The 144,179-nt window shown below is 48.8% G+C and overlaps 2 protein-coding genes across 4 annotated transcripts; one reads left to right on the top strand and one right to left on the bottom strand.

Moving 5' to 3' along the window:
- The first annotated feature begins 74,196 nt into the window (after positions 1 to 74,196).
- Positions 74,197 to 122,986, top strand: TRMT10B (tRNA methyltransferase 10B). 3 transcript variants are annotated; one of them, XM_075316141.1, is made up of 10 exons: positions 74,209 to 74,237; positions 76,148 to 76,200; positions 80,550 to 80,785; positions 83,997 to 84,111; positions 99,125 to 99,252; positions 105,823 to 105,975; positions 110,784 to 110,862; positions 112,960 to 113,027; positions 119,287 to 119,410; positions 120,106 to 122,986. In XM_075316141.1, the coding sequence occupies exons 3-10, from the start codon at positions 80,582 to 80,584 to the stop codon at positions 120,240 to 120,242; spliced, it is 1,008 nt and encodes a 335-aa protein (XP_075172256.1). In that variant the 5' UTR covers positions 74,209 to 74,237; positions 76,148 to 76,200; positions 80,550 to 80,581; the 3' UTR covers positions 120,243 to 122,986. The 3 variants fall into 3 exon arrangements, with proteins under 3 accessions (XP_075172252.1, XP_075172256.1, XP_075172260.1); XM_075316137.1 differs by lacking the exon at positions 76,148 to 76,200 and having other exon boundaries at positions 74,197 to 74,237; XM_075316145.1 differs by lacking the exon at positions 76,148 to 76,200 and having other exon boundaries at positions 74,217 to 74,256.
- Positions 122,987 to 125,543: 2,557 nt separating this feature from the next.
- Positions 125,544 to 143,535, bottom strand: EXOSC3 (exosome component 3). The gene is made up of 4 exons (XM_075338893.1): positions 143,252 to 143,535; positions 142,078 to 142,227; positions 140,621 to 140,772; positions 125,544 to 125,816 (listed from the first exon to the last, which is right to left on the bottom strand). The coding sequence occupies exons 1-4, from the start codon at positions 143,489 to 143,491 to the stop codon at positions 125,612 to 125,614; spliced, it is 747 nt and encodes a 248-aa protein (XP_075195008.1). The 5' UTR covers positions 143,492 to 143,535; the 3' UTR covers positions 125,544 to 125,611.
- Between the last annotated feature and the right edge of the window lie 644 nt (positions 143,536 to 144,179).

Raw genomic sequence — 144,179 nt, 5'->3', positions numbered from 1 at the left:
AGCTAGGGAGTAGAAAGTCAAGAGCAGGATGACGTGAGTGGAAGAGGAAGGAAAGAACCGGGCAAAGAACTACCTTGTCCTTATGGAAGATCAGGAAGGGGGAGAGACGGAAGAGACCTGCCACCTCTGAGATGCACCTGATGGATGTGATTGCCACCAGAAAGGCAATCTTCCAGAAGAGGAGAAAGAAGGCACTGTCTCTAATGGGCTCAAAGAGGTGATCCTAAACGACTCTCAAAACCAGATTGGGTTCTAGGGTTACATGGGAGCCTGGTATGGTGGGACAGAATTGGCATGCATGTCTTGACCTGAGAGTGAGAGGCTAGATTCCTCTGGAACAAGATGGATAGGGCAGAAACCTGTCCATTGAGGGAGCTAAGAGACAGGGTCGAGTTGAGACCCAATTGCAAAAAGGACAGGAGGGAAGGGAGAGAAAAGGACTTGGGAAATATTTGTCTAGACTCGCACCCAAGAAAAAAGACCTTCAGGTCCGGTAGTAGACTCGAGAAAAGGAGCGTTTCCTTTCCTTGATCATCATGTGGATGACCTAGAGCGAGAAACTTGGGTGTCTTACGACTGTACTTTCAACAGCCATGTGGTTAAATTGATAGAATGTGAATTCTGATGGAAGAGCGGCCCCAAGGATAGAGGGTCTGAATGATTTGGGAGCCTCCATGGATCATCTGCGAGAAGATTGACTACTCCTGAGTACCATGCTCTTTTGGGACAGACTGGTGTCACGAGGATTACAGGTACTCCATCTACCGTGATTTTTTTCATGTGTCTAAGTATCAGGAGTAGAGGTGGAAACAGATAAGGCAGGTTGAAATTAACCCACAGTAGAACGAGCAGGTCAGAGCTAGCCACTAGGGGATCACCGGACCTGGATACAAATTGGGGAACTTTCTTGTTCATTCTGGATTCCATCAGGTCGACGTAGGCATGCCCTATCTTTTGCTGATTTGTTGAAGACTTCTGACTTCAGAGACCACTCACTTGAGGAGGGGCCTTTGTACCTTAGGAAGTCGGTAGCCCAGTTGTTTATGGTGGGGATATGAACCAATGAGATTGCCAGTATTCTCTGCTCAGCCAATGAAAGGATACTTGAGACCGACTTGCTCCAGGTAACACCTTTGTGATTGATGTATGCCTACTGAATGCATATCGGACCGCCCAACAGACAGTCCTGCCTGTGACAGAGGGAGAGATAGAAGTTCTAGAATGTTGATGGGGTGGGAGGACTCCTGGGAGTCCAAGCATCCCTGCACCGTGAGCTGATGGAACACAACACCCCTTTTGAGGATTTGCGGAAACTTGCATCTGGTGTCAGGAGTCAGACTAGTCAATGCAATGGGAGATGGGGCTGTTTCACTTGTGGAGAAAGGACAATGGGATGATTCAAAGAGGATATGTCGCAGCATGACAGGAAAGCCAGTTGGAGGGGACAAGTGTGGAACTGCGCAAAGGGGACAGCTTCCATTGCGGCCACCATCTCACCCAGCTCATTCAAGCAAATGTGAAGAGGACAGAGTGAGCGGTCTTTGAGGGAGGGAATCTTGAGAAACAGGGCGCAGAACTTTTCTTTGGAAAGGAAAATTTGGGCACAGCACATGCGGTATCAAAAACATGACCAAAAAAACTATACCTAGGGCTGGGAACAGAGACGACTTTGCCTTGTTCACAATTTAGCCCAAATACGACAGCATGTTGAAACTGATCTAAAGACTCTCACAACAGGCTGGATGGGATGGGGCCTTGATTAGAAGGTTGTCCAAGTAAAAGAAGACCAGGATTCAATGTGCCTGTCAGATAGATCCCTGAGAGTGGTGCCATCCAGAAAAGGAAGAATCATGTTGGTGGGCAGCTGAGATACTGTAGTGCCCATGACCGAGAACCAAATTTTGAGAAGGTTGGGGTAAAAAGGATATAGGATATCCATTTGTCTCCTTTACAAATGTCTTTCTGGATGCTCCTATTCATTCTAAAAAATGCCATAGAACTTGTGATTGAAGAACAGGTGAGGTTTGGAGTACCGGAGATAGATAGTGGATTAGACAGACACTCTATGACCAATCCAGTGCAGTTCCTCAGGATGAATTAAAATCCATTTTATTGGTAACAACTAGTAAAAAGTAAAAATCTCCGGTAAACAGCAAGCATAAATAACCACACAGTATAACATGGGACTACGCATTTCAACGTGTTGTCTTATTCATGTTCCATGGAATTGTAGATATACAAAGCAGCCCTATCTATCCGTGCACGGGATTCTAGCAGGAGTCGGTGAACAACTGATTGGTGAGCTGAACTTTCCTTTTCCCCTTTATGTGACTCTATGATCAAGACCAGGGCTTGGGACACCTTAGTAATGTCAGTAATGGACTGCGACAGACGACTGGCGGCCCACTAGGAAGGAAGGTGGTGCGCTCACATCCTGGGCAGCAGGGGTTCCTGGAGAGCCTGCATCAAGGGGGTACTGCAGACGGAGTAGTGGGCTGTGCTTAGAGGGAAGTTTTTGTTACAGGAGGAGCAGGTAAAGTTAAGGACAATTGAAGTGTGAGACCAAATCTTCTGCATTAGATATAATCTATAGCAACCCCCTAACCTCCTAATTTAAATTTTAAAATACAGTATTACCCTATGTATGCTTGTCTCCCCTGATTCCTTTTTTTTTTGTATTAGACATTGGGAATGCTAGGTAGAGGGTGGGAACCCTAGCAAAGAAGTGCTAACAGGCCTGTGCCCTGCACGTACAGAGTCTAATAGCTTCCTGAAGGTTGTGGAAAAGCTCCGGAGGTGATCCTGTAGCAGGAGATGGAAGGATTGATGAGTGATGATCCGATGCTGTGTGTGATGGCACAGGCAAGAAGATGAGAAGACGTAATCTGGGATATGACCAACTAGTAGAAGGGCTGTGATAGGCAAGAAGAGAGGGAATCTCTGATTGGGCGTGAGTGGTGGGCAGAGCCAGAAGAAAAGGACAAGGGTGAAGTGTGTGCATCGGGAAGTAATTTGAATCCTTTGCAGACAATGGAGTATTTTGGCAGTAGACCCTGAAATTTCTAACTTCATCAACCCTTCACCTTTGGTCAATTTTGGATGAAGGAAATCCATAAAGGACCACGTTGTATATAGTCACTACACAGCACCAAAGAGGGGCCTGACATGGCTGAATAGGAAAGAGAATGGAATGTTTAGGTGTGGGAAGTGTAGTTTCTGTAAGTGGATTTTACCATCTAAATACTTCACTAAAAACGCAACTAAGAGGGTTTTTGAGTATAGACACTTCTCAAACTGCAAAATAGAGAGGGTTGTCTATGTCTGTACTTGCCGATATCCATTAGATTATGTCGGTAAGACCAAACAACAATTCCGGGTACGCATAAGTGATCAGTTAGAGGATCTCAGAAACAAACGGCACACCCCAGTCGCAAGGCATGTCAACACGGTACATGGATGTAATCTGGACTCTGTTACCTTTCAAGCAATTAAAACCCTTTCAGCCCCAGAGAGACAGGTAGATTGGAATAGGAAAATCCAGCAGCAGTGTAAAACAAAGTGGATTTTTCTCCTGGGGTCATTTAGTCCAAAGAAACTTAATGAACAATTAAGCTTCACAAGTTTCATCTGAGTTTTCTCTTGGCATGATTAATTCAACTTTCTGGTATTAACACAGCATTGTTCTTCTGGAGAATTACCAGTCTTGAGCTGTACAAGGTACAGTAGGTCAATATAATTCAATGTACATTGTGGTCAAGATAATTCAATGTGGTCAAGATAATTCAATGCATACTATAACACATTGTAAAGAAGTATAAGTCCTGCTTGCTCAGCTGCCCTTGATAAAATAAAAATTATACCTATATGGGGCAATTTGATACAATATGTTTATGGCTGAACTGCAATTGTTTCCATCATCTCCTCCCACTCATACACCTTTTAGGTGGAGATAAGCGATCCTGATTGGCAAACATCGGAAAATGTTAAAATTGTACGATCTTTGGCTGCATCTGATCGGGATTGGACATCCGAACACTTACCGGAAAAGTCGTCGATCTTCCCAAGGATCAGTAATGATTGGATGGCAAAAAACATTCTCTCCCTGTCCATCACAGCCATGTCATATATTGGCATAGCTGTGATTGGCCACTGTAAAAAACAAGAAAGCAAAAGGGATAATGCAGTACATACTTACTGCATCCCCGCGACTGCAGCAATATTTCCAGGTCGGACAATTATCACTAATGCATATTCACTGCTTTCTTCTTCTACCAACGTCTCTGGCTGCCGTTGAACCACCCTCTGAGACAGCATCTGTGATTGGTTGCAATCACACATGCTGTGTCCTTATACTGGTACTAAATGAATGAATAAATAAATAAATAAATGAATAAATAAAGTAAAACAATTGGCATAAGGTTCCCCCTGTATTGATACCAGCACAGATAAAGGCCATGGCTACAGGCTGCAGCCCCCAGCCATGTGCTTTAATTAATAATTAAAAAAAACTATGTGCAGTGCCCACCCCAATTTTGATACCCAGCCAAGATAAAACCCAACAGCTGGAGGCGGCTATTCTCAGGCTGGGGAGACTCATGCTTATTTGAAGCCCCCAGCCTAAAAATAGCAGCCTGCAGCTGCCCAAGATCAAATTCACAGCGAGCACCATGGAGCATGACTGCCCACTGTGAGGTTCAGGCAAAGACTGAGCCGCGCGATCAGTGGTGATGTCACTGAGGTTAAATCCATTTACAGCTGGAGATTCCCATGGTCCTCTACCTGTAACTATAGGTAACCTGACCTCAGGGGACCTCAATGAACTCTCACAGAGTTCACAGACCTGCATCTCCTTGGAGAAAACTGTGGGTTTTTTGCCAAGAGATGCAGATTTGGTACTAAAATTTTTACACCATATTCCTGCACCCAATCTACACCTCCTGGTTAAAAAATGTCTCACTACCGTATGCAGTATGATGCGGTACTGATATAATTTTTGGCCAGGAACTGTAGATTGGGAGCAGGAATATGGTGTAAAAATCTCAGCACCAAATCTGCATCTGTTGGCAAACAAAATGCACAAAAACGGTTTTGATGCTGTTTTGCTGCAGTTTTTTAAGAGGAGGTTCAAATTTAGTGTTGAAATCTGGTGCAGACATTTCAGCACCAAAATTTCCACTTCCGAAAAGAGAACATGCCCTATATGCTTTCCTATATTTATCTGGATTATCACCCTCTCAGTATGTATTTGTAATGTGCATAGAAAACGGAGAATCCGGAGGAAATGCATTCAAACACAGGGAGAACATATAAACTCCTTGCAGATGATGTCCTTTGTGGAAATTAAAGGGAACCTGTCACCACTTTTTTGGCGTATAAGCTGCGGCTGCCACCACCGGGCTCTTATATACAGCATTCTAACATGCTGTATATAAGAGCCCAGGCCACTGTGAGAACATAAAAAACACTTTATAATACTTACCTAATGGTCGCGCGGTTGGCCTTATGGGCGTCTCCGTTGTCCGGTGCCAGCGCCTCCTCTTTCGGCCATTTTCGTCCTCTTTCTGAAGCCAGTGTGCATGACGCATCTACGTCATACACACTCGCCGATCCTGCGCAGGTGCACTACAATACTTTGATCTGCCCTCAGGGGCGTCATGCACCGCGGCTAGAGAAGAAGGAGGACGAAGATGGCCGAAAGAGGTGGCGCCACCACCGGAGAATGGAGACGCCCATATGCCTAACCGCGTGACCGTTGGGTAAGTATTATAAAGTGTTTTTTATGTTCTCACAGCGGCCTGCGGTCTTATATACAGCATGTTAGAATGCTGTATATAAGAGCCCGGTGGTGGTGGTCGCAGCTTATACGCCAAAAAAGTGGTGACAGGTTCCCTTTAAGCTCAGGATGCTAGCATTGCAAAGCAACAGTGTTAATTTGTTGTTGTTATTATTATTATTTGTTATTATTATAGTGCCATTCATTCCATGTCGCTTTACATATGAAAAGGGGCATACATCGACAAGTACAATAATCGTGACCATTGCAAGGCACATACTGGTACAGGAGGAGAGAGTACCCTGCCCGTGAGCCAGCTTTATCATTGTGGTTCATAAAGTTAGTTAAATGTGGCACATCTTTAGACTCTGGATCACCTATACGTTTGTGCTACAAAATTTGTTGCAAAAGATGTACATTACAATAACATATAGTGCAAGTCATAAAAGATATTTTTATTACAAATCATATCAGAATTCTCTCACATTTAAGCCCGCTTTACACACTGCAATGTATCTTACAATGTGTCGGCGGGGTCACGTCGTAAGTGACGCACATCCGGCATCGTAAGGTACATTGCAGTGTGTGACAGGTACGTGCGATTGCAATTGAATGGTAAAACGTTCATCGCACGCACGTCGTTCATACCTCATGAATTGAACGTCAGGTTGTTCATCGTACTCGGGGTAGCACACATCGCAGTGTGTGACACCCCAGGAACGATGAACAGATCTTACCTGCGTCCTGCGGCTCCCGGCCGGTAATGCGGAAGGAAGGAGGTGGGCGGCATGTTTACGTCCCGCTCAGCTCTGCCCCTTCGCTTCTATTGGCCGGCTGCCGCGTGACGTTGCTGTGACGCCGAACGTCCCTCCCACTCCAGGAAGTGGACGTTCGCTGCCCACATCGAGGTCGTATGGACGGGTAAGTACGTGTGACGGGGGGTTACTCGTATGTGCGGCACGTTCAACAAATTGAACGTGCCGCACATATGATGAGGGCGGTTGTGATTGCATACGATATTGTATGCTGGATCGTAAGGTGTAAAGCAGCCTTTAGGTTCATAAACTTGCCACATTGTATGAATAAACATAAATATAGCTTGAAAATGAGTATGCCACATTGCATTTGAACAATTAAAACAATACTTCTGTTATTCCCATTATTTATTGTGTCAGAATAAGCATTATGAAACATAGCACACTACATACTTGCCTTTATCATTTCATTTACTTGGTTTTTGCTTACTATGCAGTTTGTTAGGCGTTCTTGTAATTATGGCCATCTGGTGGCATGATCTAGGCATTGCATGCTCTATACATTCTGTGTGAGACCCACATTGTTCCTTAAGTGTGTCTCCAAACACGGCTTAAGTCCATTATTACACTACAAAACTGTTTTTTGCATCATTTTTAAATCATTAGTTTTTCCAAAAATCACAAAATGCCATAAGAGATTTTTTGGTATTTTATTTAAATTTTTTTTGGCTGTTAAAAAACACAACAGAATGTGAATTTCATGTGGTTTGCATGCTGTGATTAATAGAAGAAAATCAAGGATGCATTTCATGCCGCGCCATAATGTCTTCTTATTTGAGAGTGCTATTTGTCAATAGATTAAATGCTCGATTCGCCCCCAGTAACACTAATTGGTACATGAGGCGTTTTGAGTCTCTATTCATCACATTCTTCCTTGGCCTCTAAACACAGTATTTTATAAGCACTTTGTAGATGATTTATTTTTCATATGGTCTGATACCCAAGAACAATCTCATTCATTTGTAGATTCATTAAATAATAATTCTTGGGGACTACATTTTGCTTTTAGTTATTCAGAAGCTAATAGTTTTTTAAGATTTTAAGGGCCATAAAGACACAAAAAATTTGCCACTAAAACCCATTTTAAAAGTGTTGACAAAAATGGCTGGTTTTAGAAAAATGGGGGGACCCCACGTCATTTTATTTTTTTTAAATAAATCAAATAATTAAAAATAAAGTGTGTGATCTCCTTTATTTTTCATAACTTGCCAAGGTACAGCAGACAGCTGAGGGTTACAGCTTTCAGCTGCTGCTGTTCCTGTGCTGGATATAAAAAAATGGGGGAGACACAACATCTTTTTTTACCTAAAAAAATTAAAAAAACCAGCTGTCCAAGCTAGCTATCCCTCTATCAAGCTAGTCTGTTATTTCTATCTTTTCTATATGTTCTTTCTATTGATTCTAATTTTTCTATCTATCTATCCTAGCTATCAATTATCCTATCTTATATTTTATTTCTCCTTTAAAAAAAACGCTCTGACAAAAACGCATCAAAAACATATTGAAAACGCATCAAAAATCTATTTTTTTTGTCAGTGTTTACAGTTGTCAAGTCTGCCAGAGGGTGCATTTTTATGTCAAATCAAGAACGCAGTGTGCGGACATTCCCTTACTGTTTTCTTTTTGTTTAGAAGTGACCATGGAGCTGCTTAGTCCACTCAACATCTGCTTGCGTTACACCATGCCGATTACACCATATACATTACAAAATCAGTATTTACAATCTGTATGGCCTGTTCATTTCTACACAGATTACAAAGTGTAAATATGAACCCCAATTAGTGATGGGCGGACTCGGACTGTAAAAGTCCAGATCTACACAGTTTCAAACTTACCTAAGTGCCGGACCCCGGATTCCAAGAGTTGATCCGTATCCAGCAACATAGGAAATAATAAAAATAAATAAAGGAAAAATAAAGAAAATAAGAATGAAGCAAGCACGTCATACTTACTGAGGCTCCGGGGTGGCTGTAGCTTCCAGGGCCGCTTATTACTTTCACTGCATATGCAGTGTATTCCCCGCCAACTGGCCATCCTGGCTTCTGTGATTGGTTGCAGTCAGATGCGCCCCCAGCCTGTGTGACAGCATCTGCCTGCAACCAATCACAGGTGCTGTATGCGGGTCTATCATACAGCAAAAATAGAATTAGTTCTTACCGGTAATTCGGTTTTTAGAAAGCCTCCACGAAGCACCGCAGGAGTTAACTTCATGCCCTTACTGGAACAGGAAAACAATGAGGTTAAATAACCCCTCCCCACCTTCCCTCTCCAGTGTTTTTTTTCCAGGTAACTACACTGGTACAAATGGTTCAAACTTTAAATTAGTAATAAACCATTAAATCTTGCAACAGATAGGGAGGGACTATCCATGCTGCCGTGGAAGGTTTCTAGAACCCAAATTACCGGTAAGAACTAATTCTATTTTCTCTAGTCACCCTCCATGACAGCATCACAGGAGAAGTACCAACGAACATATTTTAGGGGGGGACAACAGCCTGAAGGAACTGAATGCTGAAAGCTAGGTCCTTATTGGACAGTAAATTCAGTGTCAGCCCTTTGTGAAGGTATGGACTGATGACCAGATAGCGGCTCTGCATATCTGCTCGATGGAAGCATCAGCCTTGTCGGCCCAAGAGACAGACACCGATCTAGTAGAAAGAGCTGTGAAGTCTTCCAGAGGAGGTAGAGCTTGGATTTGTGTAAGCTTCGCTGATTGTTCTTTTAATCCAGCTGGCAACTGTGTTCTTGGCAGCTTTCTTACCTTTATTCCACCCCATGACCTGGACAAAGAGATTATGGTCCTTCCTTACATAATTGGTTCTCTAGAGGTAGTGTACAACCGCCCTGCGTACATTGATGTTGTGATGCCCAGGGGTAAGAGGTACTCAGATCCGGGCCAAGAGGTCACTTCTGTAGGTATCACGGTGGCGTGACCCAGTCTGTGGTCCCAGGCTCCACAACCAAAAAGGGGGATTATGTACAGGGGAATTTGTAAGCCTAGGATCCGTGCCGCCACCCGTGGTGTGCGGTGAGGTAATGGAGCACCGCCGCTGCCGGTGAAAGGATCCCGGGGATGCTGATGGGCAGCAAGGTGGTGATTTTCCCTCCACGGGTAGGGTGTTGATGTCCCAGGACCCCGGTGTAATGGATTGGGGAGTGACGGGTGCAGTCCACGGCTTGGGCCGGGTGGTGCAGGAGTACTCACAGTATAAGGCAATAACTAACACGAGTCCAGGAATTAACCAAGTTGCTGGTAACTGGTGCCCACGGATGCTGTGAGGACGGGTCCCACACCCGTGTGTGTAATTCAGGTGTTTTTCTCCTGCCTGATGTCTGTGTCTGTGTCTGCTCCGTGCACAGGTCCGGACAGGGTCCTGACGGTCGGCACCGGCGGGCCACTACCCTGCCCCGGTCCACTTCGGTTCCCTACAAGCAGCTGGCCTATTCCTGAAGCCCTTGCTGCCGCTCCTCCTAGCTCCACAATGGAGCTCCTTCCAGACTTCTCTCCTCCTGCAGACTGACTACCACTCAAACTCTGCTCTGCCCTTCCTAAGCTTCTCTTGCTCCCTCCCATTTTCCTGGGGAGGGGGTGAGTAGGGCCTGGTTGGCTGGTGTGTTTCTGTGTGGGAAACACCCCAAGGGAGAGTGAGATTTGCACCAAAAAGATGGATGCAGACCTCTGTGACACCCTGGTTTTGCCAGGGCGGCACACAAGGAATGAAATTTCCCTTCTTTATCATTAGATGGATTCTGACAAAAGGATGGTAGTATGATATCTTGGGATCTGTGGAAATCAGATACTACTTCCGGAAGAAATGATTGGTCCTCACAGAAGATAATTTTGTCGTCCATGATTTTTAGGTACGGCTCTCTAGTAGTTAGGTTCTGTAATTCACTAACTCATCTGACTGACATAATTGCTACTAGGAACGCAGTTTTCCAGAACAGGGTTTTTAGATCTGTTGAGGTGATAATCTCAAAGGGTTGTTGTGTTAGGCCCTTAAGGACTATATTCAAGTCCCAGTAAGGGACTAGATTAATTTGTCTGGGTTGCAACTGCTGAAGTCATAAACATCCTTAACTCGCCGGTGGTTTGCTAGATCTTGATCAAGGTATGAGCTCTGGGCCGAGATTTGGACCTTGAGGGTTCCATGCCTTAGGTCTTTGTCGAACCTGTTCTGAAGAAAGTTCAGGACCTGAGCCACATTAGGATGAAATGGAGCTGGTAGTTCAGGTCCACACCAGTAGGAGAAGGTCTTCCAGATTCTCCCATATATGGCGTTAGTAACCAGATTCCGGCTTTTCTATAGCGGCTCACCTTGTTAGTCAGGCCTCTGGCTTTTAGTTTCAGTAGCCTTGCTGTAAGTCTGAGCTTGTGAAACTCTTGGTGGAATAGTGGACCCTGATGAAGAAGGTCGTATATCTGAGGTAGCAGTATAGGTCCATAGCAGGCTAGACTGGTAAGGGTCCCGAATCAGCTTTTCCTTGGACACAATGGGGTTACCAGGATTATGGTGACCCCGTCCATATAATACAGCCACTGGTATGGTATATATGGTGAAAGACCAAAATACAGCAAAAAATACCTAAAAATTAACTTTTATTAGTTCCTCTAAAATAAGGAAAGGATCACCTTGCCTCTAATTAAAATATAGCCAGCCACAGAACTTTACGTGCTACAAAGTCCTTGAATACCAACAAGGGGACTAGCGCACCCTGCCGCATGACATTACACCAAATGACAGATGGTGCTAGCAGGTGTCACAACTAACCGAGAAGGCACAAGCTGGTACAATTATAAAGACACTGCTCACTCATCCCAGTGTCTTCACTGCAGCAGTGCTTATACTAACATACAGCACCACCCTCAGATTGATAAAGAGGGGGATAGATAACCAGGTATCAAATCAAAACCAAGCTAGTACTCCAAACCCGGAATACAATCAACAATGTCCAGGGATTATAGTAATAACATTTTTCACCCTAGCATTGTCTGATTAACAAAATGGCACAATCTCACCCTTGCTGGTGTATCTTGTTTCCACGAGGTCAGTTTGTTCTCATTATCGGTGTTTCCACGGACCCTCACAATCTGGGTCCGGGACCCCCTTAGAATGGACTCACTGTCCTCTCCCAGATTCTCCTTCTCCCGACACGTTTCCTAAATTGTATTCATCAGGGGAGCATTAGAAGAGGAGATGTAGGTTTCTAATGAAAAAATCTCTAATGGGTTAATCTAGAAAACAAATTAAAAAATGGGATAAATAAATAAGGGCTTCACACATATAAAGCCCCTAGTATACCTCTCCTTAAATGGAGAAAAATAGAGAGGCAAGCGTCTTACCAGACGGTGACAGCGCGAGTCTTATCAGCTGTACATCACTGCCTGCAACCACCATGTTTAAATAATCGCCGCTCTCCCGCCGGCGTCTGATGTCACATCCGCAATCGCGCTCCCCGCTTCCGCATCACGCGGTGGAGCGCATTAATGGAACGCATGTCCCTAAGGATGTGACATCAGAGCCGTCCGGCGCACTCATGATGCTGCATACTGGGATACATGAGTGGGACGCAGAAGCGCCCAGTGGGCCCGCCCCTTCACAGATCCGAAACAACGCACTGCACATAACCTCATCGCGCATGCGCTAAGTCCATAGAACGGAGAGTCCTTACTGTGATTTATAATCAAATACTTCTTTTCACATGTAGTAAAGAACGGAGCGGGACCTGCTTATACCAGAAAATATGTGCAGGTTTACAAGACCCAGGGAATCACCCAAATACAAACTGAACCTCAGAGAAAGTTTATAATCTCAAAGAGCAAAGACAAACAGAATAACAAGTGGGCAAACCACTGTATTTCAAAGGACTAAGACACAACAGAGAGGTGATTTGACCCTGAGAGAGATGCTGGAAAGGCTAAAATGGCAAAAAAGGGGGGCCACAACTAGACCAAAGAAGGCCAAACGGCACCCCACGGTAAAGAAAAGAGAGGAATGAGTGGAATGGATAACTACCAACTGTTGGTAGTTATCTTTTCCACTCATTCCTCTCTTTTCTTTACCGTGGGGTATGTTACGGTTCGGGGTTCCCCTGAGCCTCGAACCGATCTTGTCCCATTCTTGTCGTCTGCATTAGAGTCGTCGACTCCGCAGCGCCACCTGTCCGTCGCTTCAGGCGTTTGGCTGATAGGGATCAGCTTTCTAGGGTCATCAACCATCCTGAGCCTAAGGGGCAATTTGCACACTATGATACACTACAAGCCGATGCTGTGATGCCGTGCTCGATAGTCCCCGCCCCCATCGCAGCTGCGATATCATGGTGATAGCTGCCATAGCAAACATTATCGCTACGGCAGCTTCACATGCACTCACCTGCCCTGCGACGTCGCTCTGGCCAGCGAACCGCCTCCTTATTAAGGGGGCGGGTCGTGCGACGTCATAGCGATATCACACGGCAGGCGGCCAATAGAAGCGGAGGGGCGGAGATGAGCGGGACGTAAACATCCCGCCCACCTCCTTCCTTCCGCATAGCCGGCGTGAGCCGCAGGACGCAGGTAGATGTTCCTCGCTCCTGCGGCTTCACACACAGCGATGTGTGCTGCTGCAGGAACGAGGAACAACATCGTAACATCGGTATTTCCCAATTAATGGAAATGACCGACGCTACACCAATGATACAATTACGACGCTTTTGCATCATAAAGGATTTACATACTACGATGTCGAGAGCGACGCCGGATGTGCGTCACTTTCCATTTGACCCCACCGACATCACACCTGCGATGTCGTAGTGTGCAAAGTGCCCCATAGTCCCCATTTAGCACTACTACGAAAGCGCGGGTTCCCGCTGCCACTCCAGGCTCTAAGTGCGGGATTCCGGCTACCGCGCATGCGCTTGATATCACCACTGATTGGTCATCATGACGTCAGCGGTGACGTGGTGGCAGCTGTATGGCCACAACCGGCGCCATTGCCACCTGACATGTGGCTGGGGGCAGAGCTGAGGTCATAAAAGACCCTAGGCCCCGCCCATCAGCGTGTGAGCTTCATTCTTAATCTGTCTAAGCTCACTCAACAGGCTGAGCAGCGAGCGGCCATTCTGCCACGTGTTAGCTAGTCCATAGTGTCTGTGGCAGACTAGCTTGTGTGTATGACCGGTGTGCTACGCCCAGTAACGCTAGAGTCAGGGTTTAGATGCAGAGGTCCCTCTGCGTCTGTCTGAGTGGGTGACCTGTAGTAAGCTGTCGGTACCTAGGGGCATGGCAGACAGGTCAGCGTGGTGCCAGCATTAGGCTGGTGCTACTAGTGGACCACCTAGGAAGTCGTATCTTAGGGCTGGTAGTGCACCAACGGCAACCGGGTACAGCGAGGGTGTTGCTCTACTGTGGGAACCTGTTGTTCTGCAGTATACCTTTGCTGTAACAGGACTCTTCTTGTGAGCGGTGGTGTGAGGCTAACACCACCGATTCCTTTTATATATATATATATATATATATATATATATATATACATATATATATATAATCTGTAGTTGCTACGTCCGACCACCTGTCTCTAGTGGCTTTTTCATCTGCCCGAAGGACCTCGGGTGATGGCTGGACTTCCCATAGTTGCTCCAGTTGGACCCCGCATAAGGCCGAAAACACACTTCCGCATAAAAAACATACGTGTGACACGTTCTGTTTTTCGGGTCCGTGTTCCATTTTTTTTGGGCGTTTCTCCGGTACGTATGGCATCCGTGTGATGGCGTATTCTATCTGTGTGTGCGTGTAAAATGTACGTGTATGTGTACGTGGAATGTCTCTGTGTAATGTCCGTGTGTGTGATGTAAAATGTCGTTGATACATGTCGGCTGACAGCAGACAGAGTTGCGCGATGAGAATGAACTCTGGTGAACTTCACCCGACTTCATTGTCATCCTGCGGCTCTGTCTGGGTGTCGCATACTGATTAGCGGTCACCCGTGAATGACTCACCAGTGACCGCTAATCCCCTGAGTGACTGAATTGAGCAGCGCGATTAGTGCTGCTGTCGCTCAGGTTACCCGTGGCTTGCTGGATCCTCCCCCCGAGACCGCAACTCACCTGTGACTTCATCGCTGTCACTAGGGTGACTTGCTGTCACAGGTGGAAGATCCAGCGGTGGCCGCGAGTAACCTGAGTGACAGCTCAGCTGATCGCGCTACTCACCTCAGTTGCTGTGTGGAGGTGAGAGGAGCGGCGGTGTTCTTCTGCAGCTCCTGCCACCTTCATGTAGCTGAGCTGGAAGCGACGTGGGACCTCCTTAGATTACGCCGGACATGGATGGGTATTTGGGGCATAATAAATTGGTGAACGAGGGTATTTGTTATTGTTTATTATTTCAAATAAAGGATTTTTTCACTGTGTGTGTTTATTAACTTTAACTTGCCGGTTAATCATTGTGGGTGTCTCATAGACGCCTGCAATGATTAATCTTGGACTTATTGGCAGTTATGAGCTGCCATTAACTCCTTATTACCCCGATTGCCAACGCACCAGGGCAAATCAGGAAGAGCCGGGTAGAGTCCCAGAACTGTCGCATCTATTGTATGCGGCAATTCTGGGCGGCTGCTGGCTGATATTGTTAGGCTGGGGGGGCTCCCCATAATGTGGGGCTCCCCATCCTGAGAATACCAGCCTTCAGCCGTATGGCTTTATCTTGGCTGGAATAAAAATTGGGGGGGACCATACGCCGTTTTTTTAAATTATTTATTTATTTCCCTGCACAGTATAGACCCGCCCACCGGCTGCTGTGATTGGTTGCAGTGAGACAGCTGTCACTCAGCGTGTGGGCGTGTCTCACTGCAACCAATCATAAACGCCGGTGGGCAGGGGAAGCAGGGAATAGTAGATTGATTAATGAGCGGCCGGCATTTTCAAATGAATTGAAGCCGCGTATTTTCGGCACAGCTGTTCCTCGCCGCGCTGGTGATCGGGGATTGGGAAGTATGAGCCGGGTGAAGAAAAAGACCGAGTGCCAATGTAAGTATGACTGAGAACAGCAGAAAAAAAGGTAAGTAGACTGTCATTTTTTTAAAAAAGAAAAAAAAATAGATCGCTGGCACACGGACAAAATGTGCTGAACACGGACAAACTCCGTGTGCGGTCCGTGCAGGCACAGACCAATAGACTATAGCGGGTCCGTGCCTGCGTGCTGCCAGCCAAAAACGGACATGTCGTCCGTGTAGAAAACCTCACACACGTACTTACGACACGGACACACGTTCCGTGTGATTTTACGTGTGTGTGCCATCACGCATTGAATAACATAGGTCTTCGTGTCTACGGTACATGCAAAAATGTACCAAACACGTACCGGAAACACGGATGTGTGTTGCAGGCCTAACACTGTGTCTAATCTCAGAGGGAATGCCTAGGCGTCTCTCCGGAGCCTCCCATTCCTGAAGGATTAAGTTTTGGATATTCTAATGAACAGGGAATCCAGCTCTTTCAGGCTTTCAGGCCGCCAAACTTTTCCTCCTGCCCTGACTTACTAGTCTTTCGTACCTCAATCCCCATGGTATCTCGCTCAGCTCCCAGCAGCTCATCTATATATCTTCTGATGAGAGGAAGTATCTATTTTTAGGCCCTCCTTCTGACTCTGAAATAAAGTCGTCATCCTCAACTGAGGGTCTGGGAGAGAAGTATGGGTCCTATTAAGAGTCAGAATCTCATACTTTAATGGCGTTTGGCTCCTTTACTTCAGGGCGGGACCCGCTGAGGGTAGGGTTTGAATGGAGGCCAGAAAGGATTGTACCTCCTGGCACACTAGATTTGTTTATCTACTGAAAAGGGAAGGTTGTTCTTCCCTGACCACCAGATCAATGCAGGGCTGACACAGCTTTTTACTACGAGAAGATGGGAGCTTCTTGGCGCACATGATACACTTGCGGCTAGAAGTTTTCTCCTTTTTGTGGGCCACGATTCTTGTCTCCCAGAAAAAAAGGAGATAAGAGCCCATAAGGCATTGCCCCAAGGAAGAGAGAATCCAAAAAGAGGAGGGGAACATGTAACCCATATACATGCCACCCAACCGTCGCCCCGTTACAGTATACTCACTGGACAGGGGGTAGCGCTGTGCTCGACAGACAAAGAGCAGGGAAGATCACCCATTATGCAGTCCTCCCTTAGGATGTCTTCAAGCCAGGCACTTACATGTGAGTGCGAGGCTCCAGCGCCATAATGCCATGTGGGCGACTCCTCCTCTTCACACGGTCAGGGTTGGTCTCTTTTTGAGAAAGCAAACCCATTGGTGCTGCAGCGAGGCAGAAACAGCGTGTGCGCTCTAGGGTGGAATGCATATTTCAGGAAGTACGCCATCGCGGCGTGTGCCGATGACGTCACTTCCTGCGCGCAAACGCCACTGCACGCTAGCGAGGAGAAGGTACTGGGGAGCTCAAGGAGGCCCCCAGTGTGTAGGCCATGCTCCGCTTTACCTCATATGAGGCGCAGGGAGAGCAGGCAAGTCCTGAATTGAGGGGTATCAGGACTAGCGATAAAGGAGGGAAGCGGCAAGCTTCGACCTCAGCTTCCTGGTGGTAAGATGAATAGTTTTCCTTTCCCGTAGTACTCTAGTCACTGGCCAGAGCACCACAGGTGCTCTTCGTGTCCCAGTAGGGACAGGAAACAATACTGGAGAGGGAAGGTGGGGACGGGTTATTTAACCTCTTTGTGTTTCCTGTCCCAATTAGGGCATGAGGTTAACTCCTGTGGTGCTGTCATGGAGGGTGACTAGAGAAAATAAATAAAATATTTGACGTGAGGTCCCCCATATTATGAGCATAATATGCTCCCCCAGCCGTGCGCTTATCCTGGCTCTGTATTAAAATAGGAGGAACCGCATGCAACTTTTTTTTTTTTCTTTGTTTTATTTAAATAATTTAAAAAAACAGCTTGCGGTCTCCCCCAATTTTGATACCCAGCCAAGATAAAGCCCGACATCTGGGGACTGGTATTCTCAGGCTGGGGAGACCCATACATATTGGGCTACCCCCAAGCCTAAAAATAGCAGCTTGCAGTCACCCAGAATTGTCGCCTTCATTAGATGTGACAGTCCAGGAACTTTACTTGGCTCTTCCAGATTGCCCTGGTGCAGTGGCAATCGGGGTAATAAGGGGTAATAACAGCCCACAGCTGGCACTAAGCCTTAAATTAGTAATGGGGAGGGTATATGAGACACCCCATTACTAATCTGTAAGTGAAAGTAAATAAACACAAACACCCAAAAAATCCTTTATTTGAAATAAAATACAAAAAAACACCATCTTTCACCACTTTAACTTAAAAACACCGCTACAGGTAAAATGTAATCCACACGAAGTCCCACGACATTTCCAGCTCTGCTACATATCTGAAGTCACAGAGCATGATCATGACAGAACACTGTAACTTCAGGCAGAGACTGAGCTGTGCCATCAGCGGTGACGTTACTCAGGTGATTTGCGGTCACAGCTGGAGGTTCCCACAGTACTCCACCTGTGACCGCAGGTAATCTGACATCAGGTGACCTCAGTAACATCAGTGACCTCACCTCAGGTGAGACCTGCATCTCCTGGCAGAAAACCGCGTTTTTTTGCCAAGAGATGTAGATTTGGTGCTGACATTTTTACACCATATACCTGCATCCAATCTACACTTCATGGTAAAAAAGCATCACTACAGCATTCGATTTTGATGAGTTTTTTTGCCAGTAGGTGTAGATTGGGTGCATGAATATGGTGTAAAAATTTAATCCCCAAATCTACTTTTCTCGGCCCAAAAATGCAAAAAAAAAAAAGTTATGACGCCATTTCAGTGCAGTTTTCTGGAGGTGCAAATTTGGTGCTGATATGTCTGCACCAGATTTCAGCACCAAATTTGCACCTCCTGGCAGAAAAAAAAAGTTGGTTTTTTTTGCATTTTTGGGACAAGAGATGCAAATTTGGTGATGAAATTTTTACACTATATTCATGCACCCAATCTACACCACCGGGCAAAAAAAAAATGCACTCAAACTGCATGCAGTATGATGCGGTAGTAATGCAAATGTTTGCCAGGAAGTGTAGAATGGGTGTAGGAATATGGTGTAAGAGTTTCAGCACCAAATCTGCATCTCTTAGCAAATAAAACGCATTTTTCTGCCAAGGAGATGCAGGTGAGTCCTCTGAGTTTAATAAGGTCACCTGAGGTCCTCTGAGGTCAGGTTACCTGCGGTCACAGGTGGAGGATAGTAGGAATATCCAAGTGCAGTGCAATATACGCAGAGGCTGACAATGGAGTAGATGCAGAGATCACTCTCTCCCTCTCCTCTCCTGTGATCCAATCGCAAGATCGGATTACAGTTGCATAACACTCGGCTCACACTCGCAGCAGAGCAGGAGCCAAGGGTCAATAGCATATCGAATTTGATGCTCTCGCATCGGATGCCATATGCTAGTGTGATTCCAGCCGTAGTTTTAGTATTTGTCTTATTTTCTCTGTTTTCTGCCATATTAAGTTGTCTTACTTGTTTGTCTTTTTTTTTTTCTTTACAACTTTACTTATCCAGATGTTTTAAATTGTCTCTTCAGGGAGGAAGGAGTCGAACCCTAATGCGACCTATTGGAAGTAGGAATCCTAAAAGTCAAAAGTGGCCCTTTAATGAGCCTTGTCATATGACCTAGGATTTATGCCAGATCAGAACCTCAATTTTTAGACACTGTGTTTTGGGATGATTGTCCCTCGTCAGTACAAAGTATGAGGTCTGATCTGGCTGTGTGAGAACCTCTGCTGGGGTCATATGAAAAGGCTCATTAAAGGGCCACTTTTGACTTGTAGCATGCTACTTCCAATAGGTGGCACTAGAGTTCATCTCCTTCCTCCCTGAAGGGACAATTTGAATATTACCCAGAGGAGCATTGCAGCTATAAGACTCCTCACCACTGACAGCCAGATTGGTTTGTCAGTCTCCGCAAGGAGAAAAGTTTTCCCCTTAGACCCCAGAAGTTTTAGATAGATTCATGAAATACGAATTTTACAAAATGTTCCATATTCTGGCAATTTTCCCTCCAGGATCCCCCTGAAGCAAGGTTTCTGAAAAAAAAATCTCAATTTTGGTGTATTTTTGCGATTTTTTACAGGATTTGTGACTTTTGGTGCTAAAATGTCACAAAAACTGGTGAACACAAGAGGATTTTTTAAACTTTTGAGCCAAATTCATGAGTCATGTGTGCCATATTGAAAGATTTCAGCAAGACAAAACAATTACTGATCTCGGGGAGACCAGCCAGAGAAAACACTGCCGGCAGCCAACAAAGGCGCTCAACACAGTAAAATGCTAGGTCCATTGCCCCCTGGGAAACTTATCAAAGAGTTGGATATTGACTTACAGGGCCACTTAATATGGTGGTTATGGTGGTCTCCTTAAAAAGAGCCACTCCTTGGCTAGGTCCTTCCCGGAGGGATATATGGCTATTTTCTGTGTCGAGACTCCTAAGGGTATGTGCGCACGTTGCTTTTTACCTGCTTTTTTGCTGCTTTTTCTTCTGCGCTGTTTACTGCCAAAATGGATGTGTTCTTCTATTCAAGCAAAGTCTATGGGAATTTGGGTTTCTTGTTCACACTATGTTGTTCAAAATGCTGCCTTTTTGTGGCAGAACTTTGGTCAAAAACTCAGCTTTTCAAAGAAGCAACATGTCAATTGTTTTTGCCATTTGGGTTTTGCACTGTAAAGCTGAGTTTTTGACCAAAGTTCTGCCACAAAAAGGCAGCATTTTGAACAACATAGTGTGAACAAGAAACCCAAATTCCCATAGACTTTGCTTGAATAGAAGAACACATCCATTTTGGCATTAAACAGCGCAGAAGAAAAAGCAGCAAAAAAGCAGGTAAAAAGCAGGTAAAAAGCAACGTGCGCACATACCCTAACAGAGGTTCCACGGACCTTTTTTGATTTGCATACTTCCCAGGGGGCAATGCACCTAGGATTTCACTGTGTTGAGCGCCTTTGCTGGCTGCCAGCAGTGTTTTCTCTGGCTGGTCTCCACGAGATCAGTGATTATTTTGTCTTGCTGGTCTACTAGGCATTGCTCCCACCTAGCCAGAATCCTACTCCACACTGATGAGGGGCAACACCCTAAAACAGCTGTCTGTGGATGGATACCTGGCTTTGGTATTTCCCTTGTCATATCCTTAAACTGATCAAGTGCTGGATATTGATTTAAAGGGCCACTTAATATGGTGGTTATGGTGGTCTCCTTAAAACACTCCTTGGCTAGGTCCTTCACGGAGGAATATCTGGCTATTTTTGGTGTAGAGACTCCTAACAGAGGCTCCACAGACTTTTTTTGATTTGCATATTGAAAAATTTGGCACAAAAAGAGTCGGCAAATACAAGACAAAAAAAGAAGTGACTTTAATAAATAGTAAATACTGAATAGGGCCCAAAGTTTGTAAAAACCTCTCCACATTTGCATTTATTTACTTACCCCAGTGCCACAAGTAGTGAATACATTGTATTGGATTATAAACATAAAGTCAGACAACAACAATACAAAAACAGTTATTGTAAGGAGGGAAGGAGGAGGATCTCCAAAAAATGTAAAATAACAAGTGAATACTACTGATGCGCGAGCACTGCCATGCTCGGTACTCAAAACGAGTAGTGATGAGCAAGCACTACAATGCTCGGTACTCAAAACGAGTAGTGATGAGCAAGCATTACAATGCTCAGTACTCAAAATGCGTAGTGATGAGCAAGCATTACAATGCTCAGTACTCAAAATGCGTAGTGATGAGCAAGCATTACAATTCTCAGTACTCAAAATGCGTAGTGATGAGCAAGCATTACAATGCTCAGTACTCAAAATGCGTAGTGATGAGCAAGCACTACAATGCTCGGTACAGGGCGGCACGGTGGCTCAGTGGTTAGCACTGCAGTCTTGCAGCACTGGGGTCCTGGGTTCAAAACCCACCAAGGACACTATCTGCAAGGAGTTTGTATGTTCTCCCCATGTTTGTGTGGGTTTCCTCTGGGTTCTCCGGTTTCCTCCCACACTCCAAAAACATACAGATAGGAAACCTAGATTGTGAGCTCCAATAGGGACAGTGTTGCCATTGTATGTAAAGCGCTGTGGAATTAATAGCGCTATATAAATGAATAAATATTATAATATTATATTACTCAAAACAAGAAGGCCGGATGCTTGGACAGGCTTGACTCGTGTACTGAGAATAATGGAAGCCAGTGGGAAACTTGAGCATGTTTCCGGAAAATCTTCTGGGAATATATATGGTTGTGCAGGCTCCGGCCTTGTCTGTGACAACCGGAGACCTGCTACCAATTAAGCTGAGCTTCCGGCAGGGACGCAACTGCCCGTGCCCACGATCAGGGTTCGGACATGCTTCTGGCTTGCAAAGCCACACCACCGGTCAGTTTATACTGCAGGCCATACACACACACAGTGGCCATGGGATTTCTATAAATCCCATCCACTGTGCTTGTTCTGTACAACGCAGTATTTTAGACGTAGTGAAAACACGCTGCATCCAAAACGCTGCAATCACTGATCATGGGCATGTACCCATATATGTAATAGAGCCTCCTGATGAACTGAATTGGAGAAACACGTTGAGGATTTATCCAACCTGAAGGAAGCAACTCTGCACCTGGTCCGAATATATGATATCCTAGGATGGATCCTTTTCTCATATCCAGAGACCATCATCAGGTCTCAGGCTTCTATTGGATACCAACATCTAATGAGCTAAGAAGCTAAGTAAACATACAGCTTCTAATAGATTCTTGGGATATAATTCACTATTTTGGACCATATATTGCTTACCCATTCCTGAACTTCCTATAAGGTGTGTGTCAGGGAGGGTTTGCCACGGTTGAATAGGGGTACCAAATACATTTAGAGTTTCCCCGCTGATAGGGAGGGTGAGTTTTTTAGGGATATGTAGGGGTGCAATATTTCCAGTTCCTTATATCTTGTCTACGTTTTATACTGTGCCGACTGTATTAGATTTCTGTTGTATTGGTTATTCTTTTCAGTTGATATTTTCTTGGATTTTAAACAATACTAATAAATAATCATGTTAATGGGAATTATATGTTTATAATAATGAAGCTTTTTCCCATACCTTATTAATTGAAGTGATATACGCTTCATGATGCCTTGCACACAAACAACTCTGTCAGACCCAGCAAAACAACCTTGCAATTGTTGATATTTTTCATCAATTTTGGGTCTCAAGTCTTCAGACAGTTCTTTCTCTTTCTGTTTTCCATGCTTCGTGAAGCAAACACAGCCACACAATGCAGATTATGTCAACTTCTCCCCTTTTTATCTGGTTTCAGGTGTGATTTTGAAATTGCCCCATACCTGTTACTTGCCACAGGCGAGTGTGAATGAGAATCACATGCTGGGAACAAAGTTGTTTACCTACAATTTTGGAAAGGTGCCACCACTTTTATCTGGCCTATTTTTGGGGTTGTGTGAAATTATGTCCAATGTGCCTTTTTTCTTCAGATTTTTTTTTTAATGTTTTACTACACACAAATGAAATAAACATGTGTATAGCAAATTTTCTGGAAGCAATACTTAATTTTCTAGAGCAATTTAAAAGGGTACTTACACTTTCAGCCATGACTGTAGATCTATCAGAAAAAAACAGGAGTAATTTGACCCTTATTCGACAACTGTTTTGAAGCTTTTGTGCCCATAGATTGCTCCTGCACAGTCCTCTCCACTGTAGTTAGTAAGGATTAGACCACTTTTCCAAGGCAATGTATATTCACGCCAAAATTCTGGCATGAAAGTTCTGGAAAGTATCAAAACTAAGCGCATCTCAGAGTAGCTCTGATCATTTTCATGCCATGTTTTCCCAGCTCCACAAACTGAACAGAGCTGGATGGGGATGCAACGGGATGAGACAGCTCATCTCATTCATGACAATGTGCAGCGTTCTGTACACAAGAAATTTCATTCCAGTACCTGAGTAGAGATTTCTTGCGCAGCACATAGAGGTGCATGCCATTTGCCACACACTTCAGATTCATGAAGAAGGGTCTGACTCCAGCACGCCCCCTCATCAAGACCGGTGTGAACAACGCTGGTCTTGATTATATGGACACAATATTTTGCATCAGTAATTCACAATAGGCACCAGGACCAGCAAGGCAAGGTGAAAGTGTGTGTTATATTTTTTCTGTTTCCTCCATACCAGCTTTTACCTTCCAACTACAGATGTAAAATGATGAGCGAAATCCTCAGTGTGTGAATGAGGTTTTATGTTAATACCAAGTAAGCTGCTTATAATACCATTGTAATATCAATTCTTATTTTCAGCACGAGTGTACAGTTTGTAATACCATTGTAATATCAATTCTTATTTGAGCACGAGTGTACAGTTGTGTTGTAATTCTTGTCTCCTCTTCTCCATCTTCATCATCAGAGCAGGGACAACTCCTGGAGCAATCACTGAGTAGGTGAGGGTCCTGTGTAGGTGAGGGTCCCGTGTAGGTGAGGGTCCTGTGTGACCGGCAGGTGTCCAACCAAATGACATTGTGATATCTGATGGACCCCGACTCCCAAACACAATGAATCACACAGAGGAATGCAAAATAAATACACAAAGCATTGCAATTAGGTGTCAAACGTTCTCAACTTTATTTAAATTTACATGACACCAAAAATGGCACACCCCCGACTCACGGAGAGTCACCCCCCAGCACTCAGGAGAGGAAAAACCCCCTGTGGAGGAAACCTCTAGAGAACCATGGCTGGAGGATTGCCCTTCCCTTGGGCTTAGAGAGTTAGTGCCGATATATAACAGATGTAACAGCAGTTTTACAATTTGTACATTTTACTAAATTTACAGAGAACGACATAATAAATCTAGACTATAAATGTGATAAACTGGATGTGGAGAGATCTGGCTGTGATATCTATCACCACAGTGATTGATGGAATTAATTTGGTTGATCCAATTCCCCAGATTGATGAAGCATTTCTCCCTTACAGATCCAGGTCCGCCTCTCAAGAACATGGACACTTGGTTAAAAAAATTGTTAGTTACAGATAACTGCTAATCAATTAAATCCCCCCTCCCCCCACGGCACCCATTAAAGTCATAGGTCCGTCCATAAACTCCCAAAGGAGAGCTGCTCTTTGTAGAGGGTAACAGAAGGGGATCCTGTCCCGGGGACCCCCCTCTATTACCTTCATATACCCTGGGGGTGTCTAAATCAGACAACCCCTTTACCTGCTAGAACCTCCAAATTACACCAAGGTCGGCACATTACGTGGGGTGGTCAAGCTCAACGTCCTCAGGCGCATCAGTAATGGCACTGATCATGGCAGCGCAGCCTTCTTTTATGGAATCTTCTTTATGACATATATTTATGACCTCATAACAGTGGTCATGGTTACTACAGGGGCCTATTACTGATGCAGGCCCCAAGTATTAACCCTTTCATAGCTGGAAACTCACTCACTATAGAGGCAATTAAACTGCATTTATTACTAAGAAACAGATTTATCGTTATGGCTTCCCTTAGACACCCCAAGAAGTGGAGCTTATAAGGATTACACATGCAAGTTCTTTAAGAGTAATGTGCACTTTTTGAAGTCTAAAGATATGTATAATTAGTAGCACTTTACAAAAAAAAAATTGAAGAAATCTCCTAATATACAGTACATCTATTAAAGCTGTATTTCTATATTACACTGGCTATGCTACGTCTCCTCTCAGTGGAGTTGTTCCTTTCTATCTCCATCAGTGTCAGACTGCTGTGACGCATCTTGTGATGACTGCAGAATTTCCTGACCAGATATCTTTTGCTCATTGCTAATTTTAAACCAATTCACTTAAACTGATTCAACCCCAAACACTAACAGCAACATTAAAAACTCTCCCCAAAAGCAGCACCATTTGTTTCCGCCTTCTTACATTTTCAGTCTGGCAGCGGTATTGTGCCCCATCCTCACTTACAGTGGCATTGCCCCTCCTCCCACCTTTCCCCCACTTACAGTGGCACTGCCCCTCCTCTCATCCCCACTGACAGCAGCATTGCCCCTCCCATCACCTTTCCCCCACTTACAGTGGCATTGCCCCTCCTCTCATCCCCACTGACATCAGCATTGCCCCTCCTCTCACCCCTCCCTCACTTACAGCAGGATGGCCTGTTTCCCATTACTACCCCTACGTTTTCCCTCTTCCCACCTCTGTTTTACTATCAGCACAGAATGAATGATGCTGACACAGATGGGACACAAGATGATGCTGGAGATAAGAGAGAGAAGGAAAGGCGAGCCCTCCAGGCTCTAATATAACCTCCACTGCAATTCATTTTAGTAGCCTCCAACTTCTACCTGTAGAAGACCCTCCCTCAGGGTTGAGTAATAATTATGAAAGGGTGCACAGTCAGGTGCTAATGTTTTATTGGATAACCCCAGACCAGTGATATCCTTTTCCTCAAAGGCAATGGTCTCCAGATCACTAATATTTTTGCTTTCTCATGAGAGAGGTCTTAAAAGTGAAGAGCTAATTTCCTTGCACGAACAAGGAAAAGGATACAAAAAAATAGCAAATACATTGTATGCTCCTAGAGATACAATAGGAAGCTGAGTTTGCAAGTTGAAAGTTAAAAGGAACACTGGCTGTGCTCGAGTGACTGTAAAAGACCTGCAATAAAGATAAGTAATGAAACATACACTGAAAAGAACACCCTGCCTCCTGTGAAGCATGGTGGTGGCTTGGCTGTGGTCAGGCTACTTTATTTACTCTAGCACTGGAAACCTGGAGAGCATGGATTCAATCAAGTGTCAGTTAATCCTAGCAGAAAATGTCATGCTTTCCATGAGGAAGCTGAAGCCTGGAATTTTTGGACCTTTTAACAAGACAATGATCCCCATTCCTAAAGATAACGCAAAGTCCACCAAGTCTTGTTTAAGAAGAAGATAAACCCAAAGGGAATATCGCCAACAAAAGGGCTGCAGTCACAACAAAAATTAGTACATATTATAGGTTATATTGATAAATACGAGATCAATTTAATTTGCAACCAATAAATAAGGGGTACTTTGCACGCTGCGAGATCTCTAGCATCGGCTAGCAATGCCGAGCGCGATAGTACCCGCCCCCGTCGCACATGCGATATCTTTTGATAGCTGCCGTAGCGAACATTAGCTTCACACGCACTTACCTGCCCTGCAACATCGCTCTGGCCGGCGACCCGTCTCTTTCCTAAGGGGGCGGGTCGTGCGGCGTCACTGCGACGTCACACGGCAGGCGGCCAATAGAAGCGGAGGGGCGGAGATGAGCGGACGTAAACATCGCACACACCTCCTTCCTTCCGCATTGGTGGTGGAGGCAGGTAAGGAGATGTTCCTCGCTTCTGCGGCTTCAAACACAGCGATGCGTGCTGCCGCAGGAACAAGGAGCAACATTGTATCTCCTATTGGTGCGACATTATGAAAATGTCCGACGCTACACAGATCACCAATTTACGACGCTTTTGCGATTGTTTATCGGCGCATCTAGGCTTTACACGTTTCTACGTCGTTACCGGTGCCGGATGTGCGTCACTTTCGATTTGACCCCGACGATATCGAAGTAGCAATGTCGCAACGTGCAAAGTACCCCTAAGGCTAAGTTCACATTTCCGTTGATTTGTATCAGTCACATGCGTCGCTTGACGCATGTGACTGATGCGCTGTTCAACGCTGTACAACGGATGACAAAGAACAGAATTCTTTGTCGGATTCCGTTGTGTGCGGGGGGCGGAGTTCGGGGGCAGAGCCGAGCGGGGGGCGGGGCCAGGCGCTGAGGATGTCAGTGGAAGTGCTGCGGTCTGCATGGCTGGGGACAGGTGAGTGTATCTGTGAGTGAGTGAGTGTGTGTATGTGCATGTATGTATGTATGTATGTATGTATGTATGTGTGTGCACATGCAAAGTGCGGGAGGGGGCAGAGCCGAGCGAGGGGCGGGGCCAGGCACTGAGGATGTCAGTGGAAGTGCTGCGGTCTGCATGGCTGGGGACAGGTGAGTGTATCTGTGAGTGAGTGAGTGTGTGTATGTGCATGTATGTATGTATGTATGTATGTATGTATGTATGTGTGTGCACATGCAAAGTGCGGGAGGGGGCGGAGCCGAGCGGGGGGCGGGGCCAGGCGCTGATGATGTCAGTAGAAGTGCTGCGGTCTGCATGGCTGGGGACAGGTGAGTGTATGTGTGAGTGAGTGTGTGTATGTGCATGTATGTATGTATGTATGTGTGTGTGTGCACATGCAAAGTGCGGGAGGGGGCGGAGCCGAGCAGGGGGCGGGGCCAGACGAGGGTGTCAGTGCTTGTCTGCATGGCTGGGGACAGGTGTGTGTGTGTGTACATACATGTGCGGAGTGCGGGAGGGGGCGGGGCCGAGCGGGGAAGTGTCGGCCTCCCTGCACACGTAACCAGCCTAAACATCGGGTAACAGCAAAGCACCCGATGTTTACCTTGGTTACCCGATATTTACCTTGATTACGGGCCTACACCGCTTAGCGCTGGCTCCTTGCACCGTAACCAGGGTAAATATCGGGTAACCAACCAAAGCTGGTGACGTGTGCAGGGAGCCAGAGAGCATGCGCAGCGAAATCCGACGGATCTCGCTGCTCAAAAAACGTTACATGCTGCGTTCCTCCCGCCCGGCGGTCAGTCGTTCCACGACTGATCAGTCGGGCGGAGGGTGCAACGCAGCATCATCAGTCACAATCCGCTGCTCATACAAGTCTATGGGAGCAGCGGAATCCGCTAAACGGATTCCGCTGTTTACAAGAGCAGCGGATTGTGACTGATAGATTTTAGCGGAAATGTGAACTTAGCCTAACTCTTGCAGGGAAATTGCTGTTTCAGCTACCAACCTACACAGTTGCACTGACCGCTCACAAAGTCCTGGAAGGGGAAAAGTCATTTTCCTGCATGACTAAAGGCCGCTTTACACGCAGCGACATCGCTAGCGATGTCGCTCGTGAAAGCACCCGCCCCCGTCGTTTGTGCGTCATGGGCAAATCGCTGCCCATGGCGCACAATATCGCTAGGACGCGTAACACGCAGTTACCTTCCTAGCGACGTCGCTGTAGGCAGCGAACAACCTATTTTTTTCAGGGGAAGGTTTGTGCGCCATCACAGCGACGTCACACAGTGGCCCGCCAATAAAAACGGAGGGGCGGAGAGCAGCCACATTAACTACATGCCCACCTCGTTGCCGGAGGACGCAGGAATGCTGCTGTTCATCGTTCCCGGGATGTCACACATAGCGATGTGTGCTGCCTCAGGAACGACGAACAACCCACGTCCAGCACCAGCATTGAATTTTTGAAAATGAACAACGTGTCAACGATCAACAATTAGGTGAGTATTTTTGATCGTTAACACTCGCTCATAGGTGTCACACGCAATGACGTCGCTAATGACGCCAGATGTGCGTCACGAATTCCTTGACCCCGACAACATATCGTTAGATATATCATTGCGTGTAAAGCCCCCTTTAGTGGTTGTGCAGAGAAATAGTGGAAGAACTGCAGCGGCGCACGGCACCACGGTATAAGGAACACTGGTCAATGGGGGGTATCCAATTAATCTAAGCACCTCCTCCACTTGGTGCTGCCCTCTTATTTTAGGACTGTTTTTTTTTCTCCTGTGCCCTTCCATCCTAAGGTTATGCCCCCATAGTAAAAGTGCAGATTTTCCCTTCACCCAACTGCTTGTATCCTCCAGATCTTTATTCTGGGCCTCTGCATTTTCCCCATTTTGACCCTGGCCAAAGGCCCACCATAGAGATCTGGAGGATATGACCAGTTCGGTGAAGGGAAAATTAGCATTTTTATTACCGTCTGGCACCAGTTACTGTGAGGTGGCTGTCACCAATCACTGCAGAGGTGTATCTAGGCTTTTTGTCACCCGGGGCAAGACTTCAGTTTGGTGCCCCCCATGTGACTAATTATTAATATGTGATTTGCACACTCACAGTCACGTGATGACGAGCTGCGCTAATAATTTAATTCTCTCAATGTTCAAAGAGAAACATAGGAAGAAAAGCCAGTTGTTACATGCAAGTATGAAAATCACATATGAGTAGAGTGGCCAAATGTGACTACTGGAACCAGAAGCAGAGCTTAATCCTGACAGGGAGTATATTACACGCTCTTATGATTGGGCTACACTACTTAATTTTATAAGGGGTTGTCCAGGTTTGAGATGAAAATCTGCAGTCACTATGTGACTGCAGACTTCTGAATTCTCACTGCCCACTGTCAGGATTCTCTGTTGGCGGTGGTGAGAGTGCGAGGTCACAAAACTGCAAGTATGTGAATTACATATATGTGGTCACGTGCCGAAGCGACATGCGTGGCCTCGCTCAAAATGAATTGAGTGAGACTGGACACGTCAAATCAGAATGAGACCAGAAATATAAAAATCTCATACTTACGCTCACATGGCCTTCCACTATTATCACTGGCACCGGAGATCCTAAAAGTGTGCAGAGCATGCATTGTGAGAATTCAGAAGCCTGCAGTCACTTAGAGTCACTGCAGAATTTCATCTCGAACTTGGACAAGCCCTTTACTTATAAAATTAAGCAGTGTATCCCAATTCTAAGTTAAGGGGTTGTCCAATCTTACAATTTATGAATTGTTACTTGTGTACAGAATCAGAACTAATAACAGCACCAGAACCAGCAGAGGTACAGAAATATATAATTATAACACCCAACAGTACAGAAACACAGCATCACAACCACCAGCAGTACAGAAATTCATCATCAGAACCACAGCAGTACAGAAATACATCCATTAAACATCAGTTCAGAAGCACAGCATCAAAACCCTCATCCATACAGAAATACATAATCAGGACCACAAGCAGTACATGGTAAATCAATTGCAATGTCAGGTCAGACCCATACACATTTGTATTGCATGAACCTACAACTTCCAGTACATCCAGGGCTGGCTCCAGGTTTTTGTGGGCCCCGGGCAAAAGACTGTTAGGGCTCGTGCGCACGTTGCGCCGTGTCACTGCAGGTCATGTGCGATTCAAATCGCTGCAGAAACACTGCATAATGGATGCAGTGTTTCTGCAGAAAAAAATGCCGATTTCATGCGCTCGGGATGCAGCCTCTCCCATAAACAGAGTGGGAGCTGCATCCAAAGCACATGGAATAATTGACATGCTGCATTTTTAAACGCAGTGATTTTGTCAAATTTTTGACACTCAAATCGCTGCGCTCAAAAAAGCATTGTGCGCACAGATTATGCACAATCTTCATAGATTGTGCTGGGGACACAGGACACATGCACTTACGTTGCAGTGCTAAACGCTGCGTAAACGCATGAAATTACGCAACATGCGCACGAGCCCTTAGTCGGCCCCATACACACATAGAAACGCACATATACTGTACATATTTAATGCAAATTCACAAGAATACATCTAAATAGACAAATCTATACACTGTCATATACACTGACATATATAGATACACATCATACATGCACTTACGGTTACATTAGAGGTATTAATATGGGGAAGTCGGCAGCAGCCTCACTCACCTCCCCCGCTTGTCTCCCATCCATCTCCTCCTGGACATGTGGCTGTGCCACGCTTATTTGTGGCCATGGCTAACAGACATGGCCGCACACAGTGCACACTGACACTGCTATATACATCAAAGGAGAGGCTGGAGACATACAGCAATGGGGGAACATACAGCTCCAGAGGGGGCCATACAGCTCTGAGGTTGTATACAGCACTGGAGTGGGGGGACATACAGCTCTTGGGGTATACAACTCTGGGGTGGGGGGACATACAGCCCTGGGGGGGTATACAGCACTGGGATGGGGGGAGATACAGCTCTGGGGTGGTATACTGCACTGGGATGGGGGGACAAACAGCTCTGGGGGGTATAGCACACTGGAGTGGGGAGACAGACACTTCTGGGGGGTATACAGTACTGGGGGTCAGTGGACAGACATTTCTGGGGGTATACAGCATTGGGGTCAGGGGACAGAGTTGTGGGAGTATACACCACTTGGGTGGGGGGGGCAGACAGTTCTGGTGTATACAGCACTGAGGACAGGGGACAGACAGTTCTGGGGGGTATACAGCACTGGGGTCAAGGGACAGACAGTTCAGGGTGTATACAGCACTAGGATGGGGGGACAGACAGTTCTGGGGGTATACAGCACTGGGGTGGTGGGAACAAACCATTCTAGGGGTATACAGCACTGGGGTGGTGGGCTCAAACAGTTCTGGGAGTATACAGCACTGAGGTCAGGGGAAAGATAGTACTGGGGGTATACAGCACTGGGGTGGGGGGACAACATACAGCTCAGCGGGATGTTGATGCTTCGGCTGCTCTCTTTATCTGTGGGTTGAGCCTAGAATGCATGGGCTCCTTTCAGGTAGTAGGCGTGACCAGCTTCATTACAAATTAAGTCATCTGTGGAACGGGAGCGCAGTGCACACTACATGCTAGCTCTGCCCACAGACGAACTTGGACCCTGCACGCAGCAGTGAAAGCTGCGAGCAGGTGTGAATTTAAGAGCCAGCAAATCAGGAAAGTACGGCTGCTGGCATCAGCGCTGCGGTTCCCGGAACTCGGTTCGGGGGCCGCAGCATGCATTACCGCCCTTGCTGACAGGTGATGACGCCGTCCCTGGCCGCCTGGGAGACTCAGAATTCTGCATCAGCAGGCCCGACAGCGCCCCCCCGCCACTGTGCCCGGGGCACACGCTCTGCCAGCCACCCCCTAGATACGCCTCTGGGTTAAATAATGTGACAGTCTTACAGATTCTGGAAGCAACAATACCAAATATGTGTATTTTTTTATTTCCTTTTATTTTTACATAAATATGTGTATTTATTGGAGTAATTTTATTTTACAATTTTGTTTTTACTGTATATTTCTACTTAATAGCTGAACTATTTTTTTTACTTTTTTTTTTTACTTAGTCCCTCACTCATACTTCAACTTTTATTTCTCTGATCACTTCTAATGAATTGCAATAAAAATGTACTGCAATGCATTAGAGCTGTCAGGTGGACACTAGCAGAGAAAACCTTTTAGACCATGACCCTGGAATGGTCTAACAGGCCACCATAGCTAGTAGACAAGGAGGTCATTATTTGACATCCAGTTGCCATTACTAGGTTGGCAGCGTGCAATGACGTTGTGGAGGTGCCACTCTATCGTTCTATATGCTGCAATCACAATTGATCACAGTATTTAGTGAGTTAAACATCCAGGGGTGGTGCAGGCACCGGCCTTGTCTGTGACAACTGGAGACCTGCTACCAATTAAGCTGAGCTTCCGGCAGAGAATGCAACTGCTCGTGCCCACGATCAGGGTTCGGACATGCTTCTGGCTTGCAAAGCCACACCACCGGTCAGTTTATGCTGCAGGCCATACACACACACAGTGGCCATGGGATTTCTATAAATCCCATCCACTGTGCTTGTACTGTACAATGCAGCGTTTTAGACGTAGTGAAAAAACGCTGCATCCAAAACGCTGCAATCACTGATCATGGGCATGTACCCATACATGTAATAGAGCCTCCTGATGAACCGAATTGGAGAAACACGTTGAGGATTTTTTCTACCTGAAAGAAGCAACTCTGCACCTGGTCCGAATATCTATCCTAGGATGGATCCTCTTCTCATATCCAGAGACCATCATCAGGTCTCAGGCTTCTATTGGATACCAATATCTAATGAGCTAAGAAGCTAAGTAAACATACAGCTTCTAATAGATTCTTGGGACATAATTCACTATTTTGGACCATATATTGCTTACCCATTCCTGAACTTCCTATAAGGTCTGTGTCAGGGAGGGTTAGCCACGGTTGAATAGGGGTACCAAATACATTTAGAGTTTCCCCGCTGATAGGGAGGGTGAGTTTTTTAGGGATATGTAGGGGTGCAATATTTCCAGTTTCTTATATCTTGTCTACGTTTTATACTGTGCCGACTGTATTAGATTTCTGTTGTATTGGTTATTCTTTTCAGTTGATATTTTCGTGGATTTTAAACAATACTAATAAATAATCATGTTAATGGGAATTATATGTTTAAAATAATGAAGCTTTTTCCCATACCTTATTAATTGAAGTGATATACGCTTCATGATGCCTTGCACACAAAGAACTCTGTCAGACCCAGCAAAACAACCTTGCAATTGTTGATATTTTTCATCAATTTTGGGTCTCAAGTCTTCAGACAGTTCTTTCTCTTTCTATTTTCCATGCTTAGTGTAGCAAACACAGCCACACAATGCAAATTGTGTCAACTTCTCCCCTTTTTATCTGGTTTCAGGTGTGATTTTGAAATTGCCCCATACCTGTTACTTGCCACAGGCGAGTGTGAATGAGAATCACATGCTGGGAACAAAGTTGTTTACCTACAATTTTGGAAAGGTGCCACCACTTTTATCTGGCCTATTTTTGGGGTTGGGTGAAATTATGTCCAATGTGCCTTTTTTCTTCAGATTTTTTTTAATGTTTTAATACACACAAATGAAATCAACATGTGTATAGCAAATTTTCTGGAAGCAATACTTAATTTTCTGGAGCAATTTAAAAGGGTACTTACACTTTCAGCCATGACTGTAGATCTATCAGAAAAAAACAGGAGTAATTTGACCCTTATTCGACAACTGTTTTGAAGCTTTTGTGCCCATAGATTGCTCCTGCACAGTCCTCTCCACTGTAGTTAGTAAGGATTAGACCACTTTTCCAAGGCAATGTACATTCACGCCAAAATTCTGGCATGAAAGTTCTGGAAAGTATCAAAACTAAGCGCATCTCAGAGTAGCTCTGATCATTTTCATGCCATGTTTTCCCAGCTCCACAAACTAAACAGAGCTGGACAGGGGTGCAACGGGATGAGACAGCTCATCTCATTCATGACAATGTGCAGCGTTCTGTACACAAGACATTTCACTCCAGTATCTGAGTAGAGATTTCTCGCGCAGCACATAGAGGTGCATGTGTAAGGGGTGGGCAGGCCCCTTACAAGGAAGCACAGGTTTTCTCTGAAGTGGTTAATGCTGTCCCCATAGAAACTGTACAGGAGGGAGGAGGAGCCGGCAGCTTAGGGGGAAAGGAAGTGTGTGCTGAAGGCAGTTGTGTCTGGGACGGGAGAGAAGAAACAGCCAGGGGCAGAGTGTGGAGCTGAGTGGGCAGAAAGAAAGAAAGAAAGAAGGGAGCTGGAAGAACAGGGAAGCCGGAGAGAAAAGGAGCGGGCGGAACCTCATAGTGCGAAGCAGTCCCGGTGTGGGTCCGGGCTGTGGGTAGCCATAAGTGGGAGCCAGGTGAAGTAGAGTAGCCGGGCACATCCCCACTGGAGGGGACGTCAGGGCAGGCTTTCCCCAGCTAAGAAAAGAACGTGAAGTCATCTGTAACTGCCGGTTTTTGGAAAGAGTTGTGAAATAAAGAATGTCTTTTATTTGCATCGAACCATGCCTGGAGAGTGTTTATACGTCGGACGACATCTGCACCACCACACTCTGCCCCACCAAGACATCTCCCGTCCCGATAGTGACGGCGGAGCCAGGGGTAAGCCTGACAGAAGGGGCCACGACTACAAGCCCAGAGGCGCCCCTGGCACCCCGATACATGTGGCGTAGTCGGCAGGATCCGGATCATATGCAAGGGGTCCCACTCCAAGAAGAAGGAGATCAAGTGATGCCGAGGACACTGGATCCAGATTATTGGAAAAGAGTCCCGATCCCATGGTGGGAAGAGGAAGAAGTGCCTAAGGCGTTGGACCGGGCACAAGATGGCGGCAAGATGGCCGTTGTCTGTGAAGACACAGAAAGCGCGCGCAGAATTGGCGCCAAAAGAAGAGCCTGGGGCTGGCCGGTGCCGAAAAAGAAGTTCGGAGTACTCCGCCCAAAGAGGGCAGGTGCCGGTCCCAGGGCACGAAGGAAGATATGTGAAGTGGGCGGTGTTCCAGAGAAAAAGAAGAACCGCCGCGTAGGGGTCGACCTGATGTGTGAGACTGGGGGTGGAGTATACCCAAGAGCGGGAAAAGTAAGCCCGCCTCCACTTCCTCCAGCATCTCCACTGACCCCGACGCCATTACCAGAAACGCTGACTCCGAGCAAGATGGAGACTCCAGGAAGACAGCAAGCTGCGGTAGCCGCACTAGTAGCGACTAGCCTGGGCAGAGGACGCCCGAAGCAGACTGCGGCTGCGGAAGGACCCACCCTTAACCTACCGGCTGTGCCAGGAGGACCGGAGCGGCCCACTACACAAGAGACCGCACAGTGGCAACAGGAAATCGAGTGGGAGGAATGCCAATACCGGCGGCGGTCGCAGCAAAGACCGGTGCTAGCTGAACTCTCCCACCCGAGACATTGGAGCAACCCGCCAACTACGAGCCCTTCCGGAGGCTGCGCCGGTTGCCCGGACAGTCCCTGTCAGAGTACGTGCAGGCCCAACGAGCCGAATGGCAACGTGCATATCATCCGGAGTGACTTTTCAAGACCGGAAGATGGCGGGCCTGTTTTTGTTCAACACCGGCATTGTTTTGAGCCGGAAGAAGGTGTGTTGTTTGTAACCGTTCAAGTTGCTGAGCCCGGAAGAGAGCCTGATGCTGGACTGAGCCAGGGGCTCCCTCCGCGTCGTTAAGAAGATTTTTGCCGAGTTGTGTTCCTGCCAGCTAACGTCTAAGACCGGGAGTGCTGCAAAAGCCTCCGGGCAGAAACTCCACTAAGACCGGGAGTGCCTGCCGACGGCCTCCGGGCACGACTAAGACCGGGAGCTTCCAGGAGGAACTCCGGGCGCTGGACTGGTGTGCCCTTGCGGGTGCCCTCAGGTGAACATGTTCGCAGTTTCATTAAAATGACTTTGTTTAGTTTTAAAATGTGATTTTAGATTTGTGCCTTGCCGGGAGGCTTAGGCTTAAAGAGGGGAGGTATGTAAGGGGTGGGCAGACCCCTTACAAGGAAGCACAGGTTTTCTCTGAAGTGGTTAATGCTGTCCCCATAGAAACTGTACAGGAGGGAGGAGGAGCCGGCAGCTTAGGGGGAAAGGAAGTGTGTGCTGAAGGCAGTTGTGTCTGGGACGGGAGAGAAGAAACAGCCAGGGGCAGAGTGTGGAGCTGAGTGGGCAGAAAGAAAGAAAGAAAGAAGGGAGCTGGAAGAACAGGGAAGCCGGAGAGAAAAGGAGCGGGCAGAACCTCATAGTGCGAAGCAGTCCCGTTGTGGGTCCGGGCTGTGGGTAGCCATAAGTGGGAGCCAGGTGAAGTAGAGTAGCCGGGCACATCCCCACTGGAGGGGACGTCAGGGCAGGCTTTCCCCAGCTAAGAAAAGAACGTGAAGTCATCTGTAACTGCCGGTTTTTGGAAAGAGTTGTGAAATAAAGAATGTCTTTTATTTGCATCGAACCATGCCTGGAGAGTGTTTATATGTCGGACGACATCTGCACCACCACACTCTGCCCCACCAAGACATCTCCCGTCCAGATAGTGACGGCGGAGCCAGGGGTAAGCCTGACAGAAGGGGCCACGACTACAAGCCCAGAGGCGCCTCTGGCACCCCGATACACATGCCATTTGCCAGACACTTCAGATTCATGAAGAAGGGTCTGACTCCAGCACGCCCCCCCATCAAGACCGGTGTGAACAACGCTGGTCTTGATTATATGGACACAATATTTTGCATCAGTAATTCACAGTAGGCACCAGGACCAGCAAGGCAAGGTGAAAGTGTGTGTTATATTTTTTCTGTGTTTCCTCCATACCAGCTTTTACCTTCCAACTACAGATGTAAAATGATGAGCGAAATACTCAGTGTGTGAATGAGGTTTTATGTTAATACCACGTAAGCTGCTTGTAATATCATTGTAATATCAATTCTTATTTTGAGCACGAGTGTACAGTTTGTAATACCATTGTAATATCAATTCTTATTTGAGCACGAGTGTACAGTTGTGTTGTAATTCTTGTCTCCTCTTCTCCATCTTCATCATCAGAGCAGAGACAACTCCTGGAGCAATCACTGAGTAGGTGAGGGTCCTGTGTAGGTGAGGGTCCCGTGTAGGTGAGGGTCGTGTGTGACCGGCAGGTGTGCAACCAAATCACATTGTGATATCTGATGGACCCCGACTCCCAAACACAATGAATCACACAGAGGAATGCAAAATAAATACACAAAGCATTGCAATTAGGTGTCAAACGTTCTCAACTTTATTTAAATTTACATGACACCAAAAATGGCACACCCCCGACTCACGGAGAGTCACCCCCCAGCACTCAGGAGAGGAAAAACCCCCTGTGGAGGAAACCTCTAGAGAACCATGGCTGGAGGATTGCCCTTCCCTTGGGCTTAGAGAGTTAGTGCCGATATATAACAGATGTAACAGCAGTTTTACAATTTGTACATTTTACTAAATTTACAGAGAACGACATAATAAATCTAGACTATAAATGTGATAAACTGGATGTGGAGAGATCTGGCTGTGATATCTATCACCACAGTGATTGATGGAATTAATTTGGTTGATCCAATTCCCCAGATTGATGAAGCATTTCTCCCTTACAGATCCAGGTCCGCCTCTCAAGAAGATGGACACTTGGTTAAAAAAATTGTTAGTTACAGATAACTGCTAATCAATTAAATCCCCCCTCCCCCCACGGCACCCATTAAAGTCATAGGTCCGTCCATAAACTCCCAAAGGAGAGCTGCTCTTTGTAGAGGGTAACAGAAGGGGATCCTGTCCCGGGGACCCCCCTCTATTACCTTCATATACCCTGGGGGTGTCTAAATCAGACAACCCCTTTACCTGCTAGAACCTCCAAATTACACCAAGGTCGGCACATTACGTGGGGTGGTCAAGCTCAACGTCCTCAGGCGCATCAGTAATGGCACTGATCATGGCAGCGCAGCCTTCTTTTATGGAATCTTCTTTATGACATATATTTATGACCTCATAACAGTGGTCATGGTTACTACAGGGGCCTATTACTGATGCAGGCCCCAAGTATTAACCCTTTCATAGCTGGAAACTCACTCACTATAGAGGCAATTAAACTGCATTTATTACTAAGAAACAGATTTATCGTTATGGCTTCCCTTAGACACCCCAAGAAGTGGAGCTTATAAGGATTACACATGCAAGTTCTTTAAGAGTAATGTGCACTTTTTGAAGTCTAAAGATATGTATAATTAGTAGCACTTTACAAAAAAAAAATTGAAGAAATCTCCTAATATACAGTACATCTATTAAAGCTGTATTTCTATATTACACTGGCTATGCTACGTCTCCTCTCAGTGGAGTTGTTCCTTTCTATCTCCATCAGTGTCAGACTGCTGTGACGCATCTTGTGATGACTGCAGAATTTCCTGACCAGATATCTTTTGCTCATTGCTAATTTTAAACCAATTCACTTAAACTGATTCAACCCCAAACACTAACAGCAACATTAAAAACTCTCCCCAAAAGCAGCACCATTTGTTTCCGCCTTCTTACATTTCCAGTCTGGCAGCGGTATTGTGCCCCATCCTCACAGCGGCATTGCCCCTCCTCCCACCTTTCCCCCACTTACAGCGGCATTGCCCCCTCTCCCACCCCTCCCGCACTGACAGCAGCATTGCCCCTCCTACCACCTTTCCCCCACTTACAGTGGCATTGCTCCTCCTCTCATCCCCACTGACAGCAGCATTGCCCCTCCTCCCACCTTTCCCCCACTTACAGTGGCATTGCCCCTCCTTTCATCCCCACTGACAGCAGCATTGGCCCTCCCTTCACCTTTCCCCCACTTACAGTGGCATTGCCCCTCCTCTCATCCCCACTGACAGCAGCATTGCCCCTCCTCCCACCTTTCCCCCACTTACAGTGGCATTGCCCCTCCTCTCATCCCCACTGACATCAGCATTGCCCCTCCTCTCACCCCTCCCTCACTTACAGCAGGTTGGCCTGTTTCCCATTACTACCACTATGTTTTCCCTCTTCCCACCTCTGTTTTACTATCAGCACAGACTGAATGATGCTGACACAGATGGGACACAAGATGATGCTGGAGATAAGAGAGAGAAGGACAGGCGAGCCCTCCAGGCTCTACTATAACCTCCACTGCAATTCATTTTTGTGGCCTCCAACTTCTACCTGTAGGAGACCCTCCCTCAGGGTACAGTAATAATTATGAAAGGGTGCACAGTCAGGTGCTAATGTTTTATTGGATAACCCCCAACCAGTGTTATCCTTTTCCTCAAAGGCAATGGTCTCCAGATCACTAATATTTTTGCTTTCTCATGAGAGAGGTCTAAAAAGTGAAGAGCTAATTTCCTTGCACGAACAAGGAAAAGGATAAAAAAAATAGCAAATACATTGTATGTTCCTAGGGATACAATAGGAAGCTGAGTTTGCAAGTTGAAAGTTAAAAGGAACACTGGCTGTGCTCGAGTGACTGTAAAAGACCTGCAATAAAGATAAGTAGTGATGAGCGAGTACTAAAAAGCTCGGGTGCTCGAAGCTCGGGCCGAGCCTCCCAAGATACTCGTGTACTCGGGCCGAGCAACGAGCCCAATGTTATCCTATGGGAGACCCGAGTATTTTTGTGAAATGACCCCCCGGCAGCATGGAGAAACCCTAAAAATGGCACAAAAGTCTCAGAAGAGTGCTCAAATGACATGGCAACAGCATGGGGAAGACCCCTTGAAGCATTTATCACTGAAAAGTCACAGCTGTGAACAATTTTGTCCGCGTTTTACGCCATTTTTACGGACTCACCAGAAAACCTTCCAAAATGACCCCAAAATGATTTTTCATGGCGGAAATGTTAAGGGCACATACCCAATAGTGAGATAGAGCTGGTGTATGTTACTTTTTGAGATTAATACATGAAAGATTTTACGTGAAAACATTGTGTGGCACTCCCATGTCCCTGAGAAGAGACGTACATGAAGGCCTCTTGAGTCTAATGTGCCCATTTTGAGGAAGTGAGTCCTTGTAGTATTTTCCTTTGCCAGGGCAGTCCAAAATTGTGAGGTTCACCAATGCCCCTGCATACAGACGTGCATGAGGGCCTGTAAACCTGAAGTGCCCATTGTAAGGAAGTGGGTCTATTTCAGTATAGCCCTTTGCCAGGGCAGCCAAAAATTGGGAGGCTCCACATTGTCCCTGGATAGAGACGTGCATGATGGCCTGTAAACCTGAAGTGCCCATTGTAAGGAAGTGGGTCTATTTCAGTATAGCCCTTTGCCAGGGCAGCCAAAAATTGGGAGGCTCCACATTGTCCCTGGATAGAGACGTGCATGATGGCCTGTAAACCTGAAGTGCCCATTGTAAGGAAGTGGGTCTATTTCAGTATAGCCCTTTGCCAGGGCAGCCAAAAATTGGGAGGCTCCACATTGTCCCTGGATAGAGACGTGCATGATGGCCTGTAAACCTGAAGTGCCCATTGTAAGGAAGTGGGTCTATTTCAGTATAGCCCTTTGCCAGGGCAGCCAAAAATTGGGAGGCTCCACATTGTCCCTGGATAGAGACGTGCATGATGGCCTGTAAACCTGAAGTGCCCATTGTAAGGAAGTGGGTCTATTTCAGTATAGCCCTTTGCCAGGGCAGCCAAAAATTGGGAGGCTCCACATTGTCCCTGGATAGAGACGTGCATGAGGGCCTGTAAACCTGAAGTGCCCATTGTAAGGAAGTGGGTCTATTTCAGTATAGCCCTTTGCCAGGGCAGCCAAAAATTGGGAGGCTCCACATTGTCCCTGGATAGAGACGTGCATGAGGGCCTGTAAACGTGAAGTGCCCATTGTAAGGAAGTGGGTCTACTTCAGTATAGCCCTTTGCCAGGGCAGCCAAAAATTGGGAGGCTCCACATTGTCCCTGGATAGAGACGTGCATGATGGCCTGTAAACCTGAAGTGCCCATTGTAAGGAAGTGGGTCTATTTCAGTATAGCCCTTTGCCAGGGCAGCCAAAAATTGGGAGGCTCCACATTGTCCCTGGATAGAGACGTGCATGATGGCCTGTAAACCTGAAGTGCCCATTGTAAGGAAGTGGGTCTATTTCAGTATAGCCCTTTGCCAGGGCAGCCAAAAATTGGGAGGCTCCACATTGTCCCTGGATAGAGACGTGCATGAGGGCCTGTAAACCTGAAGTGCCCATTGTAAGGAAGTGGGTCTATTTCAGTATAGCCCTTTGCCAGGGCAGCCAAAAATTGGGAGGCTCCACATTGTCCCTGGATAGAGACGTGCATGATGGCCTGTAAACCTGAAGTGCCCATTGTAAGGAAGTGGGTCTATTTCAGTATAGCCCTTTGCCAGGGCAGCCAAAAATTGGGAGGCTCCACATTGTCCCTGGATAGAGACGTGCATGATGGCCTGTAAACCTGAAGTGCCCATTGTAAGGAAGTGGGTCTATTTCAGTATAGCCCTTTGCCAGGGCAGCCAAAAATTGGGAGGCTCCACATTGTCCCTGGATAGAGACGTGCATGATGGCCTGTAAACCTGAAGTGCCCATTGTAAGGAAGTGGGTCTATTTCAGTATAGCCCTTTGCCAGGGCAGCCAAAAATTGGGAGGCTCCACATTGTCCCTGGATAGAGACGTGCATGAGGGCCTGTAAACGTGAAGTGCCCATTGTAAGGAAGTGGGTCTATTTCAGTATAGCCCTTTGCCAGGGCAGCCAAAAATTGGGAGGCTCCACGTTGTCCCTGGGTAGAGACGTGCATGAGGGCCTCAAAACATTAAGTGTCCATTTTAAGGAAGTGGGTGTATTATAGTATAGCCCTTAGGCAGGGCAGCCAAAAATTGGGAGGCTCCACGTTGTCCCTGGGTAGAGACGTGCATGAGGGCCTCAAAACATTAAGTGTCCATTTTAAGGAAGTGGGTGTATTATAGTATAGCCCTTAGGCAGGGCAGCCAAAAATTGGGAGGCTCCACGTTGTCCCTGGGTAGAGACGTGCATGAGGGCCTCAAAACATTAAGTGTCCATTTTAAGGAAGTGGGTGTATTATAGTATAGCCCTTAGGCAGGGCAGCCAAAAATTGGGAGGCTCCATGTTGTCCCTGGGTAGAGACGTGCATGAGGGCCTCAAAACATTGTTCCCATTGCAAAGGAGCGGGTCTCCTGTCGTTGTAATGTCCATTCTGCAAAGAATGGGCGAAAAAATGTACCACTGGGGGTATACCTGAAACAAAGGCCTAAGTATTGCAATTTGTAACGGTCATCATCATGGTGGCGCATGAGGAGAAGGAGGAGCAGTCCAGCGATTATCCAAAGTCCAGAAGTGTGTACCCATGGGTGAGTGGAGGTACATGGCAAACTTTAAATTCCGCTCTCATTTGCTGGTGGTGTGGTGAAGTCTGGCCCAATCCAACCCTTGTTCATCTTGATCAGAGTCAGCCTGTCAGCATTTTCAGTTGACAGGCGGGTGCGTTTATCTGTAATGATTCCACCTGCGGCACTAAAAACATGCTCTGACAAAACGCTAGCAGCAGGGCAGGCCAGGACTTCCAAGGCGTAGAGAGCCAATTCATGCCACGTGTCCAGCTTGGATACCCAATAATTGTAAGGCACAGAGGAATGTCGGAGTACAGTTGTTCGATCTGCAAGGTACTCCTTCAGCATCTGGGCAAACTTAGGATTTCTTGTGGCACTACCCCGCACCTCAGGGGCTGTGGTACGTGAGGAGCTGAGAAAACTGTCCCACATCTTAAAGAGTGTTCCCCTACCTCTGGCGGATTGGACTTGTGCCTCTCTCGGCTGTACGCCTCGGTTGTCCACTGATTCCTGACCTATGCCGCTAGCGTTTTGTGAGGGGAATGCTTTGCCTACTTCCGTGAGTATGGCCTTCCGGAACTGCTGCATTTTGGTTGACCTCTCCTCCACGGGAATAAGAGACAAAAAGTTCTCCTTGTAGCGTGGGTCTAACAGTGTTACCAACCAGTAATGATTGTCGGCCAAGATGTTCTTAACGCGAGGGTCACGAGACAGGCAGCTTACCATAAAGTCAGCCATGTGCGCCAGACTCTTAACAGCCAGGACTTCAATAGCCTGACCAACAAGATGACTGAACATGCTGTCCTCCTCCTCCTCCTCCTCCTCCTCCTCATCTACCCTGTCCTCTGGCCAGCCACGCTGAACCGAGGATATGACTGGTGTGCATGTCATATCCTCAATTTGGCCGGAGAGTTGCTCCATGTCTTCATCCTCCTCCTCGTCATAGTCCTCCACTGCACGTTGTGATGAGACGAGGCTGGGCTGTGTGTTATCACCCACACCCACTACTGTTTCTTGCTGCAACTCATCGCGCTCCGCCTGCAATGCATCATGTTTGTTTTTCAGCAGAGACCGTTTTAGAAGGCAGAGTAGCGGTATGGTGACGCTAATAATGGCGTCATCACCACTCACCATCTTGGTGGAGTCCTCAAAGTTTTGGAGGATGGTACATAGGTCTGACATCCATCTCCACTCCTCAGGTGTTATGTGTGGAGTTTGACCCATTTCCCGACGGCTTAGGTGATGCAGGTACTCAACAACTGCCCTCTTCTGCTCACATATCCTGACCAACATGTGCAGAGTTGAATTCCAACGCGTGGGGACATCACACACCAGTCTGTGAGCCGGAAGATGCAAACGGCGCTGAAAGCCGGCAAGGCCGGCTGAAGCAGTAGGTGACTTTCGAAAATGTGCAGACAGGCGGCGAACTTTTACCAGCAGATCAGACAGCTCTGGGTATGACTTTATAAACCGCTGAACCACGAGGTTGAGCACATGGGCCACGCATGGAACATGTGTCAGCTGGCCTCGCCTCAAAGCCGCCACCAGGTTCCGGCCATTGTCACACACGACCTTTCCTGGCTTTAGGTTCAGAGGTGTGAGCCAGTGATCTGCCTGCTGTTTCAGAGCTGTCCACAGCTCTTCTGCATTGTGGGGTTTGTCACCTATGCAGATTAGCTTCAGCACAGCCTGTTGCCGCTTCGCCGAGGCAGTGCTGCAGTGCTTCCAGCTTGTGACTGGTGTGGAGGGCACAGTGGATGAGGATGCGCAGGAGGAGGAGGAGGCTGAAGAGCATGACATTCCGGAGCTGTAGAGTGTGGGTGAAACACTGACTGAGGTAGGGCCTGCAAACCTTGGTGTGGGAAGGACGTGTTCCGTCCCTCGCTCAGACTGGGTCCCAGCTTCCACAATATTAACCCAGTGTGCCGTCAACGAGATGTAGCGGCCTTGCCCACAAGCACTTGTCCACGTGTCTGTGGTTAGGTGGACCTTGGGTGAAACAGCGTTGTTCAGGGCACGTGTGATGTTTTGTGACACGTGGTTATGCAACGCGGGGACGGCACACCGGGAGAAATAGTGGCGGCTGGGGACCGAGTAACGTGGGACAGCTGCCGCCATCAGGTCACGGAATGCTTCTGTCTCCACCAGCCTAAAAGGCAACATTTCCAGCGCAAGCAGTCGCGAAATGTTAGTATTTAGAACTGTGGCATGTGGGGTGTTGGCAGTGTATTTGCGCCTGCGTTCAAAGGTTTGCTGAATGGATAACTGAACGCTGTGCTGGGACAAGGACGTGCTTGATGATGGTGTTCTTTCTGCGTAGGCAACTGCAGGTGCAGGAGTGGAGGAGGCTTGTTCGCAGGCAGCATGGACAGAGGATTGGCTCGCATGCACAACCAGCGAAGACGTAGCAGTGACATCAGCAAGCACTGCTCCTCGACTCTGTTGTACTTCCCACAAAGTCGGGTGCTTGGCTGACATGTGCCTGATCATGCTGGTGGTGGTCAGGCTGCTAGTTTTGGTACCCCTGCTGATGCTGGCACGGCAGGTGTTGCAAATGGCCTTTTTTGAATCATCTGGATCCAACTTAAAAAACTGCCAGACTCGGGAAGACCTAACATTTGTACAGGCACCTTGTGTCGTCGTGTTGTTCCGGGGAACGGTTGCCTGACTTCTGCCTGGGGCCACCACCCTGCTTCTTACTGCCTGTTGTGATGCTACGCCTCCCTCCCCCTGTGCACTGCTGTCCTCGCTCTGCATATCCTCCTGCCAGGTTGGGTCAGTTACTGGATCATCCACCACGTCGTCTTCCTCTTCCGCACCCTGCTCCTCCTCCTGACTTCCTGACAATTGTGTCTCATCATCGTCCACCACTTGTTGGGACACGTTGCCAACTTCGTGAGAACGTGGCTGCTCAAATATTTGGCTATCTGTACAGACGATCTCCTCATGACCCACTTCAATATGAGCTGGCGAGAGGCCAGAATGTGTGAATGGAAACGTGAACAGCTCTTCCGAGTGTCCAAGTGTGGGATCATTAATGTCCGAGGAGGACGTGTACTCAGCCTGGTGGTAGGAAGGAGGATCAGGTTCAGAAATGTGCGGTGCAGTATCACGGCTACTGACACTTGACCGTGTGGAAGACAGAGTGTTTGTGGTGGTGCCAATCTGACTGGAAGCATTATCTGCTATCCAACTAACAACCTGTTGACACTGGTCTTGGTTCAAGAGCGGTGTACTGCTGCGGTCCCCAAGAATTTGGGACAGGACGTGCGACCGACTAGATGTGGCCCTTTGTTGTGGCGAAATTAGAGCTTGCCCACGACCTCGGCCTCTGCCTGCACCACCATCACGTCCACTTCCTTTTTCCTTGCCAATGCCCTTGCGCATTTTGCAATGCTGTGCACTGCTGACGTGTATATTCACTACTTGTGCGTTATATCAAAGTTTGTGGAAATTGCACACAAGTGCACCTGTACGCTGCCACCAACAGGCACACACGTGCGGTTTTAAAAACCAAGCACGGACGCAATAAGAACCTAACAGGTTTTTTTGGGGAGCGACAATTACAGACAAGTCAGACACTATCTGGACTGTTTTACACTGTGTACACCAGCCCCAGATATGATGAAGGCTGGTATACGGTCACCACTACCCTGCCTGCCTGCCTGCCTGTATACTGGTACAATAGTCCTGACAAGGACTCTTTTGGTCACTAGCCTGTATTCAGACCTGGCTATACCCTGCCTGTATATAGCAACAATAGTCCTGAGAAGGACTCTGCTACTGTACTCCGACCTGGCTATACCCTGCCTGCCTGTATACAACTAGAATAGTCCTGAGAAGGACTTTTGGTCACACTGTTTGCAGCCCTGCAACTGAAAAAGCTATAAAGGGCCGCAAAGCTTTCCCTGAATCAGCGACACTCTCCCTGCACTGACAGTCTGGATAGCTGTGAGCACAGCACAGCGCGCCGGCCGATATAAAGGCTCGGTCACGCTGTGCAGGCCGGCCAATCACTGCAATTCCACAACTAACAGGGCTGTGGCATTGCAGTGGTCTGCCAGCCAATCCCTGCATGAGGGCTGGCTCTCAAAAGAGCGCCAACATGCAGAAATGAAGACCACGAGTACAGCATGAGTATCGCGAGATTACTCGGTCCCCGCCGAGCAGCCCGAGTACAGCGATACTCGTGCGAGTACCGAGTAGTGACAAGCATGCTCGCTCATCACTAAAGATAAGTAATGAAACATACACTGAGAAGAACACCCTGCCTCCTGTGAAGCATGGTGGTGGCTTGGCTGTGGTCAGGCTACTTTATTTACTCTAGCACTGGAAACCTGGAGAGCATGGATTCAATCAAGTGTCAGTTAATCCTAGCAGAAAATGTCATGCTTTCCATGAAGAAGCTGAATCCCAATTCCTAAACATAACGCAAAGTTCACCAAGTCTTGTTTAAGAAGAAGATAAACCCAAAGGGAATATCGCCAACAAAAGGGCTGCAGTCACAACAAAAATTAGTACATATTATAGGTTTTATTGATAAATACGAGATCAATTTAATTTGCAACCAATAAATAAGGGGTACTTTGCACGCTGCGACATCGCTAGCATCGGCTAGCGATGCCGAGCACGATAGTACCCGCCCCCGTCGGCTTTCATAAGTAATGTGAGGGTTACACAAGGCAGGAGGCGACGCTGCATGTTTGGGGGGGCTTGTTGGATGCAATGTGGAACGTTTTTGGGGGGGGCTTGCAATTGCCAGGGAGCGACTCCGCATGTTTGGGGGGTCTCGCACTGGGCAGGGGGTGACACTGCACGTTTGGGGGCTCTCACACTGGGCAGGGGGTGATGCTGTACGTTTGGGGGGCTCACACTGGGCAGGGGGCTACACTGCGTGTTTGGGGGCTTGTAGGGGGCAACGCTGCACGTTTGGGGGGGGCTTGGAGGAGGCAATGTGGAGCGTTTTTGGGGGGGCTTGCACTTGCCAGGGATCGACTCTGCCTGTTTGAGGGGTTTCGCACTGGGCAGGGGGAGACGCTGTACGTTTAGGGGGCTCGCACTGGGCAAGGGGCTACGCTGCATGTTTGGGGGGGCTTGTAGGGGGCGACGCTGCACAATTGGGGGGCTTGGAGGAGGCAATGTGGAGCGTTTTGGGGGGCTTCCATTTGCCAGGGAGCGACTCTTCATGTTTTGGGGGCCTCGCACTGGGCAGGGGGCGACACTGCACGTTTGTGAAGGATCGCAGGGGGCGATGCTGCAGGTTTTGGGGGGCTCGCACTGAGCAGGAGGTGATGCTGCATGTTTGGGGGGGCTCGTATGGGGCGACGCTGCCCGTTTGGGGGGGCTCGCACTGGGCAGGGGGCGACGCTGCACGTTTGGGGGGGTCCTGCAGGGAGCGATGCAGGTTTATGGGGCTCCCAGGGTGTGACTCTGAACGCTTAGGGGGCCTTGCACTGGGCAAGGGGTTATACTGTACGTTTGGGGGGGCTCGCAGGGGGTGATGCTGCATGTTTGGGGGGCTCGCACTGAGCAGGGGCGACGCTGCACGTCTGTGGGGGGCTCGTGGAGGGCGACGCTGCACGTCTGTGGGGGGTGCTCGCGGAGGGCGACGCTGCACGTCTGGGGTGGGGGGCTCGTGGAGGGCGACCTGGGCAGTGGTGCGTGTTGTGGGGGCTCTCCCTGGGCAGTGGTGCGTGTTATGGGGGCTCTCTATGGGCAGTGGTGGGTGTTGTGGGAGCTCTCCCTGGGCAGTGGTGCGTGTTGTAGGGGCTCTCCCTGGGCAATGGTGCGTATTGTGGGAGCTCTCCCTGGGCAGTGGTGCGTGTTGTGGGGGCTCTCCCTGGGCAGTGGTGCGTGTTGTGGGGGCTCTCCCTGGGTAGTGGTGCATGTTGTGGGGGCTCTCCCTGGGCAGTGGTGCGTATTGTGGGGGCTCTCGCTAGGCAGTGGTGCGTTTTGTGGGGGCTCTCGCTGGGCAGTAATGCGTGTTGTGTGGGCTCTCGCTGGGCAGTGGTGCGTGTTGTGGGGGCTCTCGCTGGGCAGTGGTGCGTGTTGTGGGGGCTCTCGCTGGGCAGTGGTGTGTGTTGTGGGGGCTCTCGCTGGGCATTGGTGCATGTTGTGGGGGCTCTCGCTGGGCAGCGAGGCAGCGGTGCGTGTGGTGGGGGCTCTCCCTGGGCAGCGGGGCATTGGTGCGTGTTGTGGGGGCTCTTGCTGGGCATCGAGGCATTGGTGCGTGTTGTGGGGGCTCTCGCGGGGCAGCGGGTCATTGGTGCGTGTTGTGGGGGCTGTCCCTGGGCAGCGGGGCATTGGTGCGTGTTGTGGGGGCTCTCCCTGGGCAGCGGGGCATTGGTGCGTGTTGTAGGGGCTCTCTTGGGACAGCGGGGCATTGGTGCGTGTTGTGGGGGCTCTCCCGGGGCATTGGTGCGTGTTGTGGGGGCTCTCCCTGGGCAGCGGGGCATTGGTGCGTGTTGTGGGGGCTCTCCCGGGGCAGCGGGGCATTGGTGCGTGTTGTGGGGGCTCTCCCGGGGTAGCGGGGCATTGGTGCGTGTTGTGGGGGCTCTACCGGGGCAGCGGGGCATTGGTGCGTGTTGTGGGGGCTCTCCCGGGGCAGCGGGGCATTGGTGCGTGTTGTGGGGGCTCTCCCGGGGCAGCGGGGCATTGGTGCGTGTTGTGGGGGCTCTCCCGGGGCAGCGGGGCATTGGTGCGTGTTGTGGGGGCTCTCCCTGGGCAGCGGGGGGCTCTCGATGGGCAGCGGGGGGCTCTCGCTGGGCAGTGGGAGGCTCTTGCTGGGCAGCGGGGGGCTCTTGCGCAGCGAGAGCCCCCGCAGCGCCCCCCGCTGCCCATCAACAGCCCCCGCTGCCCAGCGAGAGCCCCCCGCAGTGTCCCCCACTGCCCATCGAGAGCCCCCGCTGCCCAGCGAGAGCCCCCCGCAGCGCCCCCCGCTGCCCAGCGAGAGCCCCCCGCAGTTCCCCCTGCTGCCTAGCGAAAGCCCCCGTGTAAGAGGATCAGGAGCTGTTAAAGACATAAATAAACTGTCAGCGAGATCTGAACAGCCCCCCCCCAACATGCAGTCTCTCTCCCTGCGAGCCCCCCCCCAACGTTTAGCCTCTCTCCCTGCGAGCCCCCCCCCAACATGCAGCCTCTCTCCCTGCGAGCCCCCCCAACGTGCAGCCTCTCTCCCTGCGAGCCCCCCCAACGTGCAGCCTCTCTCCCTGCGAGCCCCCCCAACATGCAGCCTCTCTCCCTGCGAGCCCCCCTCCCAACGTACAGCTTTATATGGGAAAACTCTTGTCTAATCCACTAGGATATGCATAGCACTTTATATGGGACAGTGTGCAATGTTTATGTAATCCCCCTGTTTCTGTGGTAATAGTAATTGTATTGCACATGACACTTTATTCCCTGTATCCTTTGTTGACATGTATTTCCTTGCAGCAATAATGTGATTTAATTACCTATATACTGAATACCTGGATACCCTTTTTGACCCCTGCTCTCCATATGCAAATTATGAGTGTTATATTATGGCATTTGCCAGCTAATAAAATATTTATTGTTATCCCTTAAACCACAATTCTCCGTTTTTTGTTGAATTATGCCTGTGGTGGGTTATTTACCCATTTGTTTTACAATATGATATGCCCTGCTATAGTACTTTGGATCGTTCTTCTGTTTATACGTTGGGGGGGGGGGGCTCGCAGGGAGAGAGACTGCACGTTGGGGGGTCACAGGGAGAAAGACTGCACGTTGGGGGGGGCTCGCAGGGAGAGAGGCTGCACATTGGGGGGGCTCGCAGGGAGAGAGGCTGCACGGTGGAGGGGGTGCTCGCAGGGAGAGAGGCTGCACATTGGGGGGGGCTCGCAGGGAGAGAGGCTGCACATTGGGGGGTGGGTCGCAGGGAGAGAGACTGCACGTTGGTGGGGGGCTCGCAGGGAGAGAGACTGCATGTTGGTGGGGGGGTTGCAGGGAGAGAGACTGCACGTTGGTGGGGGGGCTCGCAGGGAGAGAGACTGCACGTTGGTGGGGGGTTGCAGGGAGAGAGACTGCACGTTGGGGGGGGTCGCAGGGAGAGAGACTGCACGTTGGGGGGGTCGCAGGGAGAGAGACTGCACGTTGGGGGCTCGCAGGGAGAGAGACTGCACATTAGGGGCTTGCAGGGAGAGAGGCTGCATGTTGGGGGGGCTCACAGGGGGAGAGGCTGCATGTTGGGGGGGCTCGCAGGGAGAGAGGCTGCACGTTGGGGGCCTCACGGGGAGAGGGGGACAGCACGTTGGGGGGGCTCGCAGGGAGAGGGGGCGGCATGTTAAGGGAGAGGGGGCTCGCAGGGAGAGGGGGCGGCACGTTGGGGGGCTTGCGGCGAGAGGGGCGCGGCAGGTTGGGGGGGCTTGCAGGGCGTGCTGAGCAGGGGGCCGTCTTGCATGTTGGGGGGGCTTGCTGGGCAGGGAGCTGTGTTGCACGTTGGGGGGGGCTTGCAGGGCGCGCTGAGCAGGGGGCCGTGTTGAATGTTGGGGGGGCTTGCTGGGCAGCGAGCTGTGTTGCACGTTGGGGGGCTTGCAGGGCGTGCTGAGCAGGGGGCCGTCTTGCATGTTGGGGGGGCTTGCTGGGCAGGGAGCTGTGTTGCACGTTGGGGGGGCTTGCAGGGCACGCTGAGCAGGGGGCCGTGTTGCATGTTGGGGGGGCTTGCTGGGCAGGGAGCTGTGTTGCACGTTGGGGGGGGACTCTCGGGGGCCCGGTTGCGCGTTGGGGGGGGCTCGCACAGGGAACTCTGTGTGTTATTACTCTTCTCCCTTTGTTCTTCAAATACAGCTTGTGACTACTGGAAACTGGGTCTAATTGCTACCCCCGTCGTCCCACCTTAGAGACTGAGAGAACAGTGTGGTCTGATCCACATCATCCTCCTGTGTCCTCCTATATATTCAACAAGAGGATTTTTATGGTAAATGGAGAAATACAATTTTTACACCTAAAACGCACGGGACTCGGATACAAAAGATTTTTTTTCTTTCATTGTTGCCGATGTCCAACATGGCTTAATTCTACGTATTGATTTGTAAAGTTGATTGTTACAGTGTATATTTGTACTTCTGTCTCCTCCCCATTACCCTCTGTAGACTGTCTGCCCCCGAGGGCAGGGTCTGCTCCCCTCTGTACCCGTCTGTCAGTGTTATATATTTGTACTTCTGTCTCCTCCCCATTACCCTCTGTAGACTGTGTGCCCCCGAGGGCAGGGTCTGCGCCCCTCTGTACCCGTCTGTCAGTGTTATATATTTGTACTTCTGTCTCCTCCCCATTACCCTGTATACTGTGAGCCCCGGAGGGCAGGGTCTGCGCCCCTCTGTACCCGTCTGTCAGTGTTATATATTTGTACTTCTGTCTCCTCCCCATTACCCTGTAGACTGTGAGCCCCCGAGGGCAGGGTCCGCTCCCCTCTGTACCCGTCTGTCAGGATTGGTCTATTCATATCTGTATTTTGTGTGTTACCCGTTCCCGTGTACAGCATGGAATCAATGTTCTCTATAAAAATAAAACTGTATAAATATTTCTCCTTTTTGTTAGAATTATTGGTATGCTTGTGTTAATAAAACAGTTCTAGACGTATGGGCTGAATGTTCATTTCTATATTGATAAAGCTCGGAGTGACATTAGTGATCAGTCACTGCCGGTTGGATCTGTATCGGGCTGCGGTCACACATTGCTGTAGGTAACTTCCAGTCCTCACATGTAGACCCACAGTAAATTGTTCAGATCTCGCTGACAATGTATTTTCTGTCTTTAGCAGCCCCTGATCCTCTTATGCCCCACATTTATTAGGCCCTAGTCCTGTTTCTCGGTGTTTCCCTCTTTTTGTGGCAACATAACTCCATGAGGCTCACACCGCCTGATTCAGGTCATTTGGGGCGAAACCTTTTTTTTTTAATTTATTTAAAGGGATGTAAGTCGCTGAGGGTCGGAAGCTGTTGTCACCGCTGTTCCATAGGACAGGCTCTGGCAGAGGCACACTACATATTTTACAGAGGGGTAACAATACTCCTTAGAAAGTTTGAGAAGTATTTTTAGCCTCTGAGGAGAACATCATAATTTGCAACAACACAAAATGATAGTACATACAGTAGTAGATGGGTATCCATAAGGCCCCTTTCAGACATCCGTGTTTGAACAGGTGCAAGTCACACGTGCCGGTATGGTCATCCGTGTGGTATCGGTAAAAAAAGTAAGATACTGAAATGAATGTGTTTTTTTTTTTAATGTGTAAAGCCTGAAAAATTATAAATACATAGAATAGTGATATAGAGATAGCTTGACCAGCTGTTTTACACTATTTTTATTTTTTAATTTAAAAAAATAAATAAATGACGCGGGGTCCCCCAATTTTCATGTGTAGCACAGGAACAGCAGCAGCTGCAGACTGCAACCCTCAGCTCTCTGTTGTACCTTGGCTGGTTATGAAAAATAGAGTGGATCCCACGCTTATTTATTAATTTTTTAGTTTTAAAAAAATGTTGTGGGGTCCCCTCCATTTTACTAAAAACCAGCCATGGTACAGCAGACAACTGGGGGATGATACTATTAGGGTGGAAAGGGCCATGGTTATTTGGCCCTTTCCAGCCTAAGGGCTCATGCGCACGTTGCGTACTTACATGCCTTTACGCTGCGCTTAGCACTGCAGTGTAAATGCATGCATCCTGCGTTCACTGCAAGGGCGGCACGGTGGCTCAGTGGTTAGCACTGCAGCCTTGCAGCGCTGGGGTCCTGGGTTCAAATCCTACCAAGGACACCATCTGCAAGGAGTTTGTATGTTCTCCCGTGTTTGCGTGGGTTTCCTCCGGGTACTCCGGTTTCCTCCCACACTCCAAAGACTTACAGATAGGGACTCTAGATTGTGAGCTCCAATAGGGACAGTGTTGCCAATGTATGTAAAGCGCTGTGGAATTAATAGCGCTATATAAATGAATTATAAATTAATATAAATAAATAAATGAAATGTAGATTGCATGATACGTGCGCAAATTGCTTTTTTTGAACACAGCGATTTTAGTGCTAAAATTTTGACCCAAATCCGTGCGTTCATAAAAGTAGCATGTCAATTATTCCGTGCGGTATGGATACAGCTCCCACTCTGTCTATGGTGGGGGCAGCATCCCGAGCGCATGAAATCGGCTTTTTTAACAAAAAAATGGCGTACATTATGCAGTGTTTCTGCGCGATTTGAAGTGCACATGTGCTGTCAAATCGCTGCTGAATAGTCAGCAGTTACGTGCGCATGAGCCCTTACAATAGCAGCCCACAGACGCCTGAAAAGTGGAACATCCATTAGAGGCGCAAATTCTGGTGCTGGACTCGGCTCTTCCCGTTGCGCTGGTGTGATGGCAAATGGGGTAATATATGTAGGGTTGATGCCAGCTCCAGCTGGTATCAAGCCTTGGTATTAGTAATGGTTGGCATCTAGCATACACCCCCTATTACTAATCCAGTAGTTGAAATAAGAATAACAAGGTTTATTTGAACAAAAAACCTCCAACTCGGCCCTCATTCACCAATTTATTTGATTTTTATAAATAAAAATTCTGCCGTAATCCATGGTGAGGTCCCATGACATTCCCCAAAAGCAAACCTGGAAAGACATAAAAAGAATCATTCAATAAATAAAGACGAGACACCCTCTTTTCCAATTTATTTCTCTAGCAAAGCCCTAATCCTGGTCTGCCGAAATCCAATTGGGGCGGCCACGTCGATCCTATACTGCTGTCACATTCAATGGAGAACCGATTGTTCCTTATTGATTGTGGGAGCACACACACACTGCTGTGTATGCTTCCGTTCGGTGACCTGGATCTCATAAGGTGAACTCAGGTCACCGCAGGGACGACCTCAGCAGTATGTGTGCGGGTGCGGCAGTGATGCCGCGGGTTAATCAGAGTTCACAATGAAGTCGAATGACATCCTGATGATACCCCTGTGACGTCCGCGGTATTGTGGGTGTCGCGGCAGTAATGTCATGGGTTCATCTGAGTACCCAATGAACGTCGATGAACCTGTGAAGTCACTCACTACACCCGCAGTAGCGTGGGTGTCTCAGGATATCATCAGAGTTCCTTGAATACTCACCTGTCCCCAGCGATGCTGTCCTTGGCACTAGTGTCTCTGGTGCTGCTGCTTCCAGGTCCTCTGTGCAGTGCATATTCATTGAGTATAATGAGCGGGGATCGGAAGCAAGTGACAGCAGGGCTGGAGACAAGTGAGTATAATAAATCCTTTTATTTCGGAGACACGTATTTTCTCCAGTATGTGTCATACGGATCACATCAGAGTGACACCCGTGCTGCCGGAGAAAAAACGGACATGTCTGCGTGCAGGGAAACATGGGGCCACATAGTCCATGTGAAAACACGTATGTGTGAGGAACACCATAGAATAACATGAGTACGTGTGGCATCCATGTTAAAAACGGATGTCACACATACCTGAAACATGGATAAAAATTCCCCGTTTTCCCAATCAGTGCGGGTCCCAGTGATCGGACACTGATCAGCAGGTTATCACCTGTCATATGGATAGGTGATAACTTGTTTTCACTAAACGAACCCTTTAAGGCCCGTAAACAATCCATACAATCATTTGTCCGACAGCTCTCTCTTGACTATCACATACAGGAGTGCTCGGTGAAATGTTGTGTTCTCTATCTGAGAACAGATGTTGCCTTCTCTCGTGGTGGATTATCTTTCAAGAGAACAAAAGGATCAACAAGTGAAATTCCAAGTTCCTTCCCTCCCTTGACATCCATTCTCGAGGTAAGTCGGGAAGCCCCCATACACATCAGATTGTTGTCTGATCCTGGCGACTTTAGCCCGGTGTATGGGAGCCTTCATGTAATCTGTATAAGGGCTTATTCAAACATCTATGCACTTCTGTACAATCTCGGAACACAATGCATGGACTGGCTGAGGCCGTCCTTATAGACAGTACTGTGAGCTCAGAAATCATGAGCCTTAGGCGGGCTTTGCACGTTGCGACATCGCAAGCCAATGCTGCGATGTCGCACGCGATAGTCCCCGCCCCCGTCGCAAGTACGATATCTTGTGATAGCTGGCGTAGCGAAAATTATCGCTACGCCAGCTTCACATGCACTCACCTGCCCTGCGACTGTCGCTCTGGCCGGCGACCCGCCTCCTTCCTAAGGGGGCGGGTCGTGCGGCGTCATAGCGACGTCACACGGCAGGCGGCCAATAGCGGCGGAGGGGCGAAGATGAGCAGGATGTAAACATCCCACCCACCTCCTTCCTTCCGTATAGTCGCCGACGGCAGGTAAGGAGATGTTACTCGCTCCTGCGGCTTTACACACAGCAATGTGTGCTGCCGCAGGAACGAGGAACAGCATCGTACCTGTCGCGGCAGCGTAATTATGAAAAAGTCGGAGCCTGCAACGATGATACGATAACGACGCTTTTGCGCTCGTTAGCCGTATCATCTAGGATTTACACACAACGATGTCGAAAGTGACGCCGGATGTGCCTCACTTTCGATTTGACCCCACCGACATGGCACGTGCGATGTTGCAACGTGCAAAGCCGCCCTTAGTGCAGCAACTCTGCTCTAGTCACCTCTTTAGTGAGACAGCTAGAATGGAGCTGCTGCAGGGAGGACGTCCTTATAGACATTACCCAGAAATCATGGACCTAGGTGCAACAACTCCGATCTAGTCATCTCTGTACTGAAACATCTATAATGGAGTTGATGTACATGTGCCGCCCCACGCCCGTAGCAGCCGGACTGCTCAGATCCAGACCCGCTGAGTGGCTCGAGGGATCCTCTGGACCCGGGGGTCACGCGGACACGCCGAATGAAAAAGGGGGGAACGTAGTGGTATGGGCTTGGCCGTACTCGGTTCGTGACGCCACCCACAGTGTGTGGTGAAGAGGAACACCACCGCTGCTGTTGTGGGGGCACCTGGGAGAGATGCGGTGGCAGCTCGATGTTAACCCCTCCGTGGATAGGGATGATTGACCCGGGGCCCAATGTCTCTGTGCAGGGTATGGCGATGGCAAGGGACTGCGCACCCGAACATACCAGGGGATGTTTGGTTACTCACAATTAAATTAATCACACGAGTCTTTTGGTAAACCAAGGTGCTGGTGGCCGGCTGCCACGGCCTGTTGTACTCTTGTCCCCCACCCGGGCTGGTGGTCGCCGCCTTTTCCTCTGCACTATTATTGTTGTTTGTTTAGACTTCCCGGTATGGAACACGGGAGTCCGCTCCCGGCCTTTTGTGTACCTGAGGAGCCGTGCCCGCTGACGCTGACCTATGGGATCTATGGGCCCTGGCGGTTGCCCTATCCCTCTTTGTGGGTGGTTGTCTGCTTTTGAGACTTTGGTTGGGACAGGACCTCTAGTCCTGCCCTCAATCGGTTGATTAGCTAGGCCGTTGGTTCCGATCCTGGCTTCAGGGTCCGAGTATCCCCTCTGTGCACGGTTTCCGGGTCGGGTCTCCGGTGTCGGTACCGGCGGGCTCCAACCCTGTCCCAATCCACCTCGGATCTCCAGCTCCGTCTTCTCGTCGCCTGCCGACGGAGACCACCGTCTGCCACCTAGCCAAGGTACCAGGGCTCCAACCCTGGCACTGTTCAACTTGAGGTACTCCTCTGCTGAAGCTACACCTAGCCCCAGCCTCCACTCCTCTCCACTTGAACTCCAAAACTTCACTACTTGTTTTACTGCCCCGGGCTGTTTGGATCCCTAGGTGGGCGTTCCCTAACCACCTGGTCCTGCTCGCTGGTGTGTCTGTCTTGCCCTGATGGGGGTGACTAGGGTTTCAGGTCGGCTGAGTGTAACCCTGTGAGGGAAGATGTTATGCGGGGGCCTATGTGTGACTACCTGGTTTTGCCAGGGCGTCACATACACCAGACGTCCTTATAGACAGTACAGTGAGCTCAGACATCATAAGCCTCAGTGCAGCAACTCCGATCTAGTCACCTCTGTAGTGAGATTGAATAGAGTTACTGTACAGATGACATTCCTTATAAACAGTGCTGTGAGATCAGACATCATGAACCTCAGTGTAGCAACTCCGATCTTGTCATCTCTGTACTGAAACATCTATAATGGAGTTGATGTACACCAGACGTCCTTATAAACAGTGCTGTGAGATCAGACATCATGAACTTCGGTGTAGCAACTCCGATCTTGTCATCTCTGTACTGAAACATCTATAATGGAGTTGATGTACACCAGACGTCCTTATAAACAGTGCTGTGAGATCAGACATCATGAACTTCGGTGTAGCAACTCCGATCTTGTCATCTCTGTACTGAAACATCTATAATGGAGTTGATGTACACCAGACGTCCTTATAAACAGTGCTGTGAGATCAGACATCATAAGCCTCAGTGCAGCAACTCCGATCTAGTCACCTCTGTAGTGAGATAGAATAGAGTTACTGTACAGAGGACGTCCCTTATAAACAGTGCTGTGAGATCAGACATCATGAACCTCAGTGCAGCAACTCTGATCTAGTCACCTCTGTAGTGAGATTGAATAGAGTTACTGTACAGATGACATTCCTTATAAACAGTGCTGTGAGATCAGACATCATGAACCTCAGTGTAGCAACTCCGATCTTGTCATCTCTGTACTGAAACATCTATAATGGAGTTGATGTACACCAGACGTCCTTATAAACAGTGCTGTGAGATCAGACATCATGAACTTCGGTGTAGCAACTCCGATCTTGTCATCTCTGTACTGAAACATCTATAATGGAGTTGATGTACACCAGACGTCCTTATAAACAGTGCTGTGAGATCAGACATCATGAACTTCGGTGTAGCAACTCCGATCTTGTCATCTCTGTACTGAAACATCTATAATGGAGTTGATGTACACCAGACGTCCTTATAAACAGTGCTGTGAGATCAGACATCATAAGCCTCAGTGCAGCAACTCCGATCTAGTCACCTCTGTAGTGAGATAGAATAGAGTTACTGTACAGAGGACGTCCCTTATAAACAGTGCTGTGAGATCAGACATCATGAACCTCAGTGCAGCAACTCTGATCTAGTCACCTCTGTAGTGAGAAAACTAGAACGGAGTTGCTGTTAAGAGGGTTTTCCTTAAGGCCCCGTCACACTAAGCAACATCGCTAGCAACATCGCTGGTAACGAACAACTTTTGTGACGTTGCTAGCGATGTTGCTGTGTGTGACATCCAGCAACAACCTGGCCCCTGCTGTGAGGTCGTTGGTTGTTGCTGAATGTCCTGGGCCATTTTTTAGTTGTTGCTGTCCTGCTGTGAAGCACAGATCGCTGTGTGTGACAGCGAGACAGCAACAACTAATGTGCAGTGAGCAGGGAGCCAGCTTCTGCTGAGGCTGGTAACTAATGTAAACATCGGGTAACCAAGAAGCCCTGTCCTTGGTTACCCGATATTTACCTTTGATACCAGCCTCCTCCGCTCTCACTTGCCTGTGCTGCCGGCTCCTGCTCTGTGCACATGTAGCTGCAGCACACATCAGGTAATTAACCCGATGTGTGCTGTAACTAGGAGAGCAAGGAGCCAGCACTAAGCAGTGTGCGCTGCTCCCTGCTCTGTGCACATTTAGCTGCAGCACACATCAGGCAATTAACCCGATGTGTGCTGTAACTAGGAGAGCAAGGAGCCAGCGCTCAGTGTGCGCTGCTCCCTGCTCTGTGCACATTTAGCTGCAGCACACATCGGGTTAATTAACCTGATGTGTGCTGTAACTAGGAGACTGGGGGCTGGTCACTGGTTGCTGGTGAGCTCACCAGCAACTCGTGTAGCCACGCTCCAGCGATCCCTGCCAGGTCAGGTTGCTGGTGGGATCGCTGGAGCGTCGCAGTGTGACAGCTCACCAGCAACCTCCTAGCAACTTACCAGCGATCCCTATCGTTGTTGGGATCGCTGGTAAGTTGCTTAGTGTGACTGGACCTTTAGGCCAGAGCCACACTAGCATAATGCATCAGATGAGATATGCTAATGGCACTTGGATCAGCTTCTGCTGTGAGTGTGAGTCGAGTGTCATTATACAGTGATCCGATCCAGTGATTGGATCACAGGTGTAGGGGAGAGGGAGGGATTAATCTCTCCATCTTCTCCATTACTTATCTCTGCGTGTATCCAGATGTCATCCGAGCGCAATGCGATGTTTCACACGCACCCATAGACTTGTATGAGTGCAAGTGAGTCCAGACTCCCTGCAATCACAGCGTGCTGCCATTTTTTCCCCAGTCCAATTGGGACTGAAGAAAAGATCACAGATCTGAGCTGCATCATTGTCTAACATGAAGCCGAGTGCAATGCGAGATTTTCTCGAGTGATACGCCAGTGTGACTCTGGCCTTATAGACAGTACAGTACCCAGAAATCATGAACCTCAGTGCAACAACTGCGATCTAGTCATCTCTCTACTGGGCAGTGGTGTAACTAGAGTTTGATGGGCCCCAGTGCAAAGTTTGGACCTGGGCCCCCTCAACACAGACACACGGGATACGGGATAATGACAGTGACACTCGGCGTACGGGTAATGATGTTAAGGCTTGGCTCTTTCCCTTAGCACCTAGGTTTCCCATGATCTAAAATTCTTCTTTCTATCATCATCCAGCTTTACTTTGTTCTGATATCCATCTTGTCCTCAGCACCCAGCATCCCTATGCTCTGCTATACATCTTTCCCTCAGCAGCCAGCTTTTCCATATCAGAGTATCGGAAAGCTGGGTGCTGCGGGAAAGAGCCTCTTTCCATCAGCACAAAACTATCCCATCCCAAGCTTGTGTCTTTGTCTTCCCTCGTATATATAGTTCTCCAAATACTATAATGGCCCCCACATAGCCTTCCATATACTATATTGGGTCCCACGTAACCCTTCATTTTATTAGAATGCACCCCATAGTCCTCCTTGTATTATAATGCATTTCTCATAGTTCTTCCATGTATAAGGTAGCTCTCGTAGCCCTCCAATTATTATAATACAACTCCCATAGTCCTTCATGTATTATAATTCACCCCATAGTCCTCCATATATTATACTGCACCACATAGTCCTCCATATATTATAATGCAGCCCCCATAGTCATGCATGTATTATAATGCACCCCACAGCTCACCATGTATTATAATGCAGACCCCATAGGCCTCCATGTATAATAATAATAATAGTTATTTCTATAGCGCCAACATATTCCGCAGCACTTTACAATTCAGGAGGATCATATACAAACAAGTAACAGTTATAGAAGATACAATATTTAAAGGGAAAAAAGGCAACCCTGCTTGTGAGAGCTTACAATCTACAATGAGATGGGGGGGGGTCAAGGTACAGGTGCTTATTTACAATGACAATCCAGCCATCTCAAGGAAATGGGGGATAGATAATGGCTTCCTGGACCAGTTGGCCAGAGCCTTGAGATGCATTTGGGTGCCATGGAGTTTGACGTGGGGTTATTTTCTGATAAGTTGTGGAGGGATTAGGTGAAATTAGTTCGGCTAGGGAGTGTGATAGGCCGCCCTAAAAAGATGCATCTTTAGGGTGCGTCTGAAGCTGAGTAACTTGTGATTCGTCCTAACTTCTTGGGGTAGAGCGTTCCAGAGGTTTGGTGCAGCTTGGAAGAAGTCTTGGATTTGGGAGTGAGAGGTCCGAATTAGTGGACAGTCGACAGTCATTTGCAGAGCGTAGAGAACGGGTAGGGTGATAGATAGAGAGGAGGGTGGAGATGTAGGTTATGATTATGTAGATTATATAATAATAATAATAATAATAATAATAATTGTATAATAATGCAGCCCCCATAATCCTGCATATATTATAATGCAGCTCCCATAGTACTCCATGTATTACTGTATAATGAACTCCCATTAGTACTCCATGTATTATAATGCAGCCTCCAAAGTCCTCCGTATATTATACTGAACCTCATAGTCCTGCATATATTATACTGAACCCCATAGTCCTGTATATACTGCACCCCATAGTCCTCTGTATATTATACTGCACCCCCATAGTCCTATATGTATTATAATGCAGTCCCCATAGTCCTTCATATTGTATTATTCACCTCATAGTCTTTCATGTATTCTAATGCAGCCCTATGGTCCATGTATAAGGTAATGCCAGGCCCATTAGTCCTCATATAATGCAGCCCCCATAGTCCTATATGTATTATAACGTAGCCCCATAGTTCTTCATATTGTATTATGCAGCCCCATAGTTCTCCATGTATAATGCACCCTCGCATTCCATGTATAAGGTGTCCTTCATATTGTATTTGGCAGCCCCATAATCCTCTATATATAATGCATCCCTATACTCCATGTATAAGGTAACCCCATTAGTCCTCCATATAATGCAACCCCCATAGTCCTATATGTATTATAATGCACCCCATAGTCCTTCATGTATAATGCACCCCTATAGTTCATGTAAAAGGGATCCTTCATATAGTATTATGCACCCCTTATATTCCTACATATAGTATTATGCACCCCTTTTATTCCGTCATATAGTATTATGCACCACTAATATTCCTCCATATAGTATAATACAACCCTTATATTCCTCCATATAGTAGTATACACCCCTTATATTCCTCCATATAATAGTATGCACCCCTTATGTTCCACCATATACTAGTATGCAGCCCCTATATAGTGCACCACGATATTGGGTGCCCCAATATAATATTGTGCGCCAACATATAGTTATATGCAGCCCCCATATACTATTTTGCAATCCCCATATAGTAGTATGCTTTCCCATAGTCCTCTGGCCATCCTGATTAAATACACAAATATACTCCCTTCTCCTCATTCCCCACTGCCCCAGTCTCCAGCGTGTGTCCACTGTTCTGCCACTCTGACATTTTAGCACAGTGGCACGCAGTAGTGACGTCACCGCACTGCTCTGTGCTGACACATCAGAGTGTCACAGACACACAGCGGGAGAATGATGAAAAAGGGAGGGTTCTGCTCCTTCTCTCATCATTCCTTTCAATTGTATTGGCATCTGTGATGCCGATATAAATGAAAGTGCGATCCTCAGCAGGAGGCCCGTGGGAGGGGGTGGTCGATGCCAGCGCTGGCATCGGGCCCCAGTGACTCACGGGCCCAATAGTGGTGAAGTGACCTGCCTCTATTTGGGGTATACCATTGGTGGAGGCTACAGGGATATCATCAAAAAATCCACTCCAATCTAGACAGCTCACTAGTGAATCATCTATAAAGGAGTTGCTAAAATGAGGTCCTCAAAAAGCAACTACAATCCAATATTGTAGATTGTGACGACTCTGCTGTGCTCTGTTACGCTTCTCCCTGTGAGGCTCTGCCCAATCTTCAGAAAAACATCCATTCTAGTCACCTCAGCACCGACCTATCCATAGTGGAGGCTATGATGAGGTCCTCAAAAAATCCACTCCAATCTAGCCAGCTCACTAATGAATCATCTCGAATGGAGTGGCTAAAATGAGGTCCTCAAAAAATCAACTACAATCCAATATTGTAAATTATTAGGACTCTGCTACCCTCTGTTACTCTGTTACGCTTTCCCCCTTTAGGCTTCGCCCAATCTTCAAAAAAACCTCCATTCTAGTCACTTCAGCACTGACCTGTCCACAGTGGAGGCTACGATGAGGTCCTCAAAAAATCCACTCCAATCTAGACAGTTCACTAATGAACCATGTAGAATGGAGTTGCTAAAATGAGGTCCTCAAAAAATCAACTACAATCCAATATTGTAGATTGTGACGACTCTGCTGCGCTCTGTTACGCTTCTCCCTGTGGGGCTCAGCCCAATCTTCAAAAAAACTCCATTCTAGTCACCTCAGCACCAACTTGTCCAGAGTGGAGGCTATAAGGAGATCCTCAAAAAATCCACTCTAAGCCAGCCGGCTCACTACTGAATCATCTAGAATGTAGTTACGAAAATGAAGTCCTCAAAAAATCATCTCCAATCCAATGTTGTAAATTATGACAACTCTGTTGGCTGCATTCTGTTCGCATGTTGCAGATTGGGTGCAGAAATGTTCTCCATGAAATCTGCACCTTCTGACAAAAAAATGCACCAGAAAACACAAGCGTTTTGGTACATTTTGGTGCTATACGTTTTTCTTAATCTAGTCAATGGGTTGAAGGGCTAAAAAGTGAAGGAGAAAACACAATAATATTCACATGCTGTAGATTGCACCAAATCTGCAAAAAAAGAGAATTTTGTTTACTTACCGTAAATTCTTTTTCTTATAGTTCCATCTTGGGAGACCCAGACCTTGGGTGTTTAGCTTCTGCCTCCGGAGGACACACAAAGTACTACACCTAAAAGTGTAGCTCCTCCCTCTGAGCTTATACACCCCCTGGTGAGCCAGTCACAGCCAGTTGCAAAAGCTGAAGGAGAATAGCCACCCACAAGTAGAACAGAGCAAGAGCCGGAACAACCGGAGACTTTGTCCACGACAACAGCCGGTGAAAACACGCGGAACAAGGAAATTGCCAACAGGCAACAGGGAGGGTGCTGGGTCTCCCAAGACGGAACTATAAGAAAAAGAATTTACGGTAAGTAAACAAAATTCTCTTTTTCTTTATCGTTCCTTTGGGAGACCCAGACCTTGGGACGTTACAAAGCAGTCCCTGGGTGGGAAAAAAACAGAAAAAACTAAGAAGTAGGCAGAACCTAACTTCACAAATGGGCGACCGCCGCCTGAAGGATGCGTCTGCCCAAGCTCGCATCTGCCGAAGCATGAGCATGCACTTGGTAGTGCTTCGAGAAGGTATGCAGGCTAGCCCAAGTGGCAGCCTGACAGACTTGTTGAGCCATAGCCTGGTGCCTAAAAGCCCAAGAGGCACAGACAGCTCTGGTCGAGTGTGCTTTGATCCCTGGCGGGGGAGGCGCCTGCGTACTCTGATAGGCGTCCGAAATGGTTGACCTAATCCAACGGGCTAAGGTCGGCTTAGAAGCAGGGAGGCCCTTGCGCCGACCTGTGGTTAGCACAAAAAGAGAGGTGCACCACCTAAGCGCAGCGGTGCGAGACACATAGATCCGGAGAGCACGCACCAGATCTAGAGTATGTAGAGCTTTTTCAAAGCGATGAACAGGGGCCGGACAGAAGGAAGGTAAGGTAATGTCCTGGTTAAGGTGGAAGGGAGAGACCACCTTAGGAAGAAAGTCCGGAGTCGGACGGAGAACCACCTTGTCTTGATGAAAGACTAAAAAAGGTGACTCCGAGGAGAGCGCAGCCAAATCAGAGACTCTCCTGAGAGAAGTTATGGCAACCAGAAAGGCCACTTTCTGTGAAATACGATACAAAGAAACCTCCCTAAGAGGCTCAAAGGGAGGTTTCTGCAAGACCGTGAGAACCAAGTTAAGGTCCCAGGGGTCCAAGGGCCGCCGATAAGGCGGAATGATGTGAGACGCGCCCTGCATGAAGCCATGACCTGAGCCAGCCGAGCGAGACGCCGCTGGAACAGAACTGACAGAGCCGAAACTTGTCCTTTGAGAGAGTTGAGGGACAGTCCTAGCTGCAGACTAGACTGTAGAAAAGACAGAAGAGTCGGCAAGGAGAATGGCCAAGGGGGATGGCCGGTAGAGCGACACCAGGACAGGAAAATTTTCCAAGTCCTGTGATAGATCTTAGCGGAGGAAGACTTGCGGGCCCGAGTCATAGTGGAGATGACTTCAGGGGGAATACCAGGGGGAATACCAGAAGCCGTCAAAATCCAGGACTCAAGAGCCACGCCGTCAATTTAAGGGCCGCAGAATTCGGGCGGAAAAACGGACCTTGCGAGAGTAGGTCTGGACGGTCCGGGAGATGCCATGGCATCTCTACGGACAGTTGGAACAGGTCCGGATACCAAGCTCGCCTGGGCCAGTCCGGTGCAATGAGGATAACTCGACGACCCTCCATTCTGATCTTGCGCAGGACTCTGGGCAAGAGAGCTAGAGGGGGAAAACACGTAAGACAGACGAAACTGGGACCAGTCCTGAACCAGAGCGTCCGCGGCGAAGGCCTGAGGATCGTGGGAGCGAGCCACGTAAACAGGAACTTTGTTGTTGTGACGGGATGCCATTAGGTCCACGTCCGGAGTGCCCCATTTGCGGCAGATCGACTGAAATACTGCCGGGTGCAGGGACCACTCGCCACCGTCCACGCTTTGACGGCTGAGATAATCTGCCTCCCAGTTGTCCACGCCTGGGATGTGGACTGCGGATATGGTGGACCTGGAGTTCTCCGCCCATTGAGGAATGCGTTGTACCTCCATCATTGCCAGGCGGCTGCGTGTCCCACCTTGATGGTTGATGTAGGCAACCGCTGTCGCGTTGTCTGACTGGACTCGAATGTGCCTGCCCGCCAGCAGGTGGTGAAATGCTAGGACAGCTAGAAGCACGGCTCTGGTTTCCAGCACATTGATTGAAAGGGCTGACTCGGACGGAGTCCAAGTGCCCTGTGCTCTGTGTTGGAGACATACCGCTCCCCAGCCGGATAGACTGGCATCCGTGGTGAGAATCACCCAGGACGGGGCCAGGAGGGAGCGCCCTTGGGACAGGGAGAGGGGCCGAAGCCACCACTGAAGAGAGCTCTTGGTCCGTGGCGACAGAGCCACTAACTTGTGTAAGGAGGAAGGCCGCTTGTCCCAACAGCGAAGAATGTCCAGCTGCAGGGGGTGCAGATGGAACTGGGCAAAGGGAAAAGCCTCCATGGACGCCACCATTTGACCCAGCACCTGCATCAGACGTCTGAGAGTATAACGGCGGGGCCTCAGGAGAGAGCGCACCGCGAACTGGAGTGACAGCTGTTTGTTTAAGGGCAACTTCACAAGTGCCGGCAGAGTCTCGAACTTCATCCCTAGGTACGTGAGACTCTGGGTCGGAGTCAGAGTGGATTTGGGAAGATTGACAAGCCACCCGAATTGGGCTAGAGTGGCGAGAGTGAGCGAGACACTCTGCTGACAGTCTGCGCTGGATGGAGCCTTGACTAGAAGGTCGTCCAGGTAAGGTAGCACTGCCAACCCCTGGAGGTGGAGAACCGCAATCACTGCTGCCATGACCTTGGTGAATACCCGAGGGGCCGTGGCTAACCCGAAGGGGAGAGCCACGAATTGGAAATAATCTTCTCCTATTGCAAAGTGTAGCCAACGCTGGTGTGAAACTGCAATTGGCACGTGTAGATAGGCATCTCTGATGTCGATGGACGCCAGGAAATCCCCTTGGGTCATTGAGGCAATGACTGATCGCAGAGACTCCATGCGAAAGTGCCGCACCCGAACATGCTTGTTGAGAAGCTTGAGATCCAGGATGGGTCGGAAGGTACCGTCCTTTTTGGGAACTAGGAAGAGGTTTGAGTAAAAACCTCTTAACCGTTCCCGGGCGGGAACTGGTACAATTACTCCGTTGGCCTGCAAGGCTGCCACGGCCTGTGAGAAGGCGGCGGCCTTGGAGCAGGGGGGAGTTGAGAGAAAAAATCTGTTTGGCGGGCTGGAAGAGAATTCTATCCTGTAGCCGTGAGAGATGATATCTCTCACTCACTGATCGTAGACTTGTTGAAACCAAGCGTCGCCAAAGTGGGAGAGCCTGCCACCGACTAAGGACGTTGCTGGAGCGGGCAGAGAGTCACGAGGAGGCTACCTTAGTGGCAGAACCTCCTGCGGTCTTCTGTGGACGCGCTTTTGAGCGCCAGTTGGATTTCTGGTCCTTAGCTGAGTTAGCGGACGAGGCGGAGGGCTTAGAGGACGACCAGTTGGAGGAACGAAAGGAGCGAAACCCCGACTGAATCCTACCCTGGGCAGGTTTCCTGGTCTTGGTTTGTGGCATGGAAGTACTCTTCCCGCCAGTAGCTTCTTTAATAATTTCATCCAGCTGTTCACCGAACAGCCGGGACCCAGCAAAAGGGAGCCCAGCAAGGTACTTCTTTGAAGAAGCATCTGCCTTCCACTCTCGAAGCCACAAGATCCTGCGGATAACGAGGGAATTAGCCGAAGCCACCGCAGTGCGGTGAGAAGTCTCCAGCATGGCAGACATGGCATAAGAAGAAAAAGCTGAAGCTTGAGAAGTTAAGGCATAGATTTTCTGGTGAGGGAATGCATCTCCTCTAGAGAAGCAGAGATGGCTTTGAGGGCCCACACTGCTGCAAAAGTTGGGGAAACCGCGGCCCCCGCCGCTTCATACACGGATTTGGCCAGAAGGTCAATCTGACGGTCAGTGGCATCCCTAAGGGAAGTGCCATCAGCCACCGACACAACGGTCCGGGCTGAGAGCCTAGACACCGGAGGGTCTACCTTTGGGGAGTGAGCCCACTCCTTGACCACCTCAGGTGGAAAGGGAAAACGGTCATCAGAACCACGCTTTGGGAAGCGTTTGTCAGGACAGGCCCTGGGTTTGGTCACAGCGGTCTGAAAACTGGAGTGGTTAAAGAACACACTCTTTACTCTCTTAGGCGAGGTAAACTGGTGCTTTTCTGCCAGAGAGGGTTGCTCTTCTGATACTGGCGGATTGAGATCCAGTACAGAATTAATGGAAGCAATCAAGTCACTAAGTTCTGAGTCACCCTCAGAAAGATCAATGGGGCACATGGAGTTAGACTCCGAACCCCCTGTAAAGGCATCCTCCTCATCCTGCGAGTCAGCTCTTGAAATCAGAGCCGCGGGATGAAGAGGGAGAGGAAACCCTGCGGCGCCTCTTAGGAGGACGGGGTCTGTGCCCTGATGATGACTCCTCTGTGAGCTCCAGTGGACGGAGGTCAGAGGATAGAGATCCTAAAGGACCCTTAGCAAGAGCATTAGAGGCACCCTGTGAAGGGGGCTGATGCATATTCATCAAAGTCCTGGACAGAAGTCCCATGGACTCAGCAAATGACTGGGAGATAGACCTAGAGAAGGACTCTACCCAGGCCGGGGGTTCAGCCACAGGTGCAGAAGTAGCCTGAGAGACCACTGGGGGTGAGACTCCAGGCTGTGGCACCGCCAAGCTAGAGCAGACATCACAATGTGGATAGGTGCTCGGTTCAGGCAGCAGGAGCTTACATGCAGCGCATGCAGTATAAAGCTTTGGAGCCTTGCTCCTCGTGTGAGACATACTGCTGGGGTGGAAAACAGCTTCTACAAGAGAATGAACCCCAGGGAGTATATACAGAGGTCCACAACCAGAGACCGGCTGTGGCTTACCAGACCGCTGGAAGCGGTGTTGTGTGCCCTCCAGATCCCGAAGCCCGGACCCCCAGTGCACAGCACCTCAGCAGGGATGCAGAGTGCAGGATGGCCCAGCGCAGAGTGATACCTGTCCAAGAAAATGGCCGCCGGAGCGAAGAGAGGGGGCAGGGGCGTCCCTGTAGGAAAGCGGGATCTGGAGGGCCATAGAGACCTGCAGGGGAGGAGTCACGCACAAGCAGTGGGGAGTGTCCCTCCCCTGTGCAGGACGGCCGCCGGGAGGAGCCGTGCCTGTCCCTCTGCATGAGTGACATGCGAGGGGCAGGTAACAGAAACTAGGCCTCCGGCAAAGCCGGGGCCTAAATTTGAGCAGCGAGGCCGACGCGCAGGCACCATCGGTGCGGTTCTCGGGCGAAAGCCAGAGGACCCGCTGGAAATGCCAAAACAAATAAAGCAAACACACTCTCCCCATACAATAAAGGACATGGACCCCCAACATATGAACGTCTCAGGTACTTATCTGCTGAGACGCAGGGCCAGGTCCCCGGGGATGAGTGATCCGGTCCAGCAGAGTCCTCAAGGAGCTGTGGACGGAGACCGGTCTCCTGCCAGGCATGGAGACCGCGCTGGCTCCCACTTCAATCCAGAGCCCAGGAGGGATGGTGAAGGAGCATGGTATGTAAGGCTCCAGCCTTGGAAAATCAACCTTACAACACCGCCGACACAGTGGGGTGAGAAGGGATATGCCGGGAGTCCAGACGTGGACCCGCACTTATTCAATCTTTTTCCAAAAAAAAAAAAAAATCATATGAGAATGCATGTGTGGATGTATGCCTCCTGAACACAAAGCGATAAACTGGCTGTGACTGGCTCACCAGGGGGTGTATAAGCTCAGAGAGAGGAGCTACACTTTTAGGTGTAGTACTTTGTGTGTCCTCCGGAGGCAGAAGCTAAACACCCAAGGTCTGTGTCTCCCAAAGGAACGATAAAGAAAATAACGTGCGCAAAACACGTCAGCATTTACATTAACTTTGCTGCCATAGCTGGCATAAAGATAGACATGCAGATTTTTGCTACAAACTGCAACAAATCAGCAACAAAAAACGCACTGTGTGCTCACAGCCTTACGTTACGTGCCCAAGGGAGAAAGTAACCGCGGATTTTGCAGCAGGAAACCCGCTGATTTTCCAGATAAATCCGCGTGTTTACGCTAGTACAGAAACTCCCCATGTTATCCTATGGTATTTGGGGAGTGCTGTATCATTGCTGCGGTATTTGCGGCTGCGGAAAATGCTGCGGATTTTCCGCAACCGCACGTAACTGTATGTCCATTATTCATGAGGAATTATCTGTGGAATTCCCGCCCCTCCACTATGGAGATACAGGGCGGGAATGCACAAAATCCGCACAGTTTCTGCAGGTTTACCGAAAAAACTCTGCAGATATACTACAGCCATGGATAGCTGCGGATTCCGGGGAGCTGCTGCGTCAACCTGCGGAAATACCTGCAGAAACGTCCGCAGGTACGATCTCCCGTGGCCACATGGCTTTATGATTCTCCAACTCCACCAGGCTCCACCCACTCTTCAAAAATGTCGCTATCGAGGCTGGGACTGGAGGGCGTAAAGTACAACTTAACATGGAATTGTACCCTATAGAAATACATAAAAAATATAACAGTGTGGACGTTTGCTCCATTAAACACTTGAGCAATTCATGAAAGTACTAAAACAGTAGTCATGAAATCATTACGATTATAAAGCTGGTATATGTGTTTATATACAGTATGTGTGTGTGTGTGTGTATTTATGTGCGTATATATATATATATATATATATATATATATATATATATATATATATCTACATATATGTTTATACATATAAATATATATGTGTGTGTATATTTATATGTGTGTGGGTGCACATATATATATATATATATATATATATATATATATATATGTGTGCGTGTTTATTTCTGTGTGCATATGTGTGTGCATTTATATATGTGTGTGTATATTTATGTGTGTGTGTGTATATACATATGTATGTATGTGTGTGGGTACATATATATGTGTGTACACACACATATATATATATATATATATATATATATATATATATATATATATATATATATATATATATATATATATATATATATATATATATTAATATTATTTATTATTATAGCGCCATATGTGTATATGTGTATATTTACGTGTGCGTGTGTATATATGTGTGTGCGTATAGATATATTATATTATATATATATATATATATATATATATATATACATATATATACACACACACACACGGTATGTCTGTGTATGTATATATATATATATATATATATATGTGCGTGTGTGTACATACATATATATATCTATATATATAATTGCCTTATTCTGTCTGTCTGTCTTGCTCCAAAATTGTGTCCTTACGATGACACAAAGCTGATTGGCCGCTGGGCTCGCCATGGCCCCGCCCCCCCCGCACGGATTGGCCACTCGCCTCGCCTTGGCCCCTCCCCCCGCACGGATTGGCCGCTCGCCTTGGGTCCGCCCCCCCCGCACGGATTGGCCGCTCACCCAGGCTCCGCCCCCCACACGGAATGGCTTCTCGCCCCGAGGTGAGCGCATCAAGGTCCTGCAGCGGCGGAACACACACACACATAAGAACAGACACTCAGACTCACACACTTTCACACACACTCAGACTCACACTTTCACACACACTCAGACTCATACACTCAGACTCACACACTCAGACTCGCACACTCAGACTCGCACACTCAGACTCGCACACTCAGACTCGCACACTCAGACTCGCACGCACACACACACTCGCACGCACACACACTCACATGCACACTCTCATGCACACTCTCATGCACACTCACATGCACACTCACACGCACACTCACACGCACACTCAGACTCACACGCACACTCAGACTCACACGCACACTCAGACTCACACGCACACTCAGACTCACACTCAGACGCACACTCAGACGCACACTCACACGCACATCAGATCGCATCCACGTCCTGCAGCGGCGGAACACACACACATCACACACACACACACACATCAGATCACACTCACTCTCACACACACCTCAGATCGCATCCACATACTCACAACATCCCGTGATATCGCTTGCTTCTCGGCGGCGATACTGTGCAGTGATCTTCCAGGACCTGCCGGAGGATCACATAGCCGGAAGCATGTGGTATCTCCGGATGTTGTGAGTGTGTCAGCGCGTATGTGCGATATCGTCAGTGTGTGTGCGTGAGTGTATGCGATCGGATGTGTGTGTGTGTGTGTGTGTGTATGCGATCGAGTGTGTGTGTGTGTGAGTGTATGCGATCGGATCTGTGAGTGTCGGCAGAGGAGCACGGCGTGCAGCACAGCTGCTGGGAACGCCCACCGGTGGGCACATGGAGAAGTGGGGTGTGTGTGTGAGTGTATGCGATCAGATGTGTGCGTGTTTACTGTCTGATGTGTGACTGTGGAGCACAGCATGGGGGATGGAGCACGATGGGGGGTGCACAGCATGGGGGGTGGAGCACGATGGGGAGTGCGCAGCATGGGGGATGGAGCACGATGGGGAGTGTGCAGCATGGGGGATGGAGCACGATGGGGGGTGCGCAGCATGGGGGATGGAGCACGATGGGGGGTGCGCAGCATGGGGGATGGAGCACGATGGGGGGTGCGCAGCATGGGGGATGGAGCACGATGGGGAGTGCACAGCATGGGGGATGGAGCACGTTTGGGAGTGCGCAGCATGGGGGATGGAGCACGATGGGGAGTGCGCAGCATGGGGGATGGAGCACGATAGGGAGTGCGCAGCATGGGGGATGGAGCACGATGGGGTGTGCGCAGCATGGGGGATGGAGCACGATGGGGGGTGCGCAGCATGGGGGATGGAGCACGATGGGGAGTGCGCAGCATGGGGGATGGAGCACGATGGGTAGTGCGTAGCATGGGGGATGGAGCACGATGGGTAGTGCGTAGCATGGGGGATGGAGCACGATGGGGAGTGCGCAGCATGGGGGATGGAGCACGATGGGGAGTGCGCAGCATGGGGGATGGAGCACGATGGGGAATGCGCAGCATGGGGGATGGAGCACGATGGGGAATGCGCAGCATGGGGGATGGAGCACGATGGGGAATGCGCAGCATGGAGGATGGAGCACAATGGGGAGTGGGGATGGAGCACGATGGGGGGTGCGCAGCATGGGGGATGAAGCACGATGGGGGGTGCGCAGCATGGGGGATGGAGCACGATGGGGGGTGCACACCTCCCCCCAAAACACACACACACACTGCCACACATGCACTGCACAACACACACCCACACTGGGAACCACAAACACTGCCCTACACAGACACCCACAGACAACGCCGCAGACACACACAACACCCAACACACAAACACCGCGGCACACACAAATATACGCACATACCGCACAACACACACATTGCACAAAACATACCTCCCCCAAAACACACACACACACCCCCACACAAACCGCGCAACACACATACACAACGATACAGACACACAGCGCTCCACAAATAACGACACACAACGCAACACACAAACAACACCGCTCTCACCCCCCGCTACACCCAGACAACACCCAGAACATGTCCAGCCCCTACACAAACACTTGCTAACTACACACAACATATATAACAAAAATCATACATTAACTACACAATACGTAAATTCTAGAATACCCGATGCGTAGAATCGGGCCACCTTCTAGTGTATAATATATATATATATATATATATATATATATATATATATATACACACACACATATATATATGAGGACCTCAAAAAATCAACTCCATTCTAGTGGTTTCTATGAGGAGCTGTCTAGACTGGAGTTGATTTTTTGAGGGAGAGAGATCCTCAAAAGATCACCTCCATTCTAGTCACCTCAGTACAGAGCCATCTAGTGTGGAGTTGCTAAAAGGAGGGACTCGAAAAAAAAAGCGTCTGCAGTGAGGGCCTCAAACAACTCCATTCTAGTCACCTCAGCACTGAACGGTCTAGAGTGGAGTTGATAAAATGAGGATCACAAAAATTCAACTCCATTCTAGACGCAACCGCAGCGCCACACTGACACTGCGGGATCTCAGCCCTCCCTCCGCCAGGCTGCACGTGACTAACGAGGACTCCTCCCAATACTTCCGGGTTCTTTTGATGACGTCAGGAGGGCGACGCGCGTGTGGTGCAGCTGCGATCTGTGAGTAGCGCGCTATATGGTGGGTCACGTGGGAGCATGGCTGCGGTTTATAATGCGGAGGCTGGACCGGGCAGTCTGTACAGAGCCTGATCTTATGCCTCATACAGACATTCTGCAGGAAGGAATTCCAGAGGGTTTCTATCTGCTAAAGCAATCACCCTGCTGCTTCATGGTGGCCACTGAGCCACAACACAAAGTGCTAATGACTGTCCCTGTGTTATACAGACTAGAGCCTCCAGCTGTCCACACACTGAGGGCTGAGGCCCGGCCGTCTCTCCCGTACAGGAGCGCTCCTCTGTTCTATGGACGGGTCGTCGGCTTGTCTCCTGGAGAGCATGGCTATCTGCAGGCTGAGATCGGACATGCCCAATCACCCTCTACCCTGACAGTCAGTAGTCTGGGCCCCAATACACAATACTGTCAGCTAAGCCCATCCATATTGGCGAGTTTGGCCAGTATTATCATCATTAACCCCTTCAGCCCCCGGGCACTTTCCGTTTTTGCGTTTTTGATTTTTGCTCCTTTTCTTCCAAGAGCCGTAACCTTTTTATTATTCCGTCAATCTTGCCATATGAGGGCTTGTTTTTTGCGGGACAAGTTGTACTTTTAAATGAAACCATAAGTTTTACCATATATTGTACTGGAAAACAGCAAAAAAATTCCAAGTGTGGAAAAACTGCAAAAAAAGTGTGATCGCACAATAGTCTTTGGGATATTTTATTCACTGTGTTCACTATATGATAAAACTGATGTATCTATGTGATGCCTCAGGTCGGTGCGAGTTTGTAGACACCAAACATGTATAGGTTTACTTGTATCTAAGGGGTTAAAAAAATTTCACAAGTTTGTCCAATAAAAGTGGCGCACGTTTTGCGCCATTTTCCAAAACACGTAGCGTTCTTATTTTTTGGGATCTATGGCTCAGTGACGGCTTATTTTTTGTGTCTTGAGCTGACATTTATAATGGTACCATTTTTGCGCAGATGCTACGTTGTGATCGCCTGTTATTGCATTTTGCGTAAAACTTGCGGCGACCAAAAAACGTAATTTTGGCGTTTGGAATTTTTTTGCCACTACGCCGTTTACCAATCAGATTAATTGATTTTATATTTTGATCGGGCATTTCTGAACGCGGCGATACCAAATATGTGTATATTTATTTATTTTTAACCCTTTAATTTTCAATGGGGGGAAGGGGGGTGATTTGAACTTTTAGGTTTTTTTTTTTTTTTTTTAAAACTTTTCTTTTTTACTTTTTTTTTTTTATTTTATTAGTCCCCCTAGGGGGCTATAGCGATCAGCAATCCGATCGCTCTGATCTATCTGCTGATCACAGCTATACAGCTGTAAACAGCAGATACACTCACTTTGGTTTTCCCTCTGCTCTCGGCCGAGGGGAAAACGAAAGTGAAAGATCATAGCAGCAGGCGTCATCACATGACCCTGTGCTACGATGGCAACCACCGATAGTCACGTGGTAACACACGTGACTTCCGCTGGGGGCGGCGGTAAGTAAGAAACATGACCGCGCGCGTTTAAATCTTGCTGCCAGAATTTGGCAGCAAGATTTAAGGGGTTAATGGCCGCGGGTGGAAGCGATTCCACCCGCGGCTAGCAGGCACACATGTCAGCTGTTGAAAACAGCTGATATGTGTGCCGATCCACGCCGCCTGCCCGCGGCAGGGGGCGGGGCTTAAAGGGACACGATCCTGGACGGATAGATCCGTCCAAGGTCGTGAAGGGGTTAATGGTAATGGATAGGGTGTGCGGATCGAGTCTCCAGACTTGGGTCCAGGTCACTGGTACCCTACAGCTAGACAGGAGCTTGCGAATCTCTCACCTTCCAGCGTCCCAGGAGTGGCTTTTGATTTCCCAGGGTTGGCGTGACGTCATTTGTTTATGTCCCACAGGTGACGTTGCACCAAACCCAGCACATCAAAGGCCACTCCAGGAAAGCCAGAAGGTAAGCCTACTTTCACACATCAGTTTTTTGCCATCAGGCACAATCCGGCAAAAAACGGATCCGGCGTCTATTGCCGCCAGATGCGTTTTTTCCTCCGTAGACTTCTATTAGCGCCAGATGACCTTGCGTTCCATCCGGCTTTCGCCTGATCCGGCAAAATTTGCTTGTTGGAACGTTGAAGAGAACGTTTTTTGTCTCTGGCGAAAAAACGGATCATGCTGAATCCGAAGCTGTACGGCTTTTTTTTTTTAATTTTTTTATAATGGAAGCCTATGGATGCCGGATTTGTCGTCATCCGTCATATGCCGGAAACGGTGTCCGCTTTTTGTTTCTGGGCATGCCCAGACGTTGTGTAAATAGTCTCTCTCTCTCTGTCGGTTGGTCGGTCTCTCCCTCCCTCCTTTATACTCATCAATCACGGGCGCGACACTGCTCTGGCAGCTTCTCCAGCTTTTGAAAATGCCGGCCACTCATTATTCCATCTTGTATTCCCTGCTTCCTCCGCCCACCGGCGCCTATGATTGGTTGCAGTCAGACACGCCCCCACGCTAAGTGACAGCTGTCTCACTGCAACCAATCACAGCCGCCGGTAGGTCTATATAGTGCAGTAAAATAAATAAATAAAAAAACGACTTGCGGTCCCCCTCCAATTTTGATGCCAGCCAAGATAAAGCCACACGGCTGAAGGCTGGTATTCTCAGTATGGGGAGCTCCACGTTATGGGGAGCCCCCCAGCCTAAAAATATCAGCCAGCAGCCGCCCGGAATTGCTGCATTCATTAGATGCGACAGTCCCGGGACTCTACCCGGCTCATCCCGAATTGCCCTGATGCGGTGGCAATCAAGGTAATAAGGAGTTAATGGCAGCCCATGACAGGACAGGAGTCTATGAGACACCCCCCATGATTAACCTATAGTAAAAGTAGATAAACACAAAACACCGAAAAACCCTTTATTTGAAATAAATGACAAAAAACACCCTAATTTACCACTTTATTAACCCCCAAATACCTCTCCAGGTCTGGCGTAATCCACACGAGGTCCCACAACACTTTCAGCTCTGCTGCATCGGAAGCTGACAGGAGCGGCTGTAGAATACCGCCGCTCCTGTGAGCTCCAAACAGCAAGTGAAGTGAATCGCGATATCAGTGGGGACGTCACTCAGGTAGTGCCGGGGTGTGTGTGGTGATAATAGGGGTGGTAGTGCCTGCGTGTGTGCGGTGATGACGGGGGCGGTAGTGTCGGGGTGTGTGCGGTGATTGGGGCGGTAGTGCAGGTGTGTGTGTGGTGATGATGGGGGTGGTAGTGCCGGTGTGTGTGCCGTGATGATGGGGGCGGTAGTGCCTGTGTGTGTGCGGTGATGATGGGGGTGAAGTGCCTGCGGGGATGATGGGGGCGGTAGTGCCGGTGTGTGTGCGGGTATGATGGGGGTGGTAGTGCCTGTGGGGATGATGGGGGGGCGGTAGTGCCGGTGTGTGTGCGGTGATGATGGGGGCGGTAGTGCCGGTGTGTGTGCGGTGATGATGGGGGTGGTAGTGCCGGTGTGTGTGCGGGGATGATGGGGGTGATAATACCTGCAGGGATGATGGGGGTGATAGTGCCTGTGGGGATGATGGAGGTGATAGTGCCTGTGGGGATGATGGGGGTGATAGTGCCTGTGGGGATGATGGGGGTGATAGTGCCTGCGAGGATGATGGGGGCGGTAGTGCCTGCGAGGATGATGGAGGCGGTAGTGCCTGCGGGGATGATGGGGGCGGTAGTGCCGGTGTGTGTGCGGTGATGATGGGGGCGGTAGTGTCGGTGTGTGTGCGGTGATGATGGGGGTGATAGTGCCTGCGGGGATGATGGGGGCAGTAGTGTCGGTGTGTGTGCGGTGATGATGGGGGCGGTAGTGCCGGTGTGTGCGGGGATGATGGGGGTGATAATACCTGCGGGGATGATGGGGGTGATAGTGCCTGTGGGGATGATGGAGGTGATAGTGTCTGTGGGGATGATGGGGGTGATAGTGCCTGCGAGGATGATGGGGGCGGTAGTGCCTGCGGGGATGATGGGGGCGGTAGTGCCGGTGTGTGCGGGGATGATGGGGGTGATAATGCCTGCGGGGATGATGGGGGCGGTAGTGCCTGCGGGGATGATGGGGGCAGTAGTGCCTGCGGGGATGATGGGGGCGGTAGTGCCTGCGGGGATGATGGGGGTGGTAGTGCCTGCGGGGATGATGGGGGCGGTAGTGCCTGCAGGGATGATGGGGGCGGTAGTGCCAGTGTGTGCGGTGATGATGGGGGCAGTAGTGCCTGCGGGGATGATGGGGGCGGTAGTGCCTGCGGGGATGATGGGGGCAGTAGTGCCTGCGGGGATGATGGGGGCGGTAGTGCCTGCGGGGATGATGGGGGCGGTAGTGCCTGCGGGGATGATGGGGGTGGTAGTGCCTGCGGGGATGATGGGGGCGGTAGTGCCTGCAGGGATGATGGGGGCGGTAGTGCCAGTGTGTGCGGTGATGATGGGATCTCTCTCTCTCTCTCTTGGCATGAAAAAGAAAAAAAAAAAACGAATCCGTTTTTTGCTGGATCCGTCGCATCAGTTCTTACACAATCTGCGACGGATCCGTTACATCAGGCACAAACCGGATTGTGCCTGAGGGCAAAGAACGGATGTGTGAAAGCAGCCTGAGAGATGTGCAGACCTCCTGTCTATCTGTAGGATACCACTGACCTGGGCTGGATCCTGATCTGCTCATCTCTAGTAACGGAGTAGTATTGTGCACAAACTCAGAAGATGTACAACACTAAGAAGTTTTTACAACCAGCCTTTAAAGGGAACCTGTCAGGTCCTCTGTGCCCTATAACCTAGCCGCATTCCCATGTGTATGCCAAAATTCCCTGCCTAACCAGCTCTGTATAATGTTACTTACTAAAATCAATGTTTAAAAAAAAAAAAAAGGATTTCTAGGGTTCCTTTTCCCTATGCTAATTAGGGCTGTAACTAGCTGCAGGGGCGTTGATTCAGCCGACTAGTCTGTCCTCTCTATGTGTTATCACGCCCCTCTACTCGCACTACACCTCTCTGAAGCCGGGACTTATACACCCAACATCAGAGAAGCTCAGTGCTGAGTGAAACATAGCTGCGTGCTGCCTTTATAAAGCATGTTACCATGCCCACAGGGGTGTGATAACACTGAAAGAGGGCCGACTAGTTGGGGTAATCAACGCCCCTGCGACTAGTCACAGCCCTAATTAGTATAGGGAAAATTAACCTTATAAATAATTATGTGAAACATTGTTTTTGACAATAACATTATACAGGGTTGGTAAGGCAGGAAATTTTGGTCCACGATGTGCCTGCTGCTAGTTTAGAGGGCATAGGGGACCTGACAGGCTCCCTTTAGGCTGCTTTCACACATCCGGTTGTTGCCGTGCGGCACAATACGGCGCTCTGCAGAAAAAACGCAAACGTTTTTTTTTGCCGCCGGTTGCGTTTTTTCCCGCATAGACTTGCATTAGCGCCGTATTGTGCCGCATGGACTTGCAATGTGTCCAGTTTTGCCGGATGCGGCATATTTAGCCCATGCGGCGGCTGGATGGAACGTTGCCTGGCAAGTTTTTTGGCGCGTAAAAAAAAAAACGCATCGCGCGATGTGGCACGATTCACAATGTAAGCCTATGGACGCCGGATGCGGCGTCCTGCGGCAAAAACCGCATCCGGCCACAGGGTGCGGTTTTTTGTACTGCTCATGCTCAGTATCAAGCCGCATCCGTGAAAAACCGGACGGGCCGCATGGAAAAACTTATGCAATGGATCCGTTTTTTTCGCCGCATCCGTTGCATAGGTTTTTGAGCCGGATTGTGCCGCTCAGCACAATCCGGATGTGTGAAAGCAGCCTTAATGGTGCAAAATATAAAATAATGCTAGAACTACACAACAGCTTAAGCCACAACACCTATTACACAGCCAAAGCTTGCTGTGTGGTACAGTACATGATGACACTTCCTCGTCGTGGTCGCAGTACTTTCTCTATCGTTCATTGGGGGATATAAATACATGTAGTATCTTATCAACACAAGTGCTACCACTAATCACTGATTGTATTGGTGATGTCAACTGTTCAGATCCCCGCTGTGACCTGTGATTGGCTGCAGCATCCACATGTGTTGTGCTACCACTGTAGAACAGAGGAAATGTGCAGCATGTAGAACGTTTGTTTTCTGTTCTAAAGTAACTTCAAATGAAAACCAGAGACCGGAAAATTATGTGTGCTCCTCCTTTCATTAGCATCAGGTCCATTTTGTTATATTATTTCTATTCCTCTGTTCTTTATATGAAATAGCCTAACCCTTTACTGTCTTATTTTATCAGTTTCTACTGAGAAAGGACCAATAGAGGTGGCCATGTTGAAGTTTGCTGAAAACAATATGCGCTCTAAGACGGTCGATTATCAAGGAGAAGTTGAAGACACCCGTAATGGGGCAGACAGAGGGAACGAGACACGTGAAGACATCAACTCTTTACTAGATCATCTCACTTTAATTCATATTGATTTACGTATTAATGAATCTGAATTAAACACCCAGGATCAGGACGCTTGCTGCTCGGTAAGTGTGCTGTGCCCATGGCAGATCATTGGGGCAGATTTATCAATAGCTTTTAAGTCTAAGGCTGTGTGAACCCACGGGACTCTGTACCTGCGGATATATCTGCAGGTATGTCCGCAGGTTTCCCGCAGCAGCTCCCTGGAATCCACAGCTATCCATTGCTGCCGGATTAGAGCGAAATATCTGTGGAAAACCTACAGACATTCGTGCTACTTACCTGTGGAAGTCCCAGCCTCTATCTCCATAGAGTAGAGGCCGGATTTCCGTAGGAATAATTGACATGCAGTTACGTGCGGCAGCGGGACATCCGCAGCATGTTCCGCAGCCGCACATACCGCAGCATGGACTCAGACACTCTCCATGTCCCTTAGGATAACATGGGGAGTGTCTGTACTTGCTAAAACCTGCAGATTTATCTAGAAAATCCAGATAAATCCGCAGGTTTTCCACGGCAAAATCCACGGGTACAGAGTCCTGTGGGCACATAGCCTAATGCGGGCATCACACGAGATGATCTATCGTGCGATATGTCGTCGGGGTCACGGTTTTCATGACGCACATCCGGCATCATTTACGACGTCCCGTGTGATACCTACGAGCAACGCAGAACGTTCGCAAATCGTGTATCGTTGACACGTCGCTCATTTTTAAAAAGTCATTTATTTTTCTTTGCGCCGGTTGTTCATCGTACCCGGGGCAGCACACATCGCTCTGTGTGACACCCCGGGAACGATGAACACAGCTTACCTGAAAACTGCTGTTCACAAACGCTCTCCATCCAACCTCACTCAGCTCCAGCTGTTTACAAAGGAAGAATGGGCAAGAATTTCAGTCTCTCGATGTGCAGAACTGATACACATACCGCAAGCGACTTGCAGCTGTAATCACAGCAAAAGGTGGCGCTACAAAGTATTAACTTAAAGGGGATGAATAATATTGCACGCCCCAATTTTCAGTTATTTATTTTTTATAGAAGTTTAAAATAAGCAATAAATATCATTCACCTTCACAATTGTGTCCCACTTGTTGATTCTTCACCATAACATAAAATTTGTATCTTTATGTTTGAAGCCTGAAATGTGGGAAAAGTTTTAAAAATTCAAGGGGGCCGAATACTTTTACAAGGCACTGTATGTAAGCCCACACACAAGCCGTGCACTGCATGTTGACAGTCTCCTGGGAATCTTGTTATAACCTGCTTGCAGGATTACAGTGAGGGAATGAAGGGGATAGAAAGATAAAAATACCTGTGTAATGAGGTATGTACTAACCACTGCAGTTTAGAAGGATATTCAGAGGTGACAAAAATAGAAGGAAAATGAAAGACTGAAGTCGACTCATCAAGACTGGTACGGTCTAGATGGAGTACATGACACCAAATTTATAGGGGCTCGCCACTTAATACATTTGGCGTTTCTCATCTGTGGCGTGCACCATCATGCACCGTGCCATAAATACTTCTCCAGTCAGTGACATACCAAACGCCAGCATTTTTGAGGAATTTGACGTGCGAGCATATCCATGCCCCTGTCCTGTTTATTTTTGTGTGAGCTGATTCAGAAAGCGGATGCCAAGTTGCACATTGTTTGCATAACCTTCAGCAAAAAATGTGCTACTTTTTCCAGCTTTGATTAATCGGCTGCTAGGACTGCAGGTTTTATCTTTGCCCAAATCGTATGGATGCTCTACGTTGAAACAATATTAAAATGGGTGTCAAGATGTATATGTCCTTAGAAGTGTTTCCCATTTTCAACATTTATGGTATGTATGGTAGGATGTCATGTTTGACCCATCTAACCCTCTCCATTGATTTCTAAAGGAGCTTCAAAAATTGCTGATTGCACCATAATCTCGGTGTAATGCCATTAATGTCCCTGCTGGGAACACCCCTTTAAGTCTTTACATGCCTATATTGTTATACATGGTTTCAAGAAATTGTAAAACGGTCCCCTGAAGAAGTACACGAAACGCGTGTTTGGACTTGTCCCCATGTACGTCCACATGCGGCTTTAATACTACCGGTGAGCTCCCCTACACAACTTCTGTTGGGTATCTGACACCCTTTGTGTACTGGGTGTTTTTATCCAGGTCTCTGACTTTGTTCAGATTGACTCTTTTTTGGGGTGTTTTTCTTTTGATATTTTCCCCTCCCCTCATTTGTGGGATTACTATACAGCAATGTTATTTTTTAGCATTTGAGCAGCTTTATGTGCTTTGCATGTGGCCCTATGTGAGGATTCTTTCACCCTTTTTGTCAGATGTCCTGTCTATTTACATTTATGTACATCACATCCCTTGCACTTTTTTATACAGTTAATAAATTACATTTTTCATTACTCCAGTGCTTCTTTGTGTCAATTTTCGACTTAGGGATGTATATACACATACAGGCAAATATAAAGACTTCCTGTTTTTTTGGTATTTTTATGTCTTTTGAAGTTGTTGCCTTTTCATTGTTCCAATGAGGTCCTTTAATACTCCTCTGCTTTATCTAAAACGTGTAAGATGTAGCCTCAATAATTGGTACCTGTTATTTTAAGTTGAGTTGTTAATACAGGACTATTGCGGTTACTTAAGGTACCGTCACACTTAACGACGCTCCAGGGATCCCACCAGCGATCTGACCTGGCAGGGATCGCTGGAGCATCGCTACATAGTCGCTTGTGAGCTGTCAATCAGGCAGATCTCCACAGCGATCAGAGATCAGCCACCAGCGACGCGTGTAACGACGCTGTGCTTGGTAACCGTAGTACACATCGGGTTACTAAGCAAAGCGCTTTGCTTATAGTTACCCGATGTGTACCTTGGCTACATGTGCAGGGAGCAGGGAGCTGGCTTCTAGAAGCTGCGCACGCTGATAACCAAGGTAAATATCGGGTAACCAAGCAAAGCGCTTTTCTTGGTTACCCGATGTGTACCTTGGTTACCAGCATTCGCAGCTCCCTGCTCCCTGTACATTCATATCGTTGCTCTATCGCTGTCACACACAGCGATGTGTGCTTCACAGCACGAGAGCAACGACCAAAAAATGGTCCAGGACATTCAGCAACGACCGGCGACCTCACAGCAGGGGCCAGGTCGTTGCTGGATGTCACACACAGTGACATCGCTAGCAAGACCGTGACTCAGCAGCGGTGTCGCTAGCGATGTCGCTTAGTGAGACGTGGCCTTTACATATACTTGATAATCTCGTTTTTTGCAACCCCTTCAGAGAAATGTAATGAGAAAACAGAGACACTGGGAAAAAATAGTTGCTGCCAAAAAAAGTAAAAGAAGGCTAGAAAAAGAGAGAAGGAAAGCCAAGCAGCCTGGGGACGCCAGTGGAGGTAACGTGAATATGATCTTTTTTGATTGTCTTTTTGGAAATATGAAGGTCACTGTCATGTTTTTAGAATTTTTTTCCATTTTTAATTTTTTAGCATCATTTGCGTCGCCATTTAGACTTGAGTTTATATTTCTGGTCGAAAAAAAGGAAGCTGGTATATCCGGTAAAATTCAGCCACTTTATTCAGAATCCATTAAAACATCGTAATGGCAAGATGGCTGAAACCCCAGTGATGCATTTAGACTAACGTGTTAATCATTACTATTACGATTAAGACCACTGGGTCAAAATGCGTCAATTACAGCTCGTAAAATCTGTTCCCCATTTACATACATGATGCATTGTTGAGTGAATACGTGGGGAAATTACCGTATTTCTTTATCGTTCCTTTGGGAGACCCAGACCATGGGTGTTTAGCTTCTGCCTCCGGAGGACACACAAAGTACTACACTTAAAAGTGTAGCTCCTCCCTCTGAGCTTATACACCCCCTGGTGAGCAGACCCAGCCAGTTTATCGCTTTGTGTTCAGGAGGCATACATCCACACATGCATTCTCATATGATTTTTTCCTTTTGGAATGAGTTTGAAGAACTGCAGTTCCACGTCTGGACCCCCGGCATGTCCCTTCTCACCCCACTGTGTCGGCGGTGTTGTAAGGTTGATTTCCAAGGCTGGAGCCTTACATGCCGTGCTCCTTCACCATCCCTCCTGGGCTCTGGCTTGAAGTGGGAGCCAGCACGGTCTCCATGCCTGGCAGGAGACCGGTCTCCATCCGCAGCCCTTCAGGACCCTGCTGGACCGGAGCACTCATCCCCAGGGACCTGGCCCTGCGTCTCAGCAGCTAAGTACCTGAGGCGTTTATATTTGGGGGTCCCTGTGCTGTATTGTTTGGGGAGAGTGTGCTTGTTGTATTTACTGACATTTCCGGCAGGTTCTCTAGCTATCGCCCAAGAACCGCGCCGATGGTGCCTGCTCGTCGGCCTCGCCGCTCAAATTTAGGCCCCGGCTTCGCCGGAGGCCTAGTTTCGTTTTCACTGCCCTCAGATGTCACTCATGCAGAGGGACAGCGCGGCTCCTCCCGGCGGCCGTTCTGCACAAGGGAGGGACACTCCCCACTGCTGTGCGTGTCTCCTCCCCTGTAGGTCTCTATGGCCCTCCAGATCCCGCTCTTCATGCAAGTCCCGCCCCCTCTCTTCACTCCGGCGGCCATTTTCTCAGCGTTCACTCAGCTCTGGTCTGAGTTCTGCATCCCTGCTGAGGTGCTGTGTTTGGGGGTCCGGGCTTCGGGATCTGGAGGGCACACAATACCGCTCTGCACAGCACAGCGGTCTGGTAAGCCACAATCGGTTCTGGTTGTGGACCTCTGATATACTCTCTGGGGTTCATTCTCTGGCAGAGCCCCCAGTTCAGCAGCATGTCTCACACGAGGAGCAAGGCTCCAAAGCTTTACTCTGTATGCGCTGCATGTAAGCTCCTGCTGCCTGAACCAAGCACCTATCCACATTGTGATGCCTGCTCTACCTTGGCGGTGCCACAGCCTGGAGTCTCCCCCCCCAGTGGTCTCTCAGGCTGCTCCTGCTCCTGTGGCTGAACCCCTGGCTTGGGTAGAATCCTTTTCTAGGTCTATCTCCCAGTCTTTTGCTGAGTCCATGGGACTTCTGTCCAGGACTTTGCTGAATCTGCATCAGCCCCCCTCACAGGGTGCCTCTGCTGCTAGGTCTCTCTCAGGACCGGAGCTCACAGAGGATTCATCCTCAGGTCCCAGACCCCGTCCTCCTGAGAAGAGACGTAGGGTTCCCTCTCCCTCCTCCTCCCGCGGCTCTGATTCAAGAGCGGACTCGCAGGATGAGAAGGATGCCTTTACAGGGGGTTCGGAGGCTAACTCCATGTACCCCATTGATCTGTCCGAAAGTGACTCAGATTTTAGTGACTTGATTGCTTCCATTAACTCTGTACTGGATCTCAATCCGCCAGTATCAGAGGAGCAACCCTCTTTGGCAGAAAAGCACCAGTTTACCTCGCCTAAGAGAGTAAAGAGTGTGTTCTTTAACCACTCCAGTTTTCAGGCCGCTGTGTCCAAGCCCAGGGCCTGTCCTGACAAACGCTTCCCAAAGCGTGGTTCTGATGACCGTTTTCCCTTTCCACCTGAGGTGGTCAAGGAGTGGGCTCAGTCCCCAAAGGTAGACCCCCCCGGTGTCTAGGCTCTCAGCCCGGACCGTTGTGTCGGTGGCTGATGGCACCTCCCTTAAGGATTCCACTGACCGCCAGATTGACCTTCTGGCCAAATCCGTATATGAAGCGGCGGGGGCCTCCTTTTCCCCGACTTTTGCAGCAGTGTGGGCTCTCAAAGCCATCTCTGCTTCTCTGGAGGAGATGCATTCCCTCACCAGGGAATCTATGCCCGAAATGGTTGCCTTGACTTCCCAAGCTTCAGCTTTTTCATCCTATGCCATGTCTGCCATGCTGGAGGCTTCTCACCGCACTGCGGTGGCTTCGGCTAATTCCCTCGCTATCCGCAGGGTCTTATGGCTTAGAGAGTGGAAGGCAGATGCTTCTTCAAAGAAGTACCTTGCTGGGCTCCCTTTTGCTGGGTCCCGGCTGTTCGGAGAACAGCTGGATGAAATTATTAAGGAAGCTACTGGTGGGAAGAGTACTTCCATGCCACAAACCAAGACCAGGAAACCTGCCCAGGGTAGGATTCAGTCGGGGTTTCGCTCCTTTCGTTCCTCCAACTGGTCGTCCTCTAAGCCCTCCGCCTCGTCCGCTAACTCAGCTAAGGACCAGAAATCCAACTGGCGCTCAAAAGCGCGTCCACAGAAGACCGCAGGAGGTTCTGCCACTAAGGTAGCCTCCTCGTGACTCTCTGCCCGCTCCAGCAACGTCCTTAGTCGGTGGCAGGCTCTCCCACTTTGGCGACGCTTGGTTTCAACAAGTCTACGATCAGTGAGTGAGAGATATCATCTCTCACGGCTACAGGATAGAATTCTCTTCCAGCCCGCCAAACAGATTTTTTCTCTCAACTCCCCCCTGCTCCAAGGCCGCCGCCTTCTCACAGGCCGTGGCATCCTTGCAGGCCAACGGAGTGTTTGTACCAGTTCCCGCCCGGGAACGGTTCAGAGGTTTCTACTCAAATCTCTTCCTAGTCCCCAAAAAGGACGGTACATTCCGACCTATCATGGATCTCAAGCTTCTCAACAAGCATGTTCAGGTGCGGCACTTTCGCATGGAGTCTCTGCGATCAGTCATTGCCTCAATGACCCAAGGGGATTTCCTAGCGTCCATCGACATCAGAGATGCCTATCTGCATGTGCCAATTGCAGTTTCAACACCAGCGTTGGCTACGTTTTGCAATCAGAGAAGATCATTTCCAATTTGTGGCTCTCCCATTCGGGTTGGCCACAGCCCCTCGGGTATTCACCAAGGTCATGGCAGCAGTGATTGCGGTTCTGCACCTACAGGGGTTGGCAGTGATTCCTTACCTGGACGACCTTCTAGTCAAGGCTTCATCCACCGCAGACTGTCAGCGGAGTGTCTCGCTCACTCTCGCCACTCTAGCCCAATTCGGGTGGCTGGTCAATCTGCCCAAATCCACTCTGACTCCGACCCAGAGTCTCACGTACCTAGGGATGCAGTTCGAGACTTTGCCGGCACTTGTGAAGTTGCCCTTAGTCAAACAGCAGTCCCTCCAACTGGCAGTGCGCTCTCTGCTGAGGCCCCGCTGTTCTTCCCTCAGGCGTCTGATGCAGGTGCTGGGTCAAATGGTGGCGTCAATGGAAGCTGTCCCATTTGCCCAGTTCCATCTGCGCCCCTTGCAGCTGGACATTCTCCGCTGTTGGGACAAGCGGCCTTCCTCCTTGCACAGGTTAGTGGCTCTGTCGCCACAGACCAGGAGCTCTCTTCAGTGGTGGCTTCGGCCCCTCTCTCTGTCCCAGGAGCGCTCCTTCCTGGCCCTGTCCTGGGTGATCCTCACTACGGATGCCAGTCTATCCGGCTGGGGAGCGGTATGTCTCCACCACAGAGCGCAGGGCACTTGGACTCCATCCGAGTCAGCCCTTTCAATCTATGTGCTGGAAACCCGAGCTGTGCTTCTCGCTCTCCTAGCTTTTCACCACCTGTAGGCGGGCAGGCACATTCGAGTCCAGTCAGACAACGCGACAGCGGTTGCCTACATCAATCACCAAGGCGGGACACGCAGCCGCCTGGCAATGTTGGAGGTACAACGCATCCTTCAATGGGTGGAGGACTCGGGGTCCACCATATCCGCAGTCCACATCCCAGGCATGGAAAACTGGGAGGCAGATTATCTCAGCCGTCAAACCGTGGATGGTGGCGAGTGGTCCCTGCGCTCGGCAATGTTTCAGTCAATCTGCCGCAAATGGGGCACTCCGGACGTGGACCTAATGGCATCCCGTCACAACAACAAGGTTCCTGTTTACATGGCTCGCTCCCACGATCCTCAGGCATTCGCCGCAGACGCTCTGGTTCAAAACTGGTCCCAGTTTCGTCTGTTCTACGTGTTTCCCCCTCTAGCTCTCTTGCCCAGAGTCCTGCGCAAGATCAGAATGGAGGGCCGTCGAGTCATCCTCATTGCACCGGACTGGCCCAGGTGAGCTTGGTATCCAGACCTGCTCCATCTGTCCGTAGAGATGCCGTGGCGTCTCCCGGACCGTCCAGACCTTCTCTCGCAAGGTCCGTTTTTCCGCCCGAATTCTGCGGCTCTCAAATTGACGGCGTGGCTCTTGAGTCCTGGATTTTGACGGCTTCTGGTATTCCTCCTGAAGTCATCTCCACTATGACTCGGGCCCGTAAGTCTTCCTCCGCTAAGATCTATCACAGGACTTGGAGAATTTTCCTGTCCTGGTGTCGCTCTACCGACCATCCTCCTTGTCCTTTCTCCTTGCCGACCCTTCTTTCTTTTCTACAGTCCGGTCTGCAGCTAGGACAGTCCCTCAACTCTCTCAAGGGACAAGTCTCAGCTCTGTCAGTCCTGTTCCAGCGACGTCTCGCTCGGCTGGCTCAGGTCCGCACCTTCATGCAGGGCGCGTCTCACATCATTCCGCCCTACCGGCGGCCCTTGGATCCCTGGGACCTTAATTTGGTTCTCACGGTTTTGCAGAAACCCCCCTTTGAGCCTCTTAGGGAGGTTTCCTTGTATCGTCTTTCACAGAAAGTGGCCTTTCTGGTGGCCATAACTTCCCTCAGGAGAGTCTCTGATTTGGCTGCGCTCTCTTCGGAAGGTGGTTCTCCGTCCGACTCCGGACTTTCTTCCTAAGGTGGTCTCTCCTTTCCACCTTAACCGGGACATTACCCTACCTTCCTTTTGTCCGGCTCCTGTTCATCGCTTTGAAAAAGCGCTGCATACTCTGGATCTGGTGCGTGCTCTCCGGATCTATGTGTCTCGCACCACTGCACTTAGGCAGTGCGCTTCTCTTTTTGTGCTGACCACAGGTCGGCGCAAGGGCCTCTCTGCTTCTAAGCCGACCTTAGCTCGTTGGATTAGATCGACCATTTCGGACGCCTACTAGAGTACTCAGGTGCCTCCCCCGCCGGGGATCAAGGCACATTCGACCAGAGCTGTCGGTGCCTCTTGGGCTTTTAGGCACCAGGCTACGACTCAACAAGTCTGTCAGGCTGCCACTTGGACTAGCGTGCATACCTTTTCGAAGCACTACCAAGTGCATGCTCATGCTTCGGCAGATACGAGCTTGGGCAGACGCATCCTTCAAGCGGCTGTCGCCCATTTGTGAAGTTAGGTTCTGCCTACTTCTTAGTTTATACTGTTTCTTTCCCACCCAGGGACTGCTTTGGAACGTCCCATGGTCTGGGTCTCCCAAAGGAACGATAAAGAAAAACAGAATATTGTTTACTTACCGTAAATTCTTTTTCTTATAGTTCCGTATTGGGAGACCCAGCACCCTCCCTGTTGCCTGTTGGCAATTTTCTTGTTCCGCGTGTTCTCACCGGCTGTTGTCATGGACAGTCTCCGGTTGTTCCGGCTCTTGCTCTGTTCTACTTGTGGGTGGCTATTCTCCTTCAGATTTTGCACTAAACTGGCTGGGTCTGCTCACCAGGGGGTGTATAAGCTCAGAGGGAGGAGCTACACTTTTAAGTGTAGTACTTTGTGTGTCCTCCGGAGGCAGAAGCTAAACACCCATGGTCTGGGTCTCCCAATACGGAACTATAAGAAAAAGAATTTACGGTAAGTAAACAAAATTCTCTTTTTTTCGCTTTATAAGACGCACCTGATTATAAGACACACACCCAAATTTGGTGAAGGAAAAGAGAATTTTTTTTTAATGTTAAATGGGGTCCATCTTATAATGCCAGTGTCCCTCTAACAAATCATATAGGGTATATGTCCCTCATAGCCCCCCATCCTAAAATTAGCCCCCTTAATCTGGATATGGCCCCCTTATATTGAATATAGCCCCCTTGTGATGGCACACGTTCCCCTGTGCAGCCTATGGCCCCCTATGGATTGCATACATTCCCCTGTGCTGCCCATGGCCCCCTATGGATTGCATACATTCCCCTGTGCTGCCTATGGCCCCCTATGGATTGCATACATTCCCCTGTGCTGCCTATGGCCCCCTATGGATTACACACATTCCCCTGTGCTGCCTATGGTCCCCTATGGATTGCATACATTCCCCTGTGCTGCCTATGGCCCTCTATGGATTGCATACATTCCCCTGTGCTGCCTATGGTCCCCTATGGATTGCACACGTTCCCCTGTGCTGCCTATGGCCCCCTATGGATTGCATACATTCCCCTGTGCTGCCTATGGTCCCCTATGGATTGCACACGTTCCCCTGTGTTAGATAACGCCCCCATGGTGCTGCCCATGGCCCCTATATAGATCGCACAAGTCCCTCTGTGTTAGATATCGCCCCCATAGTGCTGCCCATGGCCCCTATATAGATCACACAAGTCCCCCTGTGTTAGATATCGCCCCCATAGTGCTGCCCATGGCCCCTATATAGATCGCACAAGTCCCCCTGTGTTAGATATCGCCCCCATAGTGCTGCCCATGGCCCCTATAGATCGCACAAGTCCCCCTGTGTTAGATATCGCCCCCAGGCTGCTGCCCATAGTAAAATAAAACCCTCTTTCCTTACCTCCTCCAGCGTTTATCTCCCTCCTGTCTCCCTCCGTGCTTCTCTTCCTCCACTTCCTGGTTCTCAGTGCGGTCATGTGATCGGCACAGCAGACAGATCTCTGCCTGCCTGATCACAGTGGAAGCAGGGACACGGGGAGAAACGCTGGAGGGGGTAAGTAAAGCTTTTTTATTTTAGAATGAGCAGCAGCCTGGGGGCCAAATCTAACACGGGGGGGCATGTGCGATCACACTGGGACGCAGGCTCCTATAATATGCACCGCTGCCCCAGCCCATCACTGCGTGCAATTTCAGCACCATTGGAGATGGACAGCGGCTGTGCATATTATATGAGCGGGAGCAGGAGATCAAAGGCTGCAGCCCGCAGCGTTCCCCTGCGCTCCAGAGCTGCTGCCCCCACCTCCCCTGGACCCTGCAGTGTACATATATATATATATATATATATATATATATATATATATATATATATATATATATATATATATATATATATATATATATATATACTTCCCCCCGTATATTCGGCTTATAAGACGCACCCCCTACTTTCCCCAAAATTTGGGGGAACAAAAGTGCGTCTTATAAAGCGAAAAATACGGAAGATTTAGAGCAAAGTCATCAATGTATCCACAATAGAATTCTGGTGTAAAAGATATTGAAATTTTGGACAAATGTGACTTTTTATTTTTTACACCACTCCTGTGCAGTGGTCAAAGTTGAGACAGGGCTGAGTGAAGCCCACCCTGCGAATTCATCAAAAGTTACTCCACTTAGTGGCATAATTTACACCAGAAATATTCTACAGTCCCTAGCCGGAGTAATGTTTTGAGCGGAGGTGCACATCACTTAAGTTGCACCCCTTAAAGGGAACCTGTCACCACTTTTTTGGCATATAAGCTGCGGCCACCAGTGGCCTCTTATATAGAACATTCTAACATGCTGTATATAAGAGCCGGGGTATAACATAAAAAAACACTTTATAATACTTACCTAATGGTCACACGGTGGCCTTATGGGCGTCTCTGTTGTCCAGTGCCGGCGCCTTCTCTTTCGGCCAGCTTCGTCCTCTTTCTGAAGCCTGTGTGCATGAGGCGGCTACGTCATACACACTCGCCGGTTCTGCGCAGGCGCACTACAATACTTTGATCTGCCCTACTCAGGGCAGATCAAAGCGCGCCTGCTCAGGACCTGCATGCCGGTAAGTGTGTATGATGTCGGACCCGTCATGCACAGCGGCTAGAGAAGAAGGAGATCAAAGATGGACAAAAGAGGCGGCGCCGGCACCGGACAATGGAGACGCCCATATGGCCAACCGCGCGACCTTTAGGTAAGTATTATAAAGTGTTTTTTCTGTTATACCCCCGGCCTCGGCTCTTATATACAACATGTTAGAATGCTGTATATAAGAGCCCGGTGGTGGTGGCCGCAGCTTATACGCCAACATAGTGGTGACAGGTTCCCTTTAATGAATTAGGTCCTTCTTACTCTACTGGTCCCTTAATTAAGACTGGTGAGCACAATGCGTTTGAATCTGATCCCTTAATTTCTGTATATTAAGAGTTTTTAATGGATATTTTCAATCAGAGCCACGTTTTATATGGCACAATACTCCTTTCCATACCACTCAATTGACCAGGAGGTAGGAATTTAAATTTCGGAGTCCAGCTTTATATAATTTAAAGGGATGTATCTTTTATCTTCACCCCTTCCAATATTGTGTATTTCTTTGTCGCTCCATTGGGAGACCCAGCCAATTGGGTGTATAGGCTATGCCTCCGGAGGCCGCACAAAGTATTACACTAAAAGTGTAAAGCCCCTCCCCTTCTGCCTATACACCCCCCGTGCTCCCACGGGCTCCTCAGTTTTTATGCTTTGTGCGAAGGAGGCAGACATGCACGCACAGCTCCATAGATTAGTCAGCAGTAGCTGCTGACTATGTCGGATGGAAGAAAAGTGGGCCCATATAGGGCCCCCAGCATGCTCCCTTCTCACCCCACTCTTGTCGGCGGTGTTGTTAAGGTTGAGGTATCCATTGCGGGTACGGAGGCTGGAGCCCACATGCTGTTTTCCTTCCCCATCCCCCTTAGGGCTCTGGGTGAAGTGGGATCCTAATCGGTCTCCAGGCACTGAGGCCATGCTCCATCCACAGCTCCAGAGGACTCTGCTGGATAGGAGCCGAGTATCGTTCAGGGACATGGCCCTGCTACATGGAGGTACTCTGTGTCCCCGTGGGGACCGCGTACAGCAACACTCCAGCATTGCTGGGTGTGCTAGTGCACCAGGGACAGCGGCGCTGACCGGGTTAAATGTGCCATTACACACTCAGCGTCGCTGAGTGTGTTTGTGTAGGGGGACTACCGCGCTGACCGCCGCTGCCATGATTAACTCTGCGGCGCGGCTGGGACTTGTAGTGCGCCGGGGACTTCCGCGCCGGCCGCGCTTATACGGCGGCCGCGCTTATTACTCGAGTCCCCGGCTTTTGCGGCCTAGTCTCTTTTCCTCCCACCCCCAGCCCTGACAGGCAGGGGAAGGGCGGAACGCTGTACAAGACGAGCAGCAATGAGGGCTGGGGCATACTTGGCATACTCCACCCCTCTCACTGTGCACAGTGGGGCACCAGTTCCCGCACTTTCTGGGTCACGCCCACGGCTCCCTCCTCTCCTCAGGACGCCGGCAGCCATTCCTGTCAGCTCCTCGGACGCTGCAGAGGGGGACAAATTCTGGGAGACCCAGGCAGGGATTCTGGTGGCCTCACAACCGCTTTAAGCGGGTGGTAAGCAGCACCTGTGGTGCTAGCCCCATAGTGCAGAAGTGTATTTATAAATTATATGTTTATGGTATATACTTTACACTGTATGGTGCACAGTTGATTTCTGGCTATATACCCTATTGTGTTGCTCAGGGAAGACAATAGCATGGCGCCCACAAAAGGCAGGGGTGCCAAAACACAGGCTTACTATGCTGCCTGCACCGCATGTACGACACCGCTACCGGCAGGTTCCACTGACCCACATTGTGTGCACTGCTCGGCCCCTGCGGCACTTACTCAGCCGGAGCCTCTGCTAAGGGGGGCCCAGGGGGAACCACCTGCTGACACTGTCCAGGTGATGGGGACGGAGTTTGCAGTCTTTACAGATAAACTCTCTGAGACTATGGCTAAGATACTAGAAGCCTTGCAGTCCAGACCGGTATCTCAGCACAGAGACACTGTTGAATCATTGCTCCCTGGCCCCCCTCAGTTGGACCAACAATGTCCCCCCGGGGTGTCTCATAGATCCCAGGCTGAGGGCTCTGACACAGACCCCAGCCCCAGACCGACTAAGCGAGCTCGCTGGGAGATTCCCTCGACATCATCATATTGTTCAGGGTCTCAGCGGGGGGAATCTCTGGTTGATGAAGCGGAGACAGCTGATCAGGATTCTGCTCCTGAGGCCGCTCTCAATCTTGATACTCCTGACGGGGACGCCATAGTGAATGATCTTATTGCGTCCATCAATCAAATGTTGGATATTTCTCCCTCAGCTCCTCCGGTGGAGGAGTCAGCTTCTCAGCAGGAGAAATTCCGTTTCAGGTTTCCCAAGCGTACACCGAGTATGTTTCTGGACCACTCTGATTTCAGAGAGGCAGTCCAGAATCACCATGCTTGTCCAGATAAGCGTTTTTCTAAGCGCCTTAAGGATACACGTTATCCTTTTCCCCCTGACGTGGTCAAAGGTTGGACTCAGTGTCCCAAGGTGGATCCTCCAATCTCCAGACTGGCGGCTAGATCCATACTTGCAGTGGAAGATGGGGCTTCGCTCAAGGATGCCACTGACAGACAGATGGCGCTCTGGTTGAAATCCATCTATGAAGCTATCGGCGCTTCTTTTGCCCCAGCATTCGCAGCCGTATGGGCGCTACAAGCTATCTCAGCAGGTCAAGCGAAAATTGACGCAGCCACACGCACGTCCGCGCCGCAGGTGGCGTCCATAACCTCTCTGACGTCGGCATTTGCGTCTTACGCTATTAATGCTGTCCTGGACTCTGCGAGCCGTACGGCGGTTGCATCCGCCAATTCGGTGGTACTCCGCAGGGCCTTGTGGCTACGGGAATGGAAGGCAGATTCTGCTTCCAAAAAGCGCTTAACCAGTTTGCCAATTTCTGGCGACCGATTGTTTGGCGAGCGTTTGGATGAAATCATCAAACAATCCAAGGGAAAGGATACTTCCTTACCCCAGCCCAAACCGAACATACCCCAACAGAGGAGGGGGCAGTCGAGGTTTCGGTCCTTTCGGGGCGCGGGCAGGTCCCAATTCTCCTCGTCCAAAAGGCCTCAGAAAGATCAAAGGAACTCTGATTCATGGCGGTCTAAGTCACGTCCTAAAAAGACCACCGGAGGTGCCGCTACCAAAGCGGCTTCCTCATGACTTTCGGCCTTCTCAATCCGCATCCTCGGTCGGTGGCAGGCTCTCCTGCTTTTGCGACACCTGGCTGCCACGGATAAAAGACCGTTGGGTGAGAGACATTCTGTCTCACGGTTACAAGATAGAATTCACCTCTCGTCCCCCGACTCGATTCTTCAGGTCATCCCCGCCTCCCGAGCGAGCCGAGGCTCTTCTGCAGGCGCTGGGCACGCTGAAGGCAGAAGGAGTGGTGGTCCCTGTTCCTCTTCAGCAACAGGGTCACGGTTTTTACTCCAACCTGTTTGTGGTCCCAAAGAAGGACGGGTCTTTCCGTCCTGTCCTGGACCTGAAACTGCTCAACAAACACGTAAAGACCAGGCGGTTCCGGATGGAATCCCTCCGCTCCGTCATCGCCTCAATGTCCCAAGGAGATTTCCTTGCATCGATCGATATCAAAGATGCTTATCTCCATATACCGATTGCTCCAGAGCACCAGCGCTTCTTGCGCTTCGCCATAGGAGACGAACACCTGCAGTTCGTGGCACTGCCGTTCGGCCTGGCAACAGCCCCACGGGTTTTTACCAAGGTTATGGCTACTGTAGTAGCGGTTCTCCACTCTCAGGGTCACTCGGTGATCCCTTACTTGGACGATCTGCTGATCAAGGCACCCTCTCAAGAGGCATGCCAACACAGCCTAGACGCTACTCTGGAGACTCTCCAGAGTTTCGGGTGGATCATCAATTTTCCAAAGTCAAATCTGACACCGGCCCAATCGCTGACATATCTTGGCATGGAGTTTCATACCCTCTCAGCGATAGTGAAGCTTCCGCTGATCAAGCAGCGTTCACTACAAAAAGGGGTGCAATCTCTCCTTCAAGGTCAGGCACACCCCTTGAGGCGCCTCATGCACTTCCTGGGGAAGATGGTGGCAGCAATAGAGGCAGTCCCTTTCGCGCAGTTTCACCTGCGTCCTCTTCAATGGGACATCCTACGCAAATGGGACAGGAAGCCGACGTCCCTCGACAGGAACGTCTCCCTCTCTCAGGCGACCAAAGCTTCACTTCGGTGGTGGCTTCTTCCCACTTCATTATCGAAGGGGAAATCCTTCCTACCCCCATCCTGAGCGGTGGTCACGACGGACGCGAGTCTGTCAGGGTGGGGAGCGGTTTTTCTCCACCACAGGGCTCAGGGTACGTGGACCCAGCAGGAGTCCTCCCTTCAGATCAATGTTCTGGAAATACGGGCAGTGTATCTTGCCCTGAAAGCGTTCCAGCAGTGGCTGGAAGGCAAGCAGATCCGAATTCAGTCGGACAATTCCACAGCGGTGGCATACATCAACCACCAAGGCGGCACACGCAGTCGGCAAGCCTTCCAGGAAGTCAGGCGGATTTTGATGTGGGTGGAAGCCACGGCCTCCACCATCTCTGCAGTTCACATCCCAGGCGTGGAAAACTGGGAAGCAGATTATCTCAGTCGCCAGGGCATGGACGCAGGGGAATGGTCCCTTCACCCGGACGTGTTTCAGGAGATCTGTTGCCGCAGGGGGGTGCCGGACGTCGACCTCATGGCATCCCGGCACAACAACAAGGTACCCACGTTCATGGCACGGTCTCAAGATCCCAGAGCTATGGCGGCAGACGCCTTAGTTCAGGATTGGTCGCAGTTTCAGCTCCCTTATGTGTTTCCTCCGCTGGCACTGTTGCCCAGAGTGTTACGCAAGATCAGGGCCGACTGCCGCCGCGTCATCCTCGTCGCTCCAGACTGGCCGAGGAGGTCGTGGTACCCGGATCTGTGGCATCTCACGGTCGGCCAACCGTGGGCACTACCAGACCGACCAGACTTGCTGTCTCAAGGGCCGTTTTTCCATCTGAATTCTGCGGCCCTCAACCTGACTGTGTGGCCATTGAGTCCTGGATCCTAGCGTCTTCAGGATTATCTCAAGAGGTCATTGCCACTATGAGACAGGCTAGGAAACCAACGTCCGCCAAGATCTACCACAGGACGTGGAAAATTTTCCTGTCGTGGTGCTCTGCTCAGGGTTTTTCTCCCTGGCCTTTTGCCTTGCCCACTTTTCTGTCCTTCCTTCAATCTGGACTGGAAAAGGGTTTGTCGCTTGGCTCCCTTAAGGGACAAGTCTCAGCGCTCTCTGTGTTTTTCCAGAAGCGCCTAGCCAGACTTCCACAGGTACGCACGTTCCTGCAGGGGGTTTGTCACATCGTTCCTCCTTACAAGCGGCCGTTAGAACCCTGGGATCTGAACAGGGTGCTGATGGTTCTTCAGAAACCACCATTCGAGCCAATGAGGGATATTTCTCTCTCACGCCTTTCGCAGAAAGTGGTTTTCCTAGTAGCAGTCACTTCTCTTCGGAGAGTGTCTGAGCTAGCAGCGCTGTCATGCAAAGCCCCTTTCCTGGTGTTTCACCAGGACAAGGTGGTTCTGCATCCGGTTCCGGAATTTCTCCCTAAGGTGGTATCCCCCTTTCATCTCAATCAGGATATCTCCTTACCCTCTTTTTGTCCTCATCCAGTTCACCAATGTGAAAAGGATTTGCACTTGTTAGATCTGGTGAGAGCACTCAGACTCTACATTTCTCGTACGGCGCCCCTGCGCCGCTCGGATGCACTCTTTGTCCTTGTCGCTGGCCAGCGTAAAGGGTCACAGGCTTCCAAATCAACCCTGGCTCGGTGGATCAAGGAGCCGATTCTCGAAGCTTACCGTTCTGCTGGGCTTCCGGTTCCCTCAGGGCTGAAGGCCCATTCTACCAGAGCCGTGGGCGCGTCCTGGGCTTTGAGGCACCAGGCTACGGCTCAGCAGGTGTGTCAGGCGGCTACCTGGTCGAGCCTGCACACTTTCACGAAACACTATCAGGTGCATACCTATGCTTCGGCGGATGCCAGCCTAGGTAGACGAGTCCTTCAGGCGGCGGTTGCCCACCTGTAGGAAGGAGCCGTTTTACGGCTCTATTACGAGATATTATTTTACCCACCCAGGGACTGCTTTTGGACGTCCCAATTGTCTGGGTCTCCCAATGGAGCGACAAAGAAGAAGGGAATTTTGTTTACTTACCGTAAATTCCGTTTCTTCTAGCTCCAATTGGGAGACCCAGCACCCGCCCCTGTTTTTTTGTGTACACATGTTGTTCATGTTGAATGGTTTCAGTTCTCCGATATTCCTTCGGATTGAATTTACTTTAAACCAGTTTATAATTTTTTTCCTCCTTCTTGCTTTTGCACCAAAACTGAGGAGCCCGTGGGAGCACGGGGGGTGTATAGGCAGAAGGGGAGGGGCTTTACACTTTTAGTGTAATACTTTGTGCGGCCTCCGGAGGCATAGCCTATACACCCAATTGGCTGGGTCTCCCAATTGGAGCTAGAAGAAACGGAATTTACGGTAAGTAAACAAAATTCCCTTCATTAACATGTAATAAATGCCACCCCCTCCGTCATCTTTCCAGTATTAACAGGATGCAGCAATGTGAGCACATTACAAAGAATATTTATCTCCCTTTATTCCAGAGACTGACCCACAGCAGCACAGCAAAAAGTTTTTAAAAGCTTTGACCAAAGAACGTCTTTTAGAAGCAAAGGATTCTGGCCCTAAACTTTGCATTGACTTAAGTATGACCGATCACATGAGCAAGAAGGTAAGACACTTCTGTATTGTTGATCTTTTGAAACATATTTTTATGGGGTGTGTGTATATAAGCAAATCCAAAACTATACAAGGCTTCAGAAAACCCAGTTCAAGGGTTAACATCCAGGGAATTTTTCATTTCTTTGTCGCTCCATTGGGAGACCCAGACAATTGGGTGTATAGCTATGCCTCCGGAGGCCACACAAAGTATTACACTAAAAGTGTAAAGCCCCTCCCCTTCTGCCTATACACCCCCCGTGCACACGGGCTCCTCAGTTTTTAAGCTTTGTGCGAAGGAGGCAGACATGCACGCATAGATCCACAGCTTGGTCAGCAGCAGCTGCTGGCTAGGTCGGATGGAAGAAAAGAGGGCCCATAATAGGGCCCCCAGCATGCTCCCTTCTCACCCCACTTTGTCGGCGGTGTTGTTAAGGTTGAGGTGCCCATTGCGGGTACACAGGCAGGAGCCACATGCTGTTTTCCTTCCCTTTCCCTTAATGGGCTCTGGGTGAAGTGGGATCCGGATCGGTCTCCAGGCACTGGGACCGTGCTCCCTCCGCAGCCCCTGGGAATCTGCAGGATAGGAGCTGGATATCGTCAGGGACAAAGCCCTGCTACTATGAGGTACTCTGTGTCTCCGTGGGGACCGCGCATGGAGCGCTGGTCCCATACACATTACAGCACTGCTGGGTGTGTTAGTGCGCCGGGCATGGAGCGCTTGTGCCAGACACTTTCCATCTCTGCTGGGTGTGTTAGTGCGCCGGACATGGAGCGTTTGGGCCAGACACTTTCCAGCTCTGCTGGGTGTGTTAGTGCGCCGGACATGGAGTGCTTGTGCCAGACACTTTCCAGCTCTGCTGGGTGTGTTAGTGCGCCGGACATGGAGCGTTAGTGCCAAACACTTTCCAGCACTGCTGGAGGTGTTAGTGCGCCGGGGGACTACGCGCGGCCGCGCTTATTGCCGGCCGCGCTTATAACTTTAGTCCCCGGCTTCTGCGGCCTAGTGTCGTTCTTTCCCGCTCACAGGCCTGCCAGTCAGGGGAGGGGCGGGACGCTGCACGGATCGTCAGCGGAGGGCTGGAGCATACATTAGTATTCTCCTCCCTCCTCACTCAGTACAGTGGGGCGCTGGATTCCCGCACTTTTCTTGGGCACGCCCACGGTCTCCTCCTCCTCACAGAACGCCGGCAGCCATTCCTGTCAGCGATTCAGACGCTGAGGAGGAGAGGCAACACAGGGAGACCCAGGCAGGGAATCTGGCGACCACACAACCGCTCTGAGCGGTCGGTAAGCAGCACCTGTGGTGCTGGCCCCACTGAGTACCGAAGTGTATATATATATATATATATAGGCTTTTAGGCTATACATTGCACTGTACGGTCGCTCTGTTGATTTTTGGCTATATACCCTCCTGGTTGTTCTCAGAGGAGACAACATGTCATCTGCAAAAAGCAAGGGTGCCACAGCACAGACGTATTTTGCAACCTGTACCTCATGTACAGCTGTACTACCGGCAGGGTCCACTGACCCTCATTGTGTGCAATGCTCGGCCCCGGTGGCGCTTACTCAGCCGGAGCCTCTGCTACAAGTGGCCCAGGTGGATCCACCTGCTACCACTGTCCAGGTGACAGGGACGGAGTTTGCAGCTTTTGCTGACAAGCTGTCTGACACTATGGATAAATGGTCTGCTAAAATACTGGAAGCTTTGCAGTCCAGACCGGTGATTCAGGCCCCGGGCTCTATCCAGTCCTTGACCCCTGGTCCCCCTCAATTGGAACAGCAATGTGCCCCGGGGGTAACCCACAGGTCCCAGGGTGAGGTCTCTGACACGGACCGCAGTTCCAGGCCGCCCAAGCGGGCTCGCTGGGAAATTCCCTCCACTTCATCACACTGTTCAGGGTCCCAGCAGGGGGACTCTCTGGAGGATGAAGCGGAGGTCTCAGATCAGGATTCTGATACTGAAGCCGCTCTCAACCTAGATACACCTGAAGGTGACGCAGTAGTGAATGACCTTATAGCGACCATCAATCAGGTGTTGGATATTTCTCCCCCAGCTCCTCCAATTGAGGAGTCTGCTTCTCAGGAGAAATTCCGTTTCAGGTTTCCAAAGCGTACATTAAATATGTTTCTGGATCACTCTGACTTCAGAGAGGCAATCCAGAAAAACCGAGACTGTCCAGACAAGCGTTTTTCCAAGCGCCTTAAGGACACACGTTATCCCTTCCCCCCCGAGGTTGTCAAGGGCTGGACTCAGTGTCCTAAGGTGGATCCTCCAATCTCCAGACTGGCGGCTAGATCCATAGTTGCAGTGGAAGACGGGGCTTCACTCAAAGATGCCACTGACAGACAGATGGAACTATGGTTGAAATCCATCTATGAAGCTATCGGCGTGTCTTTTGCTCCAGCATTCGCAGCCGTATGGGCACTCCAAGCTATCTCAGCTTGTCAGGCGCAGATTCATGCGGTAACACGTACATCTGCCCCACAAGTGGTGTCCTTAACCAATCAGGCGTCGGCGTTTGCGTCCTACGCCATTAATGCTATCCTTGACTCTGCGAGCCGTACGGCGGTGGCATCCGCCAACTCGGTGGTACTCCGCAGGGCCATGTGGCTACGTGAATGGAAGGCAGACTCTGCTTCCAAAAAGTTCTTAACCGGTTTGCCATTGGCTGGTGACCGCTTGTTTGGTGAGCGATTGGATGAAATCATTAAACAATCCAAGGGAAAGGATTCATCCTTACCCCAGTCCAAACCAAACAGACCTCAACCACGGAAGGTACAATCGAGGTTTCGGTCCTTTCGGACCGCGGGCACATCTCAATTTTCCTCGTCCAAAAGGCCTCAGAAAGATCAGAGGAACTCAGATGCATGGCGGTCTAAGTCACGTCCTAAAAAGTCCGCCGGAGGCATCGCTCCCAAAGCGACCTCCTCATGACTTTTGGCCTCTTCAAACCGCATCCTCGGTCTGTGGCAGGCTCTCCCGCTTTTGCGACACCTGGCTGCCACAAGTACAAGACCGATGGGTGAGAGACATTCTATCTCACGGTTACAGGATAGAGTTCAGCTCTCGTCCTCCGACTCGTTTCTTCAGAACATCTCCACCCCCCGACAGAGCCGAGGCTCTTATGCAGGCGGTGGGCACCCTGAAGGCGGAAGGAGTGGTGATCCCGGTTCCTCGTCAGCAACGGGGTCACGGTTTTTACTCCAACTTGTTCGTGGTGCCAAAAAAGGACGGATCCTTCCGTCCCGTTCTGGACCTAAAGCTGCTCAACAAGCATGTGAAAACCAGGCGGTTCCGGATGGAATCGCTTCGCTCCGTCATCGCCTCCATGTCCCAAGGAGATTTCCTGGCATCAATAGACATCAAAGATGCTTATCTCCACGTACCGATTGCGCCAGAGCATCAGCGCTTCCTGTGCTTCGCCATAGGGGACGAACACCTTCAGTTCGTGGCACTACCTTTTGGCCTGGCAACAGCCCCACGGGTCTTCACCAAGGTCATGGCAACGGTGGTGGCAATCCTACACTCTCAGGGACACTCGGTGATCCCTTACTTAGACGATCTACTTGTCAAGGCACCCTCTCAAGGGGCATGCCAACACAGCCTGAACATTGCTCTGGAAACTCTCCAGAGTTTCGGGTGGATCATCAATTTTCCAAAGTCAAATCTGACACCGGCCCAATCACTAACATATCTTGGCATGGAGTTTCATACTCTCTCAGCGATAGTGAAGCTTCCGCTGACCAAACAGCGTTCACTACAGACAGGGGTGCAATCTCTCCTTCATGGTCAGTCACACCCCCTGAGGCGCCTCATGCACTTCCTAGGGAAGATGGTGGCAGCAATGGAGGCAGTTCCTTTTGCGCAGTTTCATCTGCGCCCACTTCAATGGGACATTCTCCGCAAATGGGACAGGAAGTCGACGTCCCTCGACAGGAACGTCTCCCTTTCTCGGGCAGCCAAAGCTTCCCTTCAGTGGTGGCTTCTTCCCACTTCTCTGTCAAAGGGGAAATCCTTCCTGCCCCCATCCTGGGCTGTGGTCACATCGGACGCGAGCCTGTCAGGGTGGGGAGCGGTCTTTCTCCACCACAGGGCTCAGGGGACTTGGACTCAGACAGAGTCCTCCCTTCAGATCAATGTTCTGGAGATAAGGGCAGTGTATCTTGCCCTAAAGGCGTTCCAGCCGTGGCTGGAAGGCAAACAGATCCGAATTCAGTCGGACAACTCCACAGCGGTGGCATACATCAACCACCAAGGCGGGACACGCAGTCGGCAAGCCTTCCAGGAGGTCCGGCGGATTCTGCTATGGGTGGAAGCCACAGCCTCCACCATATCCGCAGTTCACATCCCGGGCATAGAAAACTGGGAAGCAGATTTTCTCAGTCGCCAGGGCATGGACGCAGGGGAATGGTCCCTTCACCCGGACGTGTTTCAGGAGATCTGTTGCCGCTGGGGCATGCCGGACGTCGACCTAATGGCGTCCCGGCACAACAACAAGGTCCCGACGTTCATGGCACGGTCTCAAGATCACAGAGCTCTGGCGGCAGACGCCTTAGTTCAGGATTGGTCGCAGTTTCAACTCCCTTATGTGTTTCCTCCTCTGGCACTGTTGCCCAGAGTGTTACGCAAGATCAGGGCCGACTGCCGTCGCGCCATCCTGGTCGCTCCAGACTGGCCGAGGAGGTCGTGGTACCCGGATCTGTGGCATCTCACGGTCGGCCAACCGTGGGCACTCCCAGACCGACCAGACTTGCTCTCTCAAGGGCCGTTTTTCCATCTGAATTCTGCGGCCCTGAACCTGACTGTGTGGCCATTGAGTCCTGGATCCTAGCGTCTTCAGGATTATCTCAAGAGGTCATTGCCACCATGAGACAGGCTAGGAAACCAACGTCCGCCAAGATCTACCACAGGACGTGGAAAATTTTCCTGTCGTGGTGCTCTGCTCAGGGCGTTTCTCCCTGGCCGTTTACCTTGCCCACTTTTCTGTCCTTTCTTCAATCCGGATTAGAAAAGGGTTTGTCACTAGGCTCCCTTAAGGGACAAGTCTCTGCGCTCTCTGTCTTTTTTCAGAAGCGCCTAGCCAGACTTCCACAGGTACGCACGTTCCTGCAGGGGGTTTGTCACATCGTCCCTCCTTACAGGCGTCCGTTAGAACCCTGGGATCTGAACAGGGTGCTGATGGCTCTTCAGAAACCACCGTTCGAACCAATGAGGGATATCTCTCTCTCGCGCCTTTCACAGAAGGTGGTCTTCCTAGTGGCAGTCACATCACTTCGGAGAGTGTCTGAGCTAGCAGCGCTGTCATGCAAAGCCCCCTTCCTGGTGTTTCACCAGGACAAGGTGGTTCTGCGTCCGGTTCCGGAATTTCTCCCTAAGGTGGTATCCCCCTTTCATCTCAATCAGGATATCTCCTTACCCTCTTTTTGTCCTAATCCAGTTCACCAATGTGAAAAGGATTTGCACTTGTTAGATCTGGTGAGAGCACTCAGATTCTACATTTCTCGTACGGCGCCCCTGCGCCGCACGGATGCACTCTTTGTCCTTGTCGCTGGCCAGCGTAAAGGGACACAAGCTTCCAAATCAACCCTGGCTCGGTGGATCAAGGAACCAATTCTCGAGGCTTATCGTTCCTCCGGGCTTCCAGTTCCCTCAGGGCTGAAGGCCCATTCTACCAGGGCCGTGGGAGCGTCCTGGGCTTTGCGGCACCAGGCTACGGCTCAGCAGGTGTGTCAGGCGGCTACCTGGTCGAGCCTGCACACTTTCACGAAACACTATCAGGTGCATACCTATGCTTCGGCAGATGCCAGCCTAGGTAGGCGAGTCCTTCAGGCGGCGGTTGCCCACCTGTAGGACGGAGCCGGTTGCGGCTCTATTATGAGGTATTATTTACCCACCCAGGGACTGCTTTTGGACGTCCCAATTGTCTGGGTCTCCCAATGGAGCGACAAAGAAGAAGGGAATTTTGTTTACTTACCGTAAATTCCTTTTCTTCTAGCTCCAATTGGGAGACCCAGCACCCGCCCCTGTTTTTTGTGTACACATGTTGTTCATGTTGAATGGTTTCAGTTCTCCGATATTCCTTCGGATTGAATTTACTTTAAACCAATTATAATTTTTTCCTCCTTCTTGCTTTTGCACCAAAACTGAGGAGCCCGTGTGCACGGGGGGTGTATAGGCAGAAGGGGAGGGGCTTTACACTTTTAGTGTAATACTTTGTGTGGCCTCCAGAGGCATAGCTATACACCCAATTGTCTGGGTCTCCCAATTGGAGCTAGAAGAAAAGGAATTTACGGTAAGTAAACAAAATTCCCTTCTTTGGTTACTTCAGGTCAGAAAACCTTCTATGATCTGTATCGGGCTTACTAGTCCGGGCTGGGATGAGTTCAGGAGGCTTTTACGTTACAGACATGTCCAGTTTGACCACACTAGGCCACCACAGCATTATCGAATGTTGGTGGATCTTATTATTAACCTGCCACCAGCACTTTTATGTTTTTATACAATGACTTTTTGCTGCTTCTTGGGATTTTTGATAACCAATATGAAATGACTGTTAACATTTATTTGTTGACGTTCCAGGAGATAAGTCGTCTTGCTGCTCAAATTAGAAGACTTTATGGGTCCAACAAGAAAGCTGCAAAACCGTTTTGGCTGTACCTGACAGGTTTTGTAGAAAACAGTCTATTATATGATGAATGTGTGAGAATGAATGACGGATTTGTCCATTATCTTGTAAGTTTTTTTCCTGAACTTCTTAATGTTTTAGATCAGCACTTCTTTTTAAGTTATTTATCCATCGAATATGTGACCCCCACCGATCTAGAGACCATGACTCTACAGAGCCCCGTCTCAAAGGAACAGAGGTCGAGCTTGTGTTCCTCTACATGATTTATCATTCATGGGACTGCTGCAGATAGCCGAGCCCTGTTTTTGGGATCCGTGCGTGACCCCAAAGTTGAACCCCCATAAAACAAGGAAGTTATCACCTATTCTGTAGATAGGTGATCTTAAAAGCTTGGTTCAAACCCTTTAAAAGGAAGCTTCCATTAGAAAATGACCTCGTATTTTCTCATGATTTTATGATACATGTATTTAAAAAAGAAAAATTGGCAATGTTTTGTTTTCTTATCACGATCTTCATTAAAAAAAACAAAATTGGTAATCTTGTAGTTTTCGCACTGGCCACTGGGGCTTTTTATAACCATACTTCCTGAGCTGTCAGCAAAGCTCCTTAGGGTACCTTCACACTTAGCGATGCAGCAGCAATCCGACCAGCGATCTGACCTGGTCAGGATCGCTGCTGCATCGCTACATGGTCGCTGGTGAGCTGTCAAACAGGCAGATCTCACCAGCGACCAGTGAACAGCCCCCAGCCAGCAGCGACGTGCAAGCGACGCTGCGCTTGCACGGAGCCGCCGTCTGGAAGCTGCGGAGACTGGTAACTAAGGTAAACATCGGGTATGGTTACCCGATGTTTACATTAGTTACCAGCGCACAGCTGTGTGTGCAGGGAGCAGGGAGCCGCGCACACTGAGCGCTGGCTCCTTGCTCTCCTACCGTAGCTACAGTACACATCGGGTTAATTAACCCGATGTGTAATGCAGCTACATGTGCAGAGAGCAGGGAGCCGCGCACACTGCTTAGCGCTGGCTCCTTGCTCTCCTAGCTGCTGTACACATCGGGTTAATTAACCCGATGTGTACAGCAGCTACATGTGCAGAGAGCCGGCAGCACAGGCAGCGTGAGAGCTGCAGAGGCTCGTAACTAAGGTAAATATCGGGTAACCACCTTGGTTACCCGATGTTTATCTTGGATACAGCTTACCTCAGCTGTCAGACGCCGGCTCCTGCTCCCCTGCTCGCTTCATTTGTCGCTCTCTCGCTGTCACACACAGCGATCTGTGTGTCACAGCGGGAGAGCGCCTTTGAAGAAAACGAACCAGGGCTGTGTGTAACGAGCAGCGATCTCGCAGCAGGGGCCAGATCGCTGCTCATTGTCACACACAGCGAGATCGCTAATGAGGTCACTGCTGCGTCACAAAAAGCGTGACTCAGCAGCGATCTCGGCAGTGAGCTCGCTGTGTGTGAAGCACCCCTTACCCTCAGAGGAAAGGATTACAATGACAGCTAACAACTGATAACTTAGGATCCACCAATCACAAAAGCTGATGTCACAGACCCCTCCCTTCATAATGACCTTTGCTCACTTTCATTAGACACTTCATTACTAAAGATAGGGTCAGGATCTGTCCATTAGGACTATATACATGTGTTGTTTCCTGAAACAATATGGCTATGTTCACACTGGACGTTTTTGCAGCGTTTTTTTCCTGACCAAAACCTGATCTTGTGGCTGGATGACTCCTGGGACTCATCTGCGATTTTGGTTCGCTTTTTTGGCGTTTTTATAGCATTTTTTCTATGATGTCAAGACCAGCAGGGGTTCAAAAGTATCAGAGTGCTGGGCCGGGCCGGGATTGACCTGAATCCGGCACTCTAGTAGTAAAGAAAAAAAGGTAAAGCGAGCGCCCTATACTTACCAGTCTCCGGTAGATGCTAGAGTGTATGGGCTCCTTCCTGGTATGACGTCATTCAACAAGCCCCTATCACATGGGGGGCAAAGCATAATTGTATTGGAAGGGAGAAAAATATCACCAAGGTCACTAACCAAGCCGTGCACGCCCACTAACGCAGCTGGTCATGGCCACTAACCTAGAAGGAGCCCATACATTCTAGGCTCAACCGTACCTGTTCCCGTGGCTCCTCCTACTTTTGGTGCCACTCATTAGCCCCCCCCAACTGGAGTCTGTGATTGGCTGCAGTCAGACGCGCCCCCCAGCCTGTGTGACAGCGTCTGACTGCAAACAATCACAGACCTGGTCTGCGGGTCTATCGTACAGTGAAAAATAAAAACAAAAAAATGACATAGGGTCCCCCATATTTTGATACCCAGCACAGATAAAGCCTACAGCTACAGGCTGCAGCCCCCAGCTGTGTGGTTACCTTAGCTGTGAATCAAAATAAGAGGGACCCCATGCTGTTTTTTAATTTATTTAAATAAACAATTAAAAAAAAAAAACAGCGTGTGGTCTCCCCCCAATTTTGATACCCAGCCAAGATAAACCCCACAGCAGGGGGCTGGTATTCTCAGGCTAGAGAGACCCAGCCTAAAAATATCAGCCTGCAGCCACACAGGATTGATGCGACAATCCCAGCACTTTACCCGGCTCTTCCTGAATTGCGCTGGTGCAGTGGCAATCATGGTAATATCAGGGGATAATCGCAGCTCATAGCTGCGACTAAGCCCTAGATTGGTAATGGTGGGCGTCTATGAAATATCCCCATCACCAAACACCAAAAAAATCCTTTATTTGAAATAAAATACAAAAAGCCCCCTCTTTCACCACTTTATTAACCCCATAATCACCCCTGCAGGTCCGACGTAATCCACACTAGGTCCCATAATGATGCAGCTCTGCTACATCTGAAGATCACAGTGAGCGGCCATAGAACATGACTGCCCGCTGTGAGCTCCAGAGAATGAATGAGCCGCACGAACAGCGGTAACTTCACTCAGGTGATTTCTGGTCACAATGGGCGATACCTGTGACCATAAATAGCCTGAGTAAGTTCATGGCTGAACGTGCAGCTCACTCATTCTCTGTACAATAGACCCGCAGAGCAGGTCTGTGATTGGTTGCAGTCAGATGCTGTCACTCAGACTGTGGGCGCGTCTGACTGCAACCAATCACAGCTGAAAGCTGTGAATATGTAATGAGTGGGGAAGTGGAGGAGCTGCGGGAGTGTACAGCCGTGCTGGTGATTCAGTAAATATAGCGCGCCTGCTCCAATTCCCCTATCCCCAGCACCATTTTTAACTGCCGGCCAGATAGCCTGGATCTATGATGGGCCTGAACCAGGTTTTTTATTAACCCGGCTAGACCCGCCAATCCAGGGTATCTGCGAGTCCACCTGTCACTGGGGAGAAAAACTGTGGCAGAAGCGCTGAAAAGAATTGACATGTTCATTCTTTTCAGAACGCAGTAAAACCAGAGGTGGTTCACAAAACTGTCAGGAAAAATCCTGCTGTGTTTGTGTGTGCATGAGATTCAGGAAATCTCATAGACTTTGCTGGGACTGTAAAAAGCAGAGTTTTATTAGCATGGATTTGCATAAAACCAAGACAAATCTGCAGCTAAAAAAATGCCCAGTGTAAACATAGTCTAAGAGCCTAAAAAAAAACCAGTGTCCAGTGTGAAATTTGTTTAGGTTCCGGTTACCGGAAACCCCAGTGATCACTCAGACATCTCCCCACACCTTCCGTGAGAGGTGTGCAGCTCAGGAAACAGGAGCGCACAGTTCCTCCCTAAGTGAACACACTGCTAGCCTATGCTTTTTATACAGTCCGCACTCTAGGCTGTGGTCACATTGAACCAGGAGATGTGCACGCCTGTCTCATGAGCGGCATACCTCTCGAGGATTGGGGAGGGGGGTGGGGGGAAGATTGGTGGGAAGAGTCAGGACCCAAATAAGCCATGATCTTCCTATAATTATAGGGAAATGAAATGTGAAAAATCAATGTAAAATGTTTGGTTACTATTGTGATCTTTAGGCTCCTTTACCCATAATACACTATATGCCTACAAGGTTGCCCCAGGCAGGGCACGTTACCTGGTAAAGGCCATAAGTTGAAGCCAGCAATAATACATGACATTACAGTAAGGGGTACTTTGCACACTACGACATCACAGGTGCGATGTCGGTGGGGTCAAATCTAAAGTGACGCACATCCGGCGTCGCTGTCGACATAGGAGTGTGTAAATCGTTTTTGATACGATTAACGAGTGCAAAAGCGTCGAAATCGTATCATCGGTTTAGCGTCTGTCATTTCCATAATTTCGGAAGGACCGATGTTACGATGTTGTTCCTCGTTCCTGTGGCAGCACACATCGCTGTGTGTGAAGCCGCAGGAGCGAGGAACACCGCCTTACCTGCGTCCCGGCTGCAATGAGGAAGGAAGGAGGTGGGCGTGTTGTTTACATCCCGCTCATCTCCACCCCTCTGCTTCTATTGGCCACCTGCCGTGTGACGATGCTGTGACGCCGACGACCCGCCCCCTTAGGAAGGAGGCAGGTCGCCGGCCAGAGCGACGTCGCAGGGCAGGTAAGTGCATGTGAAGCTGGCGTAGCGATAATGTTCCCTACGGCAGCTATCACAAGATATCGCAGCTGCGACGGGGGCGAGTACTATCGCGCTCGGCATCGCTACCATCGGCTTGCGATGTCGTAGTGTGCAAAGTACCCTTATGATCCGATTATCTAAGTATATCACAGTGGAGTTCTGAGCGTTACATAACCTGCGCATTATTCTTTCTCTGGTCATAAGGCTCCATGTTAATAGCTAAGGTTCCAATACTATATACTAAAAGGGGTATGATTTCCATGCATTACTTCTGCTCACTAACAGTTTTGCTGGTTTTGTTGATTTTCAGGTACTTTAGGTTAAACTCCTGTTGTAAAACATTGGATTTTCTGTTTTCAGGTGGAATCCACAGCAGACAGCTTTGTTGATCTATTTCCATTAGACACAATAGTTTATCTCACTCCAGACTCTGACCATGGTAAGTCACCCACCCAAAACCCCTAATTTTCTGAAATGGATACATGCTAGAAAACTTGGTTATTACATGATTTTGAAACATAAAAAACCTGATTCACTAAGACTGCTCTTTTACATGCTAGCCTTGTAAAGGGACGTTGTGGAATAAGATCTCTAATTTATTAAGACACACACACCACTTAATATGGGGTTAGCTGCATCTTACAAGTCCCTCTGCCAGAGATGGACTATAGTACATCTCTGGCAAGATGTATTATTTATTTATAGAGCACCATTGATTCCATGGTGCTGTACATGAGAAGGGGTTACATACAAAATACATACAGTTGTCCACCCATGTCCTGTCTCCACCATTAACTTGAGAACGGCGGCAGCTATAAAGTGGTGTCTAGGTATAGTAAAGTAGCCATGCGCTACGCAATGAAACCACCTATAGCACCACCTGGTGGAAAACAACGGAGTTAGCATTTTTATCTTGAAAACAGAACGAGATAGAGAGAGAAAAAAAGTGAATTTAAAAATTGTAGGGCATCATCAATTCCATACGAATCGACGCCTTGCATACAGAAATGCTGTTATATGAAACCCATGACCCCCCAAAACATTGAATGCTGGTAACGCATATGGCGCTCATTTAACTTTGATGCTCAAAGTGGCCACCGTCAGCTGCAATGCACATCTGGACTCTGGACAGCATACTGTATCTTGCTGCACGTTGTACAATATGGTAGGTGACACGTTTGCACAAGCATCTGTGATACGTCGTCGTAGGTCCTGCAATGTTGGTGGAGGGGGTTGCATACATCTGCTGTTTGATGTGACCTTACAGAAAGAAGTCCAATGGGGTCAGGTCAGGTGAGCGTGGAGGCCACTACACGCAGCCACCATACCCAGTGAGTTGTAGGAAGGTCTCCATGAGGTATCGCTTCACGTCCACAGGCTTGTGAGTTTTACACGTTCTAATCATAGCATTTCTGTATGCAAGGTGTCGATTCGTATTGAATTGATGATGCCCTACAACTTTGTAATTCATTTTTTTTCTCTATCTCGTTCCGTTTTCAAGATAAAAATACTAACTCCGTTGTTTTCCACCAGGTGGCGCTATAGGTGGTTTCATTGCGTAGCGCATGGATACTTTACTATACCTAGACACCACTTCTATGCCTATAGCTGCTGCCGTTCTCAAGTTAATGGCGGTGGACAGGATATGGCTGGACACACTGTATACTGTACAGTAGACAGACTAGTACAGAGGGGAGAAGGCCCTACCCTTGCGGTCTTAGGCAGGGTACACATATACGGCTTTTCGCCGGTTTGACGGATGCGGCGCACGCCAGTACAGTGTATACAGTACACTGGCAGCGCAGCAAGCGCCAGTCACATGCTGTCATGTGACCGGAGCATGTGACCCGGAAGTTGCGGCGCTGCCAATGTACTGTATCATACTGTACTGGCATGCACCGCATCCGTGAAACCGTCGAAAAGCCGGATATGTGTACCCAGCCTTACAGTCTATAGGGTAATGGGGAGGAGACAGTAGGTTGGGGGGTTGCAGTGGCTCTAGTGCTGGGGAGATGGCAGTGGGGGTCATTGCAGGCTGTAAGCTTTCTTGAAGAGATGGGTTTTCAAGTTCTGTCCAAATTTTCCAAATGTAGTGTATAGCTGGAAGTGTTGTGGCACAGAATAGGATCTGAGATACTCAAGAAGAGCCATGGAGGCGATTGGGTGAGGAATATATGAGAGCGGAGGAGAGAAGTAGGCCTTAAGAGGACCGGATGTTACATGTGGGAAGGTATTTGGGAGATTACTTTGGAGATATACGCAGGAGACATTATGGACCGCTTTGTAGCTCAGTGTTAGTCCCACCCATTTTAGTTTGTTGGCTGAGACTGGCATACAAATGCCAAGACATTCTCAACTTTTCTTTGCAAATTTTTCAACTTATTGAGGTGTTTTATGCCAGAATTCTGGTGAAAACATCTTAATGAATAAGGCCCAAAGTCTCATTTCTAATAAGTTTATAATGTTTCCAAATTGTTTTATTTTGGAGCTATCATGAAAAAATGCTAAATAATCCTAATCCTGTTTTTCTTCCAAGTCCTGGCAGACATTGATCCCACGAAAGTGTATGTTCTTGGGGGACTCGTTGATGAAAGCGTCCAGAAGGTTTGTTAAATAAAGAAACATTGCAGCTGTTTGTGGTATTACTGTGACTGATTCACAGAAAAGGACAAATTCTAAGACGTCACAGAAAAAACTCACCAAAAACAGCCATTAGCCAACAGGTCAAACAGCAAGTGCACTCGCAGGATGCAGCCGGCCTTCAATGATAAAGGCAGGGGCAACACAGGTGCAGAATACCGATGAGACAACCACTCACAGCCTATCATATCATGGAGGGGGTGGCTACTGGTATTAAACATGCAATAGATGTTTACATAGGGCACCAGTCACACAGGCACGTGCAATGCACAGTGTCTGGCTCCAGCCTATTGATGACGCCCATACTATTAGATCAGGCGGGCTGGCCACCACTATTTAAGTGCCTGACTGTAGCCAGACACTGTGCATCACACATACCTGTGTGACTGGTGCCCTATGCAAACTTCATCTGTGTGCAGCTTTAATACCAGCAACCACCCCCTCCATGATATAGTAGGCTGTGAGTGGTTGCCTCATCGGTATTCTGCACCTATGTTGCCCCCACCTTTATCATAGGGGGCCGGCTGCATCCTGCGAGTGCACTTGCTGTTTGACCTGTTGGCTAATGGCTGTATTTGGTGAGTTTTTTTCTGTGACTTATTACTGTGACTGCTGACAAATCCAGTATTCAGTGCTTGCACATCAGTGAGGTAGTATGGATAATCAATCCTTGCAGATCAGTGAGGTGTACAGTGTAGTACATTGGGATGAGGTTACACAAATTAGTTTGACTGTCCTGCACATGAGAACTACCGTGTTTTTCAAAAAATAAGACACTGTCTTATACTTTTTTTTACCTTCAAAAAAGCACTAGGGCCGGAGGAGGTCTTAGTTTTGGAGAAACATGGTTGGGGGTAAGTTTACCCTCCAAAAAAGCAGACTTATACTTACCAGACCCGGCGTCTGCGTGGCTCCCAGGTCCTCCCTGTGATCTTCAGTGTGTGCTGCTAGCCGTCGTCCCCTGCTGCTGGCTGATGCTGACACACACACACACACACACACACACACACACACACACACACACACACACACTACATCCAGCGTCACAGAATACTTCCGGCTGCAGGGAATGATGGGAGGAAGTCACGTGTCTGTCCGCAGGTCCTGTAAGCAAGTATGACGCCCCTGGACTAGTCAGGGCGTCACAGGGTACTGCACGCTCTTTACCTCTTGGTGCAGGACTCAACCCCCCCATAATTCTGGATTCCTAACCTGTAGTACTGCTTCCATCAGCATTCAAATCCCAACTACACCTCACACCACACCCTGTCAGACACGCCAGTGGGCTACTGAGCTGGAATTGTGCCACCCACCTACGGGTCAGGCAGACTAGTGGGAGGGAAGTGAGACAGAAAGAGTGGTAGCCCTCAAGCAGTGAGGAGCTAGGGGAGTGTGTGGCTCCCGGGGAGTAAGAGGTTGGGTTGCAGACAGTGGTCTGGGCCCGGAGGAGTCGGAGACCCGGTCGCAGGGGATTGAGGCTGGGTGCCTAGACCTGGTCTCGGAGGATGGTCAGCAGCCTTAGCCTAATCATCGGTCCGGGACCAAAATCATGGCGGGGTACTGGACCCTAGGTCGGGGAGTAGCTTGAGGCAACCCGGCAATTAACCTGCGGAGGATAGTGACTTTATGGACTGTCCCCACGAAGCTCAGAGATCAGGGGCACTAGCGAAACGAGGGGGATAGGGCTTTCCGACCCACGCAGCCCACAGAAATCCCAAGCATGAGCTCTTGAGAGCACAGCTCCTCTACCAACAGTGGGGAGCGGGACCGGACAGCTTTATGCCAACGGGCTACCAGAACACTTCTAATTTGTGCATGAAGGCAGGCTCCGGACCACCCGGCAGTACTATAGGGGACGGATACCCGGACGGGCTCCCCTAAGAGGGCAGCGGCAGCCAGAGACTTGGTTTACCTTGTTGTCAGCGTCTGCTTTTCATCACCGATGCTGCCTGAGTGAGTACATGGTCCTCCCCTGCTTTCCACTAGGCCTGCGCTCCCCTCCAGCGTCCCAGCATCTGGAGTCCCGGGGTCAACCCTACCCATGGAGGGAAACGTCATCTGGCTGCTCCCACTCCATCTCCCGTGGGTACTCCCATCATCAGCGGCGGTACTCCCCTTACCACAAACCACGGGTGGCGTCACAAACTCTCTCCCCTGTAAATAGCCCCCCTTTGCATTTGAGAGTGGCTGCGAGCCCCCAGGTCCGGAAACCCTTGAGCCACAGCCGCGATGTCCCCCGGATCCGAGCCGTTTGACCGCTGCAGGGACGGCACACAAGCATTGCGGCAGGTCCTTGTGCTCTACTGCACAGCCTCCCAGGATTCTGCCAGCCAGAACAAATCGGTGTCGCTGGATGTGGTGAGTATGTGTGTGATCCGATGTGTGTGTGATCCGATGTTTGTGTGTCATCTGATTGTGTGCGAGATCGGATGTTTGTGTGTGCGATCTGATTGTGTGTGAGATCTGATGTGTGTATGTGAGATCGAATGTTTGTGTGTGAGATCGGATATGTGTGTGTGTTAGATCTGATGTGTGTGGGGGTGCGACCACTGTAGATCCCCTGCTCGGCGTCTGGTGAGTGTGATTGCGGGGTGCCCGTTGTCTATAATGAAGTGTCCAGCAGTATCTGTAACTTTTTTAGCTGCACGGACACTTCATTATTGAACCGCGACTAGGGCTTATTTTCGGGGTAGGGCTTATATTTAAGCCTTGCTCCGAAAATGCTGAAAAACACGGTAGTCAGGAACTGATGATCTCCTGCTGATAAAACACTGATTGTATTGCAACTTCAGCAAGCTATTGAGCAAGTGGCTGCAATCAGGCTTTCTGTCCTTACATTATGCAGCTCTCAGATGAAATAGCAAAAACCTGGTGACAGATTCCTTTAAAAAAGATGTTCATGATAAAAACGCAGATTTAATTGATGTCTGTGCTCTTCTAGGGAATGAATTCTGCCATGTATGGTATTTGGTAATCAGTTTATGGTTATCTAACAGGCAGATGTCGTAAATGTGAGATGATACCTTCATTTTGGTTCCTCACCTCCGAGCAATGTTAAAGTAATGTGAGCACTTATTACAGCCATTTTGTTATTGAAATCAAGATCAGACTTCACCAATCTCATCTTCTCACATGTTAAAGCATTGTATTTACCGGTTTATACATAATACTAAGGGGTCAGTAGTAAAGGGAAAAAGGGTTAACCCGCTCACCTGTTCCTCTGAGACCACTAGTTGGACCGTGCATGGAAGGTTTTGGTCGGCAAACCTGCACAACATCAGAAGAAGGGGAAAATTCCAGCAAACGGGTCCAAAAAATTGATAAAAAATACAAAATGTTATTCCATGGTATTTAAAAAGGATTCCATCTTATGTCATCATGATATCAAGACGGAATCAAATTTTGTATTTTTTAATACATTTTTTTTGGGCTTGTTTGCTGGAATTTTCCCTTTCTTCTAAGGGGTCAATAGTCTATGTAGTGATAGGTCTGTATGTCCACAGTGACTACATCAATAAGGAGTAAACGGCCCTAGGCTTCATCTCACAGACATTCATTTACAAAAAGGAACTAGACAGGGTTGTCCACTATCACCGTTGCTATTTGATATCACTGTTGAGCCGCTCTCCCAACACTTACTAAAATGTGAAGCCTTTACTGGCATAAAGGTGGGGATAGAGAAGTCAAGCTGAGTTGTTTCGCAGACGATATGCTTCTATTCCTAGCAAAACCAGAACAGCAGCTATAAAAAATATTGGATTCAATTGTGTTTTTCGGATCCTTTTCGCGCTACAAGATAAATATAAATAAATTCCAAATATCACATACTTCGGGATTATGATAGGTATAGACTCTATGGCCACGTATAGGCATAATTACTCCCCACTAATAGATAAGATAGGGAGCTGGGGAGATGGAATACTATACCGCTCTCTTTGTTGTCAGCTTCGCGAGATTGATCTACCCGATGCAAACAATCCCACTTCTGCTAAAACACATTGATGAGAACACAATACAGATAGCGTTTACCAAATTCATAGGGCAAGGTAAAAGGCCAAGAATCTCATACCACAAACTGACACGCCTAAAACAAGAGAGGGGCAAGCAAATGTCATTGGTGAGAGCCTACAATTTGGCAGCCTTGGCAAGACATATTAAAGATTGGATACGCAATACAAACTTCTTTTCCAACACACAATTGGAGAGGGAGCTGGCAAAACCGCTGGACCTGGGCACAATGTTACATATGAAAACAGAAAACTTCCACCACATGTCAAACTCAGTTGCTTGTTGCAGGACACGAGAGGCGCGTGGAAAGCAATAAGGAAACTGGATAGGCTACTATGCTGCCTCTTGAAATGCTTTCCTCTATGGGAGGATATCAACTTCGAACAGGGACAACAGGATAAATTCTTTGGGGAATGGAAAAGGAGAGGAATAAGAAAAGTGGGAAATCTGTTAGGCTCAGAATGGGAAAAGGTATATGGTTGGCAAGAAATTTCCACCAAGTATATGTTGCCTAATATCCAACACCAACAATGTAGACAGATGGTGAGTCATTATGCGTCAGTGTTGAGAAACTGGGGAACTCTGGGAAAGAGAAATGGCTGATAATCTAACGAGTGTGGAGACCGAACAGATCTCGTTGGCGTTTTATTCCCACTTGCGAAGTCAATATGACCGTGATAAAGAAAGTGAGGTAGTGGAGGAATGGGGCAACAAATTGGAAGTTGAAGATCTACAGAAAAAGATAACTAAGGGCTGGTTAACAGTGAGAAAGGTAATGGTAAATGATCAGTGGTGAGAGATGCAATTTAACCTAATGCATAATGCAGTGCTTAACCAACTGCCCCAAATGCTACTTAGGAAAGGCAAACTTGGTACACTGCCTATGGGAGTGCATAGTAATAGAAAAATTATGAGGAGAAGCAGTTTTACAAATTAATAAGATTTGGGGGATCAAGATAGGTAAGGATCCGCTACTTTGCCTGTTCCATGATACAACGTCAGGAGCAGGAGGGAGGGAAACACACTCATACATCCCAAAAGCGATACATGTGATGATATTAACTGTTAAAAATGTATACTATGACATTGGCTGGAAAAGGCAAGCACCTGACATGTCGGAAATAATAAATACCATGAAAACGCTGGTAATGATGGATCAACTGGAAGCAGAAAGCAGCAAGGAGAGATATACATCCAAGTTCTTCAATAAGTGGAGGACGTTTATAGAAAAAAAGCTATTCACAAAAAGAAATTTCTAACATAATGCGCATGTTCAAAGATACATCATGGTATAGCTGGGGAGAGCTAGAAGGTTCGCTGGGGAGAGCTAAGAGGCTCGCTGGGGAGCGCTAAGAGGCTCGCTGGGGAGCGCTAAGAGGCTCGCTGGGGAGAGCTGGAAGGCACGCTGGGGAGAGCTGGAAGGCACGCTGGGGAGAGCTGGAAGGCACGCTGGGGAGAGCTGGAAGGCACGCTGGGGAGAGCTAGGAGGCTCGCTGGGGAGAGCTAGGCGGCTTGCTGGGGAATGCTGGCAAGCTCGCTGGGGAGAGCTGGAAGGCTCGCTGGGGAGAGCTGGAAGGCTCGCTGGGGAATGCTGGAAGGTTCACTGGGGAGAGCTGGAAAGCTCGCTGGGGAGAGCTAGGAGGCTCGCTGGGGAGAGCTAGGAGGCTCGCTGGGGAGAGCTGGAAGGCTCTATGGGGAGAGCTGGAAGGCTTGCTGTGGGGAATGCTGGAAGGCTCGCTGGGGAGAGCTGGAAAGTTTGCGGGGAGAGCTGGAAGGCTCGCTGGGGAAAGCTGGAAAGTTTGCGGGGAGAGCTGGAAGGCTCGCTGGGGAGAGCTGGAAGGCTCGCTGGGGAGAGCTGGAAGGTTCGCTGGGGAGACCTAGGAGGCTTGCTGGGGAGATTGAGAATGGGGAATTAACGTAGTGAACCCTTATGAGCTGATGTTCTTACAGTAGATTGTTATATTGTTTTATACATTGGTTGAGAATGCAAAACCAATGTTGTGATAGGAGAAGTGTTCAAAATGATGACTGTGTGAACTTAATCGTGATTATTTTCGCTTCTGTAAGTATGAATTTCATCAAATAAAAAGTTGTTTGGAAAGAAAGAAAAAAAAAAAAGTACACGGCGGTATGATTGCGGCCAGAGTATTGCCTAATCTATAGTGCAAATTCCATAAATTCTAAATATAACCTTACTTTTTTTTTTTTTTTTAAGAAAGTAACATATCAAAAAGCTAAAGACAATGGTCTGCAGACAGCTAGACTTCCAATACAGGAATACATGGTTAAGAAGGACAACGTGAAAAACTATCACTGCGAGATTCTGGCAATCAATCAAGGTGAGACCCAACAGGATAGTGTCCACGCAGATCATCCTGGCAGCTGGGCACTGACTTGCCACTTTTGGGGGTGTTATCCCGGTCTCTGCTTCCTTTTCAAATAGTGGGCGGAGCTTGACAGGGAGGGGGCGTGGTTGAGTGTGCCAGTCAAATTCATTATAATTTGCGCTACAAACTGACGTAAATTGGAACAGAAATGTACTCCTGTCTGTCATACATTTCTTAATTGGTGCGCCAAATTGATACACAGTCTTGTATGTATGACATTGGGATACAGCGAGCACCCTCAGGGTTGATCATTAGTCTGCTATCTTATGTGTGTGGGCACATTGAGGGTTAAAAATGCACATAATGAACTACCTTGGCAAGGAGCGTGCAAGCTCTATGATTTACTGCCTTCTTGTGTGGCTCTGAAGCTGGCTGGGTGCACCGCTCCTCCCATGCTACAGAGGGTAAATCTCAGAAAAAAACAGGTCAGATCAGCAGTATGACCACACCACTGTCAGTCTTCAGGAGCGCATTGTCCCCAGCAAAGCAGGAGGCAGAGGAGCAGTGCGCTCCTGAAGATACAATGCGACAAAAGTACATTTATCAAGTTACAGTTCTTTTATTTACAGCCAGTAAATTTTGTCAGTTTCAGTAGGATGTTCTTATGTTTCTTCTGTTCATTAAAAATCCATTGTTCTGTTCCACAGTGTTTGATATCTTACGCACCTACTGTGAAACTAGAAGCTGGCCAGAAGCCCTGAAAGCTGGAGTGTCACCAGGAAAAGGCTTTGTTCTTCAGCATGAAATTATACCAGAAAATGAACCCTCTTCCATATCGCATTAGAACTTTTCTTTTTAATCATTTTTATATTGGGAACAAAATATGTACAACAGGAAATAGATCTTAGAGATATTAAATATTATTTAAAGAATGTAAATCTGCAGGTTAATAGCATCTTGCACTGAGAACCCTGCTACCAGGAGGAAATTAACTTTATTCATCCCTACAGCCTCTGACTTTCAGTCATAGAGGCGCGTCCAGCACGATATCAGTCACCGCTCAGGAGACACAGTAACCGCACCCCGGCACTGACTGACAGCCAGGTCAGTAGTGAAGCACTTCTGAGCTGGCTACATTTCCATTTCTACTAATTTGAGAAATATATGACTTCAGAATTTAAAAAAAAAACCTGCCGACTTTGATTTGAGTCACAGATCGATTTTACTTTTTATATACTATTATATAGTGTATATACCGGGGTGTGTGTGTGTGTGTATGTATGTATGTATGTGTGTATGTATGTGTGTATATATATGTATATATATATATATGTATATGTATATATATGTATATATATATTCTTAAAAATTATATATAATTTTAAAAATCTCATCTAGCTCACTGGTGGAAATGGTCAGTTTTCTCATATGAAAAAAATGAATGAGGCCTACAACTGAAGTAAGATTTTTCATAAAGGGAGATAGGCACATGACACTATCTAGGCATTTTTTTTTTATAAATAACTTCAGTGTTTAATTATCAGGAGAGTAACACTGCAGGATTAGGTGCTTGCATGAAACAGGTCCATCCATACCCCCAGCACTGAGTAGCAGTTTACTGTCACTATACAATGTATTCAGAAAGCTGTGATGAGGGCGGGAGAACCTTTCTGAGCTCTGCTCCATCTTATAGGTTTAGATCCATACAAATATTTCATATAGTGTTGTCCTAAATGACTGATGATGATGATAAATATAATCCAACTGTGTTTAATGAAGTCTCCGTATAAATGCACCTGCTCTGTGATAGTCTCAGTGTTCTGTTTAAAGCGCAGATAGCATCATGAAGACCAGGAACACAACAGGCAGGTCTGTGATGTGTGCATCATCCCCACTGTCAAACATGGTGGTAGCAGCATCATGGTTTTGGCCTGTTTTTCTTCAGCAGGAACAGGGAAGATAGTTAAAATTGATGGGAAGATGGATGGAGCCAAATACAGGACCATTCTTAAAGAAAACCTGTTGGAGTCTGCAAAAGACCTGAGATTGGGACGGAGATTTGTCTTTCAACAAGACAATGATCCAAAACATAAAGCAAAATCTACAGTGGAATAGTTCACGAATAAATGTATTGAGGTTTTATAATGGCCAAGTCACAGTCCAGACCTAAATCCAATCGAGAATCTGTGGAAAGAGCTGAAAACTGCTGGTCACAAACGCTCTCCATCCAACCTCACTCAGCTCCAGCCATTTGCAAAGGAAGAATGGGCAAGAGTTTCGTCTCTTTATGTGCAAAACTGATAGGGACATACTCCAAGCGACTTGCAGCTGTAATCGTAGCAAAAGGTGGCGCTACAAAGTATTAACTTAGAGGGGCCAAATAATATTGCACGCCCCAATTTTCAGTTTATTTTTTACAAAAGTTTAAAATAAGCAATAAATTTCGTTCACCTTCACAATTGTGTCCCACTTGTTGTTGATTCTTCACCATAACATTAACATTTTTATCTTTATGTTTGAAGCCTGAAATGTGGGAAAAGGTTGGAAAATTGAAAGGGGCAGAATACTTCCGCAAGGCACTGTAAATGAGGTGTTTGTTGTAGACCATACCTCTAAATCAGCTATTTTTTGGAACTAATGAAGAGATCAGCACATTCATAGCCACCTGCCACGGACAATGGCTGAAACATTGGATAAGGGACAACTCATTCTCAAATACACGTACTGATATTAGATATACCAAATGTATACACTATTCAGCATATCATGTAACTATAGCTATGGATGGCTGATGTTTTTAGGCCAAAACATTTTTTTTCTTTTTTTGCTACCAAAAAATGAAGTGAAAAAAATGGCTGCGATGCTCACCTGATCTGGTCAGTTTTACAAGTCAGATTTTGTTTGGTAGTGATTTAGGGAAAAAAATGGAGACACAAGCCTCCTGATGTACAAAAGGAAATGGTGACAACTGAAATGCATTTCTGCTGATCTGATTGAGGGTGTTCTCAGACAAATGTATGAATCGGATGAGCGCAATACCAGAAAATCTCGCATTGCACTCGGACCAATGTTAGTGAATGAGGCAGATCTTTTGTCATCCAGATTCTGGATGTGAGAAAAGTTGCAACATGCTGCGATTTGCTGCCGAAATTGTCCCGAGACTCGCCAATACAAGTCAATGGGTGCGAGAAAAAAACAGATGCCACACGGACTATCCTAGTGTTGTCCGTTTTTATGAATACATTACTATCATGTAGTACAGAACACTAAATGACTAATAGCTGCTGAGGGAAAAAAAAAAAAAAAAAACGGATAGTACACAGAGAACACGGACAACAAGTGAGAAAAAAAAAAATCGTCCTACTCTCCTGGATGAGAATGGGACCGAATTTTAATACATTTGTGCGAGTACAGCCTAAAAAGTAACAATATTGATGACATTGCCTTTTCCTCATCTTGGTGTGCAGCCCTTTCTGAACATCTCCATTTCTCCTATCCACCACAAGAGCTGGACATTTTCCATTTTTGCATGTTCATTTTTTCCCCATTAACAGATATGCTTGCTTTTTTTGTAGGACACTTTTCATTTTGCCATATAATGTACTAAAATAAAATTTCTATTGTATGATCAGTGAATGTTTCAGGACTCCCATTAATCTCCAGACAATTAAAGTACTTCCAAAATATATATTAAAAAAAAACAAAACAAAAGTCCAGAAAACTCAACGTCTAAGCTAAGACAACCCCTTTAAGGTTTTTTTCTATACTTTTCTCTCTTTTCTAGTAGGGATGAGCAAAACCGACCAGTAAAGTTTGGAGTTCACGTAGTCTTGGACTCGAAATGCCAATCCACAACTTTATTGCATGTGGAAATTGCCTGGCCACTGCTGTGAAAAATGATAAAAAAAATAAAAAAAAAGTGGGCTCCCTATTTTCGATTACCAACGCAGGTAAAGCAGACAACGCTCACCCATCAGCTTTAACTTGGCTGGTTATCAAAAATAGAAGGGATCTCACACAGTTTAATTATATATATATTATATATATAAAAAAAAATAAAAAAAAAAAAAGGGGAACCCATGTTTTTTTTTTTTAACCAGCCAAGGTAAGGCAGACAGCTGTCCATGGTTATTTTGCCCCTCCCAGCCTGAAAATAGCAGTCGGCAGAATTGCCTCATCACATTAGATCCTCCAATTCTGGCGCTTTGCCTTGCCTCTTCCCGATTGCCCTAGTGTGGTGGCAATTGTGGTAATACTTGTGGGGTTAATGTAAGGGCATCTATCAGACACCCCCCATTACTAACCTGGCATGTAAGGAGTTAAAAAAAAAATAAAATTTGAACATACACTAGCTATTCACCAATTTATTCAAAATAAATCCTGGAAGTTTCAGTGTAATACAAAGAGTAATGTCCTACGACGCCAATCGTGAAAAATATTGGGATGTCAAAGATTGGCAATAACCTATGGATCCTCATTCTGAAAACATTGAGAACCTCCATAGAAATCGATGGGTATCGAGAGACATTACTCTTTGGATTACGTCGAAACTTCCAGGATTTATTCTTCATTAACAGATTGGTGAACACAGTAGTGTGTTTAAAAAAAAAAAATAAGGTTCTGTTTTTTAACACTATACTTGCTGGGTTAGTAATGAGGATGTCTGATAGATGCCTATCCATTACTAAAAACTTTGGGCTTGATGTCTGCTGTCAATTCACAGCTGACAACCCCAAAAGTATTACCACTGCACTATGAAGATTGGGAAGAGCTGAGGCAAAGCACCAGAAATGGCACAGCTAATGTGATGAGCCAATTCTGGGGTGGCAGCGGGCTGCTACTTGCAGTCTGGGAAGAGCAAAGTAACCATGTACCTTCCCAGCCTAATATCAGCCCCCAGCTGTCTGCTTTACCACGGCTGGTTATCAAAGATAAGGCGGAGCCAAGTTTTTTGTTTTTTAATATTTAAAGGGAACCTGTGAGGTCCAATATGCACCAGAACCACGAGTAGTTCTGGGTACATATTACTAATCCCTGCCTAACCGTCCCTGTATACACTGGCATAGATAAAGGGATAAAAAGTATTTCTAAAGCTCTTATCAGATGCTAATGAGCACAGGGACTAGTCCCAAGGGCGTTGCTTCTTTGCTAGTCAGCTCCATTAGCATGTTAGTACGTTCCTGTGGGCGTGCTAAATGCTAATAAATGCACAGCGTCACAGGATGATCTGCCATCCGACGCTGGATTTTAGCTCCGTGCGCATGACCCTGGAGTTTCGGTCATGCGCAGTATGAAGCCGGGTGTACGCTTCCAGGCTTCAAACTTAAGTAGTGCGCATGACCGAAAGTCTGGGGTCATGCGCACTGAGCCAAAATCCAGAGTCGGGCAGCGATGGCAGCGGAGAGGTGAGCGAAATCATCCTCTGACGCTGCGCTTCCATTTGCATGTTAGCACATCCACATGGGCATACTACCATGCTAATGGGGCCTACTAGCAAGGGAAGCAACGCCCAGGGGACTAGTCCCTGCGCTCATTAGCATATGATAAGAGCTTTAGAAATACTTTTTATCCCTTTATCTATGCTAGTGTATACAGGGACGGTTAGGCAGGGATTAGTAATATGTACCCAGAATTACTCGTGGTTCTGGTGCATATTGGACCTCACAGGTCTTTTAAAGATCTCTTTATCTGTGCTAGTGTATACAGGAACAGTTAGGCAGGGATTAGCAATATTAGACCTGACAGGTTCCATTTAATTCAAATAATTAAAAAAAAAAAAAACAAAACACTGCATGGGATAACACTATTTTTGATACCCAGCCATGGTAAAGCTGCGATTTGTAGCCCCCAGCTGTCTGTATTACTTGCACTGCTTATGAGAAATAGGCAGTATATCAGGTATATTCATGAGCTCTGTATAATTGCTAGACCCACAGCAGAGAAAAAAATTGATTTTATCAAAATGACATCAAACAGCTCAGTAAGTGACACATCGCTGCAATCAGGGTCTCTGTCTATACATCATGCTGCTCTCCGATGAGGGAGCAAAAACCTGATGACCAAGTCCCTTTAAGAATGAATTTAAAACGAAACATTGTAATGGTTATTAGGCGCCAGAAATGCAACAGTGATTTCTACACAAGAGTAGGAAAAATATTACTTTAATAAAAAAAAAAAAAAAAAACAAAAAAAAAAAACCTAGAAGCTCTAGATTTATACATTATCAGAGAACTTGGAAAAAACTTGTTTTCGCTGTGCTGCCGTTAAATATTCACAAGCCTCCAGTATATTTGCGACAATTAGAGTCTGTTGGATGGTTTTGGCCTTAATCCATATCCTTCCATTCATGCCAATGACCAACTCCATTGGGAAAACATTCATTAGTTCCTGAATGATGTCATTCTGTGGGGTCAGGAGCCTAAATACAAAAAGATGTAGTTAGTCATCCACATGCCAATAGTACAGTCAGTATGAGTTCAGATTTACAGACAGTATCCCTATAATGAGGGGTTTGATGGAATTCTGTGTAGACATAGTCCTCCTCCGGGATCGCCTGCAGCCTTTGATCATCTGATGCTCACTTGGGCCCCATTGGTGTCTGGTACCAGAAATGGCAGCTCAGTGTCTGTACAGGAATGTAAGGGTGTTTCCATAATCTCCACCATGAAGATTGGACATGGCCATATTCATTTTTGCCTTCCAAGGGCATTAGGACTTGTTTTTAGCAGGAAGAATCTTAGCTTTAAATGATACCATTCATATTCCCACATATTGTAGTTAAAATATATATATATATATATATATATATATATATATATATATATATATATATATATATATATATATATATATATATATATATATATATATATATATATATATATATATATATATATATATATATATATATATATATATATATATATATATATATATATATATATATATATATATATATATATATATATATATATATATATATGTATATATATATTTGGGGGACACAGAACCATGGGTGTTATGCTGCCTATCCATAGGAGGACACTAAATAGATGCAAAAGCATAGCTCCTCCTCTGCAGTATACACCCCCTGGCCGGGCCAGGCAAGCTCAGTTTTAGTACCCAAGCAGTAGGAGAAAAAAAAAACAGTAAAAAAACTTCTCAACAGATGAACATGAGAAAAGAAGAGTCAAAACCAAATAAGGTACTGAGAGAACCAAGGCCCCGCAGGGCAACAGGGTGGGGTGCTGTGTCCCCCAATGATGGCTAAGAGAAAACGATTTTACGGTGAGTACACAAAAATCCGTTTTTCTCTGACGACTCATTGGGGGACACAGGACCATGGGACGTCCTAAAGCAGTCCATGGGTGGGAAACATAAAAGAAGACAACACAACCCAAGGACTAGGAACCAGTCTCAGACAGCCTGGAGCGCCTACTAAGAGGTGCTCTACTGCCGTTTGCAGAATTTTCCTACCCAGATTTGCCTCAGTTGAAACCTGGGTATGGACTCTGTAATGCTTTGAAAATGTATGTAGGCTAGACCAGGTCGCAGCCTTACACACCTGTTCCACTGAAACCTGATGCCGAATGGCCCACGAAGCGCCAACTGCTCGTGTGGAATGAGCCCGCAGCCCACTAGGAATGGGCTTGAGTTGCAAGCGGTAGACTTCCTGGATCGCAGAGCGAATCCAGCGAGCCAGAGTCGCCTTTGAAGCTGCCTGTCCCTTCTTAGGCCCCTCAGGAATGACGAACAAAGAGTCAGTTTTCCTAAAGGGGGCTGTCCTGGATATGTAATATCTGAGAGCTCTGACGAGATCTAACGAATGCAGAGACCTTTCCACCCTATGAACTGGGTGTGGACAAAATGAAGGCAGAACAATGTCCTCGTTCAAATGAAATTGGGTAAGAACCTTTGGAAGGAAATCCGGAAGGGGGCGCAGAACCACCTTGTCCTGGTGAAAGATCAGGAAAGGCTTGCGGCAAGAGAGAGTGCTGCTAGCTCCGAAACCCGTCTGATGGACGTAATTGCCACCAGGAATGTTACCTTCCAGGACAGAAGAGCAAGGGAGGATTCCTTGAGGGGTTCAAAGGGAGACCTCTGGAGACCGTCCAGAAAGAGGTTGAGGTCCCATGGGTCCAGCGGCCATTTGTACGGGGGAACTAGATGGGAAACACCCTGGAGGAAGGTCTTGACTTGCGGCTTTTGAGCCAGGCGGCATTGGTAGAAGATTGAGAGCGCTGAGACCTGCCCTTTAAAGGAACTGAGAGCCAACCCCGCTTGCAAGCCAGACTGTAGAAAGTCGAGAATTCTGGCGATGGCCAGAGGCATAGGATGGACGTTAGTTTCTCTGCACCATGAAGAAGGGAATTTTGTTTACTTACCGTAAATTCCTTTTCTTCTAGCTCCAATTGGGAGACCCAGACAATTGGGTGTCTAGCTATGCCTCCGGAGGCCACACAAAGTATTACACTAAAAGTGTAAAGCCCCTCCCCTTCTGCTATACACCCCCCGTGCTCACGGGCTCCTCAGTTTTGGTGCAAAAGCAAGAAGGAGGAAAAAATTATAATTGGTTTAAAGTAACTTCAATCCGAAGAAATATCGGAGAACTGAAACCATTCAACATGAACAACATGTGTACACAAAAAACAGGGGCGGGTGCTGGGTCTCCCAATTGGAGCTAGAAGAAAAGGAATTTACGGTAAGTAAACAAAATTCCCTTCTTCTTTGTCGCTCCATTGGGAGACCCAGACAATTGGGACGCCCAAAAGCAGTCCCTGGGTGGGTATATAATACCTCATAATAGAGCCGTAACCGGCTCCGTCCTACAGGTGGGCAACCGCCGCCTGAAGGACTAGCCTACCTAGGCTGGCATCTGCCGAAGCATAGGTATGCACCTGATAGTGTTTCGTGAAAGTGTGCAGGCTCGACCAGGTAGCCGCCTGACACACCTGCTGAGCCGTAGCCTGGTGCCGCAAAGCCCAGGACGCTCTCACGGCCCTGGTAGAATGGGCCTTCAGCCCAGAGGGAACCGGAAGCCCGGAGGAACGATAAGCCTCGAGAATTGGTTCCTTGATCCACCGAGCCAGGGTTGACTTGGAAGCTTGTGTCCCTTTACGCTGGCCAGCGACAAGGACAAAGAGTGCATCCGAGCGGCGCAGGGGCGCCGTACGAGAAATGTAGAATCTGAGTGCTCTCACCAGATCTAACAAGTGCAAATCCTTTTCACATTGGTGAACTGGATGAGGACAAAAAGAGGGTAAGGAGATATCCTGATTGAGATGAAAGGGGGATACCACCTTAGGGAGAAATTCCGGAACCGGACGCAGCACCACCTTGTCCTGGTGAAACACCAGGAAGGGGGCTTTGCATGACAGCGCTGCTAGCTCAGACACTCTCCGAAGCGAAGTGACTGCTACTAGGAAAACCACTTTCTGCGAAAGGCGTGAGAGAGAGATATCCCTCATTGGCTCGAACGGTGGTTTCTGAAGAACCATCAGCACCCTGTTCAGATCCCAGGGTTCTAACGGACGCTTGTAAGGAGGTACGATGTGACAAACCCCCTGCAGGAACGTGCGAACCTGTGGAAGTCTGGCTAGGCGCTTCTGAAAAAAGACAGAGAGCGCAGAGACTTGTCCCTTAAGGGAGCCTAGTGACAAACCCTTTTCTAATCCGGATTGAAGAAAGGACAGAAAAGTGGGCAAGGTAAACGGCCAGGGAGAAACACCCTGAGCAGAGCACCACGACAGGAATATTTTCCACGTCCTGTGGTAGATCTTGGCGGACGTTGGTTTCCTAGCCTGTCTCATGGTGGCAATGACCTCTTGAGATAATCCTGAAGACGCTAGGATCCAGGACTCAATGGCCACACAGTCAGGTTCAGGGCCGCAGAATTCAGATGGAAAAACGGCCCTTGAGACAGCAAGTCTGGTCGGTCTGGTAGTACCCACGGTTGACCGACCGTGAGATGCCACAGATCCGGGTACCACGACCTCCTCGGCCAGTCTGGAGCGACGAGGATGGCGCGGCGGCAGTCGGCCCTTATCTTGCGTAACACTCTGGGCAACAGTGTCAGAGGAGGAAACACATAAGGGAGTTGAAACTGCGACCAATCCTGAACTAAGGCGTCTGCCGCCAGAGCTCTGTGATCTTGAGACCGTGCCATGAACGTCGGGACCTTGTTGTTGTGCCGGGACGCCATTAGGTCGACATCCGGCATGCCCCAGCGGCAACAGATCTCCTGAAACACGTCCGGGTGAAGGGACCATTCCCCTGCATCCATGCCCTGGCGACTGAGAAAGTCTGCTTCCCAGTTGTCTACGCCCGGGATGTGAACTGCGGATATGGTCGAGGCTGTGGCTTCCACCCACAGCAGAATCCGCCGAACTTCCTGGAAGGCTTGCCGACTGCGTGTCCCGCCTTGGTGGTTGATGTATGCCACCGCTGTGGAGCTGTCCGACTGAATTCGGATCTGTTTGCCTTCCAGCCACGGCTGGAACGCTTTTAGGGCAAGATACACTGCCCTTATCTCCAGAACATTGATGTGAAGGGAGGACTCTGTCTGAGTCCAAGTCCCCTGAGCCCTGTGGTGGAGAAAGACCGCTCCCCACCCTGACTTAGACCGCCATGCATCGGAGTTCCTCTGATCTTTCTGAGGCCTTTTGGACGAGGAAAATTGAGATCTGCCCGCGGTCTGAAAGGACCGAAACCTCGATTGTACCTTCCGTGGTTGAGGTCTGTTTGGTTTGGACTGGGGTAAGGATGAATCCTTTCCCTTGGATTGTTTAATGATTTCATCCAATCGCTCACCAAACAAGCGGTCGCCAGCCAATGGCAAACCGGTTAAGAACTTTTTGGAAGCAGAGTCTGCCTTCCATTCACGTAGCCACATGGCCCTGCGGAGTACCACCGAGTTGGCGGATGCCACCGCCGTACGGCTCGCAGAGTCCAGGATAGCATTAATGGCGTAGGACGCAAACGCCGACGCCTGATTGGTTAAGGACACCACTTGCGGGGCAGATGTACGTGTTACTGCATTAATCTGCGCCTGACAAGCTGAGATAGCTTGGAGTGCCCATACGGCAGCGAATGCTGGGGCAAAAGACGCGCCTATAGCTTCATAGATGGATTTCAACCATAGTTCCATCTGTCTGTCAGTGGCATCTTTGAGTGAAGCCCCATCTTCCACTGCAACTATGGATCTAGCCGCCAGTCTGGAGATTGGAGGATCCACCTTAGGACACTGAGTCCAGCCCTTGACAACCTCGGGGGGGAAGGGATAACGTGTGTCCTTAAGACGCTTGGAAAAACGCTTGTCTGGACAGTCTCGGTTTTTCTGGATTGCCTCTCTGAAGTCAGAGTGATCCAGAAACATATTTAATGTACGCTTTGGAAACCTGAAACGGAATTTCTCCTGAGAAGCAGACTCCTCAACTGTAGGAGCTGGTGGAGAAATATCCAACACCTGATTGATGGTCGCTATAAGGTCATTCACTACTGCGTCACCTTCAGGATCAGAATCCTGATCTGATACCTCCGCTTCATCCTCCAGAGAGTCCCCCTGCAGGGACCCTGAACAGTGTGATGAGGTGGAGGGATTTTCCCAGCGACCCCGCTTGGTCGGCCTGGGACTGCGGTCCGTGTCAGAGACCTCACCCCGGGACCCATGGGTCACCCCAGGGGCACTTTGCTGTTCCAATTGAGGGGGACCCGGGGTCAAGGATTGGATAGAGCCCGGGGCCTGAATCACCGGTCTGGACTGCAATGCTTCCAGTATTTTAGCAGACCATTTATCCATAGTCTCAGAAAGTTTGTCAGCAAAGGCTGCAAACTCCGTCCCTGTCACCTGGACAGTGGTAGCAGGTGGATCCACCTGGGCCACCAGTCGCAGAGGCTCCGGCTGAGTAAGTGCCACAGGGGCCGAGCATTGCACACAATGAGGGTCAGTGGAACCTGCCGGTAGTACAGCTGTACATGAGGTACAAATTGCAAAGTACGCCTGTGCTTTGGCACCCTTGCTTTTTGCAGATGACATGTCTCCTCTGAGAACAACCAGGAGGGTATATAGCCAAAAATCAACAGAGCGACCGCACAGTGCAATGTATAGCCTAATATATATATATATATATATACACACATACATACATACATACATACATTACATACATATATATATATACACACTTCGGTACTCAGTGGGGCCAGCACCATAGGTGCTGCTTACCGACCGCTCAAAGCAGTTGTGTGGTCACCGGATTCCCTGCCTGGGTCTCCCTGTGTTGTCTCTCCTCTCCAGCGTCTGAATCGCTGACAGGAATGGCTGCCGGCGTTCTGTGGGGAGGAGGAGATCGTGGGCGTGCCCAAGAAAAGTGCGGGAATCCAGTGCCCCACTGTACTGAGTGAGGGGGGAGGAGGATACTAATGTATGCTCCAGCCCTCCGCTGACGATCCGTGCAGCGTCCCGCCCCTTCCCTGACTGGCAGGCCTGTGGGCGGGAATAAACGACACTAGGCCGCAGAAGCCGGGGACTAAAGTATAAGCCCGGCCGGCAATAAGCGCGGCCGCGCGGTAGTCCCCCGGCGCACAAACACACCCAGCAGTGCTGGAAAGTGTCTGGCACAAGGGCTCCATGTCCGGCGCACTAACACACCCAGCCGTGCTGGAAAGTGTCTGGCACAAGCGCTCCATGTCCGGCGCACTAACACATCCAGCCGTGCTGGAAAGTGTCTGGCACAAGCGCTCCATGTCCGGCGCACTAACACACCCAGCCGTGCTGGAAAGTGTCTGGCACAAGCGCTCCATGTCCGGCGCACTAACACATCCAGCCGTGCTGGAAAGTGTCTGGCACAAGCGCTCCATGTCCGGCGCACTAACACATCCAGCCGTGCTGGAAAGTGTCTGGCACAAGCGCTCCATGTCCGGCGCACTAACACACCCAGCAGTGCTGGAAAGTGTCTGGCCCAGGCGCTGCATGTCTGGCGCACTAACACACCCAGCCGTGCTGGAAAGTGTCTGGCCCAGGCGCTGCATGTCTGGCGCACTAACACACCCAGCCGTGCTGGAAAGTGTCTGGCACAAGCGCTCCATGCGCGGTCCCCACGGGGACACAGAGTACCTCATAGTAGCAGGGCCTTGTCCCTGACGATACTCAGCTCCTATCCTGCAGATTCCCAGGGGCTGCGGAGGGAGCACGGTCTCATGTGCCTGGAGACCGATCCTGGATCCCACTTCACCCAGAGCCCTAAGGGATGGGGAAGGAAAACAGCATGTGGCTCCTGCCTGTGTACCCGCAATGGGTACCTCAACCTTAACAACACCGCCGACAAAGTGGGGTGAGAAGGGAGCATGCTGGGGGCCCTGTTATGGGCCCTCTTTTCGTCCATCCGACCTGGTCAGCAGCTGCTGCTGACTAAGCTGTGGAGCTATGCGTGGATGTCTGCCTCCTTCGCACAAAGCATAAAAACTAAGGAGCCCGTGAGCACGGGGGGTGTATAGGCAGAAGGGGAGGGGCTTTACACTTTTAGTGTAATACTTTGTGTGGCCTCCGGAGGCATAGCTATACACCCAATTGTCTGGGTCTCCCAATGGAGCGACAAAGAAAGGAAGATTTTCCACGTACGGTGGTAAATGCGGGATGAAGCAGGCTTTCGGGCGCTGATCATGGTGGAAATAACCGTGGGGGAGAATCCCGCTCTTGTTAATACCCAGGTCTCAATGGCCATGCCATCAGCTTCAGGGCTCTGGAGTTCTGATGGGAAATGGGCCCTTGGATCAGCAAGTCTGGGATGTCTGGAAGGCGCCACGGTGCATCTGTGAGCATTTGTACTAATTCGGCTTACCAGGCGCGCCTGGGCCAGTCCGGTGCTATCAGTATCACCGGGACTCCCTCTGCCTTGATCTTCCTGATCACCCGCGGCAGCAGGGGTGGAGGTGGAAATATGTAAGGCAGGCGGAAGTGGTGCCAGGAGCAGACTAGAGCATCCGCGGCGATGGACTGCGGGTCGCGTGACCTGACTATGAACGCGGGTACCTTTGCATTCAACCTTGAGGCCATTAGGTCCACGTCTGGTGTGCCCCAGCGAGTGCAGATGTGTAGAAACACATCTGGGTGGAGAGACCATTCTCCGGCGGCCAGGCCATGGCGACTTAGAAAGTCTGCTGCCCAGTTCTCTACCCCCGGTATGTGTACCGCTGATATCACTGATCCCGTCGATTCGGCCCAGCTGAGGATCTTGTGGGCCTCGAGATAAGCCGCTTTGCTGCGGGTGCCCCCCTGCCGATTGATATAGGCTACAGCTGTCGCATTGTCCTATTGGATTTGAATCTGACAACCCGCTAGCAGAGGACAGAACGCTCTGAGCGTGAGAAAGATCGCGCGGAGTTCCAGGGTGTTTATGGGTAGGAAAGACTCCTAGTGCGTCCAACGTCCTTGAGCAGTGTGGTGCCGGTACACTGCTCCCCAGCCTAGGAGGCTGGCGTCTGTGGTCAGGACCAGCCAGTTCACTGGGAGAAAGGATCTCCCCTTCGATAGGGATGAGGACTGAAGCCACCAGTGGAGTGCGTACCTGACTGAAGGCGTCAGGTGATGTCTGTCCAGGGAGAAGGGGCTCTTGTCCCAGGCCGCTAGAAGGGCTAGCTGCAGTGGGCGGAGGTCCAGTTGAGCAAAGGGTACTGCTTCCATAGCCGTCAACATCCTGCCGAGCACTTTCATGCTGAATCGAATGGAGCGAGACGTAGAAGGCAGCGTACCGCTCGTTGAAGAGCGATCGCCTTGTCCTGAGGAAGAAGGATCAAGCCCCGACGGGTGTCCAGGGACATGCCCAGGAAGGTGATGGATCGTGATGGGATCGGGGATGATTTGTCCAGATTCACTAGCCACCCTAAGCGGGTGATCTGTACGCTGGTTGAGCAGTCGCGGAAGGAGGGGGCCTTGATGAGGAGGTCGTCCAAGTAAGGGAGAACGACCACTCCCCTGGCGTGAAGGACGCTCATGGCGGCCGCCATGACTTTGGTGAAGACCCTTGGTGCGGTGGCAAGGCCGAAGGGTAGAGCTACGAATTGAAAGTGGGAGTCCTGAATTGCAAAGCGGAGGAACTTTTGGTGATCTGGGGCGATGGGTATGTGCAGGTACGCGTCCTTGATGTCTACGCCTATGGATGCGAGGAATTCCCCTTCGACCATGGATGCAATAATGGACCTTAGCGACTCCATTCTGAATCTCCGTACGTGTACATGCTTGTTTAGGTGTGTTGTTTATGTGTTTGAGGAGATCCAGGATGGGTCGAACTGACCCATCCTTTTTGTGGACCACAAAGATGTTGGAATAAAAACCCCCGAACTTCTCATCGTCTGGGGCAGGTATTATCACTCCTGCTGTTAGAACCGACTCGGGGGTCGGGTCCGAAATTCTATGTGGTAACCGGAAGACACAAGGTTTTGCACCCATTTGTCGTCTGAGGCGGCAGCCCAGATGTGTTGGAAGAGCCGCAGTCGACCTCTTACAATGAGTGTGTCTTCCGGGGCGCTGAAGGAGTCATAAGGGGGAAAAACGTCGTGGCAGAGTCTCCCTAGTCCTGGACTGTTTCGGTCTAGGCTGCCATGACGAAGTAGGTTTCGGGGAGAGCTGAGGTCGGTCGGTCCCTGCGTAGTCCGCGGCTGGTGGCGTGGACAGCATGGGGTGTCGACCAACCAAATTAGTTCCGAAAGGAGCGGAACGAGGACTGTGGACGTCTGGTGAAGGACGTCCTGGACTTCAGCTGGGGGGAGGGAGGTACTCTTTCCTCCCGTGGCGTCAGAAATGAGCTTGTCCAGACGGTCGCCAAACAATCGGTCTGGAAAAAAGGGGAGGCCCGTGAGAGACTTCTTGGAGGCAGAGTCCGCTCGCCATTGTCGGAGCCAGAGAGCTCTACGGATGGCTATGGTATTTGAGGCGGCAAACGCTGCGCAGGTAGCAGCGTCCATGGAGGCCTGTATGAGGTACTCCGCCGCAGCGGCAATTTGAGCTGTTACCTCTGTGAAGGTATGAGTGAACTGGGATTTCTTAAGCGAAGTGTTAAGGGATTCTGCCCAGACCGAGATCGCCTTTGCGACCCACACAGAGGCAAAGGAGGGCGAGAGGGAGGAACCCGCAGCCTCAAAAGCAGGGCGGGCGAGGTGCTCCACCTGTCTGTCGGGTCCTTGATGGAAGAACCATCGGGTAAAGACAGGAGCGTCTTTGTGGTAAGGCGGGAGACCGGGGGGGAAAATCGACCGAGGGAGGATCGGCCCAGCCCTTAGGGGCAGGTGAGGCAAAAGGGTACCGGGACTCCATGAGTTTTTAGTTACCGAAGCGCCTGTCGGCTTCTCCCTTTGCTTTGTGAGTATATCCTGAAACTCACGGTGATCAGCGAAAACCTTTTGGGGTTTCCTTGCCCTCTTAAAAGAGACCGCATGGTCAGTGGTAGTGGATGGGGGATCCTCCACATGCATTGTTTGGTTGATTGCTGCTATAAGGGAGTCTATTGCAGTTTGATCATCTGGGGAGGCTGAAACCAAGGAATCCTCCTGGTACAAACAGCATTCTCCCTCCTCCAGCTCTTCAGAAGCCATGGAGCATGTGGGAGAGCCTGCCCTGTGTGCTCCCGAGGGAGAGCCCGCTGGAGACACCCGGCCGTGTGCTCTTTTCCTGATCCTTGCAACCGGTGAAGCACGTGCCCGGATTACCTCAGAAGGATCCTCCATAGGGGTATCCTCAGGCTGCGTTCCGTCCAGGGACCCAGAAGGGTGTGGAGGACGACATTGCATAGCCAGCACCAGGTTCTGTGACAGTTTTTCCATGGATTGGGACAGAAACTGTGCCCATTCCGGTGGGCTGGGAGCCCTAGGCTCTGGGCTGACGGTTGCGGCGGTGGTGGCAGGGGGGTCTTGGAGGGCTATAGGGGCACAGGACTCACAGAGAGAAGAGGTGTGTTTACGTGGCAGCTCAACGTGGCAGGCAGTGCAGGCTGAATAATAGACTATGTGAGCCTTAGCCCTCTTAGTGCCTTTTGAATTCTGCATGTTCCTGATAGGAGTATGCTAGGAGGGGGAGCAATGCTCAGCAGAGCTACAGTGAGCAGCACCTTACCAGAATCAGCCGATGGCTGGAGATCTTCCCACACTATCCGGGGGAGGGGGGGGGGGGGCTTAGCGCTAAAAGAGCACGAAGAAGTAGTCAGTGTGCCCCCCCCGCCCCCCCGCTGTGGGTAGTAAAAAACGGCGGGAAAGGAGCTTCTGATAGTTTTCTTACCTCTCCCTCTAGTCAGCACACAGCGTGTCACTGGTGGTTATCAGCTGGCTTTTCTGCTAGATCAAATAAGCAGAGCAGATAATAAACAGCTTGAGTCCCTGAGATCTGTGATTCTCTAGCCACCCCCTCCCCCCTGCCACTGGGAAATTATCTGTGCAGGAGTTTGCAAACAGGAGGGACTTCCCCCTCCTCCAGCCAGCAAGCTAGGGAAAAGTTAACACTGTGTGTTCAGGATTCCTGGGGCTCTCTTCCTTGCATTAACCAGGGACTTTCTCATAAATACTGTATATTCAGCCCTGGGAGCCTTTCCTGCACAGCCTTTTCTCCCTTCGTCTGGGAAACCAGTCAGGGGGGGGATCTCACCTTAAACACTGCTTCAATCCAGGCAGTGACAATAGCAGAGTCAGCTTGCTGTATCCGGTCACAACGGTGCCATATTCAACTCAGAGCCTGCAAAGAGGGGCTGAGGAATTGTGCCTCTGCCCTGGGCTTTGGAAAATCGGTGTCTATGGAACCCGTCGTCCAGCCCAGGATCCAGTGTCGCGGGAGGGGTTACGTATAGGCAACACTTCACGTTCCCGCCCGTTGATTTTAGTGGGAGATCGGTCCCAAAAGGAAAAAACAGTCGCCCCCAAAAAAATAACAAACCTTGAAAGGAAGTGCCTCCTACAGACACCAAGCTAAAACTGAAACTGCCTGGCCTGGCCAGGGGGTGTAAACTGCAGAGGAGGAGCTATGCTTTTGCATCTACTTAGTGTCCTCCTATGGATAGGCAGCATAACACCCATGGTTCTGTGTCCCCCAATGAGGCGTCAGAAAAATTATATTATATATATATATATATATATATATTTTTTTTTTTTTTTGGGACCTACACAACTTTGAGCCTGTCACTTTTTTTTTGCCACTTTAGGTTTTACCAATTACGTTGAGAAAAATGGATGACTAATTTTACATTTGTTTTTAAATCTCAGTTTCCATAGCGATTGTATTGCGATACTAGAATATCACAACCGAACGATTTTTCGCTTTGTTTTTTTTTTTTTCGCCATTCTTCCGAGAGACGTAACTTTTTTATTTTTCAGTCAATCTGGTCATGTGAAGGCTCGCTTTTTGCCGAAGGAGTTTTACTTTTAAATGAAACCATGAGTTTTACCATATAGTGTACTGGAAGATGGCAAAAAAAAAATTCAAATGCAGAAAAATTGCAAAAAAAAAAAAAAGTGCGATAGCACTATTGTTTGAGATATTTTATTCACTGTGTTCACTATATGGTAAAACTGATGTATGGGTGTGATGCCTGAGATCGGTGCGAGGTCATAGATGCCAAACATGTATAGGTTTACTTTTATTTAAGGGGTTAAAAATAAAAATAAGTTTGTCAGAAAAAAGTGGCGCACATTTTACGCCATATTCTGTGACACGTAGCGTTCTCATTTTTCGGGATCTATGGCTCAACGACTGCTTATTTTTTGCGTCTTAGGCTGGCGTTTTTAGCTGTACCACTTTTGCGTAGATGCTACGTTTTGATCCCCTGTTACTGCATTCAGCACAAAATTTAAGGCGACCAAAAAACATTATTTTGGCGTTTAGAGTTTTTTTGCCGCTACGCCATTTACTGATCAGATTAATTGAGCTTATATTTTGATGGATCGGGCATTTCTGAATGCAGCAATACCAAATGTGTGTATATTTTTTTATCCTTTTAATTTTCAATGGGGCGAAAGGGGCGATTTGAACTTAGGTTTTTTTATTTTTTTTAAAACTTTTTTTTTTTATTTTATTTTACTAGTCCCCCTAGGGGGCTATAGTGAGCAGCAATCTGATCGCTTTGCCATATCTGCTGATCACAGCTACACAGCTGTGAACAGCAGATATGCTCATTTCCTGTCTCACCTAGCTCTCAGCTGGGTGAAACAGTGAGTCATGTGAGCAACAAAAGTCATCACATAAACCTGTGCTACCATGACAACCACCTTACGTCACGTGATCACGTCACGACTTCCGGTATTGGCTGTGAGTAAACGTTTACCGCTTATTAACAGCACCATTTAAGGGGTTAAATGGCACGGGCGGATAAGTGCCAGATAACGATTCTGCTCGTGCCTAGCAGGCATACAGCAGCAGCAGGAGATTAACACTATGACCACTAGGATGTAATTTTACCGCCCGCAGTTAAGGGGTTAATACTGTATTGTATAACTACCAATCTTTTACGATGTCCAGTCACAGTTATTGACAAACTTCTCTTTTTTTCACCACTTAGAAGTAAAGCTATACTATTGCCGGATCAGTTTTACCATACAGTGAACACTGTAAATAAAAACAAAACAATCGTGCAAGTTCACCGCATTTGGAATTTTTTTCCCCCTGTTTTTTAGTATAATATGGGGCAGAATGAGGACGTTCAAAAGTGCAACACAAAAAACAATCCCTCATATGGCAATATTGACCTAAAAATAATAAAAAAAAATGGCTCTTGGAAGAAGAGGAATAATGAAAAATGCACGGGAGGTGAAGGGGTTAAACATAAGACAGCTTCCACTTCTTGTAGCAGCTGCATGGCTTTTGAAGCCAGAAATGAGTAAGGCTATGTGCGCACGCTGTGTTTTTGTGTGAGCACAAAGTTGCAGCATTTTTGTGCTTTTTTGGCCGCAAAAAAAAAAAAAAAAAAAAAAAAAAAAAAAAAAAAAAAAAAAAAAAAAACACACGCAAAAACGCGCTGGGCGCACATAGCCTAAATGTAATGCCAAAATACAGGACATGTACACAAGTCGTTTCCCATTATTTTTTGTCATTTTATGGTGGGTTCTAGCTGGAATTTGCCTGTTAAACACTGTGTGCACAGACACCTGCTCCCAAATCTAACATGGGAGTTATTTGTGGGCAGAGGTTAAGCCATGTTCACACTGCACAGACATTTCAGTTTCGCCATGTTTAGATGTAAGGCAGAGCACCGCGTGCAGCACTATTCTTGCTGTGAGGAGGTGTATACAGTGGAACCTTGCTTAACGAGAACAATCCGTTCTGGGACTGTGTTTGTTAACCAAGTTACTCGTTAGGCAAAGCAAGATTTCCCATAGGAAATCATTGCAATGCAAACAATTCATTACACAACTTGTTAAATGTCCCATCCTGGTCCCCTATTGTGCCATTCCACACATGTACAAACGCACACAAACACGCACAAACACATATTATATGCTCACCTTACCTTCCGTTCCATCGCCAGTCTCCTGGGACTTGCTGTTCTCTGGTGCGGGGCCGGACTGTGTATCGCGTTACCATAACGACGAGGGAGAAACTTCCTGGCCAGAGTGCTGACGTCACAGGCAGAGCCGCTTGCCTCTGATTGGCCAACGTGCTGCCTTTCAGTAGCGGTGACAGGAAGTTCCTCCCTCGTTGCTATGGATGCCGATACACAGCCTGGAGTGGAGTGGAGCGGCGAACTAGGCGAACTAGAGGACCCAGGAGGCCGGCGATGAAACAAAAGGTGCACATATTATGTTATATTATATGCTCACCTTACCTTCCGTTCCATCGCAGGCCTCCTGGGTCTTGTAGTTCACCGCGAGGACGTCGCAATGTACCCGGGAACTACAAGAACCATGAGACCGGCGGTGGAACGGAAGGTAAGGTGAGCATAATACTGTATGTGCGTGCGTGTTAGTGCATACATGTGTGTGTTTGTGTGGACTGCAAGTGCGGGTCAGAGCACGGTGGATGCACGGAACCGGAAGTGTGTGCGGTGAGGATTTTGCTCGCACAGCAAAGCTTTCTCGTAAACCGGGTTACAAATTTACAGAAAGCTTTGCTTGTTAAGCGAAATTCTCGTTAACTGGGTTACTCGTTAAGCGAGGTACCACTGTACTCCTCATCAGTCACCGCTAAATGAAGGTTTATGCTATAAAGCCATGACGCCAGTGTGCACTGCCTCCCGTTGTGGATTCTCTTACTTTCTCACAAGTCCCAAGGACACTTTAAACATGAGGCCATCCAGTCCAATGACTCCCATCCCGTTGGCTTTACCGGAGCCATCAATACATGCCAACTCCGGCTCCATGTCTTTATTGGCAACGATAAACTGGCCATAGACGAGATCCCCAACCTGCAATACATGAAAATGATCACTGCGTAATTATTGATGTTTGACGATGTTCATACACAGGTTTTTTTTTTTTTTACGTACTTTTTTTTAATGGATTTTTGCTATAAAATCTATATAAAGAAAGAAAACACAACAAAGCTGCTTGTGACAAGCCCCAATGGTTAAATGAAAAATGTGATTGTAGTCCACATACTTCACACATAAGAAAACGTCATGTCAATTTTGACACGATTTCTGTTCAAAAATTGCAGCAAGACGTGCATCTTTGTGGTTTTTAATACATTTTTGTTTTTAACAGAAATGTGCCAAAAAAGACACTTATGCTAAACCTAGTCATATAGTTAATAACCCACTGTGCGGTGTGAAGGTTTGTCAGTTTCACAGTCGGGATGGGAGGTCACGGGGCCGCGAGTATACAATATTCATATTTCCGGCCAGAATCCTACTAGAGGGCACAGCCTCACTCAAGGCTAGTGGATTGTGCGAGACCAGAAATGGTCTAGTATTCTGGCTGGAAACATGAATATTGTAACTCACGGCCATGTGACCTCCCACCCCGGGTCTGAAACTGACAAACCCTCACAGTGTGCGATGTGGGACTCAAGTCTGCAGTAACAGTAACTGCAGCTTGTGATTTGTTTTGGGCAGGATTTTTCTTTTTAAAAAGGAGTTGTCCAGACTAAAGCCCCATCTTTTAAAAGCTGTCCCCATTGGGGCTCACAATCTAAAATCCCTATCTGTATGTCTTTGGAGTGTGGGAGGAAACCCACGCAAACACGGTGAGAACATACAAACTCCTTGCAGATGGTGTCCTTGGTGGGATTTGAACCTAGGTTCTCAGCGCTGCAAGACTGCAGTGCTAACCACTGAGCCACCGTGCCGCCCTGCCACAAGCATGTTAATTATTTGCTGCAGAGTTGCAAGCATTCTCAGCAGGGAGAACAGAAGAGAGACCGCAGATGTCCGAATCCGGATCATGAGCACAGGCAGCTTGCAGCTCTACAGGTCAGGACCATCCGCGTCCAGGACGCAGCGGGTCCTGATCGTGAGCACGTAACCTTAATGGTAGGCAGCTCCTGCACAATTCCAATAGGTGGTACCGGCTTGAGTATTAGGCTTGTCTGAACCCGGCCTTAGACAATCGTTAGGAGGAAAGCTTTGTACCAGAGCACGGAGTTCTCCTGAAGTGCCCATTGAGACCCATCAACCAGAGCTGGGCATGGAAAAGCCAAGGAAGGCAGATAGTTTCCTCTGAAAATGGAAACTTTCTATTCCATAGCAGACATTCTGTCCTTTCGCGCTCACCTTTACATTCGGTCTGTTCTTTTTAGTTGCACCTTCAAAGGCCAAAAAGGATAATGACGCTTGATCACTGCCTGCAACATCGAGCCGGAAAATATCCCCAGACTTCATAGTGACAATTCCAATAACATGGTCGCCTTTCACTGGAACGTACTGTAGGAAGCAAAGAGAAAAAACAGGAATATTAATGGTGGGACTGCAGCTCCAATATGCCCATAGCTCACTAGGCCAAAGCTCCTGTCAATACCCTTGTACATATAGTCTGATCTGTCGCCAGGGGTGGCGGGAGGGCTCAGACTGGAGCCTCAAGGGCTATGTACATGAATAACCCCTATAGCTGATGGGGATGTCAGCTGAGACCCCACAAATGTCTGTGATGCTAAAAAGAGACTTTAGAGGGCTTCTCTTAGAAGAGGGGGCATGTCACCGTTTGCTTAGTGTCCATTACACCAGGTACGTAAATTATACAAGTTCTTTGGTGAAAGAAGCCACTAACGGTGGCTCAGTGGTTAGCACTGCAGTCTTGCAGCGCTGGGGTCCTGGGATCAAATCCCACCAAGGACACCATCTGCAAGGAGTTTGTATGTTCTCCCCGTGTTTGCGTGGGTTTCCTCCGGGTTCTCCGGTTTCCTCCCATACTCCAAAGACATACAGATAGGGACCTTAGATTGTGAGCCCCAATGGGGACAGTGTTCCTGATGTATGTAAAGCGCTGTGGAATTAATAGGACTATATAAATGAATAAATAATATTGAATCGGCCGTGACAAAAGATTGCTCAGTGTACTGAGATGAGGCGGCAGCCGGACCCTTGTTACATTCTCCACAGATAGGAAGGAGACCCCTGCTTTACTGGGCCATGACACCACAAACGTAGCAATATAGAAAAGCAGACAGTACGGGACACGCAGCCCATCATCAGTAGGGGATCAGTGGCCCCATTAATCATCATTTATTATCCTATAATAATGGAAAAAAACATAAAGATACCAAAACCTTTGACAGGTCTTCTGCCAGTGCACATACAGGGGAGAGTCCCCTCTAACCTACTAGTGGAGACCCCTATAACTGATGATGGGTCCCTGCTGATAAGCCGCATCCCGGCCTTTATTCACACCCACGGGAGAGGTGCGAGTCTTCGGTCACGTCATGAGGACGCGTGCTGACCCACACATTACCCTCTTCTGGTGAGACTCCACCCAGTACACGGCCGGCTCCCGGTGGCGCAGGAGCCCACACTTGGTCACTTGCAGGTCCTCTCCGTGGCGCGTCAGCCCCGGGCCACACAGCACCCGCATCCGCTTAGTGTCGGAGGCGGCAGCTGACAGGGAAAGCGTGGCGTCTGCAGCCTGAACCGGGAGCAAGAGCACGTCACCCGGCAACACCACCTGCCCCACGGCGGCCTGCACACACGACATGCTGCCGGCAGGAACAAGGACCTGTGATGATGTCACGAGCACGTGATCAGTCACATGTGTGGAGGGGCACGTCATCGGTCGGCGCGGGTCACGTGACAGTGAGCGAATCACAACAGTGAAGCTGGAGCTGCTCTTCATTCATTGTCCATTTCGGGTTTGATTTTTTCCACAGGTTTATCCAATGTAATAATACACTGCAGTGAGGAGAGGTGAGGGCACCTACACTACAAAGCAGCCACACCAGGGTGCAAAATGGGCAATAAAGGGGCAGTGCCTGGTCCCAGATCTCACAGCCATGGCTCCCACTGCAGCCTAACATCACTGGGCATATACACTACTGATTTCAGTAAATAAGTGTTCTTTTATCTCTACTGGCTAACACGGTACAAAGATATATTTTACTTTTTAAAGAAGTTATTCCTTACCCTCACTCATTAATGTTTATTCATCAATCGTGCTATTACGTGCCACGTTATGCATCCATAGTCTTATTGTATAATAATAATAACATTCAGCGCTGTTAATTCCACAGCACTTTACATATATCAGCAACACTGTCCCCATTGGGGCTCACAATCCAAGGTGCCTACCAGTATCTCTTTGGAGTGTGGGAGGAAACCAGAGACCCCAGAGGAAACTCACGCAAACATGGGGAGAACATACAAACTCCTTGCAGAAGGTGTCCTTG

The sequence above is a fragment of the Anomaloglossus baeobatrachus genome, chromosome 1, assembly GCF_048569485.1.
Source record: "Anomaloglossus baeobatrachus isolate aAnoBae1 chromosome 1, aAnoBae1.hap1, whole genome shotgun sequence".
Classification (NCBI taxonomy): Eukaryota; Metazoa; Chordata; class Amphibia; order Anura; family Aromobatidae; genus Anomaloglossus; species Anomaloglossus baeobatrachus.
Note: the sequence above shows the minus strand (reverse complement) of the source record. Positions and strands in the feature narration are given on the sequence as shown.

What these genes read in the sequence shown, in the direction of transcription:
- TRMT10B (XM_075316137.1), top strand. Translation starts at nt 80,582, where the DNA reads ATGTTGAAGTTTGCTGAAAACAATATGCGCTCTAAGACGGTCGATTAT. An exon ending in GCCTGGGGACGCCAGTGGAG is followed by an intron (nt 84,112 to 99,124) that starts GTAACGTGAATA and finishes CCTTTATTCCAG; the next exon opens with AGACTGACCCACAGCAGCAC. An exon ending in CCGATCACATGAGCAAGAAG is followed by an intron (nt 99,253 to 105,822) that starts GTAAGACACTTC and finishes TTGACGTTCCAG; the next exon opens with GAGATAAGTCGTCTTGCTGC.
- EXOSC3 (XM_075338893.1), bottom strand. Translation starts at nt 143,491, where the DNA reads ATGTCGTGTGTGCAGGCCGCCGTGGGGCAGGTGGTGTTGCCGGGTGAC. An exon ending in TGGAGTCTCACCAGAAGAGG is followed by an intron (nt 142,228 to 143,251) that starts GTAATGTGTGGG and finishes TGCTTCCTACAG; the next exon opens with TACGTTCCAGTGAAAGGCGA. An exon ending in AGAACAGACCGAATGTAAAG is followed by an intron (nt 140,773 to 142,077) that starts GTGAGCGCGAAA and finishes CATGTATTGCAG; the next exon opens with GTTGGGGATCTCGTCTATGG.